Source organism: Cricetulus griseus, chromosome 7 (genome assembly GCF_003668045.3).
Source record: "Cricetulus griseus strain 17A/GY chromosome 7, alternate assembly CriGri-PICRH-1.0, whole genome shotgun sequence".
NCBI classification, from domain to species: domain Eukaryota; kingdom Metazoa; phylum Chordata; class Mammalia; order Rodentia; family Cricetidae; genus Cricetulus; species Cricetulus griseus.
The window spans coordinates 95791902-95936080 of NC_048600.1; the positions used below are offsets into that span (position 1 = coordinate 95791902).

General features: G+C 49.0%; 1 protein-coding gene across 1 annotated transcript; it reads left to right on the top strand.

The window, feature by feature from the left end:
- Window positions 1-24984: 24984 nt before the first annotated feature.
- On the top strand, window positions 24985-79255 carry Tmem132e (transmembrane protein 132E). The gene is made up of 9 exons (XM_027426110.2): window positions 24985-25051; window positions 67723-68653; window positions 70333-70479; window positions 70763-70955; window positions 71648-71791; window positions 74211-74416; window positions 76367-76655; window positions 77322-77513; window positions 78203-79255. Exons 1-9 carry the CDS (start codon window positions 24985-24987, stop codon window positions 79253-79255), a joined length of 3222 nt encoding a protein of 1073 aa, XP_027281911.2.
- The last annotated feature ends 64924 nt before the right edge of the window (window positions 79256-144179 follow it).

The window sequence follows — 144179 nt, forward strand, 5'->3', positions numbered from 1 at the left end:
CTATGGAACAGAGTGGTGTCCCCCAGCCTCCAGTGGCAGCTCTCCGGGCACTGATCTAACTCTGATTTTTAGATGAAGGACCTGAAACCTAGGCAAGTTTTGAATGACACTGGCACCAGGAGCCAGGTTGGAGCTTCTTCCATCTCATGACTGCACCTGGCCACACCCTGCCTCATAAATGTCACTGCTACCTTCTCCTGGAGGTGTGGCAGGTAGGAAGGAGGGGACCCTCTGTTTCCCAGTGAATTTGCTATCTTTCAGCAGTGGGACACCCACAGAGGACCACAGCAAAGCAATAAACCATGATCATGGCATTTTAATAATTACCCAGTGTTTGTTTAAAAACAACTGTGGCTAGCAATAAAACCAAATTAAAAGGCCAACCCAGAAGTTTAAGTTGAGCTCCCTGGCTGGGAATAGAAGAATTGAGGGAGAGAAGAGTGAAAGGGTAGGACCAGTGAATGGTCAAGGATTACCTGAGGGGCATTCTGGGGCCACTGTGTATTGTAGCCTCACCTTAGGAGCCAGCAGGTCCCCACCCAGCTCTCCTTGCAGTCCTAGAGGCACATGTCCTATTTTCCTATCTCAGAAGGATTTCTCAGGGTTCCAACAGAAGAAACAACTAAGACTGTAAAACTCTCAGCCTATGGGCAGAGCCTTACTGCCACAGTCAGTGTCTTCATCCTCTGACTTCTAACAGGTAATCAGCTCAATGAATGAAAGAATGAATATAAACAAATGAATGAATGAGATGAATGAATTAGTGAAATAAGAAATGGATGAATAAATGAGTTTAAACAAATCAGTGAATGGGTGAGTAAATATAAATGAATGAACGAATGAGTGAATGAGTGACTGAGCATAAAATGCTGCCCATCCATTTATTCATTCATTCTTTAAGGATTTTCCCCACCTTAAAAGTGTATCACATATCTATAGTTCCTGGGGTACAGACGAGAACAAAATCCTTGCTGTCTAAGAACTGAGTACCAGGGGGATAAATGATGCATGTTTCAGGTCGCTGTGATACCTGCTCAGAGTCCCCACAGGGATCCGGGTAGATGAAGGGCAAGATTCACAGAAGCCTCCCGGAGGAAGTGTCTTGAAGTTGAAGTTAGGTCCTGAAGGGAAGCTAAGTAACAGCTAAAGTGACAGGAGCCTGGTCCTGGGCGGTGGAAAGTGACAGTAACTGGAGTAGAGTATGTCCAACTAAAGGGACAGCATGTGTAAAATGAAGCAGTGAAGGGTTGATGTGTTCAAAGACTGTGGAGAGTTTGGTGGGAGTGGAGACCAGAACAGGGCCGGGGGAGTCAGGGTATTAGGCGAAAGGGAAAGGTCGACCCTTGGCAGGGCTGCTTCCACGCTGAAGCCTTTGGACTTCATTCTGAGGTAAAGAATCCATAGTGACGTTTTGGGTAGAGGATGGCGTGGTTGTAATATCACTGCAATGTTGAAGCTTGATTGTCATCGCGACTGGTTTCAGAATTGCCTAAGAGACATGCCTCTGGACATGTCGGCAAGGGATTTCTGACATGTCGGCAAGGGATTTCTGGAGGGGTTTAATAGGGAAGGGAAGAGACACCCTGAGAATGGGCAGAACCGTCCCATGGGCTGGGGTCCTGGATTGAAAAGAGCCAAGGAAGAAAGAAGCTGAGTACCAGCACCCATCCCCGCTTCCAAATATGAATATGATGTAACCCATCACTTGAGACTGACCTCTGCCTTGGTGTATTGTACCCTCACGCTGTGGGCTGAAATCAACCCTTCCTGTCTTAATCTATTTCTGACAGGTATTTGGTCACAGTGATAAAATAAGTGTCCTAAGCATAAGTACACATAAGGAGTGGATCCCTGCTGTGATAAGCCTGACCACAAGGCTAGCAGGACTTTGGAATTGGTTTGTGGGAGGAATGAGGAAGAGTTTGGAACTGCATGCTGCAGCGGACCTAAATGCAGTAATCAGAGCTTAATGTGCCATGCAAATGGAGTCTTCAGTGTTGGGGTCAACAAATACTGTGTCCTCAGCTGCACTGAGGTGAAGAGCTCAGGGGTCCTGATGTCCTTTGGTTCCTAACTGTTGGCAGGAGAGACAGGAAAGGGGATGGGATTTCTGTAGCTCAGACCACCAACTCTGCCTCTTCTAGCATGAGCTGTGCAACACCCTGGCCCTCTCTGAGAATCAGAAAGGGAATTAAATGGGCTGAAACAACGCATTAAATAAGAATACATGCGCAAAAGGATGGAACAACGGCTTTTTATTTGCACTGTTACTGTTCTGCAGCCTTCTGGTCTGCACCTGCTCCATCGCAGACGTGTGTCTAGTCAGTATCTGCTGATTCTATACCATAGGATTGTGTAGATGATGCTGGCCTAAGGGAAGCGGGGCAGAAACAGGGCCTGACACTCTTCAGGAGATCTTCCTTCCCGCCAGTGTTCCCGTCCACACTCACTTGCCTCTCCCACTCTGAGACCACCCAGACACTACCTCTTCACTGTGGCGCCCGCACCACAACTAAGTCAAGTATTGGGTAAAAGCCTGGAGATTTGGATGAATGACAAGATGCCCGGTCGTTTTTTGAGAGAATGTTTATTGTGGAGCAGCCTTATATACAGACTTACAAAAGCCCCAGGTGTAAGGGTTCACAACAGAATGTTGATGCTAGTGGGGTGAGGAAAGGAAAACAGGAGGTACCTGTGGTTATGCTGGAAAACAACTCATAGAGACCCGTGGGGGCTGGGCCCCAACACTTCACTACCCAGGAAACTTAGCAGCTGCTTTGAAGTGATGCTAATAGCAGCTCTTCTGAATGGTTTTGCTCAGCCTCCTATGCAACAGTACTCCCCGCTCTGCACACTCCTCTCCGCCACTTTGAGTCTCCCTCAACTGCCCTTCCCTTGAAAGCAGATGTGGGCCCAGCATCACACCCCAGCACACAGTAGTTAAAGTGTTGACAAATAGTGATCAGGTAACCCACAAAAAGATACTGTTCCTCGGGAGGCAGAGTCAGAAGGGAAGATACTGGGTTGGAACCAGCACAGGGAGGCCAGCTTCCTCTTCAGGTTCTGAGCACTGGAGCAAAGAGGAAGGGGCTGGGTTTCCTCCAACCAGAGAGGAAGGATGGTGAGGCTCCTACTGAGGAAGTATCTGGGAGAAACCATTTGTAAATGGGGCACAAAGAAATTCCCAGTGGGGTAAGGAGAGCCAGACCAGCAAGGCTAGGCAGCAGCCATTCCTCTAAAGCAAGGGTGTGGGTCTTTAATGAATGGAGCCAACATTCAACAGCTCTTCGCTGAGCTCCAGAACAGAAGTAATCTCTGGGTTTGCAGTTAATTTGTTCTTTTAATGGACCCATCTTGTTATCAGCTACTAAAATGGGCTCGCCCATTAGCTGCTGGCACCCAGAGAGGTTGCCGATTTCCAAGGCCCTCGGCTTTAACAAGGGTGTACACATATGTGAGCAGGCGCCTGGGGAAGCAGGGCTATTCACCCACAAATACTAGCTACAGAGACAGACAGACAAACAGACAGACATCAGAAATATGGGAGCAGAGACTCAAGCCCAAGGCATTTAAATACTAAACCCCACTAAAGTCCACACAGATGGGCAAAACCAGTGATTCCTGTATTCAGAGACACTTGGAGGCAAAACAGCCCTTGAGAACAATGAATCCAATCCTCTTTTCCCTTAATTTTTAAAACTGGTATACAGGTGTGTGTGCATATGTATGATGTATGCATATGTGTGCACATAGCAGTGCACACATTTGTGCATGCTTGTCTGTGGAAGTCAGAGATGAACATCAGGTGTCATCTTTGGTTGTGCCCCACCTTACTCTGTGTGTGTGTGTGTGTGTGTGTGTGTGTGTGTGTGTGTGTGTGTGCGCGCACGCGTGTGTACGCATTAGTCAGTTATTTTTATGTTATAATCAGCTAGTAGCAAGTTTGGCCAGATAGAGAAGTATGAAGAGATTCTAGCAAGGGTTTCCTCCTTTCCCTGAAGAGAAGTTTTAACTCACTGGGGAAAGAAAAGTCTGGGAATAATGGAGAAGGAGAAAATACTGCACAGATTTACTGGAGGCAGCGTGCACTCTTATGCATACACACAGACTGGATGTAGTGAATTTCTCTTTTTTGACTTTCTTTTTATTTATTCTGTGTGTTTTCACACCATGCATCTTGGTCCCATTCATTTCCCCATTCCTTCACATCCGCCCTCTGCCCCTGCAACCACCCCCCACCGAAAATAAAACAAATTTAAGTGGGGGGGGGGGAATAAATATCTTGTCATGGAGGCCACAATGTGACACAGTGGGTCACGCAGTAAACCCCTTTGTCCATATATCTTTACTTGCAAGTGTTCATTGCAGAGAGTCATTGGTCTGGTGGAGGCCTCTGGTTTCTACTATCAATGTGTAGGCCTCACTGGGACATGGATATCCTGTTGTTGCCCAGTGCTGTGATCTTTTGCTAACCTGGCACTCACTGACTGGCTAGCCTGGCTGGTCACTGAGGCCCTGGAGGAATCTTCCTGTTGCTGCCGCCCAGGACGCATTACAGGTACATGCTGCCATGCCTTGTTTTTTACGTGAGTGCTGAAGATCCAAACACAGGCCCTCGTGCTGTACAGCAAACACTGAGCCATTTCTTCAGCCCCATCCCAAGCCTGTCTTGTGACAAAGGGAAAACCCAGAGAAGGAAATTGCCTATCCTGAGGCTACACATTACTTTAATGCAGAATTAGACCCAGAACCCGAGTTTCCTGGGCCCAGTCCCAGGAGTCCCCAAAATGTGAGAAGTAAAGGCAGGTACTAGAACTCCAGAGATGGGGTGTTCATACTCCCCTGGGGCCTCATGCTGGCTCATTTTCTGTATCCCCACCCGCCTCCTCACACAAACTTATCCGCAGCATCACAGCTCAGCTCACAGCTGTTACACGCCTGACACATGTGCAGTGCTTTACAGTTTAGAAACTGCTGCTCTTCTTCGTTAACGTTTGGTCTCAAAGGCAAACAGAGCCAGCATTATTTTAATCTCCATTCTCCAGATACGGAATCCAAGGTTCAGATTGGCTCGAGTAAAGGATTTGCCCAAGCTCATAGCTAGGAAAACTAAAGCCAACATTCAAAGCCAGACAGTCCCAATCCAAGCTCCAGCTCTTCCTAATACTGTCTTGTAATGGGGGCACTGACCCCCAAAGCTCATTCTCCCCAGGTCACAATAAAAAACACAAAGTACCAAGAAGCACACACATATATATGCCTCCCCCTACACACACATACATGTTGAACAAATGAGCAGGACTGAAAAGTGTCGGCAAGCAGACACCTCCCCAACTCATGCTCCCTCTACCACCCAGCCAAGGCTGGCTCAAGTCTGCCTACACTCTGGGCACTTAATAAGCAAAAGCATCAACTCACTCGATCAATAAGCTCAGCTGTCGACAGCAAGCAAGGGCTGAGCGCTACGAAGAGCTAATAACGCTGTGAGATATAAACATGGCCATTAGCCTGGCTCCCACCCTGCCAGGCAGCCTAACCGCTCTGGCCAGGGGCATTTGCAGCCAAAGGCTGTGGCATTTTATGGTTGGCTAAACCCACTGAGCCTGCTCAGGCCAAAATGGTACTCCCACCTCCCTTTCCTGAAATCCTCAGGTCCCTTGCCCATGACCCAAGGAGGGACCCAGCTGAATATTTCCAAAACAATGAAAACCCTAACAGTCACATCTCTGGGATTCCACACTGGGGGACTATTCTGGCTTTACAACCTCATAGTGCCAGCCTCACAGGACTACCAGTGGGGAAGTGGTGCACATAGCCCTTAGGAAAACTGTCTCTAGAGAGGTCGAACCATCTATATTTGAACCTAGCCATTTGCTAGCTGTGGGGCTTTAGGTGAGTGGCTTAATTGCTCTGTGCTTCAGTTGAATTATCTGTAGATGTGATTTCTGTGCCAGGCAGATTCCCTCTTCTTGAGGCAGGAGAGTGATCCCCAGAGCCACCTGCTCAGGTGAGAGGAATCATCAGAGTCAAAAGAGGAATGAGCCAGTGTGTGGTGTCTGTGCCCTTCTTCCCAAGCCTTGAAGGCAAACCTTCTTCCAGATCTCTCCCACAATGACCTCAAGCATCAGAGTTCTGTTCAGCTTGGCCAAATGAGGGTCAATGTGAGGGATCAGCAAGCCTGGATGGCACAGGATGACAGTGACCCACCAAGACTCCAGCCCTTGCTGAGAGCAGACACCAGATGCCATTCTGGATCCCAAATCAGAGCTCTGCCAGCTCCTCCTTTTGAAAGTGTCTCAGGCCCCTTCAGGGAGTTGGAACATCTAAGGGTTGCTGCTCTATCGAGGAGAATCAGGGGGACACATACTCCCCAAGCTTCCGGGATGGGGGATGTGTCTTTTTAGCAAGTAAAATTATTTGAAAGTGATGCCAAAACAAAAGTCTTTTTCCTATTCTCTGAAATCTCAATAGAGTATTTGTCATCTAGGTGATGTCTCCTGCCTGCTCACTGTGTGTCTGCCTGTCTCTCTGTCTCTGTCACTATCTCTCTGTCTCTTCTCTATGTCTTTCCACACCTCTGTGGCTTAGGGTCCTTGTCACTATTCATCTTTGTCTCTTTATCATTTTATCACTTTCACCTCTCATTCTGCATGTGTGTGTCCATGCTTTCTAGAGAGAGAGGTGAACAGACAGACAGACAGACAGACAGACAGACAGACAGATTCAATCACATTCCCAGGCTCTGTGCCTGGCAGGGGTAGGGTTCAGGACCATGGACAGGGTCTCGGTCCCTGTAGGGACCTCCTGCTCTGAGGAAAGGACAGGCTGTTGATTGGCTCCTGGGATCAATATAGGTGGAAAAGAGGGCCCTTGGTGGGTGTGATTGAGGGAAACTGAGAACAGAGTAAAGATGAAAGGATTGTGAAGATGCCAGGCCAGGCATGTGCCTCTTTGGTACATGGTGTATCTTGAGTGAGACAGTGAGTTCAAGTGACCTTGAGTATACTAATGAGGTGAGTGAGCTGTGAGTGCCCAAAGTGATGAGACAGGCAGGAGGGTAGGCAAGTGGGTCCAGCTAGAAGAGCACAAGGCTAGCCTCAGGCTTCCTGGCATTCTGATCCCTGCTAACTCCTGGGAGGCCAGAAGAAACCCTGGGGTTACCAAGCCCAAGGAGCAGTGGGAAAGTCAAGCACTTACACTTGGGACTCCATACATGGATTAGAGATGGGGAGGAAAGCAGGCAGTTCCACCAGGCTTGTGAGTGAGTATTAAGAAGACTATCTCTATGTCAGTAAAACTCAGAGCACCTGCTAGGTGAGACCTGCAGGGAAAGGTGCAGTTGAACTAGACCAACATAGAAGGCTGTTAAGTCTTCCTACTCATGCTCCTCCAGTCCACAGAGCACCAGAATCCTGATGCTTTGAGTTACATCCAGGGTGCACAGCCCACTGGCACACATGTGCACATACCAGCATATGGAGACATAACCAGACACATGTGCATACCTCACTGGCTCCTAAACATGTGAAGTCACACACACAGTACCTAGACACATAACACATAACACAGACACACACCCAACACAAGCAGAAAGTTGGGCCTAGATGGCTCAGTGTTGGCTGCACAATAAAAGGTCCTGAGTTCAGATCTCTAGAACCATATGAGAGCCCAGGCACAACAGTGTGCATATGTCATCCCAGCTCTGGAAGACAAAGATGTGTGGAGACAGTCAGAACCCTGGAGCTCACTGGCCATGCTAATCTAATCCCTGTGCTTCAAGCTCAGTGAGAGACTGTCTCAAAAAAACAAGGTGAAGAGAAAACAACATTGACCTTTGCCCTCTGCACATGTATGCATAGGTACACACACACACACACACACACACACACACACACACACACACACAAAAGCATATATACATACACACAAAAAAATCAAGTGACAGCCTACCACACCCACACACACGCACACCAGCCATGTTGTCACCATGCCTAAACAGACCCATATCACTGGACCCATTCACAGTGGCCCCCACAACTCACATGATAACAGCTGGCTCACATAGTACCACCCACAATTGTATGCATGAATTGTGTGGAAGTTCTCAGAGACCAGTCATTGTAGATGGAACAATATCACTTACACAGAGAGTGTACAAGATCTCATACAAGGACCAAATATGCACTGCAAACAGTATATCACCTAAACACACAGAAACTGGGGCATGAAAATGTTAGCTTACTTTCCTGGAGTTCCCCAGCAGGAAGAAGAAAACAGGAGTTGGTTCCAGAGTCCTTAAGTTAAAATGTTATTCTCAGACGTCCTGGGTCCTTGCCCCCAACAACTTCCATCTAGACTCCAGGACCCTCGAGTTACATTAGAGTTTATCTCTAGGACTCCTATTCTCTCCACCGACAGGAGCCTTTTTCTGACTATAGCAGGAACTCTTCGCAGGCATGTATTTTTCCTAGAAATCCAGGCCATCTGTGAAGTGGGAATGACTGTGTGACCCTCACAGGAGCTGGCACAAACACAGACATCTGTGAGAGTGTGGCTGGCTTTTGGAAAACCAAGGCAGCTCTCCACAGATGCTGACAGCAGCATTGGAAGCCTGGGACACTCACAGAAGCTCTGGCTGTTAGGTTTCCTGTTCCAAACACCACCTGAACTTTTGCTTTGCCCTGATGGGAATGTTTAAAGCCTCAGAGTCCTTCTGAATAATGTGCTCGTGGATGAGGCAGCCTGGGAGCCATCAAGATAGAGTCTCAGAAGCAAACTAGCCTGTGACTTTTCTAGCAATGAGAACAAGTTATGTCTTGGTCAGGATACGCTGTGTTTGACTGCAGTAACAAATAAACATGACAAATCTCTGTGCCTGAAATCTAAACTGTCTTGTTCATCTCACACTTCCACCCCCAGGCAGCAAGGCACACTGCCCAAGGTCATCCGCAGGCACAGAAAGGTGGAGCAAAGAGGAGCAGTGATCCCACTTGTTGCCAGGCCTGTGTGTGTGTGTGTGTGTGTGTGTGTGTGTGCGCGCGCGCACACACACACACATGCATGCATGAGAGAGCCATGCCAAACCTAACTCATCTTCTGTCTTATCCTACAAGGTCTTTCCACATTCATAGTGTCCACATAGGAACATTCAAAGCCGTGCATCCATTCAGCATGACTTCAGTGCCCCCTCTAGAGCAGGCACTGTTCCAGGAGCTGTGATACTGAGATGAAAGGCCTGGTCTCTGCCTTTGGCAACTTCTCAGTGTCAAGTGGAAAGAAGAGGAAGACTAGGCTCTGCAGGGCAATTGCAGGGGTGTGTGGGAACAGAGCAGTGATGAGCCCTGCAGGTTAGACAGAGGTAATTAGGAAATTCTCTGAGGAGGCAACCTTGGAACAGGTAGGAGGGGTGCACAATACAAGGAACAGCAGTTAACAGCCACAAACACATAGGCACTACCATCTCAGCCCAAGCCCTTCATAAACACCATGAGGCCATAAGACTGGTTTAGTTCTAGTCTATTTGTTTCTGGATTTCTTTTCTTTCCTTCCTTCCTTTCCTTTTTAAACAGGGCCTTATGTAACTTGGGCTGGCTTTCAAATCACCCTGTGGCTGAGGATGATTGAACTTCTGAGCAACTTGCCTCCATCTCCTGGGGATTATAGGAATAAGCCATCATACCTGGTTTATGTATGCTGGGATTCACCCAGGGCTTTGTTCATAGTAGGTGAGCTGCATCTCTATCCCCACAGCTGACTGTCCCTACATAGTTCTCCCTCCAGCAAACAATGTAGGGTCCTGAGTCAAAACCATCATCCAGAACACAGAGCAGTAGCCTCTAGTCCAAATTTCCCTCTATGGGCCCCTGCCTCTTCCATCTCCTCACTGGCAGGTGGGAGTTCCCTTGTTGCTCTCCATCCTGACCTCTGTCTATTCCACCCTGTTTCTGCCTGGATCTTAATGTGCCTTCTGTCTGGGTCTTCCTAGTTCTCTCTAGGTTCCCTGCCTTGGTCTCCGAGTGTCTACATCTGTGTCTCTTTTTCCATCTTATTCTCTGTTTCTATGACTCAGACTAGACAGTGAGAAAAAGCACAGCTTTACTGGGCCCATACTTGCACTGTGAGGATGAGGAATTGGGGCCAAACCATGAAAAAGAGCTATCTTGCTTGTGAGCACACATATCGTTTCATTCAGCTATGGTTGAGAGCTTTCTCATTTTCTCCAAACTAGAATTTCTCATCACTTTGTGCTGCTGCCTAGGAGAAGGAGGAGAGCAGGGTGAGAAGGACAATGGTGAGCGCACAGCAACAAGGCACAGGATGAGCTCCAGACCAGCAGGAAAAGAGGCAACTCTAGAGATAGCATGCCATCAACATGCTATTTAACTTTGAACATATCACCTAACATCTCTGAACCTGTTTCCTCTTCTGTGGAATGAAGATGACATGGTGGGTTTGCAAACCTCTTTGTAATCTCTTATTTGAGGATGGATATGGAGATGCTTTCAGATAAAAAAATAAACCATCATGCAGGAATAGAGAACAGATAAAGGGTAGTGACAGGGGCCAGTGAGGGTGAATGAGGATGGTGATGGTGATGGTGGTGATGATGATGATGATGATGATGGCAGTGTAGTAATAATGGTCATGATGGTGTTGATGATGAGAGTAGTGGCAACAATGATAATGATGGTGGTAATGGTAGTTGTGACGACCCATCTCCATGGTCGTCTTGATTGATTTAGACTCATCTAGGAGACTGGTGTGGCACATCGTTAAGTGCATCCATAAAGTGTACACAGAGAAGATTCACTGAGGGTGGAAAACACATCTACAATATATATTATGCCACCCCATAGGCTGGGAGTCTGAAAGGAATAGAGAGTAGAAAAGGGGGAGAGAAAAGGAAAAGCCGCCCTGACGTTTTCCCTTTTTGGCTTGTCAAGATATGTGTTTTTTCTGCTCTACCATAACCTCCTCACCATGATGGACTGAACCCTTTAAAATCATGACCCAAAACAAATCATTCTTCCCCTCTAAGTCAGAATAATGCAAGAGCAGACAATACAAGGATGTTGGTGGTGGTGGTGGTGGTGACAGTATGGTGCTGTTGGTAATGGTGATATAACGATGCTAATGGTGGCTGTGGTGATGATGAAGGTGGAATGGTGATGACGATGATGACAGTAATAACTGATGGTGGTGATGGTGATGGTGGTGACGGTGACAAACCTAACAGTGGTGATTATGATGGTAGTGACAATGGTGATGGTATGGTGACAATGATAATCATGGTAGTGGTGGCATGATGATAGCGATGGCAGGGATGATGTGATGATAATGGTGGTGGTTATGGCGATGAGGATGATGATGGTGATGACAATCCTCATGACATGCCTACGAAAGGATAAGAAGCTTACAGAACTCCAAACAGACTCTGAAAGCCAGAGGGTCCTAGATAGACGTTCTGAAGACACTAAGAGATCACAGATGCCAACCCAGACTAATGTACCCAGCAAAGCTTTCAATCACCATAGACAGAGACAGTCATCATGATGAGTGTGGTGATATTGGCGGTGGTGAGGGTAACATTGATGGAGGCGACAGTGTTGGTAATCATGTTTACAACAACACAGTGCGTCTCGGAACCAAGCGCCTAACACAGAGGCAAGAAATAGTGGGCATGCTTAGGGAATAGCAGTTCCTCCACCATACATAGAGAACTTCCACCTCTCTGGACCAACCCAGGCCTCCCATCACCCTCACACCATCCCAGAGCTCAGCTCCTGGTTCTAACCCCCTGAGCCATCTCCTCCAAGCTCTTCCCTATAGGGCCCACCCTGTATCAAGCTTGTATGTGTTCCTGCTTCTGCATTGTTAGCACCCTGCCCTGGTTAACCCTACCCCCAACACACACTTATTCACTCTTGTACTTCCACTGAACTCACTCCTAGCCAGGCAAGGAACATGAATGCACTTACTACAGCTATTGGTCCCTAGGAGTACCCCAAAGCCCCTGCCTAGGCTTCTATATACTCAGTCTCACCCACAACCAACTTGTCAAGAGGCAGAACATATCCCTGCTACTGCCCCATCAGCTCTTTCTCCATTCTTGGGGCAGGGTGATACCAAACCCAACTCTCTGTCTCAGTTTCCCCCCAAGGGAGTTACTTATTAGTCTCTGGGACCTATGAGAAAAGCTTTCCACAGGGTGTAGATGGGGCAAAATCAGCTTCTTAAACCTTGCTGCCACCCAGCCAATCTTCATTGGATGGCAGCCAGAGCAAAGAGGCTGTGGACAGACATTAGGCCTTCTATAACAAGAAACAGCCATTTCTTCTTCTCTCCACTCAACACAGAAGCAAACAGGGGACCTAGGAGGATAAGAAGGACGAAAGAAACAGAACATCTAGACAACCAAAGGTCAAGTGCAGAGCCTCCCCTCTGTGCCTCAGGTCAGCCACTGACCAAGGCACAAGTCTATTGGGTAGCCTTCCTGCAGAAGCAGGCAGAACCTGGTAGCCTCCTCTTTCTACCCTGGCCTCCCCAGCTTCCCCCTAATTCCTCCCCTGCAGTGACCCTGTGGTTGACAGGACCTCTGGGGGAATCAATCACACCAGCATAGCAATCCCCAGCCTCTGACATTCCAATTAAACACTTCCCTCTGACCTTGGTTGCATCATCCAGGCTTACAATAACATCATCTATCTTTGCTGGATGGATGGACAGACAGATGGGCAGACAGACAGATGGAGTCCACGAGGCAGACAGAGGGACCAGCAAACACACAGCCCCAGAGCTGGTCTCAGCGCCCTGAGAACACATTTCAATCACAGGGAACTGCAGTACACTCCAGGAGAGAGCCGTCAGCCTTCTCAGGGACAGACATCCATCTCTGTGGAGGAGACAAACAGCCTTCATCCCCGGCAAGGGGCACCCTGCATTTATCCCACAGCCCATCCCATCAGTCATCTGTCACCGCTAGCCTGAAAGTCTGGAGTCCAGGTGGTAAGTGCAATGAGGAGACACCAAGGGCATAGGCTGATGGCCCCTGGCAGGTGACCCTTGCCTGATAGGGGACATTCAGCCCTTCTAGAAAGCAGTCTGAGAATTAAGGGAGTTAATTAAGTCTGCCTCAGGACTTCAAACTATAAGGGAGGCAGCCACATCAGGGAGATATCTCACCCCTGGGTAGCTGCTTTCTGATGGAGAATCATCCTTGACTGGTAGAGAGCCCAGACTGAGAGACAGGCAATGTAAGTCCCTCCCCGAACCATAGATACAAAGTGCCTGCCTTAGGATCCTGCACCTGAAGGAGAGGCATGACCTTTGCCCAATCATGAGCAACCTTCCTGCACCTACTGGAGACCTGGAGAAGCTAAGCCCTCCACCCAGGGCTACCCAAAGGAGTCTGTGTGATTTTTGCCATTGGGCCAACCTGACCTGAATTCACATTCCTGTGTGTCCTTTAATCGGTCACCCACCCTCTCTGAATCTCCTCTTTTTACCTCGGGTGAATAGGACCTGCCTAGAGGCATGTGGGAGAAAAGCCAAGCAGACTACCTGGAGCTTGGGAGAGCCTCGGTGGAAAATGATGGGTCTGGGTCAGGCTCATTAGCAGGACTGGACTACCAGGAATGAGTTTAGATGCCCAGGAGGAACCCCCAAGATTATCTGGGTCCCCAGACTGCAGGGTTGGAGACAGGACACGTTATCAATCAGCCTCACATTTACACATTAGACTCTATTATCCCAGGAGCAACCAAAAAGTTGCCTTATTCGCCCCCACCTCCAAAGAACTGCTTCTGAGCTGGCACTGTTTCCTCTGCAGTTATTTTTAGTTTGTTTTCCCAGTAATGATTCTTTTGGGTGAATTTCAGGGTTGTAGCTGTGTGCTCTCTGGGAGATGGGAGTCGTATCCATACAAAGAGAAGAAGGAAAAGGGAGGCTGTTATTCATAGTAATTCAACTAGATTTGTAAAGTTATTATTAAGCATTTGTCACCACAAAAGTCACTCTGATTTGGCTTTCCTTCGAGCCGTTCTCCCAGCCCAATTTTGTTTCTTTGTTACATGGGAGGCTCAGGGAGCTCAGAGACCCATCCAGTACACCCAGATGAATCCTTGCAGGAGGGCAGGGTGAGCCCCTTAGGCCTTGTGTCTAGGTGAGTGTGGTGTAGAAGATGAAACAGCTCTGGCAAGCCATACAGAGCACCAGGGCCAGCCACAACACACTGCCACACTAAGGGGAGTGCTGCTGACAGTCCCAAGGGACACTGCAGAACTGAGCACAAAGTAAGGAAGTTGTCTAAGGTCACATAGCTAGAGAGCTAGGATTTGAACTTGGTAACCTGGATCCGGAGCTTGAGTTCAAATCACACAGTAAACGTTGTCTGAGAACCACTGAGATGCACCAGCAAGACAGGGATGAGGTAGAAATGGGGCCCCTGAGCTTAGAATGTGTCTTCATTTAGCCCCAGGAAGACAATGGAACCTCCAAATAAGGATATCTGCAGGGTGCTGTGTTCTCTGAGTTTCCGGGGGACACTGAGGTCCGTGCTCTTCCTCCCTCAAGTTGCTTAGTTGCTAGGCTAGCAGGCTGGTAGGGACCCCCTTAGTCTCCTCTCTGTCCTGCTGGTGGGTTGTGAAGTGGGCTTGAGGTGTCCCAGGGAGATCAGCTTCTGAGGCATTTATAATTGGATGTATTCTGAACAGGGGGACTTTACTGGGGAGCCAACAGACTTGGAATTGAACCCCAGCTTTGCCACTTCTAGCTGTTGCAACCTGGAGCACAAGGCTTCGTCCCACTGAGCTCAGCCACCTCTTGTCTTAGTGGAGATGGTAAGTGCATGATACTTGGAGTCCAGAGAAGATGCAAAGGGTGACAAATAGAAAGTACCTAACAAGGTGCTGAGCACAGGCATCTAAACTGTTGCCTCGTGTGCCCTTTGTTCATTCGCCATTCATTCACACACTCGTTGGACTAGTAGGTGCTCAGAGTCAGGGCTCTGTATATGAAACTGTATTCAGAGCTATGAGAGGTTTAAAGATGGATGGAACACAGTTTTTGCCTTTAAGGGTTTTACAAGTAAATAGAGGAAGCTCAGACAGAGGCTGGGTGAATTCTAACTAGGAGATAGGAACTAATCACTCCTGGGTGGAAGAAACAGCCTTTTCAGAAAAGCCACTAGGGATGGGGAGAACAGAATAGTAGCCAAGAAGGGGCTGGTGGTCAATTGAATGTGCGCTGTAAAGCCCTAAACGCAAGGCTGAATTAATCCTACAGGCAAGAGGGAGTCGCAGACGGTCAAACAGAACAAGCAAGGCATGGGGATCTGAGAATTAAGATGTGGGAGGTAGATTGGGAACCTGAAACAAGAACGCCCACTTCAGGGTAGCAGGAAGGAGATTCTGGGTTCTACTTCTGGCCTGGACACGGCCCCTGTATGAAATTAGGAGAGGTATCTGCAGCTCTGAGGCTTGCCTTCCCCTCCTAGCACACACAAGTCCTCTAATGGCTGTCTAGACATGCAGTCTGCAGTGAGAGGGCTTCTCCCCCAGTCCTGCCTCTGCAGCAACCTAGACTGAAATTCTCTCTCAAAGCAGGAAGACTTGGCTGTGCCAACCCTGGAGCCAGGCAGTGCTGGATGGACAGTCCCTAGAGGCACAGGCACAGCAGAGGTTTTATGGCGGACACTGAGGCCCCTGTTCTTTCTCTCTCAGGGTTCACTGCTGCTTAGCTGCTGGGCTGGGGCAGGGATAGGGTGTTTTCTGTGTCTCTGTTACACACACACACACACACACACACACACACACACACACACACACAGTGTTCTGTGTGTCTCTGTCTCTGTCTCTTTTATGCACAGTGTCTTATCTGCTGGTGTCTCCTCTCTGTCCCTGTCCCCCCCTACACACACACACACACACACACACACACACACACACACACACACACACGACCACCACTTTGCCTTGGAATTAAATGAGGCTGTATAAGGGTGGGAAGGAAAGGGGGAGCCCAGAGTGCAGCCTGCCTGGCCCAAGTCCAAATCCTTTCTTGGCTGGGAGCCCAGGGTGGTCCCAGCTTACTGGCCATGTGTATTCAAGGTAGGAAGTAAGGGGACAGCCAGACATGGATGGGGACTGGAAGGAGTATGTGTCGAGAGAGGAACAAAATGAAGATTCTAGGAAAATGTGAGTCCCAGGGTCTTTAAAACAGATGTTTCTGAGGGTACCTCATTTTGCAAGGATGATATACATCTTATATGCTGGGGGTGGATACATCTACACATGTTCACCGATATCATGTTGGTGCTATGTAAGTGTCCTGATGTCTTTATCCATCTTTGTTAAGTTTCATGTGACTGAATGTGATAATTCCAATTGTACAATTCTCACAAGCACACACTTTTGCAACTGCTGGCCTCTTCAGCTTCCTGTCCACTCCACCCTGGCCAGTGCCCCAGGCATGATGAAAATCTCAGTTCTGAGAACTTTCTGGAACCTTCAACCTCCTGTTTAAGAAAACTGATCTCTTTTTCTGGTACCACCTCTCCCCTTTGCCAGGCCTTCCCATATCAACCCATCTGTCCTCCATGCAGTTCCAGGTCACCTCCTCCAGGAAGCCTTCCCTCATCTGTCTGATTCCTGGGGGCTCTGGGCTTCCCTCTGAAGTGGTTCTCACTGCCAAGAACACTGAAATTCTGGGGTGCAGTGCCTCCACTGGGTGGGTCTCTTAAGGCCAGGGACCAATTTGTGCATCTATCAAAGTTCTGAACACATAGGGGAGGGGCACTAACAGTTCAATAACTTAGTGGCCACTGACTGAAGCATCAGGTAAAGGACACCCAGCAGGGAACAACACAGATGGCCTATGTTCCTGGGTCTCCTCTCTGCAGGGAAAGTCAAACAGATCAATGAGACCCCAAAGATACACAGCTGTAGGAGGCACACACAGGGCCTTAGATGATGCATGGCATAGGGCAGAGCCTGGTCAATGACTCGGAGGGCTTCACAGAGGAAGACACATCAGAGTGAGCATGTGCAAACGAACTATTGGTATTTCAGAGAAAGGTCTGAACTGAGCCAGGGCTGTACCTGGAGCAATGAGGCAGGGAGCCCCATGCTATCTGGGGAAAGAGAAGATAAACTTCCAAGTCTGCTGTGTGGCTAAGCCAGACAGTGACACTAGTGTGTCACAATGGGTTTATCGAGGAGGAGCAGCCAGGTTCATCCCTTCACTGTTAAGTAAATACCCTTGGGACTTCAAGTCCATCACTAGCGGTAGGTGCAGCTTGGTTTTCTTGTCCTTAAAAGATAAAAAAGAAAGTCAGGGCTCAAGTTCCATGGTGGAGCACTGGCCTGGTCTGTACAAAGTCATTCATTCCAGTTCCAGAGGGGGGGGTGATAGCAAAAAGCAAAACAAAACAAAACAAAACAAGGCAGATTCTGATCTAGACTATTAAACTGGTCACATGACACTATGTTTGGGGGGTATGGGGCTGGGGTTCATGAGGCAGTGATGATGACCAGCTAGGAAGGGGAACTGAGCAGGGCAAAATGCTCAGAGCACAGGAGGGATTCAGGGCTTAAAACAAGGCCACCAGGTGAGTGATGGGGCCCGAATGCTAGGGGCCAGTGTTCGGCTTTCCCTTGCTTGGTCGTGTCATACACAGCTGCTGCTCTGAGATCATCATTCTTGGCACTTCCCTTCCTCTGGAAAACACCCCAGTGTGGATGATGAGCTACAGTACCTGTTCAGAGCTACATTGTGAACTCTTAAAATTGACACATTGAAGTTTTGCCTCTAAGTAACAGGATGCAACTATATTTGGAGACAAGGTCTCTAAACTGGTGATTAAATTGAAACAGGGTCTTTGGCATGGGGCTCTCACCCAAAGGACTGGTGTCCTTATTAAAATAAACGCAGGATCCATGAGCACAGAAAAGTGGCCATATAACCACACAGAAGACATCCATCTGCCCTCCAAAGACTCAACCCTGCCAACACCTTCATATTGGACTTCCAGCCTTCAGCAAGAGAAGTAAATGTGTTAATTCACCCAGCCGGTGACATTTTATTACAGAAGTTGGAGGGGACTAGGCATTTGCCTTGCCTTACAGAACTGGAAGCAGGTCTCTGCCTTTAGCTGCTGACATCCTCCAGAACAGAGATTAGTAATGGCCCTGGAATCTTAGCTAGGGACCCATCAGGTATGGGGAGGTGAGGTACCTGCAGGCCAGAGGCTGGGTGATTGTGATGATAACCCTATGCATGTGTGACCATGGGCTAGATTCCACATAGATTGGATGCATAGTTGTGAGTCAGTACTGGAGGTGAGGAGGGGTGTGACAGGCTGAGCTGCTGTGGACAGCACCACAGGAAACTTGCTCCCAGACACCCAAATCATGCCCCTTTGCCCCGGTAGCATCTGTGGGCTGAAAGTTCTGTGTATGCCTAGAACCCTCCAGGCCATAAGCACAACCAGGGAGATGTTGGGACCCAGTCCCCACAGGATCTCTAAGAATTGTTTTCCAGCATAACCACAGGTACCTCCTATTTTCCTGACCTCACCCCACTAGCATCACTATCCTGAGAGGCTGGGTGATTGTGATGATAACCCTATGCATGTGTGACCATGGGCTAGATTCCACATAGATTGGATGCATAGTTGTGAGTCAGTACTGGAGGTGAGGAGGGGTGTGACAGGCTGAGCTGCTGTGGACAGCACCACAGGAAACTTGCTCCCAGACACCCAAATCATGCCCCTTTGCCCCGGTAGCATCTGTGGGCTGAAAGTTCTGTGTATGCCTAGAACCCTCCAGGCCATAAGCACAACCAGGGAGATGTTGGGACCCAGTCCCCACAGGATCTCTAAGAATTGTTTTCCAGCATAACCACAGGTACCTCCTATTTTCCTGACCTCACCCCACTAGCATCACTATCCTGTTGTGAACCCTTTCACCTGGGGTTTTTTAAGTTTGTACATAAGGCTACTCCATGATAAAGTTGGAAGATATTCTCTCAGAAAAGGACCAGGTGCCTTGTCGTTCATCAAAATCTCCAGGCTTTCGTCCAATACCCGGACTTAGTGGTGGTACAGGCAGCCACAGGGAGAGACAGCAGCCTGCTGTCCATGGAACCCAGTGGGGAGAAATGGTCAGGTGGGCTACATCTCTGATCTCTGTAATCACACATTTAGTTTGGTGCCTCTGCTTTCTAGTTGAGTGGGGCGGTGGTGGCGCACAGCTTTAATCCTAGGACTCGGGAGGCAGAGGCAGGCGGATCTCTGTGAGTTCGAGATCAGCCTGGTCTACAAGAGCTAGTTCCAGGACAGCCTCCAAAGCCACAGAGAAACCCTGTCTCGAAAAAACAACAACAAAAACAAACAAACAAACAAACAAAACAACAACAACAAAGAAACATCCCGTCTGAGCCTCAACTGGATACGGCAATATTAACAGTATCTATTTAACAAGGGTGTGGTAAAGACCCAAATATAAAGCATGCAAAACCCCAAACACCGTGCCTGGCACATCAGAGGCATTCCTGATGTTAGTTTTCAGTGCCACAGGGTCCCTGATGAGTCTCTAACTTCTACCATCTGGGTTTTACTTTGCTCAGCCTATTCATTCTGATGCCCAGCACAATACTCAATAAAAGGGATTTGTTCCTGCCTGCCTGGGGAGATTGCTCAGTGACTAAAGTGCTTGTTGTGCAAGTATGAGGACCTGTGTTCAGATCCTTGTGTAAAAAATATGGGAGTGACGCACACCTTTAATCCCAGCACTCGTGAGGCAGAGGCAGGTGGATCTCTGAGTTCGAGGCCAGCCTGGTCTCCAGAGCAAGTGCCAGGATAGGCTCCAAAGCTATACAGAGAAATCCTGTCTTGAAAAAACAACAACAACAAAAAAGTATGGGAGTGGTGATATGTACCTATAAGCCCAATGCTGGGCAGGACAGAGGCAAGTGGATCGCAGGGCTCGCTGGCCAGCAGTCTAGCTGAAACAGTGAATTCCAGGTTCAGTGAGAGACCCTGTTTCCAGGAAGAAAGAAAAAAACAAAGAAAGAAAGAAAGAAAGAAGGGAGGGAGGGAGGGAGGAGGGGAGGAGGGAGGGGGAGGGAGGAAACCAGAGTGCTATAGAAGATGCCTAAACTCAACCTGCAGCAACACACACACACACACACCACACACACACACACACACACACACACACACACACACACACTGAGGGGCAAGTGTGTCCAATACACCACACACTCATACAGTCAAAATATTTGTTAATAAAATGAAATGGCAGTATAAACAGGCTGTGATGTTTACAATAACAAGAGTGGGGCTAACTTGGGGAATCTGAAGAGGAACCCCAAGAGGTCCCAGGAATAGCCTCTTGGGGGTGTCCACCCTGGCCTGTATCCTCCTAGTGGTGGGCATTCTGAAAGTCAGGACACACTCAAAGGGGTCCTTAAGCAGGGAGAAAACCCTACTGGCTCTGGCTTGGGTCTTGCTGAGCACTTGCACAGGGTGCTAGGGCAGAGCCCCATCCCTTCCCTCCCCCTACTCCTTGTTATCTGTTCTGGATATCACAAAGGAGCTGGCAAGAGAGACAGTCCCAGCCATTGCCAAAACTCCATCCAGAAAAACACTCAGAAAGGAAAAGCAAGAGAGAGACAAGATGCTCCTGGGCCAGATACACCTATGCATGCCAGTCCTCTCTCCAGCCTCTGCCCCACCTAACCTCTGCTATCTAGGTCCCAGTGGCATGTCTCACTGGGAACCCAGGCCCAAGGCTTCTTGGTGAGACTAAGAGCAGCTTGTGACATAGTCCAGAAGACAGGGGATGGGGGTACTATCCTCTCTCTAGGGAAGTTGTGATAGGGACACCTGGATAACTATATTTTATACCAATATCTTTTCCCCTGAACCCCAGAATGTGGCTGCCAAGAGTGAGAAGTCCCCAAGCAGTGGAATTGAGATTCCTTGGGTAGTTGACTTTCCAGATGGGATGAACAGTCCTTCATTCCTGAGGTGGAGAAGAGGGACGTATGGCATTTGGGGACCCAGCAGGCAGTCCCTGGCCCATGAAGGGCATATCCCCATAGAAGGTATGAAAAGAATTGGGCTAGAGAAAATAACTCCATTCTGTAAGGATGACAGGACCATGGACTGGCAAGATAGCTTAGTCAGTAAAGTGCTTGCAACACAGGCATGAGGACTTGAGTTTAGAGCAACAGGAAATGGGTAAGAGTTAGGCATAGTAAAGTGTGTCTACTATCCCTCATGTTGAGAAGGCAGAGACAGGCAGATCCTTGGTGTTTGATGGTCAGACAGTCTAGCCCAAACAGTGGGCTCCACGTTTAGTGACAGACATGATGATGATGATGATGATGATAATGATGATGATGATGGAGAGACTGAGGAAGAGACTTCACATTGACCTCTGGTTTCCACAGGCACATGTACACCCACACAAACACATACAAAAATGATGGTAAGCCCCTTGGCCTTCCTGAGAGAGTCTTCATCTTCTCCAGGACTAAAAGCAGGTATGATCAGGTATTCCCCACTGTCTGGCTCATAAACTTAGCATCCACCTCTCCTTCCAGAACAGAAGTTCTATGGGAACAAGCGCTAATTCTCTCTTCCTCATGGTTGGCCCCATGACACCTGTGGGGTTGGAGATAGTCACAGTAGTGTTGTGAAAGCTGGGGTGGAAGACGGGGAAACTGAGTTGGGGTAAAGAGAAATCCATGATGTCCATGTCACAAGCCATATTCCTAACACACTGTGCTATTTCCAGCTAGGGCCAAGACGGTAGGGTGAGCCTTCAGCCTCTTTGACTCCTGAGTCAGACACAGAAGCCCAGGAGAAGCATTTTGAGGGAAATATGTCTCTTTTCTCTGGCCCTCTCTAAGTTCTGGGTCCCCTCTGAATTGATGGGCAGGGCCAGAAGGACTGGCTTTTATTCCTCTCTTCACAGAACCATCCCCTACCTCAGGAATGGATCCTGTACTCTTCACCCCAACACCACACACACACACACACACACACACACACACACACACACACACACGGGAGGGGGGCATGCAGCCCATTGCTGGCTTGCCTCTCTTTGGGATGGCTAATAAGCCCTTAGGTGACATTAATTGCCACTAGGCATTAGGGACCTAATGAGAATCATCTTCTTTGACTACTCCAGCATGGTTCGTCCCCAGGGCCTCCAATGAGCCTGTTAGCCCTCCCCAGTACACCTCTGAGTTCCAGCCAGCCAGCCATGGGGGAGGGGCAAGAAGAGCTAGCAGGTTCCAATATGAAACCCAATCAGGGACAATCAGCACCAGCAGCTAGGAGGGGAGGAAGAGGCTTTCCAGAGCCGTTCAAGCCCATTTCCCCAAAATGACCCTTTCTGGAGGAAAAGGTAACTCACTGGATCCGGAGGACTAGGACCTGAGTAGGGCAGAGAAGGTGTGGACAGAGCGTCCATCAACCTTTGCACTGGCCTCATCGCCCCATACTGTCTGGTATAGAAGGGGTGACTCAAAAGCTCCATCCTCTCATATGGGCTATGGGACTGTAGTCTGTCCCTGCCGATTGAGATCAGTCCTCTCAGGATTCCCTCATGACATCCAATAAGGCTGTCAAATCACTGCCATAGATCCCATGTCAGATTGACGGTTGACTGTCGGGTCTGATTTGGGTTGCGTTCTAATGGAAGAGTGAATGTCCGCCCTCACTCTCACCCTTCCCTCTTCAACCGATGACTGGGTGAAGTACAGAGGGACAGTTTCTCATATCCTCCTAGGCCCTCCAGAGGCTCGCAAAACAACCTGTAGGCAGAGGCAAATGCCTCCTCTGCCCCCAGCGGCGCCCCTTGCCCATCCCTGCCCGAGGAGCTCCAACCAGAGGAGCTGGGCGCGGCAGCAAGGCTGATTCCCACAGGGTGCCCTGCAGAGACCCACGCGGACTCCGAGGCTGTGGGAGGCTGCCCCCTACCCGCGCCTCGTGTAGAACCGCTGAAAACATCTCCGGCACCCGGCGGGGAGCTGGCATCCTTTGAAAAGGGACATCAGCGGTGTCTGCGGTGGCGTCTACCCAGGAGAACCGCAGTAGCAGCAGCCGGCCGGCCCCACTCGGATCCCAGCACCAACCTGAATCGCTGAGGAAATTTTTTTGAAAATGTAAAGCCGAGGAGAACTGAACGGCGAGGCCAGCCCTAGGCTGACTCTCATTAAGGAGCCGCGCGCGCCCCCAGGCTGGGAATGCGGAATGGACACGTGGACAGACAGGGGAGCCGAGGGTGGGGGGGGAGTCTCCGTGGCGCGCGAGCCGTGGGCCGCGCGCTCCAGGGCCACGTGATCACGGGGAATCTGGGAGGGGAGGGAGGGAGAAGGGAGCGAGCGCGCCAAGCTGGGCGCCCGCCCGCTACGGTCCTGGTGGGCGCTGGATGCCGGACAGAGAAGGAGGGCGACGAGCATCAGTGTGTGTGTCTCTCTTTCTGGAATCATTTACGGAGGTGCGCCGTGGAGGCGGCGGCGACTGCTTCAGGCAACTGTGGCTCCCCCCCGCCTCTTTTTCCCCCCTGCTCCTTGATTCTTCTTCTCCCCCCACCCCACGTCCAAGGAGAGCTGGACCCCCTGCCGGCATATTTCTCTTCGCTCGGCCTCCTAGGCACCAGCAGCTGCCTCCTCGGCCAAGGGCTGCGCAGGTGTGGATGCCTTAGCCCCCTGGCCGCGCTCCCGCTTCTCTCCATCCGCAACCAGGACTGGAGCGGCGATCCGCTCGTCCAAACTGACTCCAAAAGAGCTACAGCCTTTTCCCTGCCGCACTAAGGCAACCCGCAAGCGGGTGTTCAGGGGCAAGACGGGGGTGATGGGGAGGACCAGGCGTCGGAGACTCTGAACCTCGGAAAAGTTCAAGGTTTGTGCAGGTCCCCCCAGGGAAGGCGAAGAACGGTGCGAGGCGGGGCAGGGCACCTCTCTGCTGAGACAGCGACATCCTACCCGAGAGGAGAGAGGGGTAGCCCAGTGCTGCCGGGGGCTGACCACCCCCTTTCCCATCCTACAATGCTCAGGGGCTGGATACTGGAGGAGACGCTCGGGGAAGAAATGACTCGAGCTTCTTAGCAGCCTTTCCTGCTCCCTCGCTTATCCAAGCTCCATCTCCACGGGGCAGCGGGTGCCTAGAGCTCCACCCTTGCTCTAGCCATCAAGCCCCAGCCGGGCCAGGCGGCGCCGAGTCGGCCTGTGCTAGCGCAGACCTGAGTCGAGACTGGAGAGAGCACGCTGGAGTCCAAGACCGAGCACTGCGAAGGGACAAACATCTGGTCACCCACCTCAGCCGTTCCATCTGGGCGTCGCCTAGGGTGGTGGCGACCTGCGTCGCCTGTCTCATCCCTGCAAGGAAACTTTTCCTTCCCCGGATGGATTAAAGTTGCCTGGATTTTCTCTTTCTTTGCGAAAGAAATCATTCGTTTGCTTCCGACCTGGGATTTTCAGGGCTACTGCAGGGCGCTTGGAGGAGGAAGAAAGCCGCGCTGTGTGTGTGGGGTTACCACCGAAACCAAAGCGATCCGCGCTCGCGTTGGGGATCTGCACCTTCGAGCGAGTACGGATTGGAGAGGCTCTGCGAGGCCAAAGGCTTCGGCACGCAGCTCTTGGCAGCCCCCGGGACGCTGGTGGCAACCCGGCCCCGGGACCGCACGTGCGGCTCCCCCCTCGCCTCTCAGATCCTGCAGGGGGCACCAGCCGCGGGAGGTGGAGACTCCTCCCGCCCCGAGCTGCGCCCCCGCCGGCTCCAAGGGTGTAGCCGGTGGCGCCCGGGACGCCCCCTCCCCTCAAAGTGTCCCCAAATTGCGCTCTCTGGCCCCTGAAGCCTCAGCAGAAACAGCTGGGCTCCACAGTGAGTTGGAGGCGACCGAGCCCAGCCTGAGACCAAGTCGCCGGGGACCGCTGCCCCCTAGGACCCCTCCCGCCCCCGTCTCGGCCATGGCCCCGGGGATGTCGGGCCGCCGCGGCGCCGCCCTGCTCTGCCTCTCCGCGCTGCTCGCCCACGGTAAGTGTCGCGGCGCAGACTCGGGGTGAAGATGCAGCGGGCGCCCCTGGAGGGGGCGGAGGGAGAATCGGAGGAAGGAGCACCCAGGGCATCCTTGTGCTCCCCTGGACTCTCCGCTGGCGCTACCAGCACGGCGTCCCCGGCTGCAGCGGGAGCCCGCTTAAGGGACCAAGGTTGGTCCTGGGGAGATTGGAGGAGGGGGATCTTTCCTTTGGTCTCCGAGTTAGAATGCAGGGTCCAACCCGAGACCCTGGGGGCGTGTCCGCCCACTGATATCTAGAGTGATGCTAGAGATCAGCTAGATTAGGTCCCCGGCACCCGGCCTCATCTCCCTGTGCAGCCCGCGAGGCTGGGGACTATTGGGACCCACGAGATCTCAGCTTTCCGGCCCCAGCGCGCAGGCGGGTGCGGGGCCGTGCGGCCCGCTGCCTGGCTTCCTGCGGCGGGCCTCGGGCAGGGACGCGCACGGTAGGGGCCCCGGAGGCTTGTGAGCTGCATCTCAATGGCCGGTCGGCCGGCTCGTGGAGCTAGGCAGGCGGGGGTCTGGGCAGCGGGCGCGGGCCAGGAGACTGGCGGCGCGCGGAGGCAACGGGGCCGCGCTCCCGCGTTCTGCAATCTGTTGCGTCTGCTCCCCAGGCTCGCCCCGGGCTCTGAGCTCCTCGGGAAAGGGGTGACGGAGGGAGGGGCCCAGGGTGGCGCGCCCAGGCAGCGAGACAGCGAGGATGCAGGTTGAATACGGGGGGGTGGGGAGTCTTAGGACAGCCTTCCCCACCCAGAGTGGGAACTCAGATGAGCCAGGAGGACGCTGTGGCGGCTTCCGCAAGCTGGAGATGCTCCAGGATGCCAGGGGCGCTGACCTAGGCGGAAGGGAGGGAGCTATGGAAGCAGGTGAGGGTACAGCCCTCTGCTGCACCCAACTTGGAAGCAGCTGACCCGGGACTTTTATCTAACCAGCAGAGGACTAGCGAGGGGTGGGGGACTCTGATGCCCCACACAGAGGGGCCAGCCAAGGACAGAATTGGAGAGGGTCTTGGTGGAGCGGGCCATCTGGAGGTTTTAGAGAACCCTCTATGTGTGGTGGTCGGCTTTTGCCCGAGTCTGTGCAGTCCCTAGGAGCCTAACTGAGCCTGCTGTGAACCCACCCAAGGTCTTTAACCAGAGGCGTTGCTCACTCCTACTAGGGTGTATTCTCAAGGTTGAAAGAGTAAGGAAGAACGGCTTCTAGGAATCGTAGGGTCTAGGAAGCAGAGGGAAACAAGTTGACCCCCCTCTGGATGGCTGGGTTCCTCCTGCTGTAGGGTTTGCTGTTTTGCCTTTGGGTGAAAGGAGATTGCTAGTCTCTTATTTCTTCACGGGAGCAATGAGCAGGAATGGGTGGTAGGAATGGGGGGGGCGCTAGGGGTGCAGCCCGAGAGGAACCTTCATCTCTGGGCGAGATCCACAGTGAGTAAGGGTAAGACAGTTGCATGAGCTGGTGACGACCCAGAGCTCAATCTAGCAGGCCTCTGTCTAGGAATGGCTCTTACCCCTGCTTGTGTTTCCTTGCCAGCGCAGTCCTGGCCCCTGGGCAGCTCAGTTACTGTCTATAGGCCTTTGCTACCCACTGTGTATTCTCTGGCCTGGCAGTAGAGATCTGTTCCCCTCCCTGGCCTGTCAGAGCTGTCTGCTTCCTAAGCCTCTGCCCTACGAAGGCTTTCTGGAGTGCCCTGCCTGCTGTGAGCCTTAGCTAGGGCTCCATGCTGTCTCTGATCCCAGGGTGTCCAGTGGCTCTCAGCAGGGACTGCTGTCCTTAGCCTGTCCACACACAATGCTAACACAGTACTTGCATGCTTAGGACTAAGGGCTGACTTGTGGGAAGAAGATAGTGGAGGAGGTGGAAAGCACCCTATTGTCCCCACTCTTGGCTCCCTTCCTAAGTCCTTCTCTGAGCTCTAATGTCTCTTTTACGTTTAAAACTTGGGCATACCCCCCAACAAGCAGGATCAAAATGAAAGAAACGATATCTTGTGAAAATGAATCAAACCTGAGTCCCAGGCCTTCATCCTGAAGAACCCTGGAACCCCCTCCGGCCAGCCCCTCCCAGTTTGAGGAAGGTCCATGGACTTAGGGTCACTTAGGCCAACTTACAATAGGTTTTCTATGCTGTTCTAAGATTCTGGGGGGTGGGGCAGGAGTTGCTGCCTTATACAATACCTGGCAGGGGTCTGAGGCTGCAGGGTTCTGACCACACAGCCAGACTGGAGGCCAGGCAGCCTGGGCTGCTGTCTGACTGTGGCGCCATTGGGCAGGGTGACCTTGGGCTGCCTCCCTAGTGTCATGCCCCCCCCTCCCCCAGCCACAGCTTGTGGTCTCTGGCCCACAAGTTCCTTCCTCATGTTCTGTTAGATGGTTGGGCAGAGTCCTTGTATGGACAGAGCACCACACCTCTTCTGGACCCAGCTCAGCCCCACAGGGTGGGCAGAGTGGGGTGTCTGGCAGTCTCTTGTCCTGTTCCCAGTCTCGAGAATAATACCTCTGAAGCAGAACTAAGAAGGTTGTTTTCTAGTATCTGTCTTTGGGGAGATGATCATTTACTTTTAGTTTGAACAGGAGTCTGAGGGCTCAGGGTGGTAGCTGAACCTGTTGGAGAGCTGACTGGGTCTGCTCTCTTACTCAGTAACCTTTATTGACTGCCTCTGCCAGTAGGACCAAAGACCCAGTCTTTGCCCTGGTATCAGGGCCCTTCCTGATCTTGTTCCAAGTGTACATCTTCCCTGTGATGCTCCTAACCTCTCTCCTTCCTCCATGTGCCTTATCTCATGCTCTCACTTCCCAGCCTTCCATAGTCAGCACCTTGCCTCCAGAAACCTTTACCCAGCCTTCAAAGCCCAGATCCAATAACACCTCTGCCAGGGACTCTCTTAGACCACCCCAAGATAATCGAGGCCCTTTCCTGGGCATTCCCCTGGCACTTTCAGCTGGCTGCCTTTGGGGCCCAGTTCACAGCTGGCATCCGCATGCATTAAGCCTCCTGCCCCAGCCCTGTGGCTTACACACACTCTCCTGTTAGTCCCATCCCCAGTGGTACACATACAGCAGTGGGCCGGACGAAATGGATGAGATTAAGCAGGCTCACTGGGGTAAGGACAGAAGAGGGCGGAGAAAGAGACAGGCTCAGCCTCCAGGAGAGTAAGAAGGGGAAGCAGGCCCAGGCCGTACTCCTTCAGGCTGTACATTCCCAGATGGCATATTGGCCCATGGTCTTAGGAGGCTACAGGCTGTCTGACACACCCCAAGATTTTCTCTTGCACGTTGTGTCTACCACCCCCACTGTGTCTCTCAGGACTGGACAAGCAGCAGGCTCAGAAGGAAGGCCTGCCATGGTTGTGGAGCTCAGCTCCGTTAATGTGTGAGGCCAGTAGGTGGGGGTGTGTTCTAAACTTGGTGGCAGAAAATGAGCTTTGCTGGAATGCATCCTCAGGATGCTGGGTGCTGGGCTCCAGCTACATGAGGCTCTGTAGAAGGCCAGGGCTGGGACTGGGCCCTGCAAAGGCACCCATGAGGTTGTGGGGGAGGGGCAGGAGGCTACAAGCACAGCCTCCAACCATCAGAATATGGCCCACTTACATGGGCAGGGTCTGACCTTGTCAGCTTCCAACACTGAAAGAGGAGACCCAGGGCAGCCAAATCCAGCCTTCTGGTATACATGGATAGGAAGTAGACATGCAGGAGAAAGCCTGGAACTCATACATTAAGATAATGCTGAAAATTTAACCATCCCTGAGGCCCAGATGGGGTTCCTGGTTTGGTCTAAAGGCCCTAGGCAGTTTTTTTACTATCTCTGCCATCCCAAGATAGTTTGCAAGTCCCAAGCTAGTCCACAGTGGCCAGTCATCCTGACAGTCAATCCTAAATAGCCTTCCCTATTACCCCTGGTCACACACCACAGGGCAGCCGATAGAACCTCAGGGCTGAGTTTCACTCCCTGCTGGACCTCCCAGAGTAGCCACAGAGCCCAAAGACCCCCACTTTGTTCCCTCTCAAGGTGCTTTGTCATCATCAGTCCAGCTTCTCAGAGGACTGAGAATGGAGGAACCCAACTCCAAGACCTGTTTGGGCTACAGATCAAGTTCAAGGCCAGCCTCAAAATGCGAGAGAGAAACTAGTACAGCCTAGTGGCACAATGATAGTCTGTGCAAGGCCATGAGTTTGATTCCAGTAGCACAAAAATAATTTTGTAAGGCAGTTTGGACACAGAACCCACAGGTTGCAGGACACTCAGTGTGCCTTATCCCAGGGAAGTCCTTTCCTCCGGAGTCTGTTTTCCTCCCCTGCCATTCTTAACCTCCTAGTTCTCTGCCTCCTTCCACCCCTCCACCTGCAGCAAATGCCAACACGTGGCTCTGATTGCCCACTCTGATCCTCTGCCCCAGTCCTGGCAATCCTCCCTCCTTCCCTGCTTGAGCTCAACACAGAATTTTAATAAGAAATTAATGAGCCAGGTGTGTACGTGTGTATTTTTAAGAAAATAAATGTCGTTTTCTATTTTCCTTCTCTGTCCTTTTAGCTGAAAAGCAAATTGGGCATGCTTTGCCATCACTTCAAGCTGGCTGTGCTCTGCCCAGCCATCCCCATGGTTGGACCACATACCCACCAAAGCCAGCACAATGCCCAGCCAGTAAAGTGTTGTCAGTGGAGGATGAATGGGACTTTAGGGAAGGGATAGGTGAGGCCAGTAGAACAACAGAGGCAAGCCGACATTCAGGGTAGCCCATCACCCATGGCCTTGGAGCCCATAAGTCACTGCTGTATCTTGCTTTTTGTCCCTTTGGCTTGCCTTTCTTCCTTGCCACATCTCATTACACACACACACACACACACACACACACACAGGCCTTGTTGACTCTCAGCACCCAGTGGGATGAGTGGGAAATGGAAGCAATTACCTAGATAATTCAGTGCTTGTTGCATGAATGAATGGATGCAAAAATGAATAATTTGCTGCAAAAGGGGCAAGAGTAGAAAAGGTAATTGAAGAAAATCTTTTTGTTTTCTTTTCTTTTTTTACTAAGTTACCTGCTTTTAGAAAGTTGCCCTTTTTATCAAACCTGAGTCTTTCCTGTTGCATTCTCTCCCCAAACTTTTTGGTCTGTGAGAATAGGCAAGTAGTTTGCTCTCTCCACTCAAATGGCTTTTCCAGTTCAGTTCAAACAGCTGGTAAGTTACATGCTTGGCTTGTAGAGCCTGGCAGCCTGTTTCTATTTGCCTGGACCTATCTTTGGGTCTGTGAGAATGGCATGCCCAGGGACATCAGGATGGATGATAGCTCTTACAGTGGTTCAGATTCTCAGAGACATCTCCATCACAATCCCAAGCATGAACACTGTGGGACCCTAAAGAGCAGGAACACAAAACTCTTTCCTACCTGTCTACACTTGAAGTCAGTGATCCCACTGTGTCCTCAGGTAGCCATCATGTGAAGCCATTCTCAGTGAGCAGTTTTTGCCAGCTCTAAAGCCAGGCTTTCTAACACTGTACCTGGAGCTCTCTTTCCATCAGGGACAACACTGGTGTGGGCAGAGAAAGTGGGAGCCTGTGAATCCACTAGTCTGCTTGAGATTCCCCCTCTCCCTTGATGTCTTAGGTGTGTCCAGTCTTTTAATGACTCTGTCTCTCTCTGTCTGTCTGTCTCACTCACTCTCTCTCTCTCTCTCTCTCTCTCTCTCTCTCTCTCTGTGTGTGTGTGTGTGTGTGTGTGTGTGTGTGTGTGTGTGTGTGTGTGTCTGCCTCTCTGTCTCTCTCTCTCATCACTCACTCTGACTAGAACACTCTTCCCACCTTCTCACCAACCTAGTCTAGACAGCAATCCTCTCCTTGCATCCAGAAAGCCACTGTCTTAGTTAGGGTTATTATTGTTGTGATGAAACACCACGACCAAACAGCAAGTTTGGGAGGACAGGGTTTATTTGGCTTATACTTCCATATTGCTGTTCATTGTCAAAGGAAGTCAGGACAGGAACCTAAATGGGGAAGGAGCCTGGAGGCAGGAGCTGATGGAGGGCTTGCTCCACATAGCTTGCTCTGCCTACTTTCATATAGAACCCAGGACCACCAGCCCAGGGGTGGTCCCACCCACATAGGCTGAACCCTCCCACAACAATTACTAATTAAGAAAATGCCCCACAGGTTTGCCTATAAAAGCATTTTCTGAATTGAGATTCCCTCTCTGATAACTCTGTCTTGTGTCAAGTTGACATAAAACTAGCCAGAATATCCTCCCTGATTCTCAGGGAACAGAGAACTCAGTAACACTGACACCCATACTGATTTGCCATCATTTGAATGGCACACTGCCTGGCTTCCCTCCTGGCCATGGTCATAAATATGCCTGGATGTCATATGACCCCTTCCCTGCCAATGCCACCCTTGTGTCTCCAGAGGCACCCCAGTGCACAGTGGGTATTTTGATGATTGTCTGAATGAACCAGTACACAAACCCTTGGCTATATCCATGCATACACAGACACTGTCTTCAGCACTCGGCAAGTATTCAGTTGGTGCTTACTTACTGAATGGGGCCAGACATCATCTCAAACAGTCTTAGAGTAAAACTTCTCAGGCTGCTGGCTAGGTGTGCTTGGGCAGTTGGGGAGGCAATAGCCAGGAGTACATTGGGTATGCTATGCTGTCAGAGAAAAGAGTCTATAAGGACAGTGAGGGGTTGTAGAGCAGCTTGAGGGTTTATCCCAGCAAATTGAGCTCCCACTGAATGGGGCATCGTTAAGTATGAGCTTCAAGGAGTGAGGAGATAAAAGTGAGACCATCAGTATCTACAGGCCTTCATAGAGGAAGCATAGTGAAGAGCTCTGGATAGGTGTGGCCACTTGGGAAGGTGGGAAGCCGGCAAGACTTGGATCTGAGAGAGAGAGAGAGAGAGAGAGAGAGAGAGAGAGAGAGAGAGAGAGGAGCCACCTGATATAAATGCCAGTGTCCTTACCTCACAAGACCCCAGGGTGCCATGCAGCATTCTCTTCCTTCTCCATGGTCTCATCTTTTGACTAATTATCTAACATTAAAAAAAGTTATTTGAGTTAGAAAGATTATTTTACATATCAATCCTAGTTCCCTCTTTCTCCTCTCCTCACCTGCCCCCTCCCAACGAACACCCTACTTATCCCATACCCTTTCTGCTCCCCAGGAAGGGTGAGGCCTTCCATAGGGGGTCTTCAGAGTCTGTCATATCCTTTGGGATAGGGCCTAGGCCCACCTCCTTGTGTCTAGCTCAGGGAGTATCCCTCCATGTGGGATGGGCTCCTAAAGTCCATTCCTATGCTAGGGATAAGTACTGATCCGTTACAGGGGCCCCATAGATTTCTGAGGTCTCCTCACTGACACCCACATTCTGGGAGTCTGGATCAGTCCCATGCTGGTTTCCCAGCTCTCAGTCTGGGGACCAAGAGCTCTCCCTTGTTCAGGTCAGCTGTTTCTGTGTGTTTCACCAGCCTGGTCTGGACCCCTTTGCTCATCAGTCCTCCTTCTCTGCAACTGGATTCCAGTTCAGTTCAAGGTTTAGCTGTGGGTGTCTGCTTCTACTTCCACCAGCTGCTGGATGAAGGTATAGGATGGCATATAAGTTAGTCATCAATCTCATTATCAGGGGAGGGTGTTTCAGGTAGCCTCTCCTCTGTTGCTTAGATTGTTAGTTGGTGTCCTCTTAGTAGCTCTCCAGACATTTCCCTAGTGCCTGATTTCTCTTTAAACCTATAATATCTCCCTCTATTATAGTGCCTCTTATCTTTCTCTCTTCCATTCTTCCCCCAACTCAACCTCCCTGCCCCATCATGTCCTCCTCACCCCTCCTCTTCTCCCCTTCTCATTCTCTTAGTTCCCTCTCTCCTCCCCCATGCTCCCAATTTGCTCAGGAGATCTTGTCCCTTTCCCCTTCTCCAGGGGACCATGTATGTCTCTCTTAGGGTCCTCCTTGTTTACTAGTTTCTCTGGCAGGGCCGAAGCCCTAATTATCTAACTTTACAAAAATCCTGCTCCCTAGGACCTGGGAATGACATGTACTCACTTGGCCTGAATTTATACCACTTTGACTTGGGGGAGGTGCTAGTCAAGAGATGGAGACTCTGCCAGCATTCAGGGACCACAGAGCCTGATTCCTGTAAATCTCTGAGCAACCTTCAGTGGTTCCAGGTCACCTGCTCTGGTACCTCTTTGCCTGCCTAATCATTGACCTGCAAGCATCTTGGTATTGGCCTGGCCTCCCAGCACCAGTCACTAGCCAGTGATTGTCCCCGGTGTCCACACCTCAGCCGGGGGGTCTGTATGTCTCCCGCCTTGTTCTTCTTCTGGTGTCATAGGTGTTTGGGCCTTTGTCTAATGGGAAGAAACTCTTCCATTAGAAATAGGAAAAATGGTCATTTTTCTCTGCTGCCAACACAGCAGAAAAAATGATCTCAATTTTCTGTGGCTGTTCTCAGAGAAGTAAAAACTGCCAGTAGCCAGCTCATGGGTGGGAAGGCTGAGAGGGTAGGGAAGACAGGCGGTGATGGGGCTTAGCCCCACACTGGTACACTGACAACCCTTCCTGAGACATTCTCCCCGACCTTGACCCCTACTGACCACACACCTGCATTGGGCAGCCATTGCTCTGCTGAGCACCGATTATGTCCTCCAGTTGGTGTTGGTCAGGCATTGAGTCATCCCTGGAGCCAGCAGAGGACCCTGTTCTGTTTCCACATGGCTATGACATTCAGAGCTTTCCTCCTCCACCCACCCTTTGCTTGCACTCAGCATTAAACTCCCCGACTCCATCACCCCTTGTGTGATTTGGGTCAAGTTGCTCAACCACCCTCTGCCTAAGCTCCTCATCTGCAAAGATGATGATCAAAGCACCCCACTTGCGGGGTTTGTTGTGATGATTCAGTGAGTTATTTCATGCCAAATATTTCAGCACATCGCACCCAGCACAGAGCAAACTCGTAAAAATGACGGTTGTCAATATTATCATTACTAATGTCATTAGTGTGTGCCAGGAGCCATGTTGAGTGTGAAGATGAAGCTGTCTGTCCCTGCTAATCTGTCCTTAAAGAGGTTTCTAATGCAATGTCCACTTGTCTGCAGGGATAGTCACCAGACAATTGGGAGCCACCATGGAAGGGACATGAAAATGTTGCAAGGAAGGTGGGGAAACTATGTAACTTGGAGAGGTCAAGGGAGGCATCTGGGAAGAGGTGGCTAGGGAACCCTGGTCAGGTTCCAGGGTGCTGTTGTGAAGGTGAGCCCATCAGTGTCTCCTTCCCCAGGGAAGACAGAGCCAGGGCAAGATGGCTGCTGGCCTAGTGCTCAGAGCCTGGGGGTGGGATGAACAGGTGAACTGAGGCTGCCTGCTGAGGAGCACAATGGGAGGCTGAAAGCCAGGCATGTGCATAAACCATTCCTTTCCAAGATGTTCTGTCTAGAGACCTCTCGAAACTGTGACCCTATGTTCCATAAAGTGCTCGGGAAGCTATTGAGAGTTCTGGAGAGGGAGGATGATACCACACAAGCAGCATTGTGAACAATGGCCAGGTCAGGGGACAAGTTGCAGTCTTGGCATGGGAAGTGGCCATTAGCTGTCATCTCGGGGGGACCACCTTGGGTGGTGAAAAAGCCACTTTCAGAACCAGATTTGAGTGTGAGCGCTGCCTCTGGCTGGCTGGGGAGCTGGAAATGCAGGATTCTCTATCTGCAATGTGGGTCTGCAAATGTGCAAACTGAAGGTGGGGAGCCTATGGCCCAAGACTCAGAACATGGAACTGTCATGGTCTAGAGTTCCTGGAGGCACTTGCTTTATGGACTCCTGGGCAACACATAAGAGCCCAAGCTCAGAGACTCCCAACTGCCCTCACTGTGTGATGGAGGCCTAGCCAGCCTCATTTCACACCTATCCATCAGCCAAAGACAGAGGAGACATATCTGCTCAGGGCTTCTGCGAGCCTGTGGCCTGCAGGGAGACCTCTGGAGCCAGTCACATGGGGGCAGGAATGTTGGGAGCATTCCATAGCACCCCAGCCTGTTCCAACCTTTCCCACCACAGTGAAGCCAGTTGGCCTGAGAGCCGGGGACTTCCAAAGCTTGGTCCCCAGAGCCTCAGCTTTGCCACCTGTAGCCTGGGAACATTGGAACCATCTCTCCAATGTGCAGGGGCAGAGCCCACTGTGGAAGCACCCAGAACCAGCAGCAGGCACCTGCACGGGGCTTAGTAAGCACAGGTTTCTTCTTTTCTTTCTTGCCCAGAGTCAGGCCTCTGCCTGCCAGGAAGCATGTTCAAATGTGCCAAAGGCTTCCCGGAGAGCAGTTGTCTGGTGATTGGGGGTTTTGTTTTGTTCTGTTGGAGTCTCTTTTTTTTGTTGAGCCATAATGCCTCCTAGCAACACACTGTTGGGTTTTAGGACCACAGTAGCCATCTCAACAACCCTACCCCCGCCCAGATCTCTGCAGTAGCCCAGGTCCCTGCCTCTGACTCTGCCATAGCACAAGCCTGGAGCACACTTGCCTGGAGGAACCTTGATCTCCTGAGATTCTCATCCCTGTCAAGCAATCCCCAAGGTGGACAGAGGGTGACCTCCACCCCCATAGTCAGGGCCCCAGTTTAGGGTCACATGGAGTTTCTGACTCCATGATCCTGTAGCTTGAAAGCTCTCATAGGGACAACACAGAATGAATCTCTGAGGACTCATTACACGTGTCTGTCTGTCTGTCTCTCTATATATATGTGTATGTATGTATGTATGTATGTATGTATGTATGTATTGTATCTCGCTACATATCTACAGTGGGAAGAAAATCTTACTCATCCTATAGACTCCTCGCAGGTGGGTCATTAGAGCAACATGCCCCGAGTGGCACCTACAAATCTTGTGACAAAGTCATGGAGCTGCTGTTTTTAGTGATGTCATTGGCACCATGGAACCTGCAGGAGTCAGTTCACACAGGTCTGTCCCAGTGGCCCTCACACCCACTCCTGCCCCCACCACCTGCATTTTTCTCCTTCCTCTGTTGTTTCTTTCCCCCACCTACACCCCCCCATGATGGCATAGATGATCAAAACCATCTGCCCAGGGCTTGGGGCCCTGGTTTAGGGTCCCTGATTTTATTGCCAAACAGTAATGTACCAGAAGCCATGTGTCTGCCACAAAGTAATTTTAACAATATATTTCGATCCATCTGTCCAAAAGATGGTTGTTTCCTCATGGAAGTCCATAGGAAGCTGTGAGTGGATGTCTGGGGCTCCTGTTTCCTTCTGTCGGGGTCACAGCCTCAGAATTCTGGCCTTGCACTCTGCCAGCAGCAGGCTCAGTACCATTCTGAACCCCACCCCCAGGCACACCAGCTCCAAAGCACACATGTCTCACCCTGCCGTCTGGTGCACCCAGGACTTTTCGGGGGCCTCACTAGTCCTGAACAGCTCCTCTTGATTCTTGGAAATCCCCTGCACACTTAGAGCTGGCTCTGCCTTTCCCAGCTGCAGTTCGTGTTAATGATGGTTACCCCTCTTAGAAGCAGCTGTACCTGGAGCTGCTGAACCTCACCCCCTACCGCTGCCAGACGCTGGATATCAAGGTCAAATCACCCTTCTGCTCAGCATGCCCTCACCTCACCAGGAGAGAAAGCCAGAGTCATTGAAGCAGCTCCCAAGCCTACTGGGCCTGTTGTTTCTTCCCACCGTGCCTCTGACCTCTCCACTCTAGCCACACTGGCTTCCCAGCTGTCCTCAGCAGGGCTGAGTATGGTGCCCCAGAGGCTTGGTGTTCTGGCTCCTCTGTCCTTTGATCTCTCAGATGATTAACGGGCACAGCCTTCTCTGGCTACCTCGGGCCACTCCCTCAGCTCTTGGGGATTTCTCCCAAAAATACAGAGCTATGTGTCTTCTTGCTAAGAGGTTGAGCCCCCAGCTGAAGGGAGGCCCCTGCCAGCAGAAAACACATTTGTTTTGTTGAGTGCTGTGCCCAGCACCTGGACCAGGGCCCAGCAAGGGATTCTCAGTCTATGACATGAAAGGAAGGAATCAATTGGAGGTGTAGCCCCCTCCTTTCCTCTCGCTCTTCCCACCCAGAGAGCTGCTGGAGAAACAAACTAGTCCTTAAATGGGTGATAGGAACCAGAGGCGTGCCTTCCTTCACTCACTCATCCGCACACTCGTCTGTATGATCCTAGTGGTGTGATCTTAGAGACATGCTTTACCTTCTCTGTGCTTGGTTTCCTCATTTACATAATGGAATACTAGTAGTATGATCATCATGAAGTTATTACAATGAATTTAGGAGATCATGTGGACCTGGAGGAAGGTTTGGCTTGTGGTACTTGCTCAATAAATGCCAGCCATTGCTGTTATCATAATGCTGTTGAAGGGCTTATCTATGCTGGGTATGAAGCACACACCGGGCATGTATATGGCTGCCACAGGCTGGCACTGGGCAAATGTACAAGCAGGTTTGGTGAAGTGCAGTTGATGCCAGGTAGCAGAGGTGTCCACAGAACACCTGGTCTCACCTGGGCTTTGGAGGGGGCCAGTGGTGGCTTCCTGCCATTGAAGCCACAGCTGGCAAACTCTGTACCACGTAGCAGCTTGTTGAACCCCAGCATCACTATAACTCTCTCTCTCTCTCTCTCTCTCTCTCTCTCTCTCTCTCTCTCTCTCTCTGTGTGTGTGTGTGTGTGTGTGTGTGTGTGTGTGTGTGTGTGTGTGAGTTTTGTCTGGAGCCTGCTCACTCCATATAGGATGCAGGGAGGAGTACTCTGAGGAGGCAGGGGTCAGGGTGTGTTTCAGCTCTGCACCACACTGAGGGACACACTACTGTTCCCTGGCTTCAGCCTTCTAATCTGTGAAGGAGGAATCCTGGGAGTCACTGAGCCAGTGGGAGCTAGAGGCTCCAGAAGCAGATGGTAGGTGCCTTGTGGGCATCTCAGCACAAAAGGAGAAGCTGAGGCTTGGAATGACTCTGACTTCCACTCTCTCTCACCCCTTTGCTTCCTTTTCTTTGGTCCACAGTTGTTCCCCTGGTCCTCTGCTCTCTTGTAGGGTACCATAGCCTTGTGGGCATCTCAATACAAAAGGGGAAGCTGAGGCTTGGAATGACTGACTTCCTCTCTATCTCACCACTTTGCTTCCTTTTCTTTGGTCCGCAGCTGTTTCCTCTGGTGCCCTGCTCTGTTGTAGGGTATCCTAGCCCTAGAGCCCCAACCCTAAGAATCACACTCCTTCTCCAAGGCTACGCAAGTTGGTTTGCATAAAACTATCCCTGGGCCTTGCCTTTGAAAGTTTTCATCTTTTCTCTAAACAGCCCCTAAATGATTTCTGTAAATTGCTCTAAGTAGGGGGCGAAAAGAAGGAAGGAAAAGAGAAAGAAAAAGAAGAATAATGCCCATGCAGACTGCTGGACCAGAATGTGGATGACTCTCCTGCCTCCACCTGTTCCTTCCCACAGGGGATGGCACCACAAAGCCCAAACAGTGCCTCCTCCCTCAGGCAGGAGGTAACCATCAGACAAGAAGTAGTTCCCTCCCCTGCCCAGCTATCCCTGCTACTCCAGATCTCTTTGGGGATGCATACCTCCCTTCTCAGTCTTCCACGCTTCAGGAAGAACTGCCCTTCTTGTCAGTTTAGGGATTTCCTGGAAAAGGTGGGGCCTGCCCATCAGAGGGATCTGGATTCCCTCTAGGCAAGGATTGGGTGGAGAACACTGGGATCCCCCCCTAGAACCTGGTTTCTTCCATCATAGCTCAGACAGCACAGGCTGGTTCCCAGACTGAGGCCTCCGGCACGGGTCTCCTCGAGCACATGCTAGTTGGTTTGATGCACATGCTAGTTGTTTTGATCATTGTTCACCCTGCACAGCTTTCCCCAGCACCTGCTGTGTGTCAAAGCCTTCCCAATGGTGCTTCCCTGACAAGGCCTAAAAGCTGCACTAATCTATGGGTAGAAAGGTAAATATTCAAAGGCAGTTTGGTACTGTGTCCACTTAGCAAAATCATAGTAGTAGGTTCACTCTTGAGGCTGATGACCTATCCAGCGTGGTTTCTTGTTTCTGTTAACTGTACCACACATGAATTCCATCTTGTGAAGAGAGCCTTAAACCTAATAAGAAAGTGGATGGTTACTTCCTCCTGCAAGCACAGCCCCTTAGAGGAGATCTAGAACCAGGCCCTAGGTGTGGTCTGGCTCTCCTGGGGCAGGATCCACACTGAAGGCTCAGCATAGAAGCCCCCCCCTTAAGCTCAGTCCAGGCCATCCCCATGCCATCATGACCACAGCTCTGTTGTGACCAGAGAGCCGGGGTAGGTATGTGCAGCTCTGGGGTGGTCTTGGCTTACTTCCTCCAGCGTCTCTCCTGTGTACTCACCACACTTGCTACTGTGAAGTGGCACCATTGTCTGGTATTGCCAAGTCCTGACATGATCATGTAGCCACAAGTCCTTTTCCCTTGCCTGGGCCAGTTTCTCTGAATGAAATGTAGTAAGATGGGGTGAAATCAGTGATTTTCTACAACAATTTTAGGCATGGAAATGTATGCCACACATGATACACATCAGAACGTCTTCATATAGCACACATATACAGATGACAGGTGACACAGATGAAAGCCAGCAGCTGGATGAAGGAAAGTGAGGTCTCACCAGTCCCACTTTCCCTGAAACCCCATGGCAGCCCTGAAACATGTCCATGAAGCCAGTAGACAAGCACCAGGTCTGCTGTCACCATGCCGCTGAGAACCCACAGGGCACTGCTGGTAGGAGCATCCGCAGACCTCCATGCTCCCTTTCCCCAAGACCCCCCTCCGCTTTCCAATGGAGGTGAGACCCAGGGAGATGGGCTGGCTCCAGCACCCATGGGTACTGGATGGAATCCAGTGGGATTAGAGCCACAAGCACCAGAAAGGCTTGGTTGGCAAAAAAGACAGGTGCCCATACCAGTCCTGTCCACCTTCCCAGAGGGCAAACTGTTGCAAATGCCACAGAACCGCCATTTGTCATCTTCGTGTGCTTCCTTTGATTTGCTGGGAAGGAAGGAGGACGAAGTCAGACACAGCCTCCTGTCCCTCTCCCACTTAATTGGAACCCAATTAAGTGAATAATTGTTACAAATGTGAAATCACCTCCCACAGCTTGGGGATGTGGCCTGCACACAGCACAAGTCACAGGCCTCTCTAGAGACAGACTTGGCCTAGCACTTCGATCCCCACAGTGGGGTGTGTTGACCTCTAGAGCTCCCTAGTCTCCCTCTCAGCTAGTTGCCATATAACTCAGCCAGACACTGCCCCAGCCCATGTCTGCCTCAGCAGAGTAATCCATCCAGGCTTCAGCCTCTGCTCAGGCATTCACACCCTGCTAGATTGTCTCTATGCCAAGCATGGCTCACTAGCTCCTAGCTCATGCATACCTGCTCGTGGGAGCTCACCCCTCATAAGTGGCACACATGCATAGGAAGTAAATCAAGGTAGAGCGATGGATGCCACCAAGGACAGTGAGGGACCCAACTGGAACATCAAAAGCCTTAGGCAAAAGCTTTCTAAGGAAGGGGATGTGCTCCTAGGACTGTCCACAGTCATTCTCTCCTGACAGAGGGCGGAAGGACAGGTATATGGAGAATCAGAGCATGGAAGACAAATGACCCACTTTAGGGAGTGTCCTAGAAGCCTTTGCAGTGATCACCCCACACCCCATAGACATTTGCCAACATCGCTCTACCTACTTTCCTCTGGGCAGTGGTACCATGGTGGGGTGGTTTGTTTGGTGCAAGGCTCTGCACATGGGCTTTTAGGGTAGAAAGACTTCATTGGTGACATACACAAAGCGAATGGCAAATCCCTTTGCAACTGTGTGATGAGGACTTGGGTTGAATTGGGGTTGTCTGGGATCTGGGGTTGTCTGGATTCAGGAGCTGCTCAATCAGACGATGTTGATCTTGGCCACACACTAGGTCTGCCATCCAACTTAGCATCTGAATCTGCTCCTAGGTAATTCTTGGGATAACCCAATGCCAAAGCAAGGCAGGGAGTGGAGAATAGCTGGGGCCCAGAAGCCAGCATTGCATAAGGCTCCTGGCACTGAGATTGGTCTGAGGAAGTTCCCCAATGCTGAGAGACCTGGTAGGTGGGAGATGTGGAAGGCTCTCAGGGTCAGAGGACAGGGCTTGGAGAGGAGGAGAAAGTATGTTGAAGATGGGCCTGTGCTGTTGGTCTGTGTGTGTGTGTGTGTGTGTGTGTGTGTGTGTGTGTGTGTGTGTGTGTGTATAAGTTCATACACACACATGCATATGCATGTAAAGTCCAAAATGTTAGATGTTTTCCTCTTCCACTCTCTGCCTTGTTTTTTCAGACATGGTTTCTCACTAATTTTAGAGCTCATTGAATTGGCCTCAGGGACTCTCTGTCTCTGCCTCCCCAGTGCTAGGATTACAGGTGCTTGCCACTACACCCAGATTTGTGTATGGGTCTCCATATTTGCACAGTAATTACTTAACCAACTGAACTGTCTCAGATCAATCCCCAGACCTGTCTTTCAGTGATTTGGAGAAAGGCTTATTTTCGTTTCCTATCTGCTTCTGTGGCCCTTACCTTTCTCACTTGGTTCTCTGTTCTGAGTCTAGGTGCTCAAGGCAGGCCAGCCACTGTTGATTCGAACTGTATATGTAAATGGGGCTCCTCACTGCATAAATTGTGAAGAATATGTTTGGTGGGCTAGCCATGGAACAAGAGTGTCAACACCACAAGCTGAGCATCCCAGATCTGAAGATCTGAAATCTGAAATGCTCCCAACTCGGAAAGGTTTTGAGAACAGATGTGACACCCCCAGGTGGAAAATTCCACACCCCATCTCACTAAATGGGCCACAGCCAAAATGCAGATGCATTGGAAAGAATATATATAAAATAACCGTCAAGCTACATATTTAAACAAGACATAAATGGATTTTGTGTTTACTCTTGGGTCCTATCCCTAAAATATCTCCAACTGAAAGAGTCTGAAATTCAAGACCTTTCTGGCCCTGAGAAGTGTTTCCAGGCTCCACCTGCCAATTTTCAGTCAACTGTTTGTAAGCAGCCCCTCTATAAGTTGAAGGGTCTGGGTGGAACATAAATGGGGGTGGGGCTAGACAGACATATTCTATTTGACCCATCCTAGCAGGAGTCCCTTGAGGGTCTTCTCTGAGGCATTACATTAGCACCCTGGTTGTCAGAGGGCTCGAAGCCAAGGACAGCGGACAGGTGTGGGGCAGGCCTGGCCCTGAGCCAACAGGATGGAGCTGGGAATGCATAGAGCATGAGTGAGATTTCTGAGGGGCCTGGAGAGGGGCAAAGAAAACAGCTCCCATAAATCGGATTCTAAGCAAGAAAAGGAGGTATGCAACTGGAGAGGGGGAAGTGTGAGGCCAGTCAGGGGAGTCTGTGGGAGCCTTAGCTCTACATGGGCTCCCATTGGTGTTCACAGTGGCAGAGAAAAGGTCTCCAGCTTGGACGATGGGAATCAATGGACAAGTGGCTTGTGTGCCACCTCTGCCTTCTCATTCCTCCTCCTTTTCCTCCTCTTCATTTTTGTTTTCCAAGACAGGTTTTCTCTGTGTATCCCTGACTATCCTGGATCCCACTCTGTAGACCAGGCTGGCCTTGAACTCAGAAATCGGTCAGCCTCTGCCTCCCTTGGATTGGGATTAAACACTGGTACCACCTCTACACAGCATCCTTTCTGCCTTCTTGAAGTATAGAATTCTGACAACAGGCATCCTGTGGACAAAGTTGCGTAGGGGGCTCTGGCTTGTCACTTCCTATAGGCATGGGGGGCAGTTAACTTGCCCCTTCATTAGTGAGGAGAGAGAAAGTTGCTAAGAGAGGGAAACAGAGTAGCACTGGGGCCTGGGAGGATCCTGCTCTGCTGTTCTCTGAGAGGCCCAAACTGCAAAGATCCCGTGCAAAGTGTCCAGGGACCCCCCTCCCCTTTCCCCGATCCCAGGGGTTGCCTTTGACCTCAGAATACGGGATTGGGTTCTCCACTGAAGCTGTTATGTCAGCTCTGTGGGCATTGGTGGTCTTTCCCCAGAGGCCACTTTTGTCCCCAAAGCCCCAGCCCTGCTTCCTGAGGATGGAGGACTCAGAGAGGCAGCCATTCACAGGGGAGATGACCCTGGTGGCCTTGGGGGAGGGGCTGTCCCTGACCACACAGGGTGACAGTGATTAAATGCACCAGCAGCTGGGCCATCGGGCCCTCCCTGCTGCTAATTTGGGTCAATTAAGCCAATTTGTCTTTGTTGACTGGATGTCCCTTCTCTGTAATGGCTTTGGCCCCTCTGGGACCTGGGAGGAAAAAATGGGGAGGAGGAGTCTCCTGACCACAAGCTCTTCTCCTCCCCCGCAAGATACCCCAAAGCCCTGGGCTCAGGGGGAGCTTCTGGAACCTTATGACCTTTCCATTGTCCTGGGGGTGTTGTCAGCAGCCTCATCCGGCAGCTGCCCCAGACTTCACCTCATCCCACAACAGAGTGATATGAACTGTTCAGAGTCAGCTCCAGGCCCAGTATTACTCTGTGGGTACCTTCTGACCTCTGCAATTTCTCCAAGATGCTTGCTGTGGGGTTTGGTCCTGCTGCTATGAAAGCCCCTCCCCAGGTTTCCTTGGAAACTCACTTCTGAGGTATCGGATTCCACCTTGCACAAAAGAAAGGGAAGAAGACTCAAAAAATTGATGAGAGGGAAGAGTACTGCCTGGCACTGGGCATGCCCCTGTGAGGGTTCCTGGCCGTGGGGTTATAATGAGGCTACCCCTAAGCCTGGCCTCCTTACAGTGGGGCTGGTAATCAAAGGTCAGAGGCCAGACTGCCATTCAGCCCTGTCTCTTCTTTTTGTGAGATCTGACATGCCTCTCCATTTCTTGGACCTCAGTTTACCTATACCTAGCTCTGGAGGCCTAGGAAGATGGCTGGTCTGGGCTTCCATAGCTCTCATATGTGAAGGATTGGCCTAGAGGTAGTACAGTATGATGGGTAGTTTTCTCTTGTTCCTATCTAGGAAATATAGCATTGCCTCTTTCTCCACTCTGGACAGGTGAGCCAGGGAAATGCTGTCATATATAGGGACACATGGGGACATAGAAGACACAGAGCTTCCTTGTAATCCTTGAAAAAGCTTTGTCATCTCCACAGAATCAGTGGAGAGAGGGTACTGCCCAGGGCAGTGGGTCATGGGGGAAGGGGCTCTGGGGAGAAGACAACCAGGGAATGGAGCTTGGCAGGATCAGTCCCAACAGTGCACGCATGGCATTACCCATGCATCAGTCACTTTCACACACATAGAATGGCTTCCTTAGCCCACCCTGTGACCCTCGAAGGTGGGAATAGGTCAGAGGGGGAACAGAAACAAGTTGAGGTGTGAGTCATCACTTGGAGTGCTCTCTCCCCAAACACAGCTTACTAGACTTGTCCTGTGTGGCATCGAGGACACCTTCCCATGATCTGTGGCCCTCAGTCCGAGCCCAGTGGTCCCATGGCTAAATCCTAGGTGCTTTTATGAATGGATGGATCTAGGTGGACAGCAGGAAGAAGGAGGGGCTAAAGTGCATAACCCTGGCAATACAATAGACCCATGCTCCTCCCTCTCTCCATCCACCAAGTGCTCTCCTAGAGGCTAAGCCCATGAGGCATGTCAGATGTGTGACATGCTCACCTGCATAGGCATCGATACTGAGCATGTGAAGCTAAAAGCTGATAGGCTCACTGACAACTCAGAGGCCTGATGGGACCTGAGGGAAAGGCTGAGTCCCTTCTCATACTGCTGGAATAGACATGGAGACCTAGGTGGTTCCTAGCCAGAAAGCCATGCATATGCATGCTATGGAGGCCAGCCATGATTCCCAGGCCCAGTGGCCTCCTTGTTTGTGCTGAATGGACACTCATGCTGTTCCAGGTACCCAGTGAGAAGGGGAAGTGTGTGGTGGTTTGCCTGCATAGGTGCCTGTCAGATGGGTACATATAATGAGGACAAAGGCATATTGTCATAGACCATGGAGGGCCCCTCACAGCTTCTCCTTCCCCAGGTATGATCTTGACAAGGTTCCCCACCAGCCAGCCTTTTCCTGGGGATGTTTCTGTGTTCCAAGGCTATGCCTTTCCACCTCTCTAAGGTTCCTCTGAAGTGCCTGTCCCCTGGCTGATGTGCCTTCCTAGGTACCCCATCTGTGTTGAGAGCCTCAAGATCCCTTCGAATGTTCTGAATGCCTCTCCCCTAGACTGGAACCCATATTGTCCATCCCTTTACTCAGATGTCAAATAGGAGCCATAACTGTGGTCCTGCATCCCTTCCCCCCCACCCCTCCCTCCACATCTGCCCCAGGCCCACCTGGTGTCTGGACTCTTGTTTCCAGGAGGTCATACCTAAAATAACAGTAAGCACCATGGACCATGTACCCAGACAGTTCTGGGCCCTGACCTAGGGGCTTTTCATGTTTAATTCATTTGTAAACACCCCTGCCATGCACACACACACATAGCGGCAGCAGCAACAGCAGCAGCAGCAGACTACTGGCCTTGAAATGGCCAGAACTTGCCCAGCTATCCCTTTTCAGTGTGGAGCCAGGAGAAGCTCAGAAGATAGACTCTGGAGTCTGTGCTGCTCAGAGAGCTCTCAGGAAGGGGCCTTCTTGTTACTCTTCATGCTCAGGAACTGTCACTCAGCTAGACCTGGGCAACCACATCCTTAGAGCGTCCCCTTCAGGATCTCTTCCCTGCAGCCTGCTCTCTGAATCCTTTCTCACATAGTCAGCGGACCTGTGCCCACCACCTTCTGGTACCCATTGTCCAAGAGAAGAGGAGGTGCTCCCAGCTCCAACCAGTGACCCCAATTGTCCTGTTTTCTGACCTCACCAGGTCTTCTGTGTATCACACATTTCCTTATTCTCTTCCCCAAATACACATGTGCCTCACCCCACACAAATGACCGGTGACATCAGAACTCAGAAGAATCAAGGACCCGAGTTCTTGCTCTGACCATTACCCACTTGCTTGTCCTGAATTTACTTTTGTCCTTGTTTTGGGTTTTGAGACCCAGTGTATAACCCAGGATGACCTAGAACTCACTGCAATCCTCCTGCATCCATCCCAGAGTGCTAGGATTACAGGTCAACACTAGACACCTGGCTTCCTAGCTAGTCCTTCCATAGTCTCCTCTCTAGAGGCTCTGCTCAGGCCTCCTGGATGGAGCTCCTCACCCCTGTGCTATTCCCTCAGCAGCTACGTTAGTTGTTTGCAGGTTTGTCCCCTCGGAGACCATTAGTGACCTCCCTATATACCCCCAGCACTCAACAGGGCCTGAAAGGAAGGAATCAAAGAGTAGATGCACTCTGAGGAGAAAAAGCCTGGTGACTTGGGTAAAAGATTCCTATTTATAGAAGCTGCCAGCATTCATTACCAGACCAGTTCTGGGCCAGGTCTTGGAAGTGCTGGCCCTTCTCACTGTCAGCCCAACAGGAATTTGGGAAGGATGGGTGACTAAGCCCAGAGGTGTTAAACAGATTATTCCAAGTCACACAGCAAGAAATAGGTTGAACTAGGATTTGTAACTACCTTCTCTGAGTGCAGAAGGGAAACTTGAGGCTCCTGGGGCCGAACCCAGCTGTCCTGTGAGGTTCGGGGAACCAGGTAGCCTGGAAAGAACCAGAACGTTTGGAAGCAGCAAGAGCAGGCTGTGCTGGCCCTCTGCTGCCTAGAAAGTGCTTGTATTCCCATATGTAATCAGCCGTGACATCCTAAGTGAGCAGACACAGGTCTCTTGCGCTCAACTGTTGCATGGTCAATTGAGGCCCTCAGAGCATGAACAGTATGACAAGCGAGGCCAGGCCCAGCTGAGGAACCATGCTATGAGTCATGACTGGGTACAGCAAAGCAGCCCCTTTAGGCATGGAGGCTAGGTACCCTCAGCACCCACTCTGGCAGTGGATGGGGTCACGTAGGGAATATTTCAACACCAACACCTTTTGAAGGCCTCCCTCTGCTGAAGCTAGCCCACTCCAGCCTTGTGACTACCCAGATGTGGCCTGTGTCCCTGTGTCCCTTGTAAACAGAAGATGAAAGAGCCCTGTGCTAAGGCACAACCCTATGCTGTGGCCTTGCCTATGAGCAGAGAGAGGATGGGGTAACTTGCAGAGACCCCTCCACATATCTATGAATGATTTGTTAGTCAAACATTGTCACATAAGTACCACATAGCATGTACCATGTACCCTCTATACATACACACTCAAGAAATCTCATGATCCGAAGCAAGGGAAGTCAGCAGGTACCTGAGGCTTTGTTTGCTGGACTGGGAGTCATCTGGCTATGTTTCTCTCACTGTGTGTGTGTGTGTGTGTGTGTGTGTGTGTGTGTGTGTGTGTACACCCGTGTATCTATGTGAGTATATATCTATGTGTGCACTTGTATATCTGTGTGTTTGTGTGAGTGTGTGTGCATATTTATATCTGTGTGTGTGTGTGTGTGTGTGTGTGTGTGTGTGTGTGAGTGTGTATCTGTGTGTGCTCCTCTGAGTGTGTGTTGGGGGAGTGTTGCTGAGGGAACAAAACAAAGCTTCTACAAGCTAAACAAGTTTTCTACCACTGAGCCACATCCCCAGGCCCTCTTTTTTAAATTATATTAAAAATATTTTTATTTGTGTGTGAGTGTACACTCACACTTGCATGGCACATGTGTAGAAGTCAGAGGACCACTTTTAGGAGTCTGTTCTCTTCCTCCATCCCGGATCTGGTGGTTGAACTCAGTTTGTTGGACTCTTGCACCAAGCATGTGTGTCTGTTGAGCCACCTTGCAAACCTCCCAGCCCTCATTTTACTTATTTGAGGACAGGGTCTCAATAAGTTGTCCAGACTACCTTGAACTTTCTTGACATTCCATGCAGGTCTTTGACTTGTGATCCCCCTACCTCAGTCTCCCAAATAGCTGGGATTGCAAGCCTGTGCCACCACACTAGACTGTCTACCGGTTACTTTTAATGGCCACTTCTTTGATCTTGTTTTGTGAGACAGTGTCTCCTGAAGTCTAGGCGAACCATGAACCTACTGTGTATCTGTGTATCTGAAGCCAGCTATGTATCTGTATCTTTTGGCCCCAGCCTCTCAAATGCTGAAGCTACAATCCTGTACTGTGACACCTGGCTTTCCCACTCATTATATACCTGACCCAACTTAAACTACAGTGTATTCTTTTCTTGTTGAAAATACCGCCTCGAAAGCCTCCTATATGGGTAGGTACCCTGTGGTTGAAAATACTATCTGCTACCTCAAGCCCAAGTACTCCCCAAGTCCAGAGAGGATGGTGTTCTCTCCCACAGGCTAAGACCAAGCTATGTCATAACATAGCTTGTCCTGCTATGTTAGGGCCTAAAGAATTGGGATAAGTAATGTCTCTATTGCCCAGCAGCAGAGCAGGCCAGTGGTTAGAACTGGAAAGAGTTTGAACAGCCACCAGTAAAGGAACTGAAGTTCAGGGACAGGAAAAAGCATGCCCTGCCCTGAGTCACACAGCAGGACTAGATAGAACAGAAGAACCACCAGCCTGGTCCTGGGTTTGGTGTGGTCCAGGCTCTGCCTGTCTGTCTTGGATTTTGTATGGGTCAGGCTCTGCCTGTCTGTCCTGGATTTGGTTAGTGTGCCCTGTGAACTATGCCTGTCTGTCCTGTCTTTGATCTGCCCTATGGACTCTGCCTGTCTGCTGCCTCCCAGACTGCTGGTAAGGGGTTGCCTAGCCTAGAACCATGTACTACCAGTGTGTTCAGTCATCGGTCACTAGTAACTAGAATTCCACAGCTTGTGCTGTGCTGCCTGTCCTGCAGAGGCAATGAACAGAGGTGGGAATTGGATCTTTAAGCTGTGCTATATTCAGAGAGCCTGCAACCAGAGAAGGCAGTAGATTAACATCTTTGCCAGAAGGATTTATAGAGAATAAGGGGAGGGAGTTGAGTAAAGGCAGAGAGTCATCCTTAGAACTCAGCCTCACTCCTCTGGTTAGACATGTTTCTGAGACTTAAGATCCATGCCTGTGGTAGTTTGAATGTAATTGGCTCCCATAATCTCATAGGGAGTAGCACTAATAGGTGTGGCTTTGTTGGAGTGGGTATCGCCTTGTTGGAGGAAGTGTGTCACTGTGGGGGTGGGCTTTGAGGTTTCCTGTGCCCAAGATATAGCCCAGTGTCTCAGTCAACTTCCTGTTGCCTGCAAGATGTAGGACTCTCAGTTAGGCCTCCAGCACCACCTCTGTCTGCATGCTGCCATGCTCCCTGCCATGATGATAAAGGACTGAATCTCTGAAACGGTAAGCAAACCGCTTATAAGTGTTGCCATGGCCATGGTGTGTTCCTTCACAACAATAGAAACCCTAACTAAGTCAGTGCCCCTCTCATTATCATCCCTTGTGCTCTCCTCTCCTGTGCATATCTGGGTTCATGTATTTCAAAAATAGCACGTCTCCTTAGCTCCCACTAGAATTAACCTTGTACTCCTTCAGGAGTATGTGGGCTGGTGTGAGTAGGGGTCAACAGAACAAACAAACCTTTCACAGTGTATACATGATGCTCTCTTCCTAAGGAGTATAAGTATGTTTATACAGCAGAGAATATAACAACAATGTCCCCATCCATCCTTCCTGTCCCACAGCAGCTATAGCAAGTAGCCAACATCATCATCTTCAGAAGAGAAAAGGTTGCTTTTCAGTTGTGGCTTTACAGGTCCCAGTCCTTGGTGGAGTAAATCCATTACCTTTAGACCTCTGGTGGAAGTGTGTGTCAGAGTAAAACCGCTTCCTTTCCAAGTCAGAAAGTGAAGGGGGGCAGAAGTCCCATTAAGTGTTTCAAGGACCCTTCCCCTCGAGCTTAAGACCCTGCTAAGCCACACCTCCTAAAGGCCCCACAACCTCTTAATAGCAACAGGTTGAGGACTGAGCCTTTGAAATTACCACCAGACCCAAATCATAGCCGCCCTGGATCCCATGAACGACTGACTGACTGTAAGCAGAGACATTGCTGTTCCTTCTACTCTCCAGCTGTGTCCCATGCCCAGATGAAGCAGAGTACTCTGAGAAGCAGCCACACAGATGGAAGATCAGCCAGGCTTGAAACTTCCTCGGTGAAGGCTCAGGCTTCTCATACCTGGGATCCTCCTGGGGACAGGGAGCTCATTGTGAGGCAGCACGTGGTATTGCTAGGCATTTCTGTCCTGAGAAATGACTAACCCGTTTCTAACTCCAAGACTACTTCCCCAATGTCCTGTTCTCTAGCCAGTTCAAGTAGGATTTAGGGAAATCCTAAGACATACCAGCTGGGGATGGGGAGAGATAAGGGTCCCTGTGTCCCTCAGTCCACAGGAAAGCAGACTTAAGTAGCAACATGGTGTGAGGGGACGGTGTTGAGATGGGAGAAAGATGGGCCCATGGTTGTCCTGGAGAGGAATTCTAATCCTAGATGGGCAGCAAATACCTCTTTTCCTAAGGGAAAGAATGTTACTCTGTTTATAATACCTGGGCCCCTCAATGTGTACAACACACACACACACACATACCAAATGTGTACAGTACACATACACACCAAATGTGTACTTTACACACACACACACACACACACACACACACACACACACACCAAGTGTGTACATTACATACACACACAAACACCAAATGTGTACATTATTGGGGGGGGGGGGGCTCGTGAGTAATGCTTTCCTGAATGCACCAAAAAGATGCCCTCCAACTCAATTAGATTCTCACTAACTTCTAGGGACATGCAGACCTCACAGACTAAGGACTCAATAACACAAAGCCACTCCCAATTCTGTATTCTAATTGCAAGTAGGAGGTGGCCAAGGTTCCCACACTACTGGGCCACTAGGTGCCACAACCCATACTCAGATTCAGCAGCTTGCTGATACAGCCACTCAAAGAACTTAGGGTGACTACTCACTGTTTCCAACTCCTGTGAGAATTTATTTAAAAAACAAAACAACAACAACAATAAACAAAAACAACAACAAAAACAACCAGTCAACAGACCCATGAAGGGGTGTGCAGAGTGACATCTGCCCCTTTGAATCTGGGATGCACCACCATCCTGTCACCTGTTTGCCAAGCCAGTAGTAGCTTCCCATGCCCCTCACTCTAGGCTTCTAATGGAGGGTACCCTAAGTAGACACAAGGGGTGAAATCCCTGAGCCATTGGTGGTCAGCCCAGACTCCAATTCCCGAAGTGCCTAGGGCCAGTGGGTGTGACTAAAAGTTTCAATTCTTCAGCCCTGTGGTTGATTCTTCTGCTAATCAAGACACCCTCCCCCACATCAGCACATTAGCATAATAAGCTCAAGTGTGTTTGGAAGGGCTTTCAGTGATTGTCAAACCCTGCTCCTCTCACCATTCCCAAAGGAATTCCAGAGTCTGGACAGGCCCTGAGGGAACAGAGAACAAGATATCTTAAATCACAGAATCACCCTCCCCCAGGACAGTAGACCTGGACCAGAGCCCCAGATCTGGAGCCTGGGGTAGGGCTGAGCTGCTGTGTCCTCTGCCTAAGGTCAAGATCATGGCTGTGGTGGGGAAGGGATGTAGGGCAGAGGTCATGAGGGCCTTCTTGGCTTGCTGCTCCTCTCTTGTCATCACTGCTAACAAGGCCCCAGGGTGGAGCTTGCACAGCACAACTGCACTTGTGAGGTTCAACTTGAACCTTTTCGTTTTTAACGGTGCTGTTTTAAGAGCCTTGTGCAGACTAGGCACGTCATCTGTCACCCAGCTACATCCCGACCCAACTGTGACCTTCTGAGTGGGACCTTTCCCTTGCCCCTGAGTTGGGAGTGTTGACTGCCAACTTCTCTGCCTTCCCACAACCGAGGACCCGGTGCTTGGCAACCAGAGCCAACTGCGGGCACTTCAAATCGGGGTTATCTTGTTAGGCCTGGGGAGCAGGTGGCTTTAGCGATGACGAGGACATATTTGCTTTATGTGGCCTTTCCAGAAGTTGTGGGCTTCAGGTGACCTCAAAAATGTCTAGTTGAACGCTCCATCCAGCATTTGGAGTTTGGAGGGTGAGGGCAGTGTAGGTATAACCCAGCTGGCCTTGTTCCCGTGTGGCCCTCACAGCACGCACCACTCCTCAGTTGGAGCCTTCTGTGTCCCCCAAGGTGGGGTCGGATCTGAATTGCTGTCATCTCAGGCTTCTTGGAATGAAAAAGAAGAAAACAAATCTGTAAACTAGCTTGGCTGTGCAGTGAGCCAGCCCAGCTGTGCCATCAGGACAGGCTTCCTGAAGGCAGAGAGGCACCTCCAAATCTTTTCAAATGGTGTGTCAATCACATTAAGCAGGAGTGAGGAAGCATATTCTAGGAGTTTGGGGGTGTCTGGGGAGGTTGTAGGTTCAGCTCTGTGCATGACTCCCCACCCCCAACTGTGCCCCCCTGCTGGGTTTCCAGGACCCCATTGTAGTAGTAGGGGCAAGAATGTGGGAGAGCAAGGTAGATGGAACAGAGTGGAGTGAGCCAGATGGGGGTACATCTTTTACCCAGAGGGCAGTGGGAGTCTTCTTGCACCCCATGCCAACAGAGCCCAAGGTGGGAAGTCTTGCCTGCTTGCCCAGCTGACCTCATGGGTGATGAGCTCTGGATATCTGTCACAGCACAGGCTTCTCTAGCCACCCGGTAGCCCCTGGTAGCAGCAGCCAATGTCCCTCACGTCCCCCTGCTGCTGTTTGCATGTATGGACAGGGGCATGCTCTAGAACTCAGGGTGCTCAAGTGGCTCCCCATTGCTATGGCTCAGTGGATAAACATCATTAAGGGGCCTGAACCTATAAGACAGCTAGAGCCTCTGTGAAGATCTATAATGAAGCTGCCCCTGCGAATAAGACCCCTCTGCAGTGCCCCAGTGCTCCAGGGATGTTGGAGAACCTTCAGAATTGGTCTCAACTCCTCAGCCTGACATTTAAGGCCTTGGGCCTCTTGGTGTTATGCTGCCTCGTCTGGTCTCAGCACCTTCATACCTCTACCGCATGCCCCACCTTCCAAACTGCCTATAAGCCCTGACCACACTGTGGCCTTGTTCTCCCTTCCTGAAATGTCTCTGACCCTACCCAGCCCTTCAACACTCAGAAGTCCCCAAACCCCATGTCCCTGCTACACCATGTTTCTGGTTCTCTGTGTGGGCTGCTGGTGCTAGAGCCAGGCACTCCCGTGAAGGCTCACAACACTTCCCACCTTTTAGCATGTTATTTATGTACTTGTCTGGCCTCTTGTTAGCCAGCAAATTCCTTAAGGGCGGACTCTACCTTCTGTAGCCCTCTCTCCCAGCGGTTCCCAGCAGGGCCTCTGAAGAGCTGAGCTGGATAAATATTTATTTGGTGAATGTCTGTGAGTCGGCAGCAAACCCTAATATTTCACAAGGAGCACCAGGCCGGCTGCTCCATGAAATCTCAGCCATTCCGTGTCCACAGCAAGGCCACTATCTATGAGAAACTGGAGACAACAAACCAGCAGAGAGGAAGCATGGAGGGGTGGGTGGCAGCAGCTGAGAGGACAGGACCTAACCCATTCCTGGGAATGAAGCAAGGAAAGCCCCATGGCGGATACAGCGTCTACAAGAAGTCAAGAACAAGTGAAGCCCGTGAGGAAGAATGTGGAACACAGCTTGGCAGAGAGAAGAATAGTAACTGTGAAGCATGGTGGCCTGGGAATGATGCCTAGGAGTTGCTCAGGGGTGTGGATTGGGAAAGGCAAGGTTACAGAAAGAGTGGACAGGAAGGGGGATAGGGACTGATGCTGCAGAACACTGAGGGATCAAGGGAGCATTTGGGAATGTTGACCAGGGCACAGAAAGTCAGCAACTTGGCAGGGAGGAGAGAGCTACAGTGAAGGAGAAGCCCTGTGAGATTCTAGCAGGGTTTTTCTCTTCTCTGGACCCAGACAGTTAAAATGGGAGAGGCTTAAAGCCAAGTTAGAGATGTTGAGAATACAGGAGCTAGCCACTGTTAGTCTATCCACATGGTACCTAGAAAACCTGGTGCCGCAGGACTTGGCTTTCCGAGGTGGCTGGAAGAGAGCAAGCCAATCAGGAGGCCCTACAGGGAGTGGAGGAGTAAGGCAGACAGCGGTTTCTTGTGGTCCAGGGTGTATGCAAAGCATGCTGTGTGGACCCCGACATTTCTCTTCACAGCTGTGTATAGGGGACTTTGTAAGCCTGTTCTGGTTTGCTTTTCTGTTGCTGTGGTAGACACCATGACCAAAAGCAGGAGAGCAAAGGGTTTGTTTCTGCTTATACTTTCCTGGTCATAGACCATCACTGAGGGAAGTCAGCGCAAGAACTTAGGCAGGAACTCAGAGTAGTGCTCAAGAGAGTGAGTAGTGTCTCACTCTCTGGCTTTGCCACTGACTTTATTATATAACCCAGATCCACCTGCCTATGGATGGTGCCACCCACAGTGGGCTGGGCCCTCCTACATTGATCATCAAGACAATCTTTCACAGATAATGGCCATAGGCCAATCTGATCTGGCCAGTCCTTCAGTTGAGACTTCCTTAGAAGACTACGCAATGTCAAGTTGACTGTTGAAGCTAACTAGGAAGAGTCCATTTTGCTGATAACGAGTTGAGTCGCAGCCAAGAAGTAGCTGGAAGCCAATGCTATGATTTTGACTCATCTATAAGCGAAGAGTCTCAAGGACTCCCATTCCCCTTCCTACATGGGAAGCTGGCCCAGCCCATCTCCTTGTACAATGCAGCCACTGTAGACCTCTTTAGATCCTACCTACAACCCTGTGGGAGAGAAAGAAAGGTTGGCGTACCTCATTCTGAGGGTGATCAACTGTCTGGATTTGCCCAGGCCTGAGAAGCATTAGGTATCAAGCCCATGACAATCCCAGGCCATCTGGGGCATGTTGGTCAGTCACCTTCCTCATTCTACAAGGTGTAAACAGGCCCAAGTCCCTAGAGTTTCTTTGCCTTTCATGGTGCACCCACCTGGGCTTTCTGTTCCAAGCATCATGTTCTCCAGCTTGTGGTAACCTGGTCCAAGCTGGGAGCCACTTAAGGCCCTTGGAAACTGATGAGCTTAGAACTGGGGCAGGGACACCAGCGCAGACAAAGTACAGGGGGGAAACTTGGGGCAAGGAGAATGGTCTGCTGGGGCCCACACGGTTCACTTTAGCTGTCCCTGACAGTCTTTGGCTTTTATACACGTCCCCCTCCTCCTTGCCAAAGCCCTGGTAGAGCTCCACCAGAGTGGGGCAGGTCAGCCCTTGCTCTGCACCTCATCTCTAGAACTTTGGTAGAGTAGTCTACAGTCTGCAGTCACAGTGAGGACCAGTCTCACCCCTCAGTACCACTGTCATGATTTCTGGTTCATTCATGCTAGGAAGCCACTAATGACACCCACCTGGGATGTGGTTGATGGGTCTTCACTCCAACTGTGTGTCCTTGGGCACCTCTCCTAGCCTCTCTGAACTTATTTCATATATTGGCAAAACAGCAAAAATGCTGTTGTTTTCTCCAGGAGTTATGGTGAGGGCCAGTGACATGGCTCAATGCCTAGCACTCCAGATGCAACCCCTGAAGGTTAGTTAGATCCATGTACCTACCCCTACATAGGCAGGGCCCTGTTGTTTGCAGTAGTCCTCATCTCTAGGGGCTCATCAGACAGGGGGCAGGGAGGGAGTGACTTGTCTCCCTAGCTCTCCCTAGAGAGTCCCTACCAAGCCCCGCCCCCTTACTCCAGCGGGTATGCTAGCACACAAGTTCACTCATATCCCCCCCCCCCTCTCTCTCTCTCTCACACACACACACAAGCACACGCACACGCACACGAACAGGCACACACGCACTTTCCTTTTCTGTTGTTTGGAGCTAATTGTTTATTAGGAGATGCATGCAGGCAGCCCACGCTGGTGGGGGGCTCAGCTTGCTCCGCTATAATTAGGATAATGCACATTAGTCATTTAGTGTAACTCGGCGCTGTTCCCTCCCCCGCCCTCCCCCGCAGGCTCAGCTCCAGCCCAGGCATGCAGCTTTGCACAGGTACTGGCCTCTTTCTCAGTCCTCCCCAGCCCTCCTCCTGCTCTGGCTCCCTCCTCCCTCTCCTCACAGCAGCCCCTGCGCTCACCCTCCCTCCCTCCCTCAGGTCTTCCCTCCAGCCTCCTCTCAATCTGTCTTATTTCAGGTCTCTTTCCCACCCCAGACCCTGCCTAGCCAGCTGGGTTAGGCAGGTGGGACCCAGAGCAAGTCAGAGTCCTGCAGGGGGGAAAGTCTCAATCCCTCCTCAGCCTGTTCCTCCCACACTGTCCTCCTCGCTGCTGTGTGCCCCCTCCTGGCCGGCCAAGGCAGGCCTTTGTCTCCAAAAGCCCTTCAGTGCCATGTCCCTGTGGCTGGTTTCATCCCTGTGCTGGTTGTTTTTTGTCAGCTTGACACAAACCTAGACCTCTCTAGGAAGAAGGTCAATTGCAGAATTGCCTCCATCAGATTGTGGGGGCATTTTCTTGACTAATGATTGATGTGGGAAAGCCAGTGATATCCCTGGTGGGTGGTCATGGATTGTATAAAAAAGCTGGCTTAGCAAGCAGTGTTCTCTCATGGCCTCTGCTTCAGTCTCTGCCTCCAAGTTCCTGCCTTGGTTTCCTCTGATGTTGGACTGCAACCTGAGAGGTGAAATAAATCCTTTCCTCCCCAAGCTGCTTTTGGTCATGGTATTTTATCATAGCCATAGAAACCTAACTAAGACACTCACCATCTTCTCCAGTCACTCATGCTTGCTTCAAACTCTAGAAACCTTGCCCTGCAGGAGGCTTGTTCCGTGGCAGGTCATGATCAGATCTCAGATAGTGATGGTGGGGCAGGGAGCTTTCCATGCTTAGGGACTGGCCTGGGCAGGAACTGCAAGGTAGTAGGGACCAGGGGCTAGTACCAGAGTCTGAAGGATTCCTTTCATCTCTAGATGGACACCCACTAACTGACCCCAGACCTAAGACCTACGAACATCTGACCCCACTTCCTCCATCCTTCCCCACCCCCACTCCCCATCACAGAAGGCTCCTCACATGGGAGCTCATGACCGCTGGGCCTTCCACAATCGCAGCTCCAAGGCATGAGCTGCTGAGTTAGAAACACAAAGCTTTTTGTCTTCACAGGCCTCTGGAGGCAATCCTGGGGTCACAGACCAGCTTCAGACACAGGCTTGAAACACAGACAGGCATAGGGAGACAAAGAGTCACTGAACTGACAAGGACAGGCTGTCTTCCTGCAGCTCATCTCCTCCCCTGCTTAGACTTTTCTCCTCCAACCCTGAACCCCTGGGCTCCCTGCCTTGGGCCCCTCCAGCCCAGGGACAGCAGCCTGGGGTGTACCTTATCTAAGTCACAGGTACTTACACCCCATCCCAGGATCCCCTTCTCACATTCCCCTATAGCTATCTCCATGAAGATTCTCCCAGAATCCCACTACAGCAGACTAGAAAGGGACTAGCCAACTCCCAGGACCAGAGAGCGAGCCTTTCAGCCTGGTGGCAAGGTCCTGGGCTGGCAGGCAGGACCCAGGAAGCCTGGTTCTGATATTGTGGTGGCTGTGTGCTGTGAGCCAGTACTCACTGGGCCTTGGGTTCCACAGATCAGCATCAGTTAGCTGATTCTAACATTCAAGGCTGTTCCTACATCAGCCTTGTGGGCCCCTGGTCACTTATCCTTGAATATCTGGTCCTATTCCTGGCTCTCAGAAGCAGTCCTCATACCTTGAACCCCATCCAGGTTGCTCCAATGGCCTTCATGCTAAGGAGAAGAAGCAGCCTCTCTCACTGGTGGAGGGTTGTGGATAGCAAGCAAAAGGAGTAACCAGTTCAGGATGGGTGAGCCAAGAGAGGGGAGGATGGCAGGGAACCTGGCAGAGGTACTGAGGCTGTGCATATGCATGTTAGCAGGCACAGCCTCCCAAGACAACCTCATTCATTCATTCATTCATTCATTCATTCATTCATTCATTCCTTGCTCCATTCAGCAGGAAACTGGTATAGGACTTTGTGCTGGGTGCCAGGAATCAAGGAAACAGCTGGGCCTGCCCAAAGCAAGAAACAAACCCCCACTGTAAGCAAAGGAGCACTAGTATCAGGGTTCCACATGGGAGGGAGGACCTTTGGACACTGACCCGTGAGGCCATATGGGGATGCAGTTAATGGCAGTTGATTCACATACAAGCATCAGCTGGACTGGGGATATCCTGGAGACAGTCCTTCATTAGAAGATGAGAAGCACCCCCTTGAAGGAGGTGTTGTTCTTACTCCATTCTGCCAAGTGGGAGGGAACCCAAGGTAGAGTGGAGAGCCCCCTGCTGAAGGCCATAATAACCAAGCCTGCTGACCACAGCCCTCGTGACCTGCATTTTCTTGATGCCCTTCCAGTGGAGAAATGGAAACTCCCAAGCAGATAGGGACATGGGACTCCTGAAAAAGAGCAGCAGAGAAGGGAACCTGGCCTGCATCCTACCCCATAGGGCACTCACTAAAGTCTTGGGTTCTGGCCAGCATGGGGTAGGGAAGTAAGGGGTGTCAGTTTTAGGGGCTCAGGATCTAGGGACACAGGGAGGCTACTGGTGCATCTGGGAGCCCTGGGCTCTACCCTCCTTTCCCCCACCTACCCCAACCTGCTGTGGGTACCAGCCTCTAGCTGGTTAGAAACATCCTCTAGCACTTAGAAACATCCAGAAGACACCCCATGCTAGTCACTGGGCGGATCAGCAAAGCTGGAACTACTTGGTTCCTGAGCTTGAGCCAGGGACTTCACCCTAGACACAGAGAGACCCTGCCTGTGAGGAGAGGGCCCAGCCACCAATGCTCTATCCCTCTGGGCTCCATTTTGTCCAGAATGGGCCTTCCTGCCTCACCCATGTGACACAGGACAGGGACCGACTTTTCCCATGCTAGGAGGTTAAGCCCCAGAGAGCAGAGGGCCTCTGACACAGGTCACGGAGCAGGCCACTGGCAGGACCTCCTGACTGGCTTCTAGGGCCCCAACAGCTGGTCCTCCTCCCAGTCTCTGCCTCTTGGGACCCTGAGTTATGCACCTGTCACCTCTCACTTCTTCCATTTAACCTAACAGAAATTGACATGACACTTGCCACTGGTCAAACAGTGCTCTAAGTACTGAGGAAACCAGGTCAGCGTTTCCCTCCTCTTGAGCTAAATGACCACTGAGTGTTGATGAAGAAACACAAGAAGAAATGAATTGCGGCACCAGCTCCATCCCTGAGGACACCAATTTACTTACAATGACTTTGCGAAATAGATGGTGACTCTCATTTTACAGGTGTAAGAAATGGACGCTCAGAGAAATTAAGCAACTTGCCAAAGGTCACACAGCTAGAGGGGTCAGAGCTGTCATTTAAATAGGAGTTTGTGCAACACCAAAGTCCCATAGGTTTTCTTCCTTTCTGCCCTTCCTTTCTTTTTAACAAGTTTTTTTTATTTTTATTCTTAGAACAGCTTCTACCGCTTTTCTTCATTTAAAAAGGATTTATTGTTTTCAGTTTTATAAGCTCGTTGCAGACGTCTTGGAAATACATAAAGGATAAAGTAAAAAAAAATGACAATCACCCAAACTCCCCCCACCACTTATTGCTAAGATAACACCAATAGCACCTTGATGCATCCCCTCCCTGGGTGCTCTGCATCTGCACACAAACCACATGGTTCCCTGGTACTTGGCAGCCCTTCTCAGCCTGAGCACCTTCTCTGAGTAACCTCCCCTTTGCACACATCATCCACACCAGATCAAGTACTCATTTCCATACATTTGCATATTTAACCCAGCCCTCCTTTCAGACATCTTAAGTTGTTTCTTGTATACTCTGAGAAGCATCTCATGGCTGCAGAGCATCCTTCTGTACCAACCCTTCATCATGTTTCTACTAATTACTCTCCCAAGGGAGGTTTGCTGAGAAAAAGATGTGAAAAATTTCAAGTCATTTAAAATAGTGTGTGTGTTGTGGGGGGAGAGATCATTGTATGTGTGAGTGGGCTTGTGTGGTGTGTGTGTGTGTGGAGAGAGAGAGAGACAGAGACAGAGACACAGAGAGAGATTGAGGATTGAAGCCAGGACCTTGCTTGCACTAAGGCTCTGAGTGGCATCCCTAGTCCCTTGATGACCCATTTGAGGTTGGAGTGTTGCTCAGCAGCAGGCAGCTGCCTAACAAGCACCAGGCCCAGGCCCTTTGTTTGATCCTGAACTTTGGTGGGGGCAGGGGCAATGCACATACTTTGAAATTGCTTCCTTGTGTGGTTGGCACTGTTGCTGAGGGGCAGGGGAACAACCTGTCTCTTTAATACTTGCAAACAGTGCATGTCTTTTGTTTATTTATTATCTAATGAGCCTTCTCCAAAACAAGGTTTCCCCCATGGCAATCTGCCCCATGAGAACACTGTCCATTGGTTATTCAATTTGCCTGCTGGGACATAGGTCACAGAAGGCAGAAGACAGCATTCCAAGCTGACCCACTGCTCAGCCCAAGGAGAGACCGCCTGAGCTCACTCCTCCCTGGGAGGCAAAGCTTTTTTCCATGTCAGCTTTAACTTCCTCATAGCATAGGGTTGGAGAGGGGTGGAAGGATGGCCCCTAGGAAACCCATCCATCACCTGCCTTAGTCATGGTTCTTATCCCCTCTCATTTGTTCATCTACCCATGAATGTATCCATTCACAGGTCTGATAAACAGGCTTCCTTTGGCCCTTGTAGTCCAGACACTGTAATGGCCTCTGGATATTTGTTATCATAAACTGTCATCATTCCTGCTCTTAGACCATGAGAATCTGCCACTTTGGTGCCCTTAACTGTCTTCCAATTAAACTTCTGTGATGTATCCACCATTCAGGTAGACACAGAAATTCAGAACTCTCTCCTTTGGGATCCCAATTGTGTCGGCCTGCCTAGATCTCAAGGCCCTGTCTTCTGTTATTCTTCATTCCAGCTCAGAAGTAGGAACTGAAGAGTCCCAGACACCAGCCTTCTATATGACCCACATGCCTATGGGTGTGCATACACACACACACACACACACACACACACACACAGCCATCTCCTAGCACACAGACCAGCACCCATGAGAACAGCTGGATTGCATTTCCTCAAACTCACCAAACTAATGACACTTTTTTTTTCTGATTTGAAAGTGATTAGTTTTAATTTAGGAACAATTAGAGATAGAGGCAGGAGGCATCTGATCCTGATTAGATGCAGGGAGGTGGTCAGTGCCCCAACCCTGGGCTTCCAGGAAGATTTATTTATACATTCAATATAGAAGAGAGAACTAGCCTCTGCACCCAGTCATCTCATATGCCTAAGGCAAGTCTGAAATGCAGAGGGCAGGAACTGTGTCTACCCACCTCCTCCTTGCACATGCTCCCAGTATCATAAAGGCACAGGACTACCATTTGCCAGGCATCCACTGGGAGCCTCACTGTACCACAGGAAACCAGTCCAGCCCCTATCCATCATATACCATCTCAGATGCATAGGCAGATGCAGCAAAATCACGCAGGCTCACAGGTCCGATGGTGGAGGTGGTTTGAGGGACCTCCATACAGGCCAGCTGACATGCCATCCAGCATCCTCCGGTCCCAGGGAAATAATCACTGAAGTAACTAATGTGGGAGTTCTTTGATGATCTGCTTGCCACTAGCTCCACAGTCGGAGCTGCACAGAGAGATCAGAAGCAAAAAGAGCATTGGGGACGAGGGATTGCCAAGCCTGAGTGGAATGTACCATCCCCAGCTGCCCACCTCCTGAGCAAGCCATCCCTTGGGTCCTGGTAGATAGGATGCCCTTCCTGCGAGACACTGCTCATTCCTTCATCTTTCCAGTTGTGGGGAGGATAGATCTGGTCCAGCTCTTACAGGAGGGGCCCCTTGCGAGGCACAGTCTGGAAGGGGTTGGGATGGTCCCGAGTGTCTGTCACTATTCCATATGCAAAAGATGGACTGCCCCAGCATGTTTTCTTCCTTCATCACACTTGCGCGTTCCCTTACTAGAGGAAACTGAGGCCGTGAGGGGCAGAAGCAGCCAGTTCTCAAGTATTCATTTGCCAGGAACACCATGATAAGGTGGGTGGCTTGGGCACCTGAAACATGTCGTTTCACAGTTCTCAGAGCAGACAATGGAGATGGTGTGGGCAGAGTCTAGTGCAGTGAGAGCCTCTTATTGCTGGCCTCTCGTGTCTCATGTCATCTTGCCTCTGGGTGTATCTGTCTGCTGTCTCCTTATGGAGACATCTTGTCACACTGGACCCACAGTTTCCCAGTACCTGTAGGGCCTCTTTAGAGACCTTATCTGCAAACAGCTTCATGCTGATATCTTGGTTGTATGAACTAGGAGGATACAGTGCAGATCCTGACACCCATCAGAAAGACAAAGAAGACAGAGAGAATCCCCTTGTGTCGGAGATGACAACAAGGAAAAGAGACCCACGCAGCAGAACATGGCCAGGCCACAAAGCAGAAGGAAGCCACCCACACAAAGGCAGAGCCAAGCACTATAGCTCAAACAGAAGAGCCAGCTGACCTTGGACCCTAGGGTCATGTCAGAACTGCAGTGGCAGCTGCTGGGGGGCTGAGCAGGCATGGGTGCTGTGTGTAAGGCAGGGGCATGTGTAGGCTTCCAGGCCAGTATGCAGGTCACAAGCAGCTGCTGTGTGTTGAGTATGCCAAGGCTGGTTCCAGCTGTCCTCACCACCCTGTCTCACCCCTAAAGCACCCACCATTGACATGCCCTGACCTCCACTACCCCACACCTTTCTTCAGCAACCTTCCAAAGCCACATACAGGGGGTCCAAATGTATTTAATCCCAGAGCTCAGGAATCTGAGACAGGAGGATCCCAAGTTCAGAGTCAGCATGGGTTACATAGTGAGACTCTCTCTCTCTCTCTCTCTTCTCTCTCTCTCTCTCTCTCTCTCTCTCTCTCTCTCTCTCTCTCACACACACACACACACACACACACACATACACACACACACACAGACACTGAGACACTGAGACTTCCAGGTGTTTCATCTCCCTGGGACTGTGCATTACTTCATGCACGCAATGTTTACAGCTGTGTGCTAAGTCTCAAGACACCGTGTGTGTCATCACGTACACTCAGGAACATACCCACTAGCTCTGAAACCATCGCCTCTGGGTGAACCTCTGCTGACCCCATCAGCCCTACTTCCTGCACTCTCCATCCACCCAAGAAACCGTCCAGAGCCTCTCCTACTTTCCAAAGGAAATCAGAGCCTCTAGAAGCCAGGCAGCTTCCTTTTGGCTGAAGACTCCGGATCCAAGCCAGAGACCAATCTTATTCCACCACCGAGGAGCCCTTAGGACCACAGCAGGATACAGTGACTGGGGGTCTCTCTTGGTGGGCGGGGTGACAGGGCCTGCTGTGGGCCATCATGCCACAAACAGGAAAAGAAGCAGTGCTTGAATGCTGGCTGTTTGCTTAGGGTGAACACTCTATTTCAGAAGCTTAGCGTCCCCATCTGCAAAGTCACTGAAAGAGGATAAGAGCCACCAAGCCTCTGAGCCAGAAGCCTTCCCCCAGGGCCCATCCAGGCTCCCCTGGAGGCCTCACCGAGGAGAAACTCATTACTACTCAGAGAACTTCACCCACTGTTCTTTCAGTGAACATTGATTGAGGGTCTTCTATGTATTGGCCATGTCCTAAGTGTTTGAGTAATACAGGACACTCGTCAATGTCATTGTCCTTAGGGAGCAAAGTTCTGGCGGGCAGAAACCACAGATTTCTGCTCAGTACACCTAGTGATGTGGCTAGCAGTCCCATGAGGGAACTAAATCAAGAAAGGCTCTCTGGTTTTCTGTTTCTGCCCATTGGTAGAACATTTGCTTAGCATGCAGGAAGCCCTTGGTTTAATGCTCAGTACCTCAAAAATAAAAAAAAAATAATAAAATAATAAAAGTGCTGCAAACCTGTAGTCCCAACATTCCAGAAGTAGAGGCAGGAAGATCAAGAGTTCAAGGTCATTCTCTGCTATTCAGGGATACATGAGACCCTATCTCAAAAGAAGGGCGGAAGAGAGAAAGGGAGAGAGAGGAGAAGTAGAATAGATACAACAGTCACTTGGGGAAGATAACCCTGGCCAAAGATAGGTATTGTGTGACAAAACTTTTCCTAGGGAGACTCAACCCCACATAGGGAACCCATGACAGACCAAAGCATAGATAACATCAAACTTCAACTTGGTTAACCAGTGATTTTTATTAGGGTTACTTACAGGAATATGGGTGAGGGGTTACTTACAGGAGCTGAAATGACTCAGAGACAGCTGCATCACCAGTGTCCACCCCAGCATGCGTGACAGCTCAAAGAGCTGGGAATCTGGAGCACAGTGCACAGCCTGGTGGCAGCTCAACACGTTAGAGAGTGCCCTTTCCAGGGGCCTCTGGGTCTGAGCCTCTTCCCGGCAGCTGACTGGCTTTTGCTTCTCCAGGCAGCTCTTCCCTATCTATCAGCTTGTCTGAGTGGGCAGCAGTATAGCTTGTTTTTCCTCCAAGAGGGACTCTAAACTTTCATTGTTTACTTTGTCTGGGAGGGACCTAGAGAATCTGGTCAGTTTCAGGGAGTTCTTGAAGCTTTTTTTTTTTTTTTTTTTTTTTTTTTAAGTTGTTTACCTCTTGCTTAAGGAGCTCCCCTGCAGGGTGGAATGTTTTGATCGACTCCACACAAAGTGTTACACAGTTGCAGTAAACAGGCAGAAAACCCTGGCATCAGGGGAGAGGGCAGGCCCCCAGGGAGGCAGGCCCCCAAGGCAGAAAGGATTTCCCAGATTCCTGGGGTACATAAAGTGATTTCGAAGACCTAGTTTGACTTTGCCAAGCTAGGCTTACCCCGGGAGGCATAGGGGCCCTGAGACTTGCCCCCCCCCCCCCGCACTTCCTTCACACCCCTTGGGGTCTAGTGCCCTTCAGGTGGCCTCCACACCCAGGCTGCCTCCAAGGCTCCAGATGGTCAGCCATGAAGAGAGTAAAGGGGGCAAATGGGGCTAAGTGCCACTTAGCAGCCTCCAGAAGGCTCATGGGATGTCGGTGAGGGCAGGGGCAAGGTCAGCATTTCGACCTTTCTCCCTGTCTGCATTAGAACACAACCCACTGACTGCTGCTACTTCTCCAAGCCAGAGGGACAAGCATGGTGCACACCCACTACAGTCAGGGTAGCCCCAGTCCCTTCATACTGCAGTGCCTCCATACACCTGAGGCTGCCCTCCCCACTCTCAGGATTCCTGTGGAGGCTGCAGCTGATGTCACCTCTGCAATTTTAGGTGGAAATAGAGGCTCAAGGTAGGAAGCCATTTGTGCAGGGAAAAAGCTTGGCCTAGAGTCTAAGCCAGTATCTGCTCACTGGGCTCCTGCTGCTCTCAGAGCTGACTGGCTGTCCTGCCCTGAGTCAGCTGTCACTCTGAATTTCCACACTGCCTGGAGGCCAGCCCTGAAGCTTCTCTGCTTGAAGGGACAAAGGCAGAAGGGCTCTCCACAGCCATACAAACACCTTCCAGAGCCCATCTTAGATAGATACTTGCCCTCCTCCATTCCTGTGCCTGCCAGGACTTCTTGTAGGGAACAGTGTGTCCAGCAGGGATGAGTAGCCCTGAGAGCAGAGGAAGGCAGCGTGGTGGAGAAATCAGTGGCTTCCAGGGACTACTGATATCCCTGGAAGACCCTGTGGGCTGCTGGAGAGAAGACAGCGAAGTGAAGCCCCTCATACCACAATGGATTCTGGAACCCAGCAAAGGCCCATTGCTTTCGTTTTTTTCCAGTTTGTTCTGAGTCAAAGTTGCTATATAGCCCAAGCTAACCTCAAACTTGATATCCTCCTGCCTCAGCCTCCTGTGTGTGATTATAGCCACCACATCAGATTCAATTACTTTAATTTTTCTTTTGCCACTGTCGTGTGTGTTTCTGATATCCATGTGTGTATATGCAGGTTTGCGTGTTTATAGCCATATGTGATATAGGGGTCCCTACACACATGTGCACATCTGTGGAGGCCAGAGGTCCATGTTGGAAATCAACCTTGATCACACTTCCACATTATTCACTGAGGTGGGCTCTCTCAAGCAAACCCACAATTTACCCATAAGGTTAGTCTCACTAGCCAGCTTGCTCTGAAGGTCCCGTCCTTGTCTTCCAAGACTGGAATTGGAATTCCAAGGTGGGCTGGCCTGCCCACTGAGCATTTGAATGGGTCCTGAGGATTCGAACTCTGGTCCTCATGCTTGCATGGCAAGTACTTTAGCCACCAAGCTGTCTTCCCGGCCTTACCCTAGCCTTTGAATTGGGGTCTCAAACTGTGGGTTTTAAATAAGTTAGAGATAGTGGAGCCTTTTGAGAGAAGGACACTTGGACTTCACAGCTTTTGTGAGGAATCTGTATGCATGTTTGTGAATCTGCCAGGATGTAAATGACATGGATGAAATAAATGACATGGGTGAACTGCATGGAGTGCCAAGTACTGACTGGGATCTCCACTGTCTGACATGGGGGGTCTGCAGTCATTCATGGTGAAGTCCTCAGACTGGCTAAAGGCTCACTTAAGGCCCCATAAGTAGTCACATAAGGCAAGAGATGAGAACACTCTGCTGAGAAGGACGTTTCACAGGGTGGAGGGTGCAGCCTGGAGGGCTCCCTGGAGAAGGTGGCATTGAGGACCCACCTCGATTGTATCAGGAGAGAATTGGATGAAAGAGTAAAACATGAACAAAGAGAATCAGTAAGGGAGAGGGGTGACAGTGAGGTGTCCCATTACAAGTTGGGGCTAGGAAAGAGCACAGGGCCAAGGGACTCCTGATGCCACATGTCAAAGACCCTAAATGTCACGGTAAGGTACTGGGAGGAGGCAGCTCAGGACACAGCGGTGACCAAGACAAAATTGTTAGAACCTGTAAGCTTCCTTGGTGAGTCAGGGAAGGAGCCACACTTGGGATTAGGAGACTGAGGACAAAGTCCCCCAGTTATATAGTGTGTGATTTGGGATAGCAGGGGCTCCTGGGAGGCTATACCATTTGGGATGGCAGGTTTGAATTTTCTCCTGAGCTTTTCGGTGACAAGTGCCCTTCACCTTCAGTCCTTCATCTGTAAGTGAGTTAGTGTTTAGAAATCATAATGCCACTCCTAAAACGATCCGGTTATCAAACACTTTAAAACTTGCTGAGTTCTGAATGGCAGCCCAGCATATAGTGGGAAAGACCACCAAAGTCAGCCCTCTGTGCTGGAGCAGGGCCCGAGCAGTCGCCCTTTGTGCGACAGGACTTTGGCAGGTCCTCAAACCCACATTTTGAGGCAGCAACCGTTTACTCATTTTGCAGGTTTTTTCGGGGGGTGGGGGAGACTTAATGCCACAGACTGTGGAGATTAGAGGACAACTTGCAGGAGTCAGTTCTCTCTTTCCACTGTGTGGATTGAGGAGACACAACTCAATGTGGGCAGTAAGTGCCTTTATCCACTGAGCCATCTTGGGAACCCATCATTTTGCAGGTTTTCAGGACACCAGGGGATACAACCTCACTGAAGGCTCTCTGCAGGAGATGGGATGGATGGATTAGTGGGGGGTTGGAGGGGCAGTCCCGTGAGTCCCCCAGAGGTCTCTTCTGACCATTCCGGACCTCTCTGCTTTCTGTCCATAGCTGCCAGCCGCTCCCACCCGGCCAGCCCCAGTCCCCCAGGAACTCAGGCCAGCCCTGTGCTGCCAGTCAGCTATCGCCTGTCGCACACGCGGCTAGCCTTCTTCTTGAAGGAGGCGCGGCCCCCACCCCCAGCTGCAATCAACGGCTCCCTGCAGCGCTCAGAGCCCTTCGTGGTGTTCCAGACCAAGGAGCTGCCGGTTCTCAACGTATCCCTGGGGCCCTTCAGCACCAGCCAAGTGGTAGTGCGGGAGCTTCTGCAGCCGTCCAGCACCCTGGACATCCCCGAGCGTCTGACGGTCAACTGGAAGGTGCGCGCCTTCATCGTGCGCGCCCGCGTGCCCGTCTCGCAGCCCGTGGCACAGGTGCTCTTCTATGTAGCCGGCCGCGACTGGGACGACTTCGGGGTCACCGAGCGGCTGCCCTGTGTCCGCCTGCACGCCTTCCGCGACGCACGCGAGGTGCGGAGCTCGTGTCGCCTGGGTGGGGGCTTAGCCACCTGTTTGGTGCGCGCCGAGCTGCCCCTGGCCTGGTTCGGACCCCCGGCCCCGGCCGCTCCACCTAGCGCCCGCCGCAAGTCCCCCGACGGACTGGAGCCCGAGGCGGCGGCCGAGAGCCAGCAGGTAGAACTCTACTACACGCTGCATGCCCCCGATGCGGCGGGTGGCTGCGGGAGCGCGAGGCGCGGCCCCGGGCCCGGAGCGGCCGCGCGCGCCGAAAGCCCCACACAGCACCCGCTGCTGCGCATAGGCAGCATCAGCCTGTACCGGCCGCCGCCGCGGAGGGCCCTTCAGGAGCATAGACTGGACAGCAACCTTATGATCCGCTTGCCTGACAGGCCTCTCAGGCCCGGCGAGGTGCTCAGCATCCTCCTCTACCTGGCACCCAACTCCTCCTCAGCTGCCAGCCCCAGCGTGGAGCACTTCACACTCAGGTAAGGGACCTGGGAATGAGAGGGGCTCTCCAGCCGAGGTCAAGTGCATCTCTGACCTTTCATGACCTCAGCTTCCTTATCCTATCTCCTCCAGGATCATCTCAACAGAGCAGCTATATCTCTGGGCCAGTTTGTTCTTACTGTCTAATGCAACCACAATTTCTTTTTTTTTAAAAAAAATACGTTTGTTTGTTTTGTTTTGTGTGCGCGAGGTCTGCCTGATGTGGCCCTCTTGTGGAGGTTAAGAGGGCAACTCTCAGGAGTTGGGTTTTCTCTGTCCATCATGTGGATCCCAGGGATCCAACTCAAGTCAGGCTTGATGACAAAGGCCTCTACCCACTGAGCCATATCCCCAGTTCCTGATCACAGCTTCTTTCTCTTGCTCTGTGTCACATAGAAAAAGATTTGCAACAGGAGTGAATATGAGCCTTTTTACAAGCATGGCTGTGAGAAGGTGCTCAGGCACGCACTGGTGCAGCTCACCCAAATTTCATGGATGAGTCCAGGATGTGAAGTACAGATACCTGGCCCTTTCTATACAGAGCACACCCACTCATAGATGCCCTGACCATAACCTATCACCACTTGACATCATATTTTTTTTAGTGGGAAATCATGGTTTGAGTCAGGTCGGGAATTCTGAGGACATCAAATAGGCCTCACCAAAATGCTTCCCTGTCCAAGCAACATGTCTAGAAACTGAATTATCCCCACCAGCCTTGCACCTTCTTTCCTGACTCCCTTCTCCAAACACACACCCACAAAGCTCACAAATTCCGAGAGAGTGTCTGCTGGATTCAGTGATGGAGACTTGAATGTGAATGGATTTTACCAGCCATCCTGGGCTGCATTAACAGTAGCAGAGCATGTAGATGTAACAAGGTGATGTCAACCTTTTAGTCAGCGGTAATTAAGGCACAGCAAAAGCTTATTTACTGGGGGAGGGGGTGCATCTCCCATACATCCAGAGGAGGGTGATGAGGCTGTGAGCTCCTCTGAAACCACGATAAAAAGCAATGGAATTGTCTGGAGGCCAGAGAAGACTGCCACCTCTTTGCTGTCTGAAGAGCTGCCACAGTGAAAATGGAGGGATGTTCTTTCTTGCCCCAGCAGAATTCAGGGTTGCTGTGTCTTGTGTCAGTAAAAAAGATGTGGTTCTGAGGCTGGGGATGTAGCTCAGTGCTTGTCTAGCTTTCATGGAGCCTGGGTTTCATCCCCAGAACTTACAAACCGGGTGACACACTGCACATATGTAACCGTAGGGCTCAAGAGGTAGAGGAAGGAGGATTTTCAGAAGTTCAGGGTCATCCATGGCCACATAGAAAGTTGGAGGTCAGCCTCGGTTACGTAAGATCCTGTCTTTATAAAAGGCAGAGGGTGTGTTCTGTGGGCTTCTGTGGGTTCTAATGGGTTTCCTGAGAAAAACCTGAGGGTGTATAGAGGCTGTGCTACAAATGTAACTGAGTAGAGGGTAGGCCAGGGCCAAGACAGAAAGGATGACAGTGTCCAAAGTTTCAGCTGTAGAGAACTGACCACCCAAATGTTAAGTGTAGACCCTGTGGTAGTTCAGATCACTCGCTTCCCTCATCCCTGGCTCCAGCCTAGGGCTGGTGATCAGGGGAGCAAGCTTTGCATCAAAGCCTGACCCTTCTGCCTCTTTTTCCTCACTTTTGCTCCAGGGTGAAAGCCAAGAAGGGCGTGACCCTCCTAGGTACCAAGTCACGAAGTGGCCAGTGGCATGTGACCTCGGAGCTGCTGACTGGGGCAAAGCATTCAACAGCCACTGTGGATGTGTCCTGGGCTCAGGGCACACCCCTACCCCCCTGGTGAGTTTCACTTCTGTAGAGCAGGCACCTGGGGGTTGGGTAGCTAACCTCCATGGAGAAAAATGGACTTTCAGAGTGCTGGGGTGGTGGTGGTGGTCATCGTCGTCGTCGTCGTCGTCGTCGTCATCGATTTCCAGGAATCAGAAGTGGGATTCTGGGGTTGGGATACCCCAGTGGGTTGGGGAGACTCCAATGGCTGAGGAGAGTAGCTACTTATTCCTGCTACGGCTGCAAAACCCTGCCCTTCATCTTCTATCTCCCTCATTCCTGCCCTGCCTTGCAGGGAGGGTCAGGGACCCCTGGAGATCTTGCAGCTGGACTTCGAGATGGAGAACTTTACCAGCCAGTCGGTGAAGCGAAGGATCATGTGGCACATAGATTACCGAGGCCACAGTGCCCTGCCCGACCTGGAGCGAGTTGTCACTGAGCTGACGGTCATCCAGAGGGATGTGCAGGCCATCCTGCCCCTGGCCATGGTAAGCAAGTCCATGAGTTCACATGCGTGTAGTGGGGGGGGGGGTTGAGAACATGTACATGTGATGGGGTGGCATGGAGAGCAGAGAGTAAGGACCACTTCTGAGACAGTGTCTGTGGACCTGGGCATGTGCGCACCACAGGAGGCAAGCACAGTTCCAACCCATAGAATTCTCTGGAAAGGGGCTGCTTAGGAGAGATCTTCTAGAAAGTGTCTGTCCCCTCGAGTTTTTAGAAGCCATCAGAGAGGAAGTACCCATCCCATCTGAGATGAAGAGGGGAATGTGCTCTAAAAGGACCCAGCTCCCATAGGAAAAAAGCACATGGAGGGGATGGAGTGGTTTGTTCAAAGGGACCGTGGATGTAGCCATCTCAGTGGAATGGAGGGTTGGTGACCCACTCAGAGCACTGTGACCAGCCAGGAGAATGTGTTGATGTCACTCTGAGAGCTTTGGCTCAGGGGAAGGGATGTTCCTTGGAAGCAGGGAAGCCTTCCTCAGCAGTCCCTCTGTACTGATCATCTGAGGAGGAGCCCAAGGCTTGGCAGAGGCAGGCCTGTGCACACATGTGCCATTTCCCCAGAGAAATAGATATCTGAGGAGTGGGAGCAGCTAGGAACCTGGGTAGCAGGTGACAGACATGACCCTGGAGACAAGCATGCAGCAGAGCTCCTACCCCCCTTGCCTCCCTGCAGGATACAGAGATTATCAACACTGCCATCTTGACGGGCCGGACTGTGGCCATTCCTGTCAAGGTCATTGCCATTGAGGTGACCGGCCTTGTCCTGGATGTTTCTGCCCTGGTGGAGTGCCAGTCTGAAAATGAGGACATCATCAAGGTGGGTCTATGGGAGAACAGAGCCCCCAAGCTCTTGCAGGTCATCCTTGGAAGTGGTTTACATCCACCCTGCTGTGGACCAGCAATTGCCCCTCCTCTCTGCTATCCTGAGCAGCACCCCCCCCAACTCAGTCCCACATGTGTGGATACCCCATGCAGACTTACATTCCCTCTCCTAGTGCAAAGGACCACTTCATTCAGATCTGATGAGTTCCTGGCAGAGTAAGATAGGCCAAAGGGGGAGAGGTAGTGTTGGCAATATAATCCCAACTTGCCAAGTCAATATTAAGTACTGCATAAGACAGATTCAAATAAGGTAAAAGGGTGGATAGTTTTACCCTGAGTCCTGGGCAGGAGGGGGAACAGGGTGAAGAAACTGGAGCTGAGGAGGGTAGCTTCAGGAATAGAGGATCAGACACACCCCAACACCTACAGCTCCCCTATGGCCCTCCCAGCTGTGACTCTCTCCTACCCCCAGATGCTCTCCAGAGACCAGCTATGTCCATCTCCTCCTTAGCTCAGGACACAGAGCATTTATCTGACTTGATGGCCCCTCCACCCCAGAGATTCCTGGCTTGCTCTTTCCCTAGCTTTCAAGAGGCAAGATGGGACAGGAGACAGTGGACAGGTGGCAGTGTAATGCAGCCATGGTGCCCATGGGGCGGGCCAGCCTCCAGTAAGATGGAAGCAAGCGATTGAACAGCTGGGTCTATCTTCTGCTCCCCTGACCTCTCCACTTAGAAGAGTCAGGGCCTGGGTGTACCATCCTGCAGCTCACTTGTTCTCTGCACTCTGTCTCTGATTTCCCTAGGTTTGGGGAGCCTGGGGAACCTCTGTTCCAGGCAGAATGTCTTCTAGAGAGATGGAACAGAATTTAGCTCACATTCCCGTTCCCTCTGTCGGCTCCTGTGGCTGGGATGGGGCCAGGTTCACCTACTCCCAAGAGCCTGCATGTAGTGCTTTCTCAGCCACAATATTCCCCCATCCTGTGATGGCTAAGACACCAGCAGGACTCAGAGGGATCTAAATGAACTGCTACAAATCTCTGTGAAATACAGTTTTTTAAGTGGAGCCTGCTAACCTTTAAGTGGAACTCACCAGTCTGTGGTTGGAATCCCCTGCCTTCCAGGGTGGGAGAGGAGCATTCCTGTTTCCCTCCATCCCACCTCTAAAGTGCTCAAGGAGCTAACATCCAAGGGTTTGGGGTAGTCTAGGGATCCATATATATGGATGAGATATTTCCTAGTTATACTTCTATTGCTGTGCTAACATACCATGACCAAGGAAATTTACAGGAGTTTATTGGGAGATGACTTAGCTTTTTATTGCAATGACAAAACACAATGACCAGGGAAACTTACAAAAGAAAACATTTAATTTGGCACTAAGGTTGCTGAAAGTTAGTCTGTGACCACCATGGTTGTAAGTATGGCTACAGTCGCTGAAAGCTTACATGTGATCCAAAGTAGGAAGCAGAGAGAGCACAGTGGGAATGCTGTGGCCTTTTGACACTTCAAATCCTGCCCCAGTGACACATCTCCTCCAGCAAGGCCACACCTCCTAATCCTTCCTGAACAGTGCCACCAACTGAAGACCAGGTTTTCAAATATATGAGTCTATAAGGGCCATTCTCATCCAAACCACATGGTATAATCCAGCAACCCCATCACTGCAGAGGCTTTGGGATGTGGCCAGCTCACTAATTACATAGTAACTTCTCCAAGACTCACAGAGGTGCCCCAAAGTGTGTTCGTGCAGGAGTGTCCGGGTGTGTGTGTACATGGGATCTACTTTAGGGTGTGCCAGGTGTGTGCATAGACATCCAAAGCCCCATGCACCTACCCTGAAGCCCTGGCAGTGGCTCTCTGGGAAGGATAGAACACTGCTTCCAGCAACATATCCCCAGTAGGCACGTAGGTTCCATGAAGGAGCCTCTAAGCATAGTGTTGCTAGCCAGGTGGGTACACATTTGCATAAACACTACGTATCAGTGGCCACCATCCACCCGCCTGTGCTCAGGCTTTTCTGATTCCAAATTTTCCTTCCCCATTCCCTCTCCTCCATACCTTCCAGAAACAGCCCTTCATTTGAAATTAACTAGCTGCCCATTCACCTAGCAAGTCATGCTACTGTGGCATGGAGGAGGCATGGACCTGTGTCTTAGTCCAGCTTCTCTGTTCCACACTGCCCAGTTAAATTCCCCCTGTGTGGTGAACTCCATCTGGCAGACACTGAGTTCCAGAGCTCTAGGTATCCTGCAGTAGAGAGCAACCCTGGGAAGCTCCTCCCCTAGCAGTCCTCTCCACTTCCTCTCCAGCAGCTTTGCTGGACCTATAGTCAGACCCAAGTGCCCTGAATGTCCAGCAGGAGGACCTGGGAGGCAAGCCATGCCCATGCTATATGTTCATGCCTTTCCCTAGGTATCCAGCAGCTGTGACTATGTGTTTGTGAGCGGGAAGGAGTCTCGAGGGTCCATGAATGCCAGAGTCACCTTTCGCTATGATGTCCTCAGTGCCCCCCTGGAAATGACAGTCTGGGTCCCCAAGCTACCTCTGCACATCGAGCTCTCAGACGTTCGCCTCAGCCAAGTGAAGGGATGGAGAGTACCTATCCTTTCTGACCGAAGGTACAGCCCCAGCACATAGTGTAAACATGGGATAGTAGTCTGGTCTGCACTCATGTAAGGCCCTTGGTGAACACAATCTGAGGTCAGTGATGCAAACAGCATCCTTGTATTGAGCAGCCTCTGGATTCTGGGCACTGACAGGTATTTGAAATATGAGGAGAGTGTGACCAGCCAGGCTCTCAGTCCAGCAGGGTGGGAAGACATGCACACATCCAAGAGCATGGTGGGAAGCTTTGGCAGGAAATGAAAGAGCATGAAAGAGGGAGTCCCTCTTTCTCCGGAAATAAAGCCAGGCTTCCTGGAAAAGATAGTTCTGGAGCTAAGTCTTAAAGGACAAGGAGACAAGGGTCATCTGGGGACCCATAGGCACCCTTGAACACAGTGGCACACACTGCACCTATATCCCCCAGCCAGGGATACCCACACAAACAGCGGCACACACTCTATATCCACTGGCCCCAGATGGGCACCAAGGACAGACTCCTGGGTCCATAGGCACAGGTTCACCACAATACACCGGTATACACAAGCTCCCTGGCCACGATGCAGGCTTCCATACCTCAGTGCCCATGTACATGTATATTTACCATGGGCATCCATTCAGAGCTGCCCCAGTAGAGCCCAGCAAAGGCTCTGTTAGCAGCAAGGGCTGTAGAGAGAAGCAGGGAGGGAAGGGGGAACTGGGCTGCATTTGGGGCTGTGGTAACTCAAACAGCAGGAACAGTAGTGGACTCCCTCCAGCCTGAATGTGCCCTTCCATTGTTAGGACTTTGGTTAGCATGCAGCCTTTGCTTCAGGACTGGGACATAGCCTGGGACTCTGCTTTACCAACCAGCTGCAGAGCAGTGGCCAAGCTACTTTGAGTGCTGAGGATGTAGGAAGCCCTTTGGCCAGGTAGCATAATTTAAATCCTGGTTATGTCACTTACTAGTAGTGCAACCTGATGCTACTTATTTAACATCTCATTTTTCTCATCAGTGAAATGGGCAGTATAATACTTGGCTGGATAGCAGTAAGGATTAAATTCATTAACACAGGTTAAAAAAAAGAGAGATCTCCATATGAATGGGTGTTTTGTTTGGTTAATTCTAACAAAGCACTAACAAGCATATTCTCTAATGCACACTCCCCCCAAAATCAGGGCATCTCCTGATTTTAGCATTTTTCAAACAGTGGAGGCTGAGGATTTCTTAAACCATTAAGTCTAGGTTCCCTTTTGCTTAGTGTCTCTGTGTGTGTGTGTGTCTGTGTCTGTGTGTCTGTCTGTGTGTCTCTCTTTCTCTGTCTACACAACAAGAAGAGACTATTCATGCAATAGAATGCTTGCCTAGCATGCACGAGGCCCTGGGTTCAACCCCCCAGTACCACATAAAACCAGGAGTGGTAGTGAAGGCCTGCACAATCCTAGCAGTTGGGGAAGTTGAGGCAGAAGTATCAGGAAGTTCAAGGGAGTTCTAAGTCTTTTTCTTTTGAAAAAGGCAAATAAGCAAAAGCACCAGGAAGAAACGGGCTTCACCACTTGGCTCAGAAATCTCAGTTAAACATCAGACTTCCTCACTTATCATGCATGTTCCACACATGACCACAGGACACGTCAGCTGAGCCTGGTTCAAGAATCCCTTCTTGCTCCAGTTTAAGGCTCAGCACAGTGTCGCGTGCATGCTCAGTGCTGAAGAAAACAGCCACTGTCAACTGCTAGGATGGGGTGCCAGTTGTTGGCAGCCATGGTTTAGGAAGGCAAAAGAAGGACCCTCTCTCCAGGTGAGAGAGGCTGGGATAGCTGGTGGCTCCATACACAGTCACAAAGGACATACGCCAAGGAGGGTACATGCATAGACTGGCAAAGAGAAAGAGGTGCAGTGCAGTTACATGGGGAGAGATGTGTCTAAGCCAGAGAGAGCCACAGTGGGGTGCTATTAACCCCCCAGTCCTGACGTTGGCATTCCCCAGGTCAGCTCGGGAGAGCGAAGATGAGGAGGAAGAGGAAGAAGAGAGGAGGCAGAGTGCCAGCCGAGGCTGTACTCTGCAATACCAGCATGCCACCCTCCAGGTCTTCACCCAGTTTCACACGACATCTTCTGAGGGCACCGACCAGGTGGTCACCATGCTGGGCCCTGACTGGCTGGTGGAGGTCACTGACCTGGTCAGTGACTTCATGCGGGTGGGTGACCCCCGAGTGGCCCACTTGGTGGACAGCAGCACCCTGGCAGGACTGGAGCCAGGCACTACCCCCTTTAAGGTAGGAAAGGGCTCTGTCCCGGTACACAGCAGTAGACCTGGGAACCTGGGTTGTCCACAGATAGAGAACTCAGGTGTACCCAGGACCTTCACTTCAGAAAGCCACCCCAGTGACCCCCAAGAAACACTTCCTTCCCTCTACCTTGCACCTTCCAAGGTCAAGCTTCTTCCACTTCTTGGTGAAGTTCTCAGGCAAGCCTCAGCAGCCTTCATAGCCCTCAGCAGGGAATGTTGGAACAGGATCTGGGCTTTGGGTGTGGAAAGAAAGTCTTGTTGCTGGGTTACAAGGGACCTATGGGTGGCCTAAGAATTCAGCCCTTGCCTTCCTCTGTGACAGTGGGGTGACCAAGTAGAAGTCTGCCTTCTGAGAGCTTACAAATGACCACAGCCTGCAGACGTACTTTGTTTTATAAAGCAATTGATTCTGCAGTGCAACACCAGTTCCTTATTATCACTGCTCACCTCTCTCATCTGCATCTGCATTTCTGTTTGGTCCCTGGGAGACCCTGACTCTTCATTGTTCCCACTTATAGACCTATGGGAGAACCAGGAGTCCGGTACTCTCTGGCCCTTCTCCCCATCAGTGCAGGGGGTGCTCCCTGGGTGGGGACCCTGAGCCAGGCAGCTGCTTCCCAGCTGTCTCCCACCACCATTTGTTCTGTCATAGGTTGTGTCCCCCCTGACCGAGGCTGTGCTGGGGGAGACGCTACTGACAGTGACAGAGGAGAAGGTCAGTATCATACAGCTGCAGGCCCAGGTGGTGGCCAGTCTAGCCTTGTCCCTGCGACCCAGCCCAGGGAGCAGCCACACCATCCTGGCCACCACAGCTGCACAGCCCACCCTCAGCTTTGTCAAGCAGGTAACTGACTCCCTGAACCCCATCTCTACCTCCCACAGTCCCATCCGTCATACTCCTACCCCCCCATCCCTACCCCACAGACTCCCTCCAGCATGTCAGGTGTGGAATAGGACCTGGAGGCTCTGCTCCACTCTGAGCCATCAATCTTTAGATGAGGCCTTTAGATATACAAGGAGCTCTGCACCTCATTATCCAGTCCTTTACAGGGGTGGGCTGGGTTACAGTGTCCCTGTTGAGGGTCCTCTACAGGATTCTCAGAGGACTTGCTCCTCTTCCAGCCTCCAAACTCATCTCTGGATGAGTTTATAGTATACTAACACCTGTGTAGCATAGGTATTGGCTATAGGACAGAGGCGGAACCTGATGGATAGTGTTAGGCCACAGGGGTCCCTTGTCCCCTAATCTTTGATCCAGATCACTCTCTTTTCTCTGGGCTTCATTTGCCAAGAGTCAAACATAGAGATCTGGGATTACCTTGGTGACTGATACGGTAAACCCAGCCAGGGTCTTACCTTCAGGGCAAGAGAAGGGGGTGGGAGGGCATGACCTGGAAACCCTACCTTGTGTTCCCTGTCTTCACAGTGCAAGGGTCCTCATTGTACACCAGAGTGTACAGTCTTGAAAGTAGCATTTTGGGTGCTGAGCCAGGCAAAGCTGGTACCTGACTCCTGTCCCCTCTCCACTTTCAGGAAGCTCTGCTGAGTCTTTGGCTCTCCTACAGTGATGGAACCACAGCACCACTCTCTTTATACAGTCCCCGGGACTATGGGCTTTTGGTGAACAGCCTGGATGAACGGGTGGCCACTGTGACCCAAGACAAGGCTTTCCCACTGGTGGTGGCCGAGGCAGAGGGATCAGGAGATCTGCTCCGTGCGGAGCTCACCATCTCAGAGAGCTGCCAGAAAACCAAGCGCAAGAGCGTGCTGGCCACTACTACTGTGGGCCTACGAGTACACTTTGGGCGGGATGAAGAAGATCCCACATATGACTACCCAGGACCCAGCCAGCCCGCACTTGGAGGGGGCGAAGACGAAGCCCGAGGAGCTGGTCCACCAGGCACTGCCATCCCCGCCGGTGAGGTCCCTGGATTGGGCACTTCCGGGCCGGTGCCACCCACAGAGGACTTCTTACCGCTGCCCACGGGCTTCTTGCAGATGCCCAGAGGGCTGACGGACCTAGAGATTGGTATGTACGCACTGCTAGGAGTCTTCTGCCTCGCCATCCTTGTCTTCCTCATCAACTGCATTGTGTTTGTGCTGCGATACCGGCACAAGCGCATCCCTCCGGAGGGCCAGACCAGCATGGACCACTCTCACCACTGGGTGTTTCTGGGCAACGGGCAACCACTGCGGGTGCAAGGTGAGCTGTCACCGCCTGCAGGGAGCGCACTGGAAACCGTGCCTGCCTGCTGCCATGGTGATCACCACAGCAGTGGCAGTTCACAGACCAGCGTCCAGAGCCAGGTGCACGGCCGTGGGGATGGCTCCTCCGGGGGCTCAGCTAGGGACCAGACGGAGGACCCTGCTAGCTCGCCCACCTCAAAGCGCAAGAGGGTCAAGTTCACGACGTTTACCACTCTGCCCTCGGAGGAGCTGGCCTATGACTCAGTGCCTGCTGGCGAAGAGGATGAAGAAGATGAAGAGGACCTGGGTTGGAGTTGTCCAGATGTAACCGGAACCACGCGTCCGGCTCCGCCCCCAGACCTACACAATTACATGCGCAGAATCAAAGACATTGCATAGTTGGTGGCCTGGGGTGGCGGGATATCCCCACACACGAAGTGGCCTCTGGCTGGGACTCAGCCTGGACCCTCAGCTCACAGGGACTCACGGGGGCAGCTGAGTGGATTTTATAGTCCCTGCCCCTGCAGCTTTGGTCTGACCAGTTGTGGCCAGATCAACCTTGACCTTCTGCCCCCTGCAGGTGGAAGACTCCTTCCAAACCCAGTGTGAAGAAGGGAGACAGTTCTGCCCTGTTCACCCTTTCCAAACCTCATTCCATCTTAGACATCCCCACTGCCCCAAGAATGTGGCACCAAGGCCAAACTTGGGGCCAGGTGGGCCCACACTGTGCCCTGCCATGCCTCTCACGTCCCCAGTGGTGCCCCCTGTGCAGGGAACCCGAGTGGGGTCTTGTGTCACAGGCTGCACAAAGACTTTTCTTAAATCAATATTCAGGGATTTCTGTCCTGCAGGGTGGGAAGTGGTGGCTGCCTGCCTTGCCAAGGATCTTGCTGCAGACAAAACATTTGGGTATTGGGGGGCAATTGTGATGTCTGCTGGTTTCTGGCTATCTCCCAAGCCTGGAGCTGACTGCAGAGGGTCCAGTGCAAAGTAGGCACTTTCCCATGACTTCCTCTGCCCTTTAGACTGCGGGAGGGCCTGAGTTAGAGGGGTTTTCGTATCTCTCTGGCCAAACCATACCCACACAGCAAGCGCAGTGGGTAATGTACAGCCTGTCCCCACAGCAAGGTCAACACTACTGCGCCTTAGCCTGGGCTCTGCTCACTCCTGCTTCCCTCCATACCAAAGGGCAGGCAGCCACAGCCATCCCTGAGATGGAGGAGGCCACCTAGGAGTATTGCAAGAGTCCCATCGGGTGGGTGAAGGCAGAAGGGAGCTATTACTCTGCGCCTTCCCCATTCCCCAAGCCTCACCTCTTGGGTTCTACCCACCACTGTGTCAGTTTTTCATAAATAAATGGAAGGCATCAGCCTGGCTTGGGGACAACAGCTCCCTGCAAACAGACAGTACACAGAGGCTGGCTCTGTCTCATCCTTGCATGTTCGCCACAAAACATCATGGAGTGACACTGGCTACCTAAGGCTGGTGACCTGTTCTTCCTTCCCTTCATGTTGTGTCTCTTAAGACAGTTGGGTGCCATGGAGACACTGTCCTGGAAAGGTGGCTTTCAAAAAATGAGTCTTCTCCAGGGGTCTTCAGTGGCCAATTCAGGAGGAAGCTGGCCTTGAGTTTGGCTCAGGAGAGAAGTCTTGTGGGTAGGTATCTGACTTGGTATGGTAGCCAGAACATCCCAGCTTCCATTGTCTACATGGTGGAAATCTCTCTTTGCATCCACCATGACAAGGAGTATAGCCTTTCTTACCTGGAGGTCAGATGGGAAAGCCCTGTTGGATGTAGATCTCACTTTGAATGGGCAGAGCTGCTCTGGTCTTGGGAACATTTATAGGGTATCCTTAGGCTCCAAGAGACCACATCAGAGCATAGGCAGCAAGCCAGACAGGGACATCGCAACTCAGAAGATCCTGCCAGGGTAGCTGGCCAGCCCAGGCACAGGGCTATAGTAACTATATTGGGGGGAGAGGGATCTGTGGCAGCAGAAAGGGGTTGCAGTGAATGCCAGAAAATTTTTTGATGCACCACAGAAAGCCAGCTGGCTTCCAGGGGCACGTGTCCCACAACCCAGTCAGGGCTCTGTCTAGGGCCCATGGTAGTCACTGCACCTAGCAGAGATCACAAGCTCAGAGTCTCAGTAGATTTTTGCCAGGACCAGAGTCGAGCTTCTGAGGAAGGTGTGGGTGTGACTGGGGAGACTAGACATGGACATTCTACTTGCTCACCACATGTTTGGCAACAGAGCTCAGTGGCAAGAGGGGACCACCCCAAAAGCTGAGCACAGGATGGGGCTCATGTTCAGGTCAGGGTTCCTCATCAGAACACAAACACTTGCTGTGTCAGTCTACCTTACAGAACTCATGGAAGACCCTGAGAGGAAGGTGGAAGTCTCCATTACTTTCTTAACCCTTTGTGCCTAACGTTGTGCCTGGCAAGTGCTCATCAAATGTTTGCTGACTAGATTAAAGTCAAATGCAGCTTCAGTGACAGTTCTTCATCCTGGACTTGGTTGGTTGGTTTTTCCACACTGGGTACTAAACTGAGGACTGAGGGCATTGCATGTGTTAGGCAAGTCTTCTACCACTGAGCCACTCAGTCATCCTCCTTTTACTTGTGACTTACTTTGTTTTGTTTGACTGAGGCAGGGTCCTCACTAAGTAGCCCAGAATGGCCTTGAACTCACTCTGCAACTTGAGCAGGCCTTGAACTTGCAAGCCTCCTACCACAGCCTCCTGAGTAGCTAGTGCTATAGCCAGCATCATGGTTAACAGCATGGGATTTCCTGTACCAGGTTTTTTAGTATAGTCACAGGTGTCCAAGGCATCATCCCCTTGGAGTTTCCAGGGAGAGAAAGAGGGAGACAGAGATATATCTTCAGGAAGAATATTCCAGAGGTGTGGGTGAGACGTCACTAGCGCTAGACTTACTTAACACGTTAATTTCCTATTCTGTGCCGGGAGTCTGGGCTGCAATGTGGACCGGTCCTCGAGGACCCCACTGCCACCTGGGATAACCATAGAGTTTTGCCTTGCATGGAAAACAGGGGAAGTGAAGGAAGAGGACAGTAGAAGACATTCTCAGTGGGTATGGAGTCCCAGGCTGCTGCTCAACACTGCAGCCATGTCCCAGCCTCTGTCGGTACTAAGTCATTGACAATAAGGAACAAGGAGAGATCATCTATGAAAGGGATAGTGTGGGGGAGGGAGAAGGAGTGCTGTAGGGTCCCATGTGTTTGGGCATCATGATCCCACATGAAGTTTAGATGTTTTCCTCTGCCTGGGTGGTGGAAGGATAGGAGGATAACCAGACCGTGAGCTGATAGCTGCAGCAGACAGAATACAGCCCAGAGTCAGGCAAGAACAATAGAACCGTGCACACCGCACTGTGCAGAAGCAGGACTTGCCAGCTGCTTCATCCCATGTAGAGACATTGAGGAGAAGAATGAGCAACTGCTTGATTGTAGAAGACCCCATTCCCCCAACTCCCCAGAGCTGAGAATGCTACAGGCAGGCTCACACTTTTGCCAGCCAAGGAACTAGGGCCCACAGTGGAAATGAAGCAGACCGAAGCTACAGAGCAGGCTTTGGAATTGAGGAGCCCCCAGCTGTGCCTGCCATCCTGTCCTGTAATTTGTGACCCTTTCTCCTCATCCTTCACACTGTTCACACTGGAGAACTCAGAAGCAATCACTAGAAACCACTATGCATGACCCTGGAGGAATTCAAGCTGTAGCAGGCTTGACGGAAATGAAGCGAGGACCTTAAGTTAACAGCCGCCCTGGAACAACCTAGGCACTGAACTCCTCTTTATAAAGTGCTGTCTTCAACCCCCAAAATGAATGGAGACACCATGTACAGAGTAGCTACTGACAGGGATACTTGAAGGATGTTGGGGAGCTGGGCCCAGGAATCGGCTCACTAGCAAAATGGGATTGGTATTTGCCAGGCACTCTGCTCCCCTTTAGACACTGTTCTGGGGGCAAGGAGGTTGATCTCGGAGCCAAATGGAGAAGCTACTAAGACAAAAAAAAAAAAAAATGGAGAAGTCAAAACTCTCAAAGGGGACAAACTTTCCAAGGCAGGATATCCGGGCCTCTGAGAGGATGTCTTTTGAAGGGCCTCCAGGTAGATACTGCAGTTCTCCTACTTTAAAAAAATAGTTCTCCATGGGCTTCCTGGGGGTTGTCTGAGGCAGGGGCTCTGGGACTATTTCCTTAGGAAGGAGACAGGACAGAGATTGGAGACATGACAGAGAAAGGAAAACGGGCCAGTCCCGGAAGCTTTCCACTCCTCAGTAAGAGGAGCCAGACAGCTCATCACCTACCTTGAAAGTTGACTGTCCGTGTTACAGATCCTACCCATCAGAGGTAGCTTAGAAGGTAAAGGGGTGGACAGGGCAAAAGCTCCATCTTTACTCTTTGTCTCTGCTCCTTCTGTATATTTACCACCCCCCACCCGTATCCAGTCCTGGGCACAGACTCCACTCTTCAGGAGATAGAGATGGGGAGAAAATGGCATTCAGCAGAGCTGATAGGAATCTGGAATCCCATTCCCTGCCCTCTGCTGTCTGCCCCCCCCCACACACACACACGCTTACACACTAGTGAAATGGTATCTTCCCCATACCCTCCAGGTTCAGGTCCAGATCGTCCTCTGTGGAGCTGGCTATGGGGTAGGTGGGAGTGAGAATTTGGCTACTCCTCTGCTCAGGGACTATTTCCCGGGACTGGAGAGAGGAGAACATTCCAGCAATGTAGCTCCTTTAGGAAATCTCCAGCAATGCCTGACTCTCAGAAAACTCTACTTTGAAGTCACTGGTCTGGGTGATTAAACTGCAGCCTTTGATAGAAGCCCCAGACATAGGCTGCTGGTCAGCAGAGCACGAGTTGCAGATACACAGTTGCAGTTACACAGCAGGTGCCTGCTCCGTGTGCATCCATCCACAAGTGCACACCCTTCTCACGTGCACAAGCACACACATTCCATGCATGCACATGTGTACACACTTGTCCTGTGCCCTTGTGCTGTGCGACTTTCCCTGGAGAATGTGAACAGGGCACTAGTGACAGACGTGGGAATGCATTCCAATCAAGTCCAGCTCGGTGGCCACACAGGAGCGTGGGTGGCTCAGAGGCAACTGTGTCACTGAAAAGCCTATCACTATAGGTGACAACTCTCAAAAGCTCCATCCCCAGAGCTCCCTGCACAGCTCAGCAGGCAGAAGAGTCTCCTCTCACTTCTACCAGTTACTGCTTCCATTACCCTGGGGCCTCCTTGAGGGTTACCTTGAGGATCGTGTAACCCTCAGAGTTTCCAGAACCTTCTAAGTCACCTGAGATTCTCTCTTCCTTTGATGAAAGTTTTAATATTTCAGAAATTACTGTGTGACATATGTACACACCCCTCCTGGGAACTCTTATACAGGCTCCATTCATGTGCACAACTCATACTTGTTAATAATGCGGCATGGATTGGACGGCAGGTGGAGGGTCCCGGTCCACCACTGAGACCGTGAGGATCACAGTCTGGGCAGGTGATGGACTGCGGGCGGATGGGGAAACAGACACCTGTAGACGTGACTCATATTGAAAGTTTTATTGAGGAGGAGGTTTAAAAAAAAGGTAAAGAGACACAGGAACAGAGGACAGGAGAGAAGAAGGAGGCAGGAAAAGTCCTGTCTCCTCCAGGAGAACAGCAGGGAAAGAGCCTAAGTGGACGGGGGTCTTTCTTTTAAAGGGGTCCTTTGCACTTCCGTGCAGACTAGTAGTCACGGAACTCTGGGCGACCAGGGTACTGCCTGAGTTTTTTCTTCCAGGTGGCAGGGGCAGGCCAGCATAATGCCTGGATCCTTAAAATACTTCGGCAGGCTCCTCATAGGCCCCCATGCACACACTTCTTAGTTGCACATGTGCATAGAGGCACCCAAGCACTACTAACTAAGAGACAGCAGCCGGTCCCCCGTTTTATCAGGGCTGAGCTGAGGTTGAGAAGATGCAAGTCACAGGGATGGCCGGTAGGGCTGTGAGTCCAAGCCTGAGCTTAATGAAGGAGGTAGGGTAGAACCAGGCACCATTGGAAGATCCTCTGTGGACTGGCTGCAGCCCATCTGCATAAATAACCTTCAGGGGCCCCAGTGTGTGCTGAGCTTGTAGAAGCAGCCCAGACTTATAGCAGTAAATAAAAGCTCTGCCCGCATTCAGAAGACTGCCATTCACATGCAAGCCATCACTGAGTTAATTACAAAGATTCTTATCTGTTCATTAAAGTGGCTAGAGGGCCCTCTATTTGGAAACATTGCAGTTAAAGGGACTGTGTTATTAACTCTAATGAAATGATTCACTCAGGGCTGGTGCCTGTTGAGGTGGAACCTGGGGACAGAAGCCCTCCTTTAGGGTGCCAGGTCCTTTGTACAACAGTCAGAAAGGGACTCTGGGAGGAGCCTCGGCTGAGGCTGGCTGCCAGGTGGTATGGCTCAATCCACTGGGCCACAGGAGGAGCACAGCTGATTCTTCCCAGAGCTTTGCTTCCCGTCCATGAAACAGGGATACAATTCCCATCTCAGAGAGTTCTTGTGGGAAATATGAGTCATTCACTGGATAACAGAAACTGGCTCACCCTCCAAATCACCTCAGCAAACACGAACTATTATTTTATGATCTTTCACAGAAAGATGCATTTCTCAAGTGAGGTGATGTGGTGGTCTGGTCTCAGCGTCCATCTAATGTTACCGATTTTTTTTTCTTGGCATTTCGAGACAGGTCTTCCTTCTTGACCTGTGTCATCTCTCAGAAGATATGGAAGTCTCTAAAAGAGAGACATTGATATTTTACTTTACTACATGGGAGGTGGGGGTACAGTGTGTGTGTGTGTGTGTGTGTGTGTGTGTGTGTGTGTGTGTGTGTTGAATATCACAGGCAACTCAAAAGAGGGTAGCTGTGAGCTGGATGCTTTCAAAGCATCCCTCAAGATATGCTCTACCCTGAGCTCCCCAATCGCTGGGATTATTCTAAAATGAGGGAACCAAACTCAGATCAGGGACGGTATGGCAGTTTTCCTAGCCTGGGTTATCTCACAGGGAACAGAGTGCTTAGAGAGGCCAGGCCCGGGACACTTAGAGCAGGGCCTCTGATACAATAGGCCAGCTGCTGTTTACCACGCAGGACCACACTCAGCTCCTAGCCTAGCACAGGGCTCTAAGGGCACTGGTTTCTATCTGCAGGGTGAGGGGCAGATATAGCCAAGCCCAAGCCAGGGAACTTCTCTCTGGTTTTTCTCTGGGCCTCATTGACAGGCTGGTGAGGACACAGCTTGGTGGCTCCTTTCCTAAAGCCTACATCTTAGTCCTCCTGAAGAGGCCTTTCCAGAGGGAGGGACCTATGGCAAAAGAGGAGAGGAGTGACAAGAACCAAAAGCTCTGGAGCGGGGTGCGCTCTTTCCCTAAAATAGGGCCTGGCCAGGGAGTATGTGTGTTACCCACAAACCCTTTCTTCTGGGGATGAGCTTCCTGGTGGGCTGTGGCTCCTAGTCATAGATATACACAGGCTGTCCACCAGGCTCCAAGGTCCCTGAGACAGGAAGCTGTCATCTGCTTGTCTCCTCCAGACCCAGATGAAGCCAGAAACCCAGTTTCTGTTGAACTGCCTGAACTGCTCTAGGGCCCTAGGGAAACGCCAGGTAAAGTGGTGACTTCGCCTCTGCCCACTGTTGCTCATCAGAGGGCTTTCTTGGCTCCTTTACCAAGACCCCCACATGACTCAGCCTCCAGCAGGCCTAGGTCACCACACTGCCACCACCTGGCCTTCTATTTAGTTAATGATCTCTCCTCCATTCCCAGCACTGGAGTGAAACTCCCTGAAGACTGGCCTTATTTACTCAGTGCTGCCACCCACATGGGGCTTGGGAACTGCACACAGGAGGTACTTCTATGGACAAGGCCACACTGGGTTGGCTGGGGTTGGGGATCAGGGACAGAGGCCCTGCTTTTCACATGCACACACAGGAAAGGACCATGGAATCAGCATTACCTCCAGCTAGGGTGTACATCAGGGAGCATTCCCCCTCACTTCTATACAGACCTAAACAGAGATTCAGTGGAAAGAGCATCCAAGGGGAAACGTACCAGGTTCTCCACTGAAAATATCCCTGGTCCATTTCCCTACCCCACTCCCATTGTAGAATGGCAGTTCCTGTTAAGAGCAGTTCAAAGATCACACAAAGAACACAGCACAGCAAAACTTGGGTTCTATACTCCTCCACCCCAAACTCCACCATCTCCCCCATAGCTCTGGGTTTGTGAGATAGCTTGGAGACCTGCTCAGGCCAAGGACAGCCCATCACCCACTGCCAGCAGGAATCCAGAATCCCAATGATGGTCAGCCCTAGGGGAAACAGGAGAAAATGATACAGGAGCAAGGGTTTGCCTTCAGGGCCTCCCACACTGCAAAGCATCTGAAACGGAGGCAGGTTCAGGGGATGAACTTTGAGAAGTCCACAGCCTCCCAAAATGTGTGAAGGGAATATAGTATTTGCACATAGACTTCATTCCATTCTGACAGTGGTCCAAACTGCACAAAGATCAACTTGAGGTAGGGGATGCCAGCATTTAAATACCATCCCAAGCCCTTTTTGTCCCTCCTCCCCCTCAGTTCCAGGCCTGAGCAAGGACCCCTCCCAAGTCACAGCAGAAGAGGACTCCTTTGTAAGAGTAAATAAGACCCCTCTCTCATCTCAGATTGGAGTAGAATTTACAACCCAAATGAAAGCAAACCTCCAGCCCTGACTAGACTGCAATGTACTCCAGATAAATGGAATGTGGGTGCAGTGTTGAGAGTCTGTGGGAGACTCTGTACTTATGCCACCCTTCTGGCAGAAACTCTTAGTTCTACTCTTCTGGGGGCCTATGTGGGCACCTCTCTGTCACTAGGACTTGATCTCCTGCCCCCTATAATCCAGTCACTAGGTGGTCATCATGGCAGTAGAGGGTATTAAAAGAGTCCTAGACTGGGAGGTGGTTGGTAAAATGCTTGCACTGTGAGGACCTGAGTTATATCCCCCATGAAAATAAATTAATAAAAATAAGGGCAGGCAATGGTGGTGCATACTTGTAATCCCAGTGCTGGGAGAGAGAGACTGATCTCTGGGGCTCACTGGCCAGCCAGACTAGCCTACTTGGTGAGCTCCAGGCAAATGAGAGACTGTATCTCAAAAACAATAAACTGACAAAGTAGACAGAGTTTGAGGAATGACAGCTTAGTTTATTACACATTCAAGCACTTACATTCACATGAACACACACACACACACACACACACACACCACCACCACCACCACCACCCCCGCAGAATCCTGCCATGACTGGCTCAGAGCCACTCACAACCTGTACATCTGTCTCCTGTAAAAATTAACTTAACCTGCTGTGTTTTGTTGAGTCAAGGTCTTTCTAAGCAACTGAAGCTGATCTTCATTCATTGTATATTCAGGCTGTTTCAAATTCTCCATCCTCCTGACTCATTTCCAGACTGCTGGGATTGCAGGCACAAGCTACCACACCTGGTCTATAGTTAAACCTTTTCTCCAGCAGCCCATCCCACGGATGCAGATAAGGAAGAAATAAATCTAATGGCCACCTGTGTAGGAAAGGCATTTATAAGGTTCAAAGTTTCTGTGGATAGCATGCAGTCAGTGGAGGAAAGACTCACACTCCAGAGGGGAAAATAAAAGTTGCAGAAGGGGACAAAGATTCTGCTACTGAGTGAGCAAACCACAGTCACAGAAGTTGGATACAGGCCAGCAAGGATTGAGACTTCAGATTTTATCCTGACCTGATGTGTGCCAGCAGAGGCTGTTAAACTCGCCGGAACAGAGTATACCACTGGATTTCAGGAAGTTGGCCCTGGTTGGGGTGAAGAGGCAGATTAGAAACCAGGCCATGCTAGTATTAACTGAATCCAGGAGCAGAAGGCCAAAGGGTTCTCTTGAGATTCCTCAGTTTCAGTGTTTTACTCTTTGGAAAGTCACTAAGGGCTAGGACTGTGTCACCATGCAGGAAGAAAGGACTTTGAGACATTTTGGATCTGTATTATAGTTATCTGATCTATAAAACAGGGCCAATTTCACTTTTTCCCCCAGATGGTTATGGAAGCCAGTGGTCATTTCCATACAAGTTTAGACACAGTAAATGGTTCCTAAAAATGGAACCATCAGTGTCCTGCCTTTAAATGCTTCACGTACCATTGTTCTGGAATAAACAATGAAAAGATTCCAATCCAATACTGGAAGAAACCAAGACCCTGAGCCTGGAGTGACTGGCCCTTAGTGCTCAAGCATGTAGTGTAGAGAAACAGGGCTTCTGACCACTGTCTTCTGCAGACTTGGCTTTCAAGAAATCAGCGGGTGTCACCCTTCACCAGGCTGTCTACCACTCCAACTCTGCCAGACCCAGCTCCTCCTAGACTGTTTTGCAAAATTATCATGGCCATCGCAGCCTATGGAGGCAGTCAGCAAGGATGGGGGAGGGCCAAGCAGCAGGGAGAGATGCTAAGTGTTCACCAGTCTGTCCCCTGGGCCTCCGTGTGGGGCTGAGGGATGGGCCTGTGCTCTGTCAGTGGCCCCAGTCTGCGATGGATGTGCACCCTGGTAGGATGGTGTCGGCAACGCTTGGTGAGATTCATTTTCCCCACTGGTATGGGAGAAAAATGGGGCCTGCGAGCCATCCATCCGCTCGGTGGCAAAGTGGCAAACAGGAGAGCAGCCTTGCAGAGAGCAGCCCAGCCAGCCCAGCTCAGCAGTCTCAGAACAGACAGGGAGGTGGGAGGAAGCACCTCATTTCCCTGGCTGCCCAGGATGGACACGTCTCCTGGGGGACTTCCAGTGCAACTACTTGTACCTTCAGGAACTAAATGTTAGAAAGTCATAGTTCCTGGTTCATATTATAATCTTTCTTACCTCCGGGAAGATCCTGGAGAGAAATACCTGTTTACCCCAGTGTTCTCAAAGCCTGGCCTTTCTGTCCCTTCCACAGAAAGAGCCTCATCTCTCCCCCTCTTTATAGCATGCCTGGTATCCTACTGCAGCCAATTATATAAGCACTTCAGCCACGAGTCTTCAAGACTCTCCCAGTCATACTTCCCAGAGCTCACAGTATCTACTTTACAACTGAATTTTGCTTTGGGAAGTAGAATAGCTTATTCCAATGCAGCCACATCATTTCCTTTTCTATTTTCTTAGACTTATTTTTAATTATGTGTATGCTTGTGTGTTGGTGTGATATATATATATATATATATATATATATATATCGCCTTGGAGACCAGAAAAGGGGCAAACTCAGATCCTTTGAAAGAGTAGCAGGCACACTTAACTACATCTTGTCAGTCCCTAGCCACACTGAACCCCCATTCCCTAAGTATCACAAATAGGGAGCACATATAGGGAGGCACCCAGTACAATCAGGACTGGGCTGGGACATGCCTAAAAACAAAACTCTCCTTTTTCCTACCACATCAAAGTCTACTACATCCCAGCAGGTACTGTCAAAGACACATGTCAAATGCATTGTGTTTCCAGGAAAGTGACTAAGTCACAGGTGTTCCTCCATTTACAGAGGCATTGTGTCCTGTTAAGCCCATCACACGTTGAAAAAATTATAAAATGAAAATGCATTTAATCCACCAGATGCTATGCCTCAGCATACCATGCAGGGGCTAGCACTTTGTGTCCCCTCATGATCTCATAACTAACTGGAAACATTGGCCCATTGCTTCTGTCCAGCATCTTGGCAATATGCCCACATCGTGTCTCTGGACCAGGCAGGGATTGAAATGCAAAGTACAGTTTCAGGTTGGGGTTGGAGCTCAGTTGATAGAGTACTTGCCTAGCATGTCCAAGGTCTGGACTGGTTCCCCCAGACTATGCCTATAGTCTGAGCCCTTGGAAGGTGAGGCATGAGGATCAGGAGCCCAAGGCCAACCTCAACTATAGAGTAAGCTCAAAGCCAGCCTGGGATACATGTGATCCTGTTTCAGAAAGAGACAGAGACAGACAGAGAGAAAGGGAGGGAAAGGAAAGTGCCTTTCCAATAGAGCTGTACCTCATTTACACCATCAAGAAGTCAAAACACTGAACGGCAAGCCACCAGAAGTAATGGACTATCTATAGAGACCAGATGAGATCTGGCTCGTCCAAAGTCAACATTACAAGTTTAGCATAAAGATCTTCCCCACCTCCTAGTCATGATTCTAGAATTGAGTAGCACTCAGAGCCCGAGCAGGTTTAAAGAACACCACACTGAATTCGGTCAGGAAGAATCTGGGGACAGAAAGCAGAAATGAGCATTGAAATAGGGGTGAGATATAAAGCTTAATTGGTGTTGAATTGGCCAGCCTCCCAGCTCGTCTTCCAGTGGCGACTGTCGCTCAACTGCTGCAACTGACCGAGACCTGGCTGTTTGTTACATGACTGCACTTTTAAGTTTGTTAGCTTGGTTTAGCCTGAGCAACTCCATATTGGTTTGATCTATTGGGCCAGTACTGGAGCCTGGTACAGATCAATGGCCTCCTAAAAATTGCATTTGCCAACTCCTCCTTCTTTTGGCTTTCCCCTCCGCTTGCTGTCCTCTCCACCACAATCTCTTTCCCCTTAGAACCTTTCTCAAATCCTTGCCACTAGCCCTTCCCTTTGTTGTCTGTAAGCATCAATATGCTTTTGTGCCTACGCTCTGATCCTTAGGCCTTATCTATGAAGGTTTGTAATCTGTTTCCCTCTTTGAACACATAGGGAAACTGATGCAGAGATGAACCTGGCCTTGACCAAGAAGTCAAAGCAGGGGCTAAGATTGACTTCATTCCAAAATTTCAGAAACAGTCTTTCCCATATCTGTGTGTGTCTGTGCATATGTGTTTGCATGAGAGGGAGGGATGGAGGGAGGAGAGAGAGAGAGAGAGAGAGAGAGAGAGAGAGAGAGAGAGAGAGAGAGAGAGAGAGAGCTCATGTGGGTGACTATAGGCATGTATGTGCCACAGTTCAAGTGTGGAGGTCAGAGGACAACCTCTGGAGTTATTTCTCACTTTCCACCTTGCTTCCAGCAGGTACTTTTTTCCTGTGTACACCAGCCTGGCTGGCCAGGTTGCTTCTGGAGATTCTCCACCTCATCTCACCATAGGTGCACTAGGATTACCGGCACGGAACCTCATCTGGCTTTACATAGGTCCTAGGAAATCCCAATTCAGGTCCTCATGCTTGGGCTCTAAGAACTTTACTAAGTCACCTCCCCAGCCCCCCTGAAGCTCCAGCACCAGCATGAGGCCCCTTCTGTCTCCTTTATCACCAACAGAGACAGGCTTACCCCAACACTCACTCTGTCTCCCCACTCATGTGCTCACCAGGACACCCAGGCTTCCTGGCTTGCCTGCTGCAGCCTCTTTCTAGCCTGTCTCTGATCTGTCATTGCTCAGGCAGGGGACCGTGCAAAGATCAGGCATTTGCCAGCCTAGGGACAGGATCCCTGCACTGCTTTGGGCCTGCTTCCTCAAACATAAGGCTAATTCTGCAGATTCTGGGGAACAGGAAGGACAACTCTACATAGTGGCTGTTGTGTATTTATTTCCTCAGAATTAAAAAATTCCCTCCTGGAGGAAGAAGCAGGGGTCATAAGAACCAGGAAACTGATGACACCCATAGAATTGCCAAGGCCTTCCTCCAAAGATATATAAGCAGTGAACATTTGCTGAGGCTGGAGGAGACTGTACCATGGAGCTGCCTATAAGTTAGGCAGGCACAGCTTTCATTAGACCTTGTCCAGGCTCACTGAGAACTCCCAGATGGACTGTCCTTAAAGTTGCACAGATGCCACATTCACATTTCCTAAGGCAGTAGTTCTCAACCTTCCTAATACCCTCTAAACAGTTCGCCCTGTTATAGTGACCCTCCCCCAACCATAAAATTATTTTCATTGCTACTTGGTAACTGTAATTTTGCTACTGTTATGAATCACAATGTAAACATCCGCTGTGCAGGATATCTGATGTGCGACTCCTGTGAATGGGTCATTCACAGAATAGTGACCCAATGTTCTTAAGAACCTTCCCAGGTTGTGTGTCCCAGGAGTGGCCAAGTGGGAAAAGCAACTAACTGTCATTCTTATCCCCTGGCGGCTAGGCCCAGCATCAGTAAGGAGTGGGGGCACTGCTCTCTCATTCCTCAGCTGGGGTGTTAGTGGAACCAGCAGAGCCATTACTTATTGAGCCAATCTCTTTCTCTGATGCTGACCCGCCCCCACTCTCTCCTCCAGAGAACAAAATTAAAAGAGATTTGTCCTCAAGCAGCGACAGCTCATCTTGCTTGCTCCTGCTCCGGATCAGTAGCCTTCCCAGGCTATGGCTCAGGCTTTCTCTGCAGGAACGGCAAGTTGGAGTCATTTGTCCTGGGCCTCAGTGGGTCCTCCAGCTCTCAGCAACCCTCCCTGATTGCCCTCCCCACTAACTTCCCCTGTCCTGCTTTCTCTGGGGGACATTTTACAGGGACTCAATTGACAACTTCAGTGACATTCCTGTCCCCCATTTTTAAGGTTCTCAGCCTGAGCATGAGGCTCATTTGTTCCCATTTTCATTCAACAAGTAGCTCAGTTTATCTCCTCTATGTTGAGGCCCCTAGATTGTCCCAGGTTGAATTATGGAGCCTTTCTTGGAAGCCTCAGATTGAATATATTCCCGAGGCTGTTATCCTCAGAGACGTCTGCTGCTAGACTTTTCTAACATGCCCACCTGCCCCAGGAGAGCACAAGCCGTCTAAATTAGTGCCTTCCCCTCCCAGGGCATGGCACACAGTGTGAGTCAATAAAGAACTCACTATGGCTACAATCTCTGGTACTACCATGTGCCAAATACAAGGTGTTAACCAAGAATGAGGTAGCTAAGGGAAAACACAGATACAGAAACAAACAAAATTCCCCTGTAACCATGGATACAGGGTAAGCATCTCCCCACTAGCATGGTACTACATACATTCACATTGACCACAGATGGACTGGGCTCCTGTACAGACAAAGGGCCTAGCTCCCCTTGGCCTCCTGCCCATTCACATCACTATCCAGGGCATTGGGACCAGAGGAAATCAAGACTCAGTACCAGCTGTGCTCCTTAAAAGGAGAGTAGAGGATTGTGGGAAATTCTCTTTTGGCTTTTTTTTTTTTTTCATCTTTCTATAGATGCTGAAGGGCTAGCAACAAAGGGAAAGTGAAAATGAAACATTCCCATAACCACTTGCTCCTTTTGCACCCACTAGTGAAAAACTATCACCCAGCCACACCCAGGACTGTGATAGCTCATCTTGGTTGTCAACTTGACTGCATCTGCAGCAACCGAAGCCCGAGCTGCTGGGCATCCCTAGGGATTTCCTTGATCTGACTATTTAAAGCAGGAAGACTCACGTTGACTGTGGGTGGCATCTTCTGGCAGCAGTCCATCTTCTGGATGCGAAAGAAGGAAACTTTGCTTTTCGCCTCTTTGCCTTCACACTCATCATCACGTTCATCTGCCCTGATGCTGAAGCGTTCCTTCACTGATAATTAAATCGACTTCTTCTGTGTTCCAAGAATAACTCCAGGAACCCCCCCCCCAGGCCTTCAATGCCAGGCTGAGACTGCTAAGACATCCAGCCTTGTGGACTGAGCAACTATTCTCAGAGTCTCTGCCTCTCTGGTATAAGATAGCTATTGTTGGCTTCCTAGACCACATCCTGTAAAGCAACCAAATAAACCCCCTTCCTGTGTGTGCTCATCCTATCAGTTCTGTTCCTTTCTATAACCTAGGGTGATACAGATAAACTTCTGTATTAGGTACTTTCTTGTTGCTGTGATAAAACGTAATGGCCAGAAGTGATCTGTGAAAGAATTTTGTAGGCAAAAGTTTCTGTCTCACAAGCTACTCCCAAATAACCACACAGAGGCATAATATTAATTTTAAATGCTTGGATAATAGTTTAGACTTATTACTAGCTAATTCTTACATTTTAAATTAACCCATGTTTCTTATCTATGTTTGCCCACATGGCTTGGTACCTTTTCTCAGGAAGGCATGCCCATCTTGCTTCTCTCTGCATCTGCTTGCAACTTCTGACTCCACCCTTCATCTTCCTAGCATTCTCGGTTTGGCTCTTCCACCTAACCTTATCCTGCCCAGGTATTGGCCAGTAAGCTCACACAGTGTAAAGGAATATTTCACAGAGTTTTTGGCATTATGGTTCCAGAGAGATGGTTCATTATCACAGGTAGACACGACAACAAGCCACACATATGACAGCAGGAGGAAGAAGCTGAGAGGTCACATCTTTGACTACAAGCACAAAGCAGAGAGAAAACTGGAAGTGGGGTGAGGCTGTAAACTCTGAAAGCCTGTGGTACTTCCTCCAGCAAGGCTGCATCGCTTCCCCAAACAGTGCCACCAGCTAGGGACCTTGTGCTGAAATACCTGAGCCTACAGGGAATAGTTTCATCCAAACCACCACAGAGACAGACTCTACAGAAAATGACTAAAGCCTTTCAGAAAAATTCACAGCCCTGCAAGGGAAGCTTGCTGGCCCCTGCTCAGGTCCTCCCAGCAACTGCAGCAGAAGTAGCTGCTTGGTCAAATCCGTGTACAGAAAGCCTCAACTCAAAGAACCCCTTAAGAAAGATTCACCAAGAACCAGGAAGCAGGGGCCCCTAGCCAGGGTCAGTAAATTCCTAAATGGCCAGCTTATGTGTCACATAGTCTTTATTAAAATCTCTCCCATCTTTCCATGGCAAAAGCAGCCTTACACAGCGCTGAAGAAATGAATAGGAGTATACTCCATTAGAGATTTGTAAAGAGGCAGCCATCTGCTGGGATGCATGCATACACATGAGTACATGAAATACACATACACACACACACACACACACACACACACACACACACACACACACACACACACACACACCTACCTTCATTAACATTCAGAGCTGTTAGTTCTAGCTCTGCTGTGACATAATACAGTATCCTAAGCATTTGCCCTCATGATTCACACTGCTCCCATTCCAGGGAACGACTTCTCTCCATCTTTGGGTCTAGGTTCCTAAAATCAAGATCACTGAGTTCAAATACAGGAAAACAAACAAACAAACAAAAAAACTGCCAGGACCTGCTGTTGGTGATATCAGCTCCACTCCAGCATGTGGAGAGGGTCTGAGCCCAAAGGCAAGAAAAAAGAGTAATGAATTAGCTTTTCAAATCCTTGCTTGCTGGTAGCAGGAATGCAATCCAGTCTTGCAAAACAAAGCATCATTTTTGAGTAATGCCAAGTGTCCATTTTCTGGCCGCCTTCCTGGTCTAATGAGTAGTTCTGGAAGTATTCACAGGTTATCACGTTATTATTTGTAGCACTGCTCCCCTTGACATGTCAGCCAAGGAACATTTTGCAGCATTAGCAATTCATATATCATATGGGATGTGCATAGGTCTATAGGTCTAGACGTAGAAAACAGGATTTTCTACAGTAACAAGAAACTTTCAATGTAAGAGTTATGAACATTTTCATCTTACTAAAATATTTAATAATATTTAAAAGTCTTTAAATTTTTTAAATAAAATGACAGCTGTATATAAATGACTTTTACTTAGTTGGTTTATATTAATTCCTTGTAATATAAATTATGCCTTTTAATTTTAATAATTCATTTTGAATCCTGTTTTGAAATCATATTGAGAGATCTGATTTTTTACTTGAACTTAAGTGCTTAATAACAATATATTCAGATTTTAGAGACAGGAAAAATTGTGTTTTATTCTCTTATACTTTGTCTGAGGGACCTGCTACAGTTTTATTGTCTACATAGAGACCATCAAGAACTTGAAATGTATCTAGTTTGCATTGAGATGCACTGTAAATATAAAGTATTACCATATTCAAGAAATCTGGCACTTAAAAAAAGGAGAGCTTGCTGCTCTTGCAGAGGACCAAGTTCAGTTCCCAGCACTCAAGTAGTGTGGCTTAAAATAGCTTGCAACTCCAGCTCCAGAGGATCAGACACCCTCTTCTGGCTCCCATGGGCACCAGATAAAAATACACCTTTAAAAATAGTAAGGCTTTTATATTGGGACTGTGATGACGGCCCATTATATATTTGCTACACAAGCATGAGGACCTAAGTCCAAATATTCAGAACTCACATAAAACCAGATGTGGTAGCATGTGTCTGTGATCCCATCACTCCTACATAAAGATGAGAAGTACTAATAGGAAAATCTCTGGAAGTTTCTAGCCACCTAGTCTGGCATACACTGAATGGAAGAACCACTCTACAAACAAAGTGGAAGACCAGAGCTGGCACCCAACATTATCCTCAGAACTAGACATACTAAACTTTTTTTCTCTCTCTCTCTCCCTCTCCCTCTCCTCTCTCTCTCTCACACTCTCTAACTTACCTGTATTCTCTCTCTCACACACACAAAAGATAATAATAATCTTCATATTGACTGGGCATGGTGGTGCCTGCCTGTAATCCTAGAACTTGGGAGATAAAGGTAGGAGGTTCAGGAGTTCAAAGTCATCCTCAGCCACATAGTAAGTTCCAAACCAGTCTGAAAGACATGGAGCCATGTCTCAAAATAATAAAGACAGCAACAATAATAATCTTTGAATTGACTATCTGCCGAAATAATATTTCAGATTTTCTGATTGACTCAGAATGTTGCTAAAACTAATCCCAGGTGCTCCTTTTACTGTTTCAACTTGACAACTAGATTCATTTGTGACATGCCCCCCCCCAGATAAGCTTACTTTAGAATGAATGATCATATATTGTTAGTGTAACACAAAGCATATGAAAATCCCAATTTTAATTACAGACTTGGTGACTTTGCAAGAAAAATGAGTTGTTATGGGGTCAGTATGTGATCATCTAAGCAGTGTGCATGTATGTTTCGTGTGATTCCTGGCAATGACTAGTTCTAAATTTCTCATGATTCTGTCCTTAGGCTTGGCTGTGCGAGAGGTTTTATTTGCATGCAATAAAATGTTTTCCTTCTGAGTTGTTGGGTGAGTCTGGATGAGTGCAAACATATTCTACAGCACCTCAGTTTAGATATGAACAACCCATCACCCCAGATACTCCCCCATAATCCTTTGAAGCTAAACTGAACTTCCACAGGCAACTAACTTTTCTGGTGTTTTCCAGTGTTGTTGGATTTGGGTTTTTGTTTGTCTGTAATGAGGGCCTGAACCTAGGGGTCTCAGGAGTACTGGGAAAGGAGTCTATCATCGTGCTACATCCTCAGACCTCTTCTACTTTGGTTTGGTTTGGTTTGGTTGGTTTTGTTTTTTCTGTTTCTTTCTTTGTTGTAGTTTTGTTTTGTTTCTTTCTTTCTTTCTTTCTTTCTTTCTTTCTTTCTTTCTTTCTTTCTTTCTTTTTTTTTTTTTGAGACAAGGTTTGTCTGTGTAGCCCTGGCTGTCCTGGAACTCACTCTGTAGACCAGGCTGGTCTCACACTCAAAGATCTGACTGCCTCTGCCTTCTGAGTGCTGGGATTAAACGCGTGCACCACCTTGCCTGGCTTCCGGGCCTTTTCATTTTCTGTTTTGAGACAGGGTTTTGCCCAAGCTGGCCTTGAACTTTCATTCCTCCTGTTTCAGCCTCTTAAATAGCCGAGATGACAGGTTCATACCCTCAGGCCTGGCCCCCTCTTCTCTGCTTCCTGTTCCCATGGGTTCACTTTGCCTTTTGTTGAGCTCCGTGTGAGCAGGATCATGCATTATCTATCCTTTTGAGTCTAGCTTCTTCCATAAGTCTGTTTCATTACTCATCTAGACACAGTTCTCCCTGCCAGGACACTCACGGGAAAACTTCGATGCAGGTGTCCTCTGTAGGTGTCTACTACCACAGACATTTATATGCTTTATAGTTTTGTCATTATGCAAGGATACTTTCTAGGGTGGGTGATAAACAGACTTTGTTTACAAGTCTGTTCACTGAATGAATAACTTTTAGACATCTAAACATACAGTCCGTGGGTGTCCCTTTCACACTCTTTGACCTGTGTACACTTACTTGGATGGCCTAGAAGGGCAAGGGAAGAGCCTGGCGCTGTAGCAGAGCCTGTTTCAGCCCGGAAGCCTAGCCATTACCTCCCAGCTTCCCAAGGAGCCAAAAGTGGACTAAGAAGCTAGACACCAATGAAATAGGACAAAGGAAGGGTCTTCCAGGCCAACTGAAAGAGGCATAGATTATGTGACTGGCAAATCCAAGCGTGGTGGCCAATTTTGGTTGTCAAGTGACAGGATCTAGAATTAGAATAGAGACACCTGGGCATGTCTGTGAAGGATTACCTAGATGAGGTTAAATGAACTGGGAAGACCTACCCTGTGTGTGGTAGGCACCGTTCCGTGTGCTGGGATCCTGGACTGAATTTACAGGAGAAAGGAGCTGGACTCCAGCGTCCATCCTTCTGCTTGCTGACTAAATAAAGCTGATTAAATGCTTCTTGTTCCTGGAGCTGTGAGACAAAATAAACCTTCCTCCCTTCTATTGCTTTTGTCAGGCATTGCCACAGCAATAGGACTAGGACCAATTGTCACACACACACACACACACACACACACACTTGTTCACTTGTGGGGAGGGGGTTTTCTGTTGTTGTTGTTTTGCTTTGTTTGTTTAGGTGATACGGTCTCTCTGTAGCCTTGGGTGATCTCAAACTCATGGTGATCTTCCCACCTCGGCTTCCTCAGACCTAAGGTTGTGGATGTATACTGCCATATCTGGTTTGCTTGCTTATTTATTTACTTACCTATTTGTTTCTGAATCCTTTTCAAGTACCAAGCATTTGGGCCCAGTGTGCTACATTTTAGAGTCATTGTGGCAAATAAGATATCCTCTGACCCCATGGAGCTCACAGATTGTTAAAAGAGACAGATATTAATGGAATAGGCATACTCACTGTGCCAGTCCTGGGCTCCTGGGAACAGTCATTCTTAACCCAGCCTTCCTCCACTGCACAGGCTCTTCTGTGTCTATCTTCCAGCTCTGGTAGTCCCTAATCATTTAGCAAATTTCTCTCTCTCTCTCTCTCTCTCTCTCTCTCTCTCTCTCTCTCTGTGTGTGTGTGTGTGTGTGTGTGTGTGTGTGTGTGTGTGTGTGTCTGTCTGTCTGTCTGTCTGTCTGTCGGTCGGTCTGTCTCTCTCTATGTCTCTGTCTCTCCCTCTCTCTCTCAGACCATGCCACATTTTCCCTGGAGTCTCCCTTCTGAATCTGAGCCCATCTGTCCTTACTGCTAGAATGTTCCTTCCTGGACAGGCATCTCCCGCCTCTCTACCTCCTCCTGCCAAAGTGTGAGGAATGTGGAGGGGCAGGAAGAGGTGACACGCTCCAGACCGCCCCCGAGTCTCAGCTCCACCACCTCCACTCACAGCTCCTGACTGTGAGGGCAAAGAAGTCTCCCACCTGAGTGGTGGTGGCCTTGCCTGCCTAAGGGAAGAGTGTGAGGATTTCTGAGGTTTCAGTGAGGGCTGATCAATAGTGTCATGTGGCAGACAAGGCTGAACGACAGCTCTTTCTCCCTGCCCCTCTGTTTGGGAAGCCTGGGGCCTACTTAACAAGAAGGTTATCCACCCTTCGTTGGCTTCATGGCTTCTGAATTCAGGGATGGTAGGGAACCTCCAAATAGAGAAGTAGCTAGGATGGGATGAGAGGTGGCAGGGGAAGCCGAAGCCTGGGGTCCTGTGTGGCTTCCATCTGCAAAGCAGCTGAGGGTGGGAAAGAGGTGGCTGCTGTTGGCAGTATCCAGGCTTGGAGTGAGCTCCTATGGTGATCGTGTATGGGGACAGAACAGGCACACAGCAGCTGGGATCCAGGTGGGCCCTGCCAGGAACAGATCCAGCGTGTTGGACCACTGCCCAGTGCTGCTTCCCGAATCCCATCCTCTCCCAATTCCCAGAGTGTGGCCATCACTCTGCCAAGCATCCTGGCAGCCTCTGACGACTCCACTTCCAGAGAAGCCCGGGAACCTGGGACATTGCCCAGACAGCCACCATTGAGCTGAGGCGTCCCTGCCTGAGCCCCGACAGCAACGGCCCTCATCTATCCCATCACAGAGCTCCTGGCTCTGAAACTTGACTTCAAACACTCCTAGAATAAAGTTCCCACCCAAGACTCAGTATAGCCCCCTCCCAGACAGAGAAAGAAGGTGAAGTCTTAACTTTGAACCCACAGCTCATCCATTGACTCCTTTCACCTTTCACATAAGCTGGCACTCGACTTTGTTCTCACCCATTGCATGAAAATAACAAGTTTTCACAGCTCTGTGATGTAAATGAGGCCATGCAAGGAATGCATTTTACATGTGGTCCAGCATGCTGTGTGACCTCAGCCGTATTGTTGCTTTTCTCTGTGCCCTAGGCAACATTAAGAAGATGCTGACATAATGCCCAACTGCCACCCTCACCCAAGCCTGTCCCCATCAGAGAAACAGGATTGAGTATCTCCAGAGGGTGCTGCTTGGAATGGATGCCAAATTTTCTTTGCTTCTCTTTAAAGAATGCCCAGCCTGTATCCTTTCCTATCTCTATTCATTCTCTGGGGAGTCTGGGGAGAGTTCCTGCACCTGGAGGGCATCCCTGCCCTGAGAGATAAATCTCCCTACCAGATGCCCACTTGGGTCCTGGCAGCAGGCCTGGCTGAACCCAGCCTACTTCCCTCGATGATCAGCACTAGTGCTAGTGGTGCTCTTGGCAACTCCAGTTTGCACACCTTGTCCAGCCTGCCCTCTCCTCCTCCTATCTTTCCTTCTCTATCCCTACACTCATGTGTTCTGTTTTCACTCTGACAGGGATTTCCGAGAGCCTGCTATGGTCTGTAGGGACATAGCCCTGAATCCTGGGTTCTGTTAGAAAGCAGGTTGAGCAATCCAGTAAGCAGCACTCCTCCACGGCCTCTACATCTGTTACTGCCCTGCTTAATTAAGTTCCTGCCTTGGCTTGCCTCAATGAAACCCTCTGATTAGGACATGTACACCAAATAAACTTCTTCTCCAAGTTGCTTTGGGTCATGGTCTTTATCACAGCAATAGTAACTTAACTCAGACAGCCTAGCTTCCAATTCCTGCCCAGCACATCTCCTCATGGGAACAGAACTTCCACAGAACTCAGGGGACCTGGCCTGTCTTCAGGGAGGAAACTTCTGAATAGCCTGTCTCTCCAGGGAAGAAATTGCCTCCTTCCACATACACAAAGTACCCGGGTCTTCAGATCCTCCCTGTCCCCATGTGATGGTGGACAAAGAGCACTGAGCAGTGAGTCAAAGAACTCTTAGTAGGGGTAGGGGATGGGAGGTGAAGGGTAAAGGGAGGGGTAGAAGTAGGGACCCTCATTCTTGATTTTTGGCTTTGTAATTGACCTTACATGTAGAGATGATTTCAATCTCCTCCCAGTCTGAACCCTGCTTTGCCAGTCTAGAGAGTGAGATTAACAATTCTGGCCTCGTTTAGCTCTTTGTGTCTGGGAACACGTGAGCATTAATTGACCACCACATGCATAGCATCCAGTATTTATTGAGCATTTAATGTGTGCTAACCAAGAACAGGGCCCCCACCCCACCACTACTAAGAGTTTGAAGTTCCCTCAGCAATTCCTAAGGAAGATAAAAAGCCAGGATCCCTTGTGAGCAATGGGACAGAAAGATGAGGCTGGCGGCAAAGGCCTCCTCATCCTCCATCATCAGAGTCCAGTATCCAGTTTATTGTGTCCACCTTGGAGTAGTGACAATGAGAGTGAGTGAGTCCAGTACTCCTGTGACTGAGGCTTGAGGCTCCAGGCTGCCTGGTGGATAAGGATGAGAGGCACTCCACTGAGGGTCTTCCTTCAGAACGCTTGCCTGTCTGCCCTCTGGCTGCACCTGCCAGCAGGAACAAAAGTAAGGATTCAGATGGCTCCATGGAGCGAGCCTTGGTCATGAGCTGTGGAGGTTCCCCTGACCTTGCAAATATAGAGAAATACACAGACAGGAGGGCAGACCGGCTTCCCAAGAGACCACAGCCCTCCTCCCTGCTAGGTCCAGCCCAGGTGGTTATGGAAGACAGCTGGAGTAGGAAGACTCAAGACTGCCTGGGGTCACTGGTTAGGATCAGGAAGCACTTAGATCAGAACCAAGAAGGGTGGGGCTTATGTGGGTCACAGCCTATTGCAGGCCAGTGACAGTGTCCCCACACTTTGCATCCACTATTTATTTAATCCCTTCAACTACCCTTGCAAGACAGCCTATGATCAGCACCTTATAGACAGGAAACTCAAGTGTGGAGCAGTTAGCTTGTCTGAGCCGGGCACTGCACATGCCAAACCTCACTAAATTATTCTTCCTACGGCTCCATGCTATAAAGAACTTTTTAAAGACAAGGTCTCAAATCCACCATTCTCCTGCCTCCATCTCCAAATATTGGGGTTACAGGCATGTACCACCACATCCGACTCGAAGGGGCTCTATATCACCACTGTCTAGATGGTGAGATATTGGCTCAGAGAGGTAAAGACATTTTTAGGGCACACAACCAGGAATCAGGGTACTCTGAAATGGACCACAGGTGTTTCTATCACTCCCCCCAAAGAAAGAAGTAAATTATCACCAATTCCAATTTCCGGAGAAAGAAACTAAGGATCCAGAGGGCAATGTGACTAGCCCAGAGTACCCCCAATAGTAGTCAGGAACACCTTAACCAGGACCATGCCCCATCATGTCAGCCTCCAGCAGTATGGAGGCCATGTCCTCCCTAGTCCAGGTTTGCCAGTTTCAAGCTCCCTGTCCCCAGCTCCTGCCTATGACAGCTCTGCTTAATAAAGATTAATTGCTTGCTTGGGCACAGGGGTCTCAAAAACAGATCTCAGGTCCCTGGAGGTCTGTACCACACTGTACTAGAGGTCTCAATTAGGGCTGAGGACACTTGGTTGGCTGGCTACTGGGAGGAGGTAGGGTAGGAGAGGCTTTGATGGGCCCCACCTCTGAGAAAGTCCAAATTCTACCCAGGGCCCAAAAGTTTCTCTGTGATCTTTAACCTTAGGCAGTTTCCTGACCCCCTTGGTCCTGTGGCTCTCAGATGAGGAATGTCTCCTGTTCCCTCTTCCCATGCTGGGTGGCCTGGAGCAGCAGGTTGCTCTACTCTGGACTCTACTTCTTCAGAGGATTCAGAGGGCCCTCCCTCACAGACCTGTATCCATTAGTGTCCTCATCTAGAGAGGTAGACAAGGCCCAGTCCTGGAACTAGAGGAGACACAGGTTGAAGACCCAGAGCCCAAGACAATGTCTGCAAAATTGTGACATGGAGGAGAGATAAATGGCAGAGACAGGGAGAGGGAGACAGAGAGCACAGAGATGGGAGCTTTTGGGGGTGAGTTAGAGAGGAAGGAACAGGGTCCTACTGATGGCAAACAAGACACAGAGACAGCAAATGCACAAATCCACACACACACAGCTTGAGGAAACACATAAAGGAGAGGAGCCAGAGCAGGGGCAAGAGTGTGTGTGGTGAGGAGCCAGAGAGAAAACAGAGCCCTGGGAGAGACCCAGAGGCTGGTAGAAAGGGAAGGATGGAATGCAGGGCTGGAAGGAAGAATGGACCAGCAGGGCTGGAGGGAAGGATCAGCGATTCAGGCCTTTGCAGGGCAGGGAGGAGGCTTGGGCGGCTCTGGCATATGGCTTCTGATCTCCCAAAGGCACGCGAGCATAACCATTCATCTCTATAAATAATTTTACCCGCCGAGCCTTCTAAATGGCTTCTCTGTGTCTGTGAAAGCTTTTAAACCCCATTTGCTTAGTAAACATGCAGGAAGCAGACAAAAGCTTCTCCCTGGCAGTGAGGGGGCTGGAAGACCAATTAGACTGAGGAGTGATTAAAAGGAAAGCGCATCGCCAGCTGTGGCTGCTGGGGACCCCTGGCCCTCCTGGACGGCATGCTTTTCTTCTGGGGAGAGACACACTGGGCATCTCAGTCACATGCCTGGTCTGCCTGTGCACAAGCCCAAGGGAGGATGAACCTTTGGCTGTTGTTCCTAAGGAATGAGGAAGCTCTTCTTTGTTTCTGGCCAGAGTCTCCATGTTATTCTATGTCCTCCAGCCTTTAGACCTGACAGTTTGCCCCAGTTGCAGAGATCTGAGGAGACCAGGATGCTGTCCAAATAAGGCATTTTACATCTCTGTGTCTATATGCAGGTGTTCAGGATTGGCCCCAAGCCCTTCTTCCAAACAAGACAACTCTCTGAGCCCCAGCTAGCTTTCTTCTATTTCTTCCTAAATCTTACATGAGGGACTGATTTGTCCATTATTTTTGGCTCTGTATTAACAGAGCCCAAGACAATGTTGACTATGTGGGTTTCCAACCGCTGAACAAACAACAATTCCATGGGACCACAACAGTAAGAGAAACTGAGATAGCTTATTCCCCTGAGCTTCCAGGGTGCAGATGGGGAACCTGGAGCCGGATGGAGGTGGTAGCATTCACATTTGCATCTGCTCCGTCCCCTCATTCAGTTACTTAGTGCATCAATGCTGGGCATTGGGTGTGAGCATAGGGGTAAACTAAAGTGAAGAATGGCATGCCACTCTTCTGGCTAGGGACTGGCCCCCTGGCAAGCTCGGATTACTCAGCAGTCCTGGGATCTGCTTCTGCCAGCATCCACTGTGTTTCCTCACCTTTGCACACAGCCCTGTGGTTCTGTTAGCTTTCATTGCTCCTTTATTAATTGGCTTGCCTGTCCTCAGGATTATTTGATTGCCACTTAATTGCTTGATGACAGCAAGGTTTATTTTTGTTCTTTTTCTCTCTTAGAAAGGGGGTGGATGCTGAAGAATGGGCCAGGCTGGCTGCTCAGGGCTGTCTCATTTCCCCAGCAGGGTCCTGCTGTCCCTTCCCATCTGCCACCTTACCAGGAGGGACGTGGAGCCTCTGAGGGGCTCCAGCTCTAAGACCCAGACAAGGGCTGCAGGGGCTTTTGAGGCAAAGACAGCTGGGTGTTTACAGGCTCTTTAAACTGCTGTTGGTGAAGCTGTGCCCTGAGCCAGCTGGGTGAGGCCTGAGCAGGCCATCCATTGTGTCTCTATAAGTGGGAGCCTCTGGGGTAAGGGAAGCTCTGAGGAACTAGGCTAGGGCCACAGAACCAGGATGGGGCAGGATAGGAAGCCAGATCTACAGCTATTAGGGCAGACCAGTCTTTCCATAAGGGAGCCTGAAGGTTCAGAGGTAGACAGAAGTTGCAGTCTCTGGAAGGGGGTAGGTCTCTGGGAAACACATACTCTCTCATTTATCCATTGAGCACATATTAAACATCCATGGGGTCTCAGGCATCATTGAAAATGGAATGGTGACCACAATATGCTTCCATACTGTCTTCCTGACCTTAGAACAGTATAGGCTATACCAACATAACCCCTGGGAAACTAAGTCTGTGAGGTGTACAGGACATGTGCTAGGTCCCTGGAGCTCAATACTCATGAAAACTCTGGACAGAAGAACCAGGAAGGACTGCTGTCCAGCTGTGGGCTGTAGATGAATAAGGAACCTGCAACTTAAACAGCTAGAGGGATTTGCTTATTACATAGCTATAAATGGGAGGCAGAGTTTGCTTCAGATGTGTGGGGATCTACATGTTAGACCCTTGATGTCCCATGTTGGGAGCTGGAGAGTTCCTATGGTCCTGGACTGGGCAAGGGTGAACCTGTGGGTAGCCTGTGCTTGCCGGGTATGCATTGGGGTCCAGATATGAAGGCATCATTCAAGAGTGACCATATTGGAGGAAAGGATGTCTGTTCCTCCATTTACATGGTTCATAACCCACGCTTGGCAAGAAGCACCCTGAATAACAAAGCTGTTCCCGATCCTCAGGGCTCCCTTGCTGAGTCCAGCCATTCCTTTCCACCACACTGGGGCTAATATGGCTGCCCCAACTTCAACTGGGCCCTCCCCACTCCTTCCCAACCTACAAACTTACACGGGAACTTTACCGGGCTGGCCCCAAAGCCTGTCTGATTGTGATCCAAACTCCTCGGGATTGTTTCTGAATGCTGAAGACCATCCCACCTCACAGACTTCACCAAACCAGGAATCATAACCTAAAGTGTTGGTGTCAGGAATATAAACTTGCTCACACTAACATGAAGGCACAGTGGGACCCCAGGGGGGGGGTCCCTGAGTTTTGCTGTCTTTTCCCTCCCTTGTGCACACCTCCTGTTTTCATCCCCAGACCTTTGCCGAGGGTTTTTTCTTATCTGGCACGGGTTCTGGCTTCTCCCCCTGGAGCTTCCCATCACCTCACCTGCTCACTGCCACACACCAACTAATTGTCGGGATATGAGCCCTAGTTCCCAGATGCAGGGCTCTGATGGGCTTAACGTAACTTGGCCTCACTTCTGTCCCAGTCTCGGGCCCAGCCACTTCTGGCTGTGCTCATAAGGCATGGAGCCCCATGGAGCTAGGGCTGCCCTTGTTTGGGGCTCTGCCTCACTAACTGTGGGTGGCAGGCCTGGAAGCCGTGAATGATGACATTGGGCTTCTTCTTGTTCTTCATGCACACTTGTACCTGCAAACCTCTGTCCCCCAACCTGGGACACCTCCCCACAAACCACTGCCTTCTATGATCCATACCAAGTTATTTAATTTCTCCAATCCTCTCCTGGGTATCAACCCCCAAGCATCTTTTAATGGCTCCTTTACATATCCGCACACAATGATAGCCATGTCCAGTGGTGTCCACCCACCTACCTGTCCCCCATCTGACCCAGCCCAGGCCCCACTGGCTCTGGTATACCATTCTTCGCCCCACACCCAATGCCATGCACTGATGCTCTAAGTAACTGAGTGAGGGGTGGACCCAAGTGTGAATCTTGCTGCCCCAACAAGGATGGCCTTGCTGCCCACCTCTTCTACTGCAAGCTGACACCAGCTTAGACTGAGAACATTTCTCCTCCCAACCCAACCTCCAACACAACCCCTGTCCTCAGCCCAGACCTTTCAGCTTCCCCCTTTCCACTCCCCTGCTGCCATTTCCTCCTCCTCCCTCCCCAGTAGATCTTTTCAGTGTAGGATCACAGAGTCCATGTGCTTAGCTGCCACTCCCGGCAACCTCTGCTCTCTTAGGCTGACTTTGTGGACTTGCGTTTCCTATTGTCAGCCCCACGATTTTTCTGATGTTTCTCCCCTCTTTTTTTTTAAACACGGGATAATTTCAACCTTCCTTTCACAGATGGGCAGCTTTCAACTTGGGCACTGGAATTTGGCTTTGATTTATTTTTTGATCCTCTGAATAGATTTTCTCCAATCAGAAAAACCCCTGGTCCTTGGGGCTGTGAATGGAGCATCAGAAAAAAAAAATCATTGCTCAGGAAGGAGAGCCCATTTACCAAGGGCAGCAGGCTCATTAGGGGTGAGGTCCTAAATGCCCTGCATCCTCATGTTTGGACTCTCCCAACCCTGCTGCATAAGGCCATTTTCTATAACCTGCCAAAACTATGCATTAAAGAGGAAAAGCAGGAGATTGGGTCAACCAGCCTCACCTTGGAGAGCAATGCCAAGCCAGACAGGTTTCCACAGATACTGGCTTAGCTATGAGGACTGTCCTTGTGTGGCTCATAGAGCTGAGGCCTGGCCTGATGTGCTGGGACCATAGCTGTCCTCAAAGACCCCAGTCTCTAAGCAGAGCCTTGAGTCCTAATGGCTCTAAGAACTTTGCCTCCTTGTCACTTGGCATTGCAGGCTCCAAGAATGGGCCCATCGCTCCAGCTGTCACTATTATAAAAACCCAAGTTTATCAGGGACTTTCTACCCACTCAGTCCTTTACATGCCCATCACACCCAGCCTTTCAGCTGTTGCATAGATTGGGCACCACTGTCACTTGGCCCACTCTACCTGTCAGTAGATACTGATGTTCGTAGAGACCTAGGGATTTGTCAGGTCACACAAAAGACATAAAGATCCAGAACTGGAAACTACCTGGCTCCAGAGAGAGCCCAAACTCTTCGTCTCTGATTTAGGATGAGGCCAAGTGGAGAGGGGTTAAGGACAGGCATGGGGCGGGGCTGGGGGAGAGGGACGTGAAAACAAATGCTATCTGTTAAGACTGTCAGCCACAGCCAAGCAAACTGGCCATGCAAATCAGTAGATAGCTAGGAGAATAGGGTGGTAAGGTAGACAGAGGGAATCCAGGGACATCAAGATTAAGATTGGAGAGAAACAAATGACAGAGGAAGACTGGACACACCACCCCATATAACAAAACAGAGCATGTGAAGGAGTGCATTGTATGTAAATGAACCATAAAAAAATTGAATGTTCCCAACCTGCCCCTGCTCTGTCTCTTTAGGTTCTTGGCTTCATTCCAGAGCTGGCCCATTTCCAAGCTTGGAAGTGGCTTCCTTTCAGAAACCATTTCCTTTTCAGTTCCTGGCTACATGTCTTTTCTCCAAATCTGTGTTCTGGGACACAAGACCCTGAAACTTTTAGTGGGTGCCCACCGAACCCAGATCTGCGTGTATTTGACCAAAAAGGTTGCATTTGACCAGCTCCAGCAGACCAAACACTGCACCTGCATCACACTCTGTGGGGAGATGTGGCCCTGGGATCAAACTGCATCTAGGAGCACGTAGTGTGCCTGTGTCCAGGCCTGGTCTTGTGGGAGCAGACAAGGTAGTGAGTGGAGGCTGGGGAGGCAGCCTTGGCTCTCTGTCAGGTGAGAAATGAAGCCACTATCTTTCGAGCTTCATTCTTAGAAGGATGCTCCCCACAGTGATTACCTGACCCCATAGTCCCTGGGGCCTGTGACCTCACTGACCTGGCTATACTCCCGTTTCCTTTTTTTTCACTGACACAAGAGCTTCCATGATGTCCTCAGACCATACAAGCAAAGTGTGACCTCTGAGCCTATGAAAGCCCTGTGCTTGCCTCACTCTCTGCTCCTTCCTGAACTTGCTGATAAACCCCGCTTACCATGGTCCCACCTCCACAGTCTGCTTTTTCTCTCGCATCTCCGTCTGCAGCCTCCTACCTGCCCGATCCTGACGTGCGGGTGTGTGTGGTTGTCCCCACACCAAAGCTCATGAGGTACCACTGGTTTGGTTCACTGTTGGACTGTTCTACCCTGGGTTTCTAACAGGGCCTGCCATGGAAGTGTGTAATCGTAGAGCGAGGTCAGTGGTTTCTTGCAGGCAGGAGTCAGTTCCACCTGGGCCACAGGTTGAAGAGGTACAACTGCTAGGAGGTGTCATTTTCAGGTACCTATAAAGTTGTTCAACTGTGAATCAGTGGTTTTGAAGGAAGTAGCAGCTCAGTCACAAGGCCAGGGAGGACATTTCTACTGAGCAGCCTTGATGATTGTAGGGATTAAAGCCTAACACTTTTTTTTCTACTTCAGCATATGTTTCTGTTCTGTCAGGAGGAGCTAGGCTGACACCAGGGACAGGGGAGTGTGTGTGTGTGTGTGTGTGTGTGTGTGTGTGTGTGAGAGAGAGAGAGAGAGAGAGAGAGAGAAGAGAGAGAGAGAGAGGGAGAGGATGGGAGTATATGAGCATGTGTGGCAGTGTGTAAGAGAGTGTGTGAGCACATGTGTGTGAGTGCATATGTATGAGTATATGAGTGTGTGTGAATCTGTGTGAGAGTGATAGTGTGTGTGTGTGTGTGTGTGTGTGTGTGTGTGTGTTGCAAAATAAAAAGATAGAAAAAGACAGTCAGAGTCAGTAACAGCCATTGACAAAAACAGCAAAAGGGAGGTGAGAGGGAGGCAGATCTGCCTAGGATATCTTGCAGAGCTTCAGGGCAACTGTATCTCATGCAGCCGGGATTCCCACTGCACATATCATTGTCTCATGGGGGTGTGGTGGATGTGCTTGTCTTCCCCTGTCCTGCAGTGGCACTGGTTCTTTAAGGGCATGGATAATGTGACCTGGCCTTGACCCTTGAGAGTTTCTAGCAGGGCCCAGAGTGTAGCAGGTGCTCTCTGCACCTGTGACAAATCCACCTGCCTTAACTGGACCAGGGACAACAGTGACTACTGATCTTCATTAGGTGAGGAGGCATGAATTGGCACACACATTGTTATCTTTGACCTCTTTGGGGCACCCATATCTCTCCAATACTATGTGGGTATGTGAGAATTCCATTCCAAACTCTAGGATCCACTTCAGAGTTGTGGAGGCAGCTATTCTTTCCAAGGTACCAACAAGGAGAAACTGTGTGCCCCAGGGATCAGCTCCTCTTTGCCTTGTGGTATCCTCAGCTTCCAGGGAATCTATCCTTTCCTTACATTGGGTCATTGTCCATTCCATGTGTAATGTCAAGATCCAGGAGTGTCCAGGGACCCTCTGGTAGCCTCATTCTCACCCCACTCCACTCCCACCCCCTGCAGAGAGACCTCAGTGAAGCGTGACTTTGAGCAAGCTTTTCCTTTGGGACCATCTGTGGCTCCCGCTGCCCACAAGGCTATCTATAGTCCCTCACAGCATTTAAGGTTGTCCAGGATGTGGCACCAAATCTGATTTCTCAACTCCAGTTCCCTGTGGTGTCCTCATTTCTAAACAGTGTTCTCTCTCTCTACCTGCCTCTGTGGTACATTGTTCCAGCCCAGCAGCAAATGTATTCCAAACACCCTCTCCACCTCCTTGCACCTGACTCCTGACCTCCAATCAGCAGAATATTGACCCAGATGACTCCACCCTCTGCTGGGTTTACTGTGAGCATCTGGAGACTCATCAAAGACTTACTCCACAGCTGACCCATGGGCCTTCCATGCCACCCATGGGTCTTACACACTAGGTCTCTGTACATGTGGAAGGATGAGACATCAAGAATTCCAGGCTAAAGCAGAAGTGACCACCAGTATGAAACTGCAGTGTCTACTCATCTGTTCACTCTTCCTAGTTCTGCAAAGCAATAAAAACTATAGTTCTTGTTCCTGGCTCCTGGCACAGAGTTCCTAAAACCCTTTGAGTCTCCTGAGTGATAGGCATGTCTTTGGTGGTCTGTAATAAGCCAAGTGATAGGCATGTCTTTGGTGGTCTGTAGTAAGCCACTCTCAACCATCTCTGAGTCTATCCTGCTAAGGAGACTATGGCTGGTCTTGCACACTGTATCAGGACAGAGGCTTAGAGCCAGAGGAGGTACCCAGGTGATTGGAAAGTTCTAGAACTTCCAATCCTGCTTTCCAACCTCTAAGAAAGTGAGAGAGATGCAGAATTAGTTGGTCACCAAAGGTCCTGACATGCTTACACAATTACATCTCAACAGAAATCCCTCCAGGGCTGTCAGGGCTCTAGGGACACCCAAATTTGGGGAGAGCATCAAGTGCCTTCCCTCAAGGTCTAGAGGCTTCTGTGCTCAGAGCTTCCAAATTTGGGCAGAACACAAAGTGGGGGAATGGAGTCTCCCTCCGCCCTCCACAGCTCAGAGACACATCCACTGCTTGTCATTCATAATAAAAGGCAGTGTAATATTTCCCTGATTGGAAAATTGTGAAACTGTGGGGAGGGAGTGTTGGGAGCCATACAGTTTGGCATGAACCTTTAGGCCAAACTTGGCAAGCTACATGGTTATAGAACTGTCTTTTGATTATAAATGGCTTCTAGAAGCATGAGCACCCAGAAGGAACAACATGACCCAGACGTCTGTCAATCCTTTGTTCCAACCATAGGCCCACTTACCTAGGTAACCCTCCCTCTCCCCACCACCCATGAACTTTTTACCCTGCCAATATCCTCCTTCTATAGTTTTCTAACATCCTGCTTAAACTAACACCTGGCTCTTGGCCTTTTCTCCCCCTCCCCTTTACCCCATACTACTGACTATATAAGCTAGCCTGGAAAAAATAAAATTTGCCACTTGATCAGAATCCTGTCTTGTGGTCATTCTCTCGTGCCCCAACCTGCAGGGAATCACACGGGCTCACACCCCAATGTGCTGCAGTCACCAAAGAACCTAGAACGGAAGGGTCAGGGGGAACAAAGAATGACAGCAAGACAGGTTTCTGATCAAGCTGCAAATTTTTATTTTTCACGGTGACCTTATATAGGGGTGCCAAGCAGGGAGCTTGGCAGGAAGGGAGAGGTCGTTTGAGGCTACTTGCCTGATAACCAGGGCTGAGGAATGTCCCTGTGCATGAGTCCTTGAGAGTGCAGGAGGTTACCAAGGTTGAAGGGTGCAGGTGTTAGATAGTGGGTTAGAAAAGGGGGAAGGGTTGCTAGGTAACCTGACCATGAAATGTATCTTTCCTTCTATAAGCTACCTTATGAGCCCAAATATTATGTATCAGGGAGGAAAGGATTGAAGGCAGCTATTCTTTTAATCATAATGGGTTATGCTGGCAGCTTCTGCCCAAGTCTCTTACAGGTCCAAGGTTACTTTTGCCATGGCCCCCGACACTCTTGCATTTCTTGTCCCCAATCCCCTCCCTGGACTTCTAGCTCTAGGTTGCTGTCCTGCGGACCGGGCCGGGACAACTACAAGGGAGCTTTTGTAGCCACAACAAATGGAAGTGGGAATGCCTGAGTGGCAGGTCAAGGGCAGTGGGCCTGTGGGACTAAGCTCCTGAACTCATGCTCACACTGGGTACCAGTGAGATTTGGAGGGCATTGAAACATTCACAGTTGGTGTCAGAAAATCCAAGAATTGGTTAGATGGTGGAAACATCTATCATGCTTTTGCTTACATTAAAATTTTTAGGGGTGCCAGAGACTGAATCCAGGGACTTACATCTCTGCTAAGTAAGTGCTCTACCACTGAGCTGCAGCCCTAAATGACTTATTTCATCTGCAATGCTCAATATTAGCTCTCATCTTCACAGATCTAGAAGTGCTGTAGTAGAGGGAAGCCTCAGGGTGTGTCTGTGAGGGATTATCTAGTTTGAATTAACTAAGGTGGGAAAACCCATCCTAAATGTAAGTGAAACTGTTTCCTTGCTTGTGGTCCTTGGCTGAATCAAAGGAGAAGAAAGCAAGCTGGGTACCAATCCATCTCCACATAGGCTCCTACCATCTTAAAGCTCTCCCTCTTCTTGATCAGGAGGCATAAAGAGCTCCAGCTCCTGCCAAGGCTGGGCAGAGCAAGGCTAGTTTCCTGGAGTCTCTGTCATGGTAGATGATCCATAGAAAGGGAGAAAGATGTTCAGATGCATGGTCCTGAGCCTAGCTTGGAAAAGATGAGGGAAGAGGAGCAGGACTGTCCCATGCGAGATGCTCAGAGAGTCCCTGCCAGAAAGACTGACAGATGGCAAGAGTGGAAGGGTCTAGAGGGTCTAGAGGCAGTATGAGGGGAGACTCTCTGTTTCACACTAGTTACTTCCACCATCCCCAAAACACTTCCCAAGACACCCAAAGGGATTTTTGTTATGGGGAAGTTCCTTTTGGGGTCTCAGTAGTCCCCCAAGCCAAGTGGAGTTCTAGGAAAGAGCAATCCAAGATCCTATCTCATAAAATAAGGTGGGCAGTGATAGAAGATACCTGACGGTGATCTCTGATCTTGATACATGTGTGTATGCATGTCTGTATACTCCTACATGTGTGCACACATGTGAACACACATACCACACAACAGAGGATCCCAAAGCCCTGCTTTCCTGTCACCCAACATGTGAATTAAAAGTTGAAAATCATCAGTGCTAAATGTTGTTTTGTTTTTTCTTTCTCTCCGTGCAGAGCCTAGGGCATTTAAAAACATCTGGGTGATGAGCTGGCTGACTCTGCTTTTCCTGCAGATGTTTAGCCCTCTGGGCTCAGCCTGAGTACGGGTGTTGTGGAGGCTGGGAAGTTGAGGGTTCTAGTCAAGGAAAGGGAGGGAGGGTAATATGTACTGTGGACCTTTTGTCCCAGCTCATCCAGCATCATTCAGAGACCTGACCCCTGGCTGGGAACATTTGTTCCCCCTCCACCTCTTACACAGCCCCCAGTTGCAGGCAGTGGGGCAACATCATGTTTATACATCTTCCCCTGGGATTTAGCCAGCCCAGCATGAATGAGCTAGCGTCTCCTAGCTCTGGATTATGCAGGCAGTGACTCTTATCGAATCTGGCAACCAGATTTATGAATCAGTCGATATTTATTGCAGAGAACAATCTATCTTCAAGTCTGGTCTATGCACACAAAACTCTGCTCTGGGCACACCCAAGGGGTCTTGATGCTGAATGTTGGGAAGGTCCTTGTAAACACATCAGAGATGGGAGTGACAAACAGAGGGCTGACATCAGTAGGAATAAAGGAAGAGAAATGTAAGATGGGGATGATGTGTCAGCTAGAAGGGGGACGTCTACTTTATGGGTCACATGCTTGACATGATCTGACCTCGCCAACCTTTTCCCACCCTCCTCTCCACCTGATTGAACACAAGTCAACTAAGTGTTGTGTGATTTGAATTCAAGCAGAATGTAAACCTCGATGGAGTACGTGGTAATGCATGGGAAGTATGCTGCCAGTTCCTTCTAATTAGTGACTCTTTTGTTCCCTCCCCTGCCCAGTGGCCCATTAAAGAAGACAATGGAGCCTGAACTCCCTAGGTGTCTTCTGATGGGCCAGAGGAAGCCAAGGTTATGACTCAGCTAGAGTGGACAGGATGAAGACCATTTCTGATGCTCTCATTTGCATACCTGCATCCATTGGCTAAATCACTGCCAGCACTCAGTTAAAGCAAAGGGAACCCAGGGTACCACCCACTCAAGGGCAGTCGGCTCCTTTAGAGAAAGAACTAGGAATGGTCTACCGAATAGAACTAAACTGATTGGAAGGGCAGGAGGAAGGAGTAGAGTTTAAGATGGATGAAAAGGAATAAAGTAGGTTTCCCATAGCTTCCCCCTTCTGCCTCTATTCAGCCTTGATGCGATCTCCTGCCCTGCCCTTCCATTATTCCTCTAGTCCTGTGCTCCAAGATGACTACACTCCAGGTCCTGAGTCCACAGCTCATTCCATACAGCCTTTCTTAAAGGAAATCCAAGGCTCTCAGTGAATGAGGGAAGGACAGAGGCAGCATACAGGGGCTTAGTAGTCCATCTCTCCGAGGCTGTAAAATGGTTTCTCCAGGCAGAAACATCTGGCTGCCTTTGTGCTATGTAGGTATAGGGAGGCTGTTCTCACAGTTACTGGGGAGTCAGTGACTGGGTGGACAGACATGGCTGGGACCATCTTTACCCCTGGGATGGTTTTAGTCTTCACTTTCAACTTGGCTGAATCAACAATCATACAGGAGGTTGAAGCCCACATCTGGCATTTCCAAAGTATTGGCTAAGGGGGAAAAGACCCGCCCTGAATGTGGGTGGTGTTGTAGGAGACATGTAGATACTCGTGCTCACAGATAAGCACTAGGGAAAACAGGAATGCTAAACACACAGGGTTGTCTCTTCAAATGGAGAGATGCATAACCTGTTTTCCACCCAGAAGGCTGGGAGCAGAGGTGGCTAATAACCTGGTGACCTCAGGGCTGTCTGTATACCCAGTCCACACTGGTTCCCCCAGACTCTTATCATCAGCCTTGTTTGCCTTGAGCCTGCTTTTTTTGTTTATCTATAGAATCTATCTTAATGGAAGGTGTCACTTGTACTTTACAAGAGTTTCAATGTAATCATGTCTTAAGCTCTATTGTGCACATGGGATTGAGTTAATTATCACGAGAAAATTTTTTTCCAAATTGTGCTGTGCTTAAATATGCCTAAAATAAACTACCTGGTGTCAGACTCCTGAAGTTTGAACACCAGCTACTGAGCTATGGTGCTTCCTTCTTGCTTCCCCTGGATGACACTCTGTGGTGTTTGTAGAGGCCCCTCCCCAACCTGGCATTATCCACCATTCATAGGCTGGATGAACCAAACAGAATAAAAGAAGGAGAAGGAAAAGCTGGTGCAGCACCTGTGTTCCCTCTCTCTGTTTCCATTTTGAAAACAGCTCATCTGTGAAGTGCTTCTGCCACCATATGATGCAAGGGAGGAAGCAACCATGGACTGAACCCATTGAACCCATGAGCCAAACACATCTTTCCCCCTGTAGGTCTCTTCTATCAGACAGTTCATCACAGTAATGCAGAAGACATGAATAAACAGTCACATATGCACACATACACATGCACACACACACACACACACACACACACACACACACACACACACACGTGAGCACACACATACAGCCCAGGCCTGACGTTGGACAAAAGTGCTTCCTTCTTGCCTTGCAGAGACAGTCATTAATGGGAGGGACAAGTGGGCAGGTGGAAAGGGCAGATGATAAATTCACTCTGCAGCTGACAGAGAGCAAGAAGTGCGTGGAGCCAACCCCTGGGAGCCTGACTGATGTGAAGAGGGAAGACAGCCTTCCTCCCCTCAGTCCCTACTCAGGTCAGGTCAGCTGGACACTGGAGTTCTTATCCTTGCACTGGGCCTCTGGGTGATTGCTTTCTTGTCCAGCCCCCTGTGAGACAAGGGACTCACTTCTCAGCAACCTGCAGAGACAGGCAGTGAGACCATATATGTGAAGGGACTGGAGAACAACCTTCCAGGGAGGCAGGCCAGAAGAATGCAAGTATGTAAGTATGTCTGGCAGGAGAAGCAGCAGAGTGACCTCCCGTTACCAGAGGCATCCAAGCCTACTTTGGACAGCCATCTGTTGTACAGTCTGATTTCTGGACACTTCCCTGCACTGGATGGGAGCTTTGCATAATGTGTTGGCTGCTTCTAACTCTTTACGATTCTATGATTCATCCCACGAATGTTTATCAGCTGCCCACTGGACCCAGCTGTTTTGCTAATGCACCCTATCTACTGCCTTCTCTGTCCTAACCCGGTTTCCCCTCCCATAAAGGGACTGCACTAGGTCCATGACCTCAGTGGGCTTATCTAGCTCTGACTGCTGCCTGCCTCAGAAGAAAGAAGGACCCCCACACACACACACCCTCTCTCCCATCTCTTCCCTGATTGCTGGATGGCTGATTTGCTACCTCTAACTTCGTGAAGTCGAGACAGAATGAACTTCTTCTGGCCTGGGATGCCATTAGAAACAGATGGCCCTGTTGCCATGGAGACCAAGGAGCTACTTGTCCTGGGGGGCTGGGGCTGGGGAGGGGGGTGAAAGCGAGCAAAGTGATTTACTTCGGCAATAGCCCAGCCTGGAATTCACATGAATGTTAAACAGGGGTGGCTCCAGGCCATCGCTCAGCCAGACAGATCGGAAACCACTTAAGATGAAAAGCCCAGAACACTTGCATATCCCTTTTCAGGGAGGCTGGAGACTTCTCTGGTTCCCCGCCCCCACTACACAACCCTGGCCAGGCCAATGCCCTCTTTCTTCCTATTCCTTCTACAGGCAAAGCTCGAGTTCTGAGAAAGGGGATTTGGGCATCTGGGGCAGGGGTGGTGGGGGGTGGCGGCAGGGAAGGGTTTTGCTTGAGACTGAGGAAGGTTCATTTCTTGTGCACATTAGAAAAATAGAGTTCTCTGGCATTGCATAGCCGCAGATGGGCTGTCCAGGGGGGAATTGGGCCCCAGCTCCAGGAGGATTCAAGCTGGGCTGGCAGATCTTCACTCGGGGATTCTCAGGATGATTTTGCCCATCAAGCAGATGCACAGGGCAAGTAGCAGATTGTGCCGGGCAACCTCTAAAGGGGTTCCTTCGGGTCTGAGACCTGGTGCTGGCAGAGGCATCAGAATTCAGGGTAGTGAGTGGCTGCCTGCCTCAGAATTCCATAGACCTGGGCTCTGCCCTAGCTCTGCATCTCACTTGCTCATGGCCCCAAGCAAATTCACATTCTGGGAGCCCTTATCTCCTTACCTGTGAAATATGAATCCTAATAGTGGCTTTTAAAAGGTGACTTGGGCTGGGCTATGGTGGTGCACGCCTTTAATTCCAACGAGAGGCAGATCTCTGAGTTTGAGGCCAATGTGGTCTATATATCCAGTTCCAGGATAGCCAGGGCTACATAGAGAGACCCCGTCTCAAACAAACAAACCAAAACATATGCTTTGGTTATGGTGTTTTATCGAGACAGCAGAAAGGTAACTAAAGAATTAAAATGTATCTAATGTGGTTGGCACTGAGTCTTATAGGCACAAAACACTCAGTGAACAGTCATTATTCTGAGTATTAATAAATGTACCCAGGGATAGAGGCTCCCCAAGCAGAGTTTGGATTGTCCTCAGCAGCGATTCCTGGCTCCTGGTCTGTCGTTTACAGAGAAATTTTTAATTTTTTTTTTGCCTCCGTTTCCTCTTCTGTGAAATGAGGCTAATTGTGGTGCTTACACCATCAGGTCATTATGAAGACTGAATTCTATAAACCATCTAAATAATCCAGCCTAATTCTCACTGGCAGTGTGTCATCATAATAAACAGAATGTCTGTTCCCAGTCTATGTGCTGAAATCCTTACTCACCAGTAGGATGACATTAGAAGCCGGAGACCCCATGGGCCAATTGCATCATGAAGATGACCCTTCGTGAATAGGATCAGCACCCTGACAAGAAGAACCAGGAGAGATTACTCACTCTATTTTACTCCCATTTTATTTAGTGGTGGCTGTCAGAGGACAAGTTTTGGAATTTGGTTCTCTTGTCCCATCAAGGGGGTCCTGGGTATCTGAACCCTGAGGATCTGAACTCAGTGGGCTTAGCAGCGGGTGCTTTTGCCTGCTGAGCCATCTCAGTAGCCTTTTGGCTGCCCGTGATCAGCAACCTGGAAAAGGACTCTCCCAGTACCTGAGAATGCTACACTCCATGTTCAGCATGACTGAGACAATGGTAGATATATCTTTTGCTGATAAGTCACTCAAACCTATGGTGCTTTGGTGTGACAGTCATAATTGATGAAGGCAACAGTATGATAACCACTGTTACCATCATCATCTTCATCCAGTGCCTAGCACTCAGGGCTTCTTCAAGGATCTGTGGGTGAATGAATCTGGAAAGAAACACATGGAGAACCCTCACCAGCATAAGCATTTGTGAGGATCATCTATGCTTGTAGCCCTGTGCTAGCTGAGAGGGTACAGAAGGCTGTTCTCAAGGCTGAATGCTAGGCTTAAGCAACCAACAGCTACAGGAAGAGATGCAAACATTAGTCCAGGCTATAATGCACCAAAACAAGTCAAAATATCCCTGTCCATACAATTAGGTGGGATTCTGGGATGGAAATTGCATGAGGCTTGAAGGAGGGCAGAAGCTTACCAAGGCTTCACTGGTGTGGGATGGTAAGTAGACTCCCATACTGGGGGACAGAGAAGGAAGACACCAAAGGTAACAGTGTTCATTATCTTTCTGGAAAACAGTGCCAGGGTAAGGGTGACTTCCTCTCCAGTTTACCCCCCCCCCCAAGACAGAAGAGAATTAGGAATCAAGCTTGAAGGCTTCACATGTAGGAAAGACATTTAGATTACATTTCCACCTGGTAGGTGAGTGGCCTTGGTCAGTTGCTAAATGTTCTAAGTCTCCATTTCCTCATCTCTACAAGGAAGCTAATGCATGCCCTCTAGAAAGAGTAATGGTTAACTAATATCAATGCAGATCCTGCTGTGTAATAGATACTCAATAAATGGCAGGGGTTTTTCTTTTCTTTTTTCATTTTTTAAAATTTTTAAAAATTTTATCTGTGAGCAGTGAAAAGCCCAGGGGGAACTTTCTCCCAATGTGTTTGAGGGAACCAGTCACAGGAAGGAAGGAAGGAAGGAAGGAAGGAAGGAAGGAAGGAAGGAAGGAAGGAAGGACTGAAGTGAGAGCAGGGACAGAGTTAGATCTGTTTAGAGATGAGGGTTCCTGAGTGAGGCATGGCTGTTACACTGCATCAGTGCAAGCAATAGAGACTGAAGGGTAGAAAAAGAAAACGGGAGACCACGAAGAGAGGCTGACAACTACAGAGCAGAACAAGAAGGCAGCAGTGGGTGCACACTTGAAAGAGGACTGGAGAGCTAAAAGGGATCCGATGGAACAAAGTTGAGTGGTTCTACATGGAAACCCTGATCTTCATAAAATGCAAATGTTACATATGCAATCAACAAACATCCTGAAAATCTGCAGTGTGCTAAAGACATAAATAGGAGCAGATGTGGTTCTTGCCCTCAAGGACTGTGGAATCGTTGGGAGTAACAAAAGCATCAACAAATGCACACAGTGAAATGTTAACAGACTCTCTCCATCGAGTCTGCACAAGTAAACTGCAGAGCAAGGAAGTGTTTGGCAGTGCTTGGCTTTATCAGGAGGTTATGCAGAAACAAAGTGAATGTTCTCCAGTGAGACTGAAGAGGAAAGCATGGAGAAATCCCAATAAATTCTGGTGCTTCGAACCTATAACCCCAGCTCTTAGAGCCTCAAAGGCAAGAAGGTCACAAGTTCAAAATTAGCTTGGGCAACTTAGCAAAACTCTATCTCAAAAGAAGAAGTAACGAAAGCTGGGGCTGTTGTTCGGTGGTAAAGCATTTGCTTAGTGTACACGAGGCCCTGGTTCAATCCCCCCAGTGCTATCAAGAAAAAAAAAAGAGAGGAAAAATTAGGGCATAGATTTGCAATTTGTACTGCTAATCAAGTGCTGTAGATGCCTGGAGGGGCTGTTGAGTGGACACCAGTGTGCATTATAATGTGGGAAGAAGGGTCAAGAGTTGAGTTGGGGATGCTTAGGCCATACGGGAAAAGAGATCTGGTCTCAGATATGTACATAGAAGGTTGATCTGAGACGGTTCAAGGATAATTCTTCCCCTAAGGCAAGAGAAAGGAAGGAAGTTAAGACGAAGGCATTTTGAAACAGATGGACAGTAGAAAATCCTAAAAATTCCACCACTAACCTATGCAGAAAAACTGGAAGCAAGGGCATTAGTTAAAACAGAAATTGAAATAATGGTCAAGAAATCTAGACAAGTTAGATTGATGAAAGAAAAAGAAAGTACCAGCATTAAAAAGAGACTTTTGTTTTTACAGACATTAGACACAGACAGTAGGAGACATTATTAGCAACTTAGACAAAAATATAAATACTCAAGAACTAAAGTGAACTTGTTATAAAAATCCTGCCCAGAACTTATCAGACATTAAGGAATAAATAGCAACAGTCCTATGCAAATAAAAGAAAGTAAATATTCTCTCATTGTTTTATGATTCTATATAGCTCTGATACCAGAGTGTCCCCAATTAAGTTTGATACATAGTATCAAAAAGAGGTGCAGTGATCAAACATTATCTCTCAGGAACATAGTATTTGAGAAGTAAGCCAGGATAATAAAGCAAGAAAACAAAAATAAGACCCAATGTTAGTAACAGAAGAACTACAACTATTTTTATGCATAGATGACATGATTGCTTATGTAGAAAATCCAACACAGTCTACAAATAGCAGCTACAGCTAACAAGTACATTTAGCAAAGTCATAGGATAAAATGACATTGCATGATCCAATTTGATTTTCATACAATAGCAGCACACTACTGAAAAGCAAAAAAAATCCACTTATTATATGATCAAGAACCATAAAATACTTGGGAATACATTTAACAAAAGATTCAGAAAAACCTATATACTACAAACTATAAGAAATGAAAACATAACATTATGAATGACTTAATCGAATGGCAAATATTAGGAAGATTGACACTGACACTATTAAAATGTTGATGCTCCACAAACTATAAATTTCTTTTTAATTTCATAGATTCAATACAATCTCAATTTCTAGCAGTCCTTGTTGGTCAAAATTGATTAGGTTATTCTAAAATGTGTATGGAAATACAGAATCTGAACCAGCCAAGGCAATCTTGGCAAAGAAAAACAGAGTAGAAGGACCTACATGACTCAAGTTCAAGGCTTGATGCAAAGCAAGGATACCACCAACACAGGATAATGAATACAAATGAATGGAGGAGAACAGAGACTTGGGAAGGCCTGGGTGGACACGGTCACTTGATTTTCAGTAAGAGACCAAGGTAGTCCTGTGGGTAGAGCAAGTCATTTCAACAAAAGTGGCTGAGACAACTGGCCACTCATGTAGGAAAACATGAACTTGACTCCCATCTCACACAATGCATAAAACATATTGCAAGATGAATCATGAAGTCAAGTGCACAAGGTAAGACTATGAAGATTTTGGAATAAAACAAGAGCTTTATCTTCTACCAATAGACAAGCTTTCTTCAATAAAAGGCAAAACCTGATCATTAGAAGCTGGTGAGATGGCTCAGTGGGTAAAAATACCTGCCACCAAGCCTGATGACCTGAGATCCATCCTAGGACCTACGTGGTAGAAGGAGAGAACCAACTCCCACAAGCTCATCATGAAAAAAAAAAAATGAAGGAAAAAAAAGGAAGCAGAGAACCTCTTGAGCAAGTTAGGGATTTTTTTTTCAACCTGGTAAAAGTCCTAGAGCTAACATCAGATTGACTGATGTGCACGCGCACACACCACGAGCATGCATAAGCATATGCACATGCAGAAGTAAATGAAATGTAATAAAATGATCATTATGAAAGAAAAGGAGGTCATTTAGATTTCATAAAAATGCAAAATGCCTGTTCATCAAAAACAGTTACAGTGAGCAGAGTCACACTGGGAAGAAATGTTTGTGAAATGTGCCTGTTAGGGGCTTGTACTGAAATACAGAAAGAACTCTTACAGTGTGATAATGAAGCACAAACAACCCAGTGGAGAGAAGGAGAAACTACAGAACACCTCCCAGTACGTGTGACCTCTACCTAATCGATGAGCCAACAGAAAGGGAAACCCGGGACCACACACTTGGCTGAGGATGCTCACAGCAGCCCCTGTTGGAAACTTCCCCCAAACCCCTGTCCACAAGCAGGAGAATGGAAAAGGAATGGTGAGCGTGACTCAATGGCATAAAAAGACTGACGTGCCATGGGTGTGTCTCAAAATCACAAGCTCAGACTCTATTTGTATGTAATTCTGGGAAGATTGCTTCTATTTTTGAGTTTGTAAGTTTCTATTACTTGTTTGTTTTGTGTGTGTGTAGGGTGGAGTGAACGCATGCCATGGCACCTGTGTGGAGGTCAGAGGACATCTTGCTGTGTTGGTTCTCTCTTCCTGCTATGTGGGCCCTGGAGGATCAAACTCAGGTCATCAGGCTTGCTAGCAAGTGCCTTTACTAACTGAGCCGTCTCTCCTGCCCTGTGCTTTTGTTTTGTTTTGTTTTTTCAAATGAGGTCTATGATGCTTATGCAAGATGACAGCATTGACAAGGAAGGCCCGGGGACAGACTTTCTAGATGACACAAGTGCCTCCTGCCTTCACAGAGTTTGGGGTCACACGTGTGTGACGAACTTAAAACTTGAGCATCTTGCTATATTACTACTATGAACCTGCCCCCTCCCCCTATCTTAAGGCACACACAGAACCACAGTGTGAACTTTGCTAAATGACACACATACTGAAGTGTTTGGAGCAAAGAGTGCTATCAAATATACTGTGAGAAACATTTTGTCATTGCTGGTGTTTGTTTTGTTTTGTTAGCAGAACAAAATTAGTTAGCCTCAACCTTATCCTGGGCACCTATTAGCCAATCATGTCCCATTGTGAAATTGAGCTCTCACCAATGGGGTGAAACACAGTCTCTCCCTCGTCCCAAGCTCCAGTGTGCTTGCTAAGCCTGTTTGAGTCTTGGCACAGCCCTTTTTGTAAAAATAATTGCCTCACAGAGCTACTTTCACTTTGTCCATGCCTTCCTTTGTGCGACAAGATCGTTCTGGTTTGTGTCTGATATACACCCAAAGTAATGTTTAACATCAGATACAGACATGGGCTTTACTTGGTGAAGATGATAATGAAAACGTTGACAGCCATACAGGCGATGCTTCAAGTTTAGAAATGTGTTTAGAAATGTCACAATAAACTTTGTAGGAAGGAGAGTGGAGGGGGGAGCAGGGGGGAAAAATAAAGCTCTAAGTGAGGGTGAAAGGGAGTTGGACAAAATTGCTCAGAGCAATAGCACCCAGCTGGTACTTCGTTGCCATCCAGTGCTGGAAAGCCTATGTCATGTCCCCAAGGGCTGTCCCTCTAGTCACCCCAGCCACCCTGAACTCCTTGTCCAATAGACATCTGGGGACAGGATGTCCCCTCCCATCCTGCCTCCCCTGAAGGAAGGTGTCTCCCCAACAGACCAGAGGATCCCATGGGGCAAGGACAAATGAAGTCTTCAACATCAGATGAGGAGCCCTTTGCATCAGCCTCAAGTCTTTGTATGATGGAAAGACTGTCTATGCTTCGCCCCATAGCTTGGAAGCTCCCTGGTGATGGGAGCCACCTCCACCATCACAGGGTCCCCTGAATGCATCATGGTGGGGTTCCTTAGCAGGTTGTCATCAGCTTATCTGCATTATCTGAGACTCTCACTTGGGATCTGCAGACTGAGCAGAGAGTGTGAGAGAGAAGTGATTGACAGGATCCGAATAAGAACTCTCTGACTGCCATCATCCAGGAGAGCTGACATTCACTCACCGGGGTTTCACATAGAGCCCGAAAGACGGCATTAATTCCATGCAGTGAATGAGACTTTACACGCCTTAAAGTGAAGACAGTTTAACTGAAAACTCCCTTTGCAACTGCAGGGCAACAGGGTAATGACAGGAGGCCACCGGACTCAGTAGCTCATTGAGCAGGCAGGCGTAGGGTTGCTTACACACATCAGGGCCAAAGAAAACTAGGGTGGGCTATGCCCAGATAGGAGAAAATGGGAGATGATGTTGAAGCCCTAGGAACAGGATGATGAGCTACTGCTGTGCTACCTAGAAGGCCTGCCTGGGAGAGGAGATCTGGGGAAAGGTGAGAGAATTGTGTATAGACGCATAGGGAAGCGGCAGGGACGTAAAGTCCAAGAGCCCTCCAGAACACTTCCGCAATGTGATCCCCGTGCCTGCTCAAAGTATGACTCTGTGTTCACAAGAGTAAGTTCCCTAGCAACTGATGACACATTCCCTGATCATGCGCATGATGGCAGAAATCAAACACTGGGTTTCCATGTAGATGTGAAATGTATTTTTCTCCCGCTTCCTAGAGCTCTCATGCCCAACAGTCTCTCAGAGTCTGACTAAATAAACTCCCGGACTCTCTCTGAGACTCACAGTCTATCATGATACTACAGCTGTTTGTCTTTTCTTGGGTACAGTGGAGACGAGGGGTGGCCTGCCTTATAAGCCATAAACCCAATATCCCCCTCCTCTCCACCAGAGGTTTAGAAACTTCATCCAGGGTTGACAATTTGCAGACTGGAGTCCAGTGAGAGCAGCTCAGGTGACTGGAAATCTTTTCACTGAAGATGGCAAAAAGAGAGGTAAGTGCATGCCGGGACAAATGTGAGTGAAAAAATTAGGAAATGACACCCACCCCCAACCATCTCTCAAATGCATTAGTCAAAGGTGAGGAGTTTTAAGCATTGAAGAAGAAAAAAGACCAAGACCAAGATGTTTCCTGTCTTCTTTGACATCAGCACTTCAGAATCCTACCACAAGGACAATTAGACAAGAAAAACCATTAAAAATATCCAACCTGGAAAACAAGAGGTCAGACAACATCTGTGAATAAATGACATGACCACGGTTACAGAAATGTAAGAGTCTCCAAGAAGCTGCTAACGTTTGGTTTTAAAAAGTAAACAAAAATGCAGGATTAACAGTGACTGTGGTAGTGAATGCATGTAGTCTCAGCACTCAGGAAGCTAGGGGGGAATCACAATGAGTTTAAGGTTAGCCTAGGCTACATGGTCAGTGTAAGGCTAGTCTGTGTGTCAAAGTGAGGCTCTGTCTCAAAAGAAAAAAAAAATCTGAAAATTGTGTTTCTATAGGCCTTCAATGGCGAAAGGAGCTTGAAAAAGAAACCCTATTCATGTCTAAAAGAATAGACTATCTATGGATAAATGTGGAGAGCTGCACTTTGTCGGCCCAAAAGATGGCGCCGGCTTCTGCCTTCCACCATCCCAAGGGTGAGAGCTCTTTGTGTTGGACAACTTCTTATCTGGCTAAGGCTGAGCTTCAGGCCTGCTTCCATGTATGTGGACCCTTCTGCTTTCGCCATGTGGTGGTCTGGGGTGGGCTGCCAAGGGCGCTTTTAAGCAGTGGGTTGGGTTTCCTCGGGGCCCCCAGAAGAAGATTGTACAAGGCTCCTGAAATAAACTGCAGGAAGAAGAGTTCCCGAGTTGTGTCTTTCTTGCTGGTCGAGGCAGGCACAACAGATAAATGTAACTAAGAAGGTGAAAAAGACTGTCCACTGAAAACTACAAAACACTGCTGAAAAAAGTTAAAGACGATCTAAATCAATGGAAAGACAATTGTCTAAAGAATTTCTAAAAATGAAAAGACAATTGTTTAAAGAATATCTAAAGATGATCTAAGTCAATGGAAAGACAGTCATGTCTATGGACAGGAAGACTAGTTATCCATAGCACCCAAAGAAATCTGTATCAACATTCTGATTTTTGAGGGCAGAAAAGGAATAGCTAATCCTCCAACTCATATAGAATCACAAAAGATTTTTAATAGCCAAAATAACCTCTACTGCAAAGCTACAGGGATCCAAACAGAAGAGTGCTGGTATAGCACTCTTCTGTGAAGAATAGCAATATAGACAGGCAGTTCTTAACCTGTGGTCAAGACCCCTCTGGGAGTTACATATCAGAACCCTGCAGATCAGATATTTATGTTTCAATTCCCAACAGCAGCAAAATTACAGTTATGAAGTAGCAACAAAATAATTTTATGATTGGGGGGAGATGACCACAACAGAAACTGTACTGAAGCATTGCAGCATTAGGAAAGTTGAGAACTACTGATATAGACCAAGGCTATTGAACTAACAGCCCAGGCATAAACTCATTGACTATGTTTAAAGGATTTTTGACAAGGCTCCAGGTCTCTTCAATGGAGACAGAGGGTCTCTTCAATAATGGTGCCCACACAACTGGATTTCCATGTACAAATGAATGGTGCTGGGCTCCTACCTCATGGCAAATGCTAAGATTAGGGCAAAGTGGGTCAATGATTCAAATACAAGTGCAAAATGTGTAAAACTCTTATTAGAAAACATGGGGGGTCTCCATAACCTTGGGGTTCCCATGGATTTACAGATAAGATTCACAAACACAAAAGAGTAGAGGCATCGGATTTCTCAAAATGAGATGTATTTGTATATAGAAGGACATTAGCAATAAAGAAAAAGGACAACCTATATAGAATGGGAGAAATGATGTATAGATTTCTTCATAGTGATTTGATATCCAGAATACAAATAAAGAATTTCTATAACCAACAAAAATACAGCCTAATTAAAACATGGACAAAATATTTGAATAAAGTCTTCTTCAAAGAAATTATGCAGATAGTAAAATATGCCCCAGAAAAGCAGCTCACTGTCATCACCCTGAGGAAACAAGCCATGCCCATCACCTTGGCAATATTAGTAACAATAATGGAAAATACCAAGCATTGGTTATAAAAAAAATTGAAAAATGAGAGCATTAGCTCATTGCTGGTGGCCATGTAAAACAGCGTAGACTCTAAAGAACAATATGTGAATTCCCCAACAAACTAAACATGAGGTGACACATGACACAGAACTCCATTCCTCGGTAAATCCCAAAAGAGTTAAAAGCAGGGTCAAATAGACAATTGCATATCAGTATTTATAGCAGGCACATTCACAACAGCCCAAAGATAGAAGCAAGCAGAGACTATGCTGTCTGTCCAGCCAGGGATAGACATATAGCCATACAAAGGAAGGAAATTATGACACATGCTCAGTATGGCTGAACCTTGAAAACTTTATGCCAAGTGAAGGAAGAAGACACAAAGGACATTTTACTATATGATTCCATTCATGTGAAATAGCCTGAATAGGTAAAGATGGAGAGACAGAGTGATTTAGAGGGTTGGGGAATGCCGAGTTATTGCTTAATGGTAACAGATTTTCTGTTTAGGGGTGAGGAAAGCTTTTGGTAATTGGGCCAGGGGTGTAACTCAGTTGATGAACATGTGCAAAGCCTTGGATTTGATCCCCAGCACTGCACAAACCAGGTGTGGGAGCACACAACTGTAGTCCCATCGTTCAGCAGGTTGGAGGCATGAGGACCTAAGGAGATAGCGCCTAGGTAAGACACCTGCTGTGAAAAGCTGATGACCTGAGATCAGATCCCCAGAACCCACAAGAAAGCTGGATGCAGTGGTTTGTGTATTTGTAATCTCAGCATCCCTACCAGGAGGTGGGAGATGGAAAGAGGAGAATGGACAAAATCTCACAGGCCAGTTATCCTGTTGTGAGTAGCAGTGAACACGACAGTCTGTCTCGAACAAGATGAGATGAGGGAACTGATGCCAGAGGCTGTCCTCTGACTTCTACATACATGCTGTGACACCTGTGTGTCCACACCACACACTCACATACACACACACACACACACACACACACACACACACACACAGAGAGAGAGAGAGAGAGAGAGAGAGAGAGAGAGAGAGAGAGAGATCAGTATCAGCTGCATGGCAAGTTAGAAGGCAGCCTGGGTTACATGAAGTCTTGTCAAAAAGAAAGTTATTAAAATAAATAGTGATAGCTATGTAACATTGTGAAAGTAATTAATAACACTGAATTAATTATACACTTGGAGTGTCTGGAATTGAATATTTAAGTTTTTACCACAGCTACTGTATTTGTCACAATAAAAATATTTAAGGCCAGTAGAAGCATTGGTGACAGAAGCAGTCCACAAGTACTTGCCTTAGATATTTTTTTCAATAGAGTAGCATTTCCCTGACTCCCAAAGGAAGTGAATCCAAGGAAAAATACCTCTAAATCTAGGTCCTGTACATTCCCATAGATTTGTTCAACCAGACATGAACTCACAATCAAGAATTTTACTATATAATGGAACAAACAACTGTAAATAAAAACCTAGAAGAAACCAACAATAAATAGAGGTTTGCAAAAATTTCCAATATTGAAACTATTTGCTAGATGTAACTCATAAAGTCAGAGATTTATATGCTCCCTTTAGCCAAATAAAATTTCTAGGGCCAGGCGTTGATGGCACATGCCTTTGATCCCAGCACTCGGGAGGCAGAGGCAGGAGGATCTATGTGAGTTGGAGGCCAGCCTGGTCTCCAGAGCGAGTGCCAGGATAGGCTCCAAAGCTACACAGACAAACCCTGTCTCAAAAAAAAAAAAAAAAAAAAAAAAAAAAAAAAAAAAAAAAAAAACTATTGAAAAATCCAAATAGTACTTCTAGAAATGAAAGGATATAATAAATTAAACATAATTGAAGAGAAAATTTGGTTGACTACAAAATCAACCTGAAGAGATTATCCAGAGATAAGATAATGTAAAAAAAAAAAAAAAAGAAAAGATATATGGAAGAGAACGTAAAAAGGATTCAGCATTCATTTAACCAGAGACAAAAGGAAAAAAAATTTTAAAGTTAAGGATGAGAAATAAATAGAAATGAATGGATATTTTCCATGAGTAATAGAAAAAAAATTTGAAACAGTACAATATGTAACATGTAGGATATTTTAGAAATGTACATTAAATACATTGTTGTGAAGTACAGAATATTTACATATATTGTGAAATTATAGGACATCAGAAAAATGACAGAACCCAAGGAAAAATCACTATCAACCCAGAAATGTATATATTCTGCAGGAACAAATGTGAAGAACTATTTTTGCAGATAATCAAAATCTGAAAAAAATGTTCTCTAACAGAACTTCACTAAAAGAACTTTAAAAAAAACACACTTCAGAAACAAAGAAAAATAATTCTACAAAGAAGGTTGTAGACACAACTGTTATGGGGTAATCTTTTTGTATACTGTAAAGATACATCACTGCCTGAGGCACCTTCTGATTAGTTTAATAAAGGGCTGAATGGCCAATAGCTAGGCAGGAGAGGATAGGCAGGATTTCTGGGAAAAGAGGGGGACTCTGAGAGCAAGAGAAATGGAGAGATGCCAACAAGACACTGAAGAAGTCACACATACAGTACAGAGGAGAGGTAGCCAAGCCATGTGGCAGAGCTTTGTTAATAAAACAGGTTAATTTAAGTTGTAAGAGCTAATTGGGAAAATGCCTAAGCTAAGGCCAAGCTTTCATAATTAATAATAAGTCTCCATGGTTATTTGTGAGCTGGTGGCCCAAAGGAAAGTGACTACGCACAACAACAGAATGATTATCAAAGAACTGGCACAATCCAGACATGGATAGGTACCTGCGATCCAGCACTTGGGAGACTTGAGAGATAGTTGCCTTAAGTTCAGGTCAGCCTGGACTACACAGCAAGACTCTGTCTCAAAATAGTCAAAGTAAGGGCTGACAAGATGGCTTAACAGATAAAGGCACTTGCCATGCAAGCTTGACAACCTGAGTTCTGTCCCTGATACCCAAATAAAGGTAGAAAAAGAGAACTGACCTCACAAAGTTGTCCTCTAAGCTCCATACTCATGGCATGGCATGGGCATGCCCACATATCCATCACAGACACACATAATAGTAATAACAACAACAATAATGATGATGATGATGCTTTTAAAATGAGACTAAAAACAAATAAAATCATTGTTTATTGTCAATAATAATTATAATGTCGAATGTGGACACAAAAAGATAGACAAAAAGGGCAAGAAAATAGGAATACTTTTGAGCTCTTTAAAATGAACAAAGTCTTCCTAGTAGAGAGGGTGCCTGAACTAGCCAACTGCTGTAATCAGATAGGTGACTACCCACATTCTCATCAGAGATACTCTATCCAGTAACTGATGGAAGCAGAGGCAGAGATCCACAGCCAAGTTCTGGGCTGAGCTTTGGGAGTCTTGCTGAAGAAAGGGAGGAGGGATTGCACCGGCCAGGGGGCATGATGGGGGACCCACAGAGACAGCTGACCTGAGCTTGTGGAAACTCATCATCTCTGGACCAACAGTTAGGTAGTCTCCATGGGATTGAGCTAGGCCCTCTGCATGCTTGTTACAGTTGTGTAGCCTGGTCTCTTGGTAAGGCTCCTAGCAGTGAGATCAGAAACTGACCCCGTTCCCCATGCTGATTACCTTGCCCATTGACACAATGGGAGGAGTTGGCCCTTCCTCGATTTGATGTGCCATGCTCTATTCAAGCCCATGGGAGGCCTGCTCCTTTCTGAATGGACACAGAAGAGCAGTGGAAGAGAAGGGGTGGATGGAAAACAGGAGGGGCAGGGATTGGGAGGACTGAGAGGAGAGAAGGGAGGGGAAACTGTGACCGGTATGTAAAATAAATGAAAAATGTTATTTAAACTTAAAAAAAGAAAATCAAGGTTATTTATATGTAGTGGGATACAAGTGAGGAGATATAAATCAAGCTACTGGGTTTTATGTTGGATTATTGGGTATTTGACAGGCATTCCTTTTGGTTCAAGAAACTTACATCTAAGTAAACAGTACAATAAATACTTCTGAAAATTCACTTGCAACTCAACCAGTGAACATTAAAACAGCTCTAGACAATTAGATTCATTGCCTTTTGTTTCTTTATTTTATAAATTAGTGTTACCAGAAATTTTGGGGAGCCCCATGGTGGGCTAGGGAAATGGGTGTCTATGCTGACTGCCTTTATGTCAATGTGATATAAGCTAGAATCACAGGAGAGGAGGGAACCTCAGTTGAGAACATGCTTCCATAATATTGAGTAGGTAAGCCTGTAAGGTATTTTTCCTTGTTTTGCTTTTTTTGAGATAGGATTTCTCTGTGTAGTTCTGGCTGCCCTGGAACTCATTCTGTAGACCAGGTTGGGATTAAAGGCACTCGCCACCACTGCCTGGCATGGGTATTTTCTTAATTAGTGTTTGATGAGGGAGGATCTAGAAAGTAAAGAAATTGCATTCAAGTGATGGAAAGTTCTTTCTCTGGAGCTACCCCTGGGCTGGTGGCCCTGGGTTCTATAAGAAAGCAGGCTGAGCAGGCCATGCAGAGTAAGCCAGTAAGCAGTATTCCTCTATGGCCTCTGTATCAGCCCCTGTCTTCAATTTCCTGCCCTGTTTGAGCTCCTGTCCTGACGCTCTTCAGTGATGAACAGTGATGTAGAAGTATAATCCAAATAAACCCTTTCTCCTGCCTCCCAACAGATAAAATAAAGTGAACAAAGTCAATGTTACTCTGTCCACTAATGAGCCTTCAGAAGTTGAGGGAACTGGTTTAAGTAGCTGACTAGCCTGATTTTCTGTGAGGAAGTCTAAATGGAGTAATTAAACCTGACCCTCTGTGAGGAACCCAGGGTGGAGAGACTGAGCCTGACTCTGAAATAGTGACTCATGATGGAGAGACTGAGCCTGACTCTCTACAAGGGAGTCCATGATGGGCACTGTGCCATGTACATCTATTGGGCTGTGGAGAAGCTCCACTTCTAAAATCTCAGTTTCCTAAGTGAGCATCTAACCCTACTCAACATTCCTGATCTAGGGCATTGTCTGGGCATGTTCCACAATAAATCTAATGTATACACTAACCTCTATTCTGACCCATTTCCCACTGTGTGCTTTTATTGGTTCATGCGTTTTTTACTTCCAAATCTTTCCTTATCTCAAATTACATGTCTTTTGTTTATTTTGTGCATTATGTAATCTGTGTGTATGTATGGAGGTCAGAGGACAACTTAAGAGAATGAATTCTCTTCTTCCACTGTCATGGTGCATCAAACTCAGTTGTCAGGCTTGTTTCTGGTCCCACATCCTTTTAAGTACTTTAACTATTCATAGACATATTACCACAGATGGTGCTATGCATATGCTGTTTTCATGCAGCAATCATGTGGTCTATTGACCACCATGTCAGACTCACATGGACCATTCATTTAAAAGGCAGCTGACCAATCCTAATCTCTGAGGATTGTCCCCTGACCTGCACTTTAAACAAAATCCTTCACTATTCTTTCAGCTAAAATTTAGACCCACAGCCATGAGTAACTAAGGAGGAGTGAATAGTCACCATGAGGCATGTAGAAGGCCGATGAGCTCTGACGTCAGTCATTGAGAGGAGGCTATATATAGGAGTTGCTGAAGAACCTGTAAGGGCCTCTCTACCAAGTGACCTTGCTCATTCTTAGGATCAGCATCCTAGTTAGGTTTCTGCTTCTGTGATAAAGACCATGGCCAGAAGAACTAGAAAGAGTTTATTTTACCTTACAACTCTCAAGTCACATTCCATCACTGAGGAAAATCGAAGCAGGAACTCAAGGAAGGAACCTAGAGAAAGACACTGAAGCAGATACCATGGAGGAGTGCTGCCCACTCTTCATGGCTTGTGTGGCCTGCTTTCTTGTACAACTCAGGAGCACCCGTCAAGGGGTGGCATTGCACACAGTCAGCTGGGCCCTCCCACATCAATCATTAATCCATAAAATACCCCCCCCAAGCTTATGCACAGGCCAATCTTGTGGGATCATTTTTTTCAGTTCAGGTCCCTTCTTGAAATGACTCAAATTTGTGTCAAGGTGACAAATAACTACCAAGGACAATTGAGTACTTTTCAACTTGGCACACCAATATATTACTGGTGGGGAAAGTACTTCTGTGTATGTTTATCTTATTGATTATTGAATAAAAGACTGTTTGGCCAATGAAACAGCAAGTTAGACAGGACTAGGAGTCAAAGAGGATTCTGGGAAATGTAGTAGAGACGTGGTGATCCAGGCCTGAAGTGACATAGCAAGGAGACTCATATTTAGCAAGGAAACAGGAAGTGACCCCTTTCCCTTTCACCTCCTCCAGCGGCAGGATGTGAGCCACCGGCAAGAGAGGGTGCCAGCAAAAGGCATCCTCTATAAAGATAAGTCTTTATATATAGATATATGATATATCTATAGATATATATATATATTTAGATTTATGATAATATATATAGATTTATGATAATTAAGACTGAGCTAGCAGATGAGAAGTCCTAGTCATTGGCCAGGTAGCTTTGAACCTAATACAAGTTTCATTTGGGCCCTAACTAGGGCAGGCGTCTGGCGTAAAACGCACACGTGGCAGTGGGGCTCAGGTGGTTTATGGTGGAAAGATTTAATGTAACATATTACTATTACCATAACCTTTCCTTTATTGTTTATCCCCAAGGTCTCATATTATTGTGAATATCTCAATATAAAATTTCTGTAATTTCCAATTCCAACTTTTGAAATTTCCATAGTCTTTAAAAATTCAAACACTTTAAAAGTTCAGTATCTTCTAAAACATCCAAGGTCTCTTTCAATGTGCAAAATCTCTCTAAATTATCCAAAATCTCCCAAGTGTGGGCTCCTAAAAAATACAAAAACAAAAACAAAACAAAAAAAGTTACAACCTTTCTTTCTCCAAGAGGAAAGAATCAGGGCACAGTCATAATCAAAGCAAAGCAAAATCACACTTTAACAATACAATTAATTCAGTATCTAATGTCTGGATCTCACTGTCTTCTAGGCTCCAGAGGTCAGGTACAGTTCTGCTTCTCCAGTTCTGCTTTCCACAATACAACCAGCTTTTCTTCTAGGCTTAGACTAGCTTTGTTCTACATCTGATGCTGTCCTTGGTGGCCATCCCATAATGGTATCTCCAAAATGCTGGGGTCTCCACTGCCTCTGAGTTGTACCTTCACTAGTAATCTCTCCTGGGCTCTCTTCGGGAACTCTAACCCTGCCACATGGTACCAAGCCTCAACTTCTCTCCATGATCCCTTAAATCGTGGGGTTTCTATTAGAATGAAGCTGTGCCTTCACCAATGACCTCTCCTGGTCTTTCCAGCTACCAAATGTCAGCTGCTCTCCATGACCCCTTCATGCCTCCACAACTAGTACAGGTATGTCCTTGGCCCCTCTGGACCACAGCTCCAATGTGCTGACTCTGAGGAAACACTTCTAGAAGATTTCATCTCAACAATGCTGTTCTCTCCTTAATCACAGCTGATTCTTCAGCTCCAGCTAACCGGTAACAATGGTCCCAGCAAAACAAACGTTTCACTTTGGTGGTTCTGGTCTCTTGCTAATCATAGCTTATTTATCAGCCCTGAGAGACAAGACCACAAATCTGAATTCAAATTACCACTCAAATGATCAGAGTAGTCTTAGCTACCCTATGAAACTTCAGAAGCCAGGCCTCCATTGTCTGTACTACTCTCAGCATTGTTTTCTAAGCTTCCATAATAGTAGCCCATTAAGTTCTGAGCTTTTCCAGTCCAAAGTTCTTCCACATCCTCCCCCAAAACAGCACGGTCAGGTGTATTACAGCAATACTCCACGAACCTGGTACCAATTTCTGTCCTAGTTAGGTTTCTATCTATTACTGTGATAAAGATCATATCCAGAAGCAACTGGAGAGGAAAGATTTAATATCAGCCTACAAATCTCAGGTCATATCCCATCCCTGAAGGAAGTCAGGGCAGGAGCTCAAGGCAAGAACCTAGAAACAGAAACTGATACAGGCCATGGAGGATGCTGCTTACTGGCTTGCTCCCCGTGACTACCTCAACCTGCTTTCTTATACAACTCAGGACCACCTGCCTGGAAGTGGCACCACCCACAATGGTCTGGCCTCCCTGAAACCATCATCAATCATGAAAACGCCCCATAGGCTTGCTCACAGGCCCATCTTGTAGTGGCATTTTCTCAATTGAGGTTTCTTCTTGCTAAGCGACTCTAGCTGTGTCAGGTTGAAAAACCTAGCCAGGATCATCACTCTTCTTCATTCTGTTCCAAACACACACACACACACACACACACACACACACACACACACACACACACACAGTGAGTTATCTTGCAATAAGACAACCCCAGGATCACAGGAAGGCAAACAATATTTAAGCAGACCCTGAAAAGGAGGGATTGACTAAAGCGACCCAGGAAAGGGCAGGAGAGTGCTCAGTGCCTGGGCCGCTACTGCAGTCACATAGAAGCCACTGGGAGACAGTAATTTATGTTCCTAAGAGCCATTTTGTGGGACTGAGGAGATAGCTCAGGCATTAGGAGCACACACTTCTCTTCCAGAGTACTCAAGTTCAGTTCCCAGAACCCACACTAAGTGGCTCACAACCACATACAGCTCTAGCTCCAGGGTGTAAAATGGCCTCCTGTGGCCTCCATGGGCCCTGGCACATATGTGGCATACAGAGAGAGAGAGAAAGAGATGGGAGAGGGAGAGAGAAGAAAGAGAGAGGAGAGAGAGGGGGGAGAATACTTAAATTTGGTAAAAAAAAAAAAAAAAAAAAAAAAAAAAAAAAAAAAAAACTTTTGCCTAGACCCAATATTTAGGATGCTGAGGCAAGGGCATCGTGAGTGTAAGCTTAACCCAGGTTACATAGTAAATTCAAGGCTAGCCAGGACTACACAGTGTGACCCTGTCTCAAACAAACATTTTCTAAAAAATATTCTAGAGACAAGGAAAGCAAAATGGAAGCTAGTTAGAAGACTGTAAAATGTACCAGGTGAGAGATGATGGCTGGCTGGGTTCAGGCTGTAGCAGTAGCCTGGGAAGAAACCAGAAGATTATGAAATCTGTAAAGAAAGCCACTTTGCTCCATAGCAAAGCTAGTGTGTCAGAGAAGGGGCAGAGTCAATGCCACAGAGAGTTTTAGCCTGAACAAAAGTGACTGGAGATGGCATTTACAGACTTGGGGAAGATTGTAGGATGAGTACAGTGGGAGCGGGGAGCAACAAGACAGACTTTCTAAATTTGGTTTGCCTACTGGATGTCTAAGAGGAGAGGCTTAGTAAGCCCCCGAGCATGGGATGAAGTATATGTCTGAAGTAAGGACATTATGGATCCAGGCCCAGTGCCACCAGCTAGAAAGTGGCCTCTTACCCACTTTGCTATTCTGTGCCCTTGGTGACTCAAGTTGAAGCAAGGCCTGCATCTGAGAGGAGAGGACAGACTGTCAATGCATGGCTGTAATGGCCAATTGTCGCTGTCCCATCTAGAGCTGTCTCTGGGCTAGGCCTCTATCTGCATTCCCTCTCAGCACCCAATTTGCCTTTCGAAGAAATCATTTCCCAGGATATGGGCACCCATGTCTCTCTGTGCCTATGTGTTGAACAGGGAGGGGGTACTGGGAGTTTTTATCATTTCTTTCTCTTTTTTTCATTTATCCTTAGTTTTTTGGAAACTGTCCGGGGACATGGTGGTGCTGCTGCTAGTGCGGTGACGGCTACAATCAGAGCTATTTCGAAGCAAAGAACTAATTTACTGCATGAATGACTTTAGCTCAAAAGAAGAAATAAGGACGATCAGGAGTCCTAAGGGAGCAGAATAATAGGGTAATTTACCCGGGGAGATGAGGGAGATGGGAGAAACACGTGGGGTAATTCTTTTGCATAATCTTTGTTTTATATTTTTGCCCTTTCTCCTTTGGCCCCTCTGGGGGTTGAGCCTCAGCTTGGAGATGCTCTGGTTATCCCCAGGGTGAGTACCAGGAGAAGATGAAAGAGCAAGGGAGAAGGACTCCTCAGGCAGGCTGAGGAAGGGAAGGGCAAGAGACGGTTTTGTGGCTGTTTCAAAAGGAAGGCCGTTATGAGGTGATCTGGGGGAGTCCTTTTCCCATGGGGTTGTAAATGATCTCTCCATCTACCCAGGTGCTCATGGAAGTGTGGTTGTCTGTCTGCCTGTACCACTAGATCATGATGACCTCACGGTAAGAGCACCCTGTTGCCTTGGGCTCTTCATTTCCCAGTACAGATGTGGGCTAACAGTGAGGCTGGAGAGGGAGGGCAAGGGAGGAAGAGACCCTGAGATATGAAAGAAACCAATTCAGGGGTGGGGGTGAAGGCGAAGGCTGGAAGGCTGAAAACTCCTCCCCTTTAGGGCAAGAGACAAAGCAAAGCTCCTCCAAATGTTGGAGAAGGCAGGCACTATGCAAATGACCTACAAAGGGCCATGGTTCTCCAGCCTCTCTTGCCTTCCCCAGCTCTCTGGCTAGCTTCCACACTTGGGGTATTCACTTGGTTCCCTCTTTTTTTTTTTTAAATAACAAACTTAACATTTTACTTGAAAAAAATCTTAAGAGTAAATTAATTAAAAAATATCTTTTCTGGAGCCCATTCTCTTTGGAGGGTTACCTTGCTCAGTCTAGATATGGGGGTGGAGGGCCTGGGTCCTTCCTCAAAGAGATGTGCCAGACTTCATTGACTCCTCATGGGAAGCCTTACCCTCTCTTACCCAAGACAGCATGGGGAGGGGCCTATTCATTGGAGCATGGACAACTTAAACAGTTGGCTACACCACTGAAGAAAAGGATTCTCCATACCCCAGAAGCCATTAAAAGTCCCTCCTTTATTATTTATAGAATTCTTGACTGGCCCAATCTTGGGTCTTGTCTGGTCCTATACAGCTAGCCACAGCTTCTATGAGCTTGAGGCCAATAACCATGTGGTCCTGGAAGGCAAATCTCTATCTCCTCTTCTACAATGTTCTCTGAGCCTCGGAAGGATGATGGCATGGGTGTCCCATCTCGAGTTGTGAGCTCTCAGCAGTCATTTAGCCCCCACACTTGGACTAGTTACATGTTTATTCATTAACCACTGTCCACTACAAACAGAAGCTCCACTGATCAAGGCTGAGAGTAGCAATACTCTATGGGTATAGTTCTAAATATGTCCAAGACAGTTGGAAATGTATTCGTTTAGGAAAACAATGGTAATAGTCCCACACCAGGGGAGGCAGGGTAAGACCTCTCCAACTATGCATTTTGGACCAGGTTTAGAGAATCAGGCATGAATTCCCTCCTGTGGGGCAAGTCTCAGATCCAATCAGAAGTCAGTTGGCTAGCTCTGTAACGGTCATGCCTATTGACTCAGTGGACACACCTTGCCTGACAGGTTTTTATTGTCACTCACAGATTTCATACCTGGGTAAGACTGTTGATGACTTCTCCCCTGGTGACCTACATAGTATGTGCTGGCATGAAAGCTAGCTGGCAGAGAGAAAGCTTCCAGCTCAGTTACAGCTTGATTTCTCCATTCCTTGCAACTGTGTGTGTGTGATGTCTTCAGCAATAGGGTTTCACCAGTTAGCTCTTGTGGGCAACTAAGAACAATGGCAACAGTCTGCATTATTGTGGGAACTTCTGGAGCCTCCCTGACTAACAACACCCATAGGGAGGTACATAGGGAGCCTCTATTTCTACCACCTGTGTCCCTGGTCCACTCCATTGTTCTGGAAATCCCAGGAAATCTCAGTCGAGTGCCCTTGGGAGTCCAGTTCATGCCTATAACTACAGGACTCTGGAAAGGGAGTTAATGGCAGACATGCTTGGGTCCCAGACAGACCTCACTCTAGTTCCAGCAAGTTCTATGTGTGTGACCTTGTCCAGGTTCTGAGCTCTGCATTACCTCACATGCAAAATCAAGACTGCCATCTTCTTCACAGAGAGCCATGGGCATAGGGTGGGATGTTACCTGACAAGGCACTTTGTAAGCGACAAAGCTCCAGATGGACATGAGTTGCTATTGCTGCCATTTGTCAGTGAGGGAAACTGAGTCCTAGACATACAGTAAGATATGACTTATTCAAAGCCACACTGCAAGAATTACAGAGCAAGGACTAGAATCTTCCAATGGGAAATACCGTGTAAGGGAGTGGTTAAGAACATGGATGAGAGTGTCAACCTGAACATTGTTTGTGACACTTGTTAAAACTACCAGGTGACTTTATTTTTGAGTATAAAAATGGTTATTGGTACTGCTGAGATGGGGGTCTACAGCTGAGATAGAGACTGGGCTCAACTCCAAGCACAGCATGGAAAACTGGGGAGTTAGAGCCTAGGTGGGTGGTGTGGAGGCAGAGCACAGCTTGAATGACGACTGGCAGGAAGATTCCTCAGACGAAACACTATGGTTGAAGGCTCACCTTCAGGATTCTTGCTGAAACAACCACTTTAATTCCAGGAGGATGGTGAAGAATAAGGTATTTGATCACTGTGTTGGGTGGTGGATTCAGGGTAAAACTACTCAGCAGGACACCAGCTTGAATTGGGCAATGGCAAGGTCTGATGGGAAAAGATACAGATGGGTCTGGATGAAATATTGTCAAGGAAAGACTTGTATCAGAGCCAGGCCACTTGGGCTGATGTTGCCCAGCTGTGGGGCACTATCACTTCCCTGTGTTTCTATCGCCCCATCTGTGAAGCAGGGTGTGATAAGAGCACCTAGCACAGAGTGCTACGTTTGCATCAGAGTTTGGGCCTTGGCAACCCTAACAAGCCAGGCTTGACCATCATTCCTCAACAAGCCAACTGAACAAGCAATAGCGAAAGGTAGAAAAGAAGCACACTGAGAAGAAAGACTAAGAGACCCAGTGAGCCCAGGAGGCTATCTTCCTGGTGACCTTAGGGTCTAGAGGGCGAGGATAGGAGGGAAAAGATGAAGAAAGGAAACACTGGGGTCTGGAAACAGGAGTAAGGGGATGGATCTGAGGTAGACTTTCAGGCCTGTAAGACAAAGCAGGATGAATGCCTTCCTTGAAGGTCCGTCAGGGATAGGCGGTCTTGTACCTCAGAGAATCTGGCCTAGTTAATGTGTGACCTATGCTATGTGAAAGAGGTAAGGGAATTAGGGCATACATGACTTGTGCTGGGTGTCAGGGACGGGTCATTCTTTCTCTGGGTAGGGGAGTGGGGTCTGGTTAATGAATAATACATATTACATGACAGTAGTCAGGCTGCCTTCCACCACTGGACTGCTGAGGGGGAGGGGGAGGACTGCTTACAGCCTTCTCTGTTTAGGGACTGGCTACTGGGCAGGTCTGAGTTCTCTAATGATACTAACACGAGATTTTGTTTAAAGAGCTGGAGCTTTGCACACCTCAGCAGTTCCAGTCAAGGTGTGGTATTTCATATCACATTGTCTCAGCCCCAGTGTTTCCTGCAAGGGCCTTTGACAAATTATAAATATTTCCAGGAGACAAACTCCTTGTCTGGCCAGCCCAAGGGCTTCAGCCTTTTCCTTCTCCCTGTGTTATATCGCTGGGAAAATTCCAGTGTATGGTGGGATTACTGTTTCTATAGTCTGAGCCAAATGGAGTTAGACTAGTGTCTGTCATGTCTTCATTCCTGCTGGGTGGTTACAAGAACTGTTGTGAATTAGTGTATACAGACACAGTATTGAGTAAGTTTGTGAATTTATTCTCTGGGGGTGCTGTAGATTGCCACACAGCTGCTATATTCCAACTCACCGGTTACTATTGCAACTCCAATATGAAATTGGAAAGGTTGAAGGAAAGGATTGTGTCTATTCCATTTCACAGCCCTTGTGTCCTGAGCCTGGCATGCTGTTGGTGTTCAGTGAAATTTTGTAGAGTGGTTGTTCATGTAATTCAGAGTGGTGGATACATCATTAGTTGTGAGAGACACTCCCAGTAGTCTCCTTCCTTTACCAGGTTATTCAGAGCACTAAGTTAGCCCTATAAGTTAACCTCCTCCTAGTACCTGGAAAGATAAGGGGGTAGGGTCTCTACAAGGCATTGGTGTAGGAGAATCAAAGAACCTAAACTTGACTTTTTAAGACCAGACCAAGACTGAGTTCTGCAAGCTGACAATGACCATAACCATGACATGGTCAATTAAGACACTGGAGAATTGGAAAGGGAGACGACCCCCCCCCCATGGATCCTTCAGACTGTGTTTCCTGAATGTCCAGGTACACTCCCTCAATCTAGTCTAGAAAGGGTTCATGTATCTGGCAGTCTGAAACATGCAGACCACTTGACTTGTTTCCTTAGTCATGACATTCAGCCTTGGCCACAATTTCATGTACCCTGACCTTGTCCCCACTGCAGACCTCTTTGTCCACCCACCATAATTAAGCAGCTGCAATAGCTTCATAAAGGACCAGTTATTGCCAAAACATAGTGAAAGTGTAATCCTATTACCTGTACATAAATGTTGCCACTTAATAGGTAACGGTTCCTATTCTATGATGGAATGGGCACTGTGTTTATGGCTATAGCTGCTGCATTGCTGTAGCCTGTGGTTTTATGGCCCTAATTCTATAATAAACCTTAGGTTTTTAATCTTTCTCCTCTTACCCTGCAGCCAGAGTCTCCTGGGTGTGGGGGAAGGGGCAGGGCTTCTTGTCCAATGGCTCTAGGCCACCTGTCACAGCAAAAATCCTAGCCAAAGCCAAAGCAACACACCTGCTCCTTCATCAAATAAGAAGGTCACCTACCCTGGAGGGAGGAGGCCCAAGCAGCCCAGATGCCCTCCATGTCGGAGGCCCGAGTTCTAAAAGCAGCAAGTTCATTCTGTAAATGTGCCAAGGCAGGGCCAGCTGTTCATGGCCCCAGGAGATGCCCAAGCTAGGGCAGAGGGTAAGTCAGGGAGCAGATAAATGGGTCAAGAAGGAAGCCTGCTGTTTGCAGGATCTGACCCCAGTTGTAGACATACCATTATGCAGGGGTGAAGGGCAGTGAGAGAGTGTAAGCTCTGCCATTGTCCGTAGTGCTGACTCAGGCTCACAAACTGGTCGTGGCTGTTTCTCCCAACTCTGGGATTGTGATGACTCCTGTCCTGTCTTTCTTTCTTTGCTTTACACACACACACACACACACACACACACACACACACACACACACACACACACACAGAGAGAGAGAGAGAGAGAGAGAGAGAGAGAGAGAGACCAATGACATTGTAGTGAGTTTTACATAATTGACACAAAATAATGTAATATTGGCAGTTCTATCACATTCCCAACTGTTTCTAGGAAAGTGTTTTCCTCTGGGCATTTTGGACGCTCCTCCCCTTAACGCACCACTGCTAATCACATAACCCCTCCCCACGGTGGTGCAGAGGTGAGAAGTGAAGCCGCCGTGCAGCAGCAGGAGTGAGGAGGTTTGGTCCCAGCAGGATGCCTCCCCACCTGCAGATTTACTATTGCAGGGAGCCACCAAACGACCCTTGTGGAGCAGAGCACATTGTTTGAACACTTCCAATTTTGTAGAGTCACTTAGTGTGACAAAAAATTCTCCCAAGAGGCATATTTGAGATCTAAAGGGCAAAGATAAGGAAAAAGAAACCCCATCCTATCCCCTCTCTCCAGAGAAGGAAAAGGAATTGACTCACCCCAAGAGGGAATCTAGTATTTCACCTGTTACAAGCAAGACGAGCAGAGAGGCCTGCAGATGGGAAAAGATGGGCAATAATTGCAGGGCAATTTAGGATAACTCAATAAGAAGTGCTTTTAGGCTATTTCTGTTTCTGCTCTTGCACCTACATTAATTTTGGAATAGAAGAAGGATGGGCTGCGGACTGGAAACTACAATCTCCCACTTGCTATCTGGTGAGTTTGAACCAGATAATCTCTCTGTTCCTCCACTTGCCTAGCTACAAAACTGGAATGATTATAACAGTTACCATT

What these genes read in the sequence shown, in the direction of transcription:
- Tmem132e (XM_027426110.2), top strand. Translation starts at nt 24,985, where the DNA reads ATGGCCCCGGGGATGTCGGGCCGCCGCGGCGCCGCCCTGCTCTGCCTC. An exon ending in CTCCGCGCTGCTCGCCCACG is followed by an intron (nt 25,052 to 67,722) that starts GTAAGTGTCGCG and finishes TTCTGTCCATAG; the next exon opens with CTGCCAGCCGCTCCCACCCG. An exon ending in CCTATCCTTTCTGACCGAAG is followed by an intron (nt 74,417 to 76,366) that starts GTACAGCCCCAG and finishes GGCATTCCCCAG; the next exon opens with GTCAGCTCGGGAGAGCGAAG.